Source organism: Ictalurus punctatus, chromosome 1, assembly GCF_001660625.3.
Source record: "Ictalurus punctatus breed USDA103 chromosome 1, Coco_2.0, whole genome shotgun sequence".
Taxonomy (NCBI): Eukaryota; Metazoa; Chordata; class Actinopteri; order Siluriformes; family Ictaluridae; genus Ictalurus; species Ictalurus punctatus.
Genome location: NC_030416.2, coordinates 24,867,753 through 24,987,220, shown reverse-complemented (window position 1 = coordinate 24,987,220; position 119,468 = coordinate 24,867,753). Strand labels below are relative to the sequence as shown.

At 37.3% G+C, this 119,468-nt stretch overlaps 8 protein-coding genes across 12 annotated transcripts; 5 read left to right on the top strand and 3 right to left on the bottom strand.

Annotated features, from left to right (window-relative positions):
• Positions 1-4,932: 4,932 nt before the first annotated feature.
• Positions 4,933-10,540, top strand: LOC108272320 (tyrosyl-DNA phosphodiesterase 2). Its single transcript, XM_053683246.1, is given in 7 exon segments — positions 4,933-4,992; positions 5,833-6,351; positions 6,510-6,601; positions 6,930-7,048; positions 8,683-8,853; positions 9,031-9,229; positions 9,232-10,540. Coding segments are annotated over 7 exon segments (1,221 nt in total). The 5' UTR covers positions 4,933-4,963; the 3' UTR covers positions 9,324-10,540.
• Positions 10,541-39,179: 28,639 nt separating this feature from the next.
• On the top strand, positions 39,180-50,975 carry pnp4b (purine nucleoside phosphorylase 4b). The gene is made up of 6 exons (XM_017481462.3): positions 39,180-39,336; positions 41,277-41,449; positions 43,616-43,719; positions 48,388-48,563; positions 49,030-49,220; positions 49,774-50,975. The coding sequence occupies exons 1-6, from the start codon at positions 39,311-39,313 to the stop codon at positions 49,995-49,997; spliced, it is 894 nt and encodes a 297-aa protein (XP_017336951.1). The 5' UTR covers positions 39,180-39,310; the 3' UTR covers positions 49,998-50,975.
• An 8,288-nt stretch (positions 50,976-59,263) lies between these two features.
• On the top strand, positions 59,264-71,547 carry calb1 (calbindin 1). The gene is made up of 11 exons (XM_017477506.3): positions 59,264-59,564; positions 59,898-59,974; positions 64,586-64,660; positions 65,266-65,346; positions 65,833-65,889; positions 66,666-66,743; positions 66,839-66,894; positions 66,990-67,029; positions 67,123-67,176; positions 68,323-68,394; positions 70,690-71,547. Exons 1-11 carry the CDS (start codon positions 59,486-59,488, stop codon positions 70,801-70,803), a joined length of 783 nt encoding a protein of 260 aa, XP_017332995.1. The 5' UTR covers positions 59,264-59,485; the 3' UTR covers positions 70,804-71,547.
• Positions 71,548-73,354: 1,807 nt separating this feature from the next.
• On the bottom strand, positions 73,355-83,756 carry decr1 (2,4-dienoyl CoA reductase 1, mitochondrial). The gene is made up of 10 exons (XM_017477492.3): positions 83,498-83,756; positions 83,030-83,235; positions 81,979-82,036; positions 81,535-81,621; positions 81,232-81,379; positions 79,596-79,695; positions 74,719-74,791; positions 74,317-74,463; positions 73,981-74,043; positions 73,355-73,889 (listed from the first exon to the last, which is right to left on the bottom strand). Exons 1-10 carry the CDS (start codon positions 83,561-83,563, stop codon positions 73,830-73,832), a joined length of 1,008 nt encoding a protein of 335 aa, XP_017332981.1. The 5' UTR covers positions 83,564-83,756; the 3' UTR covers positions 73,355-73,829.
• A 4,067-nt stretch (positions 83,757-87,823) lies between these two features.
• On the top strand, positions 87,824-96,110 carry LOC108270649 (cytochrome P450 7B1). Of its 2 annotated transcripts, none has more exons than XM_017477478.3 (6): positions 87,824-88,246; positions 90,954-91,090; positions 93,660-94,298; positions 94,490-94,675; positions 94,855-95,033; positions 95,214-96,110. In XM_017477478.3, the coding sequence occupies exons 1-6, from the start codon at positions 88,170-88,172 to the stop codon at positions 95,523-95,525; spliced, it is 1,530 nt and encodes a 509-aa protein (XP_017332967.1). In that variant the 5' UTR covers positions 87,824-88,169; the 3' UTR covers positions 95,526-96,110. The 2 variants fall into 2 exon arrangements, with proteins under 2 accessions (XP_017332967.1, XP_017332972.1); XM_017477483.3 differs by having other exon boundaries at positions 87,826-87,963.
• A 2,180-nt stretch (positions 96,111-98,290) lies between these two features.
• On the top strand, positions 98,291-102,602 carry clec3ba (C-type lectin domain family 3, member Ba). 3 transcript variants are annotated; one of them, XM_017465340.2, is made up of 4 exons: positions 98,291-98,461; positions 99,358-99,483; positions 99,665-99,781; positions 101,644-102,602. In XM_017465340.2, exons 2-4 carry the CDS (start codon positions 99,378-99,380, stop codon positions 102,042-102,044), a joined length of 624 nt encoding a protein of 207 aa, XP_017320829.1. In that variant the 5' UTR covers positions 98,291-98,461; positions 99,358-99,377; the 3' UTR covers positions 102,045-102,602.
• Positions 102,603-102,957: 355 nt separating this feature from the next.
• Positions 102,958-109,450, bottom strand: cdcp1a (CUB domain containing protein 1a). Of its 2 annotated transcripts, none has more exons than XM_017477467.3 (9): positions 109,235-109,450; positions 107,985-108,182; positions 107,448-107,789; positions 106,925-107,287; positions 105,634-105,831; positions 105,154-105,528; positions 104,317-104,673; positions 104,136-104,220; positions 102,958-104,047 (listed from the first exon to the last, which is right to left on the bottom strand). In XM_017477467.3, exons 1-9 carry the CDS (start codon positions 109,305-109,307, stop codon positions 103,618-103,620), a joined length of 2,421 nt encoding a protein of 806 aa, XP_017332956.1. In that variant the 5' UTR covers positions 109,308-109,450; the 3' UTR covers positions 102,958-103,617. The 2 variants fall into 2 exon arrangements, with proteins under 2 accessions (XP_017332956.1, XP_047013658.1); XM_047157702.2 differs by having other exon boundaries at positions 107,081-107,287.
• A 961-nt stretch (positions 109,451-110,411) lies between these two features.
• On the bottom strand, positions 110,412-112,215 carry LOC108258644 (transmembrane protein 158). Its single transcript, XM_053683239.1, has one exon. The coding sequence runs from the start codon at positions 111,481-111,483 to the stop codon at positions 110,818-110,820; it is 666 nt and encodes a 221-aa protein (XP_053539214.1). The 5' UTR covers positions 111,484-112,215; the 3' UTR covers positions 110,412-110,817.
• Positions 112,216-119,468: the final 7,253 nt, after the last annotated feature.

Genomic DNA, 119,468 nt, shown 5'->3' with positions numbered 1-119,468 from the left:
CATTCCCTCATACTGGTCACTGGAAGTTCAATATGGCACCTCATGGCAAAAAACTCTCTGAGGATCTGAAAAAAAGAATTGTTGCTCTACATAAAGATGGCCTAGGCTGCATCAAATTGGTCTGCATGGCTGTCGTCCCAGAAGTACGCCTCTTCTAAAGATGATGCACAAGAAAGCCCGCAAACAGTTTGCTGAAGACAAGTAGACTAAGGACATGGATTATTGGAACCATGTCCTGTGGTCTGATGAGACCAAGATAAACTTATTTGGTTCAGATGGTGTCAAGCGTGTGTGGTGGCAACCAAGTGAGGAGTTCAAAGACAAGCGTGTCTTGCCTACAGTCAAGCATGGTGGTGGGAGTGTCATGGTCTAGGGCTGCATGAGTGCTGCCGGCACTGGGGAGCTACAGTTCATCGAGGGAACCATGAATGCCAACATGTACTGTGACATACTGAAGCAGAGCATGATCCCCTCCCTTTGGAGACTGGACCGCAGGGCAGTATTCCAGCATGATAACGACCCCAAACACACATCCAAGACGACCACTGCCTTGCTAAAGAAGCTGAGGGTGAAGGTGGACTGGCCAAGCATGTCTCCAGACCTAAACCCTATTGAGCATCTGTGGGGAATCCTCAAACGGAAGGTGGAGGAGCACAAGGTCTCTAACATCCACCAGCTCCATGATGTCATCATGGAGGAGTGGAAGAGGACTCCAGTGGCAATCTGTGAAACTCTGGTGAACTCCATGCCCAAGAGGGTTAAGGCAGTTCTGGAAAATAATGGTGGCCACACAAAATATTGACACTTTGGGCCCAATTTGGACATTTTCACTTAAGGGTGTACTGACTTTTGTTGCCAGAGGTTTAGACATTAATGGCTGTGTGTTGAGTTATTTTGAGGGGACAGCAAATTTATACTGTTAAACAAGCTGTACACTCACTACTTTACTGTCACGAGTTCCCCTTTATGCAGTGCGCTGTGGAGCATGTGAGCGCGAGCGCATTTTCCCTTGTGGACAGTCGTGACATTTCTACACGTGCATTTGTTTATGTTTCTGTCATGTCTCTTCCCCGTTCTGTCATTGGTTGTAGTCTCACGTGTGTCTGAATCGTCCTCAGCCGTCAGCCATTACGAGGCTGATTATCTCTGCATATATACCGCGCGCCTCCCAGCACACAACGCGGAATGTTGAATGAATGAGTTAGATAGTCGATTAGTTTAGAGTTCTTACGATAGATAACCACAGTCCATAGTTTCATGTTTCGTTTCTTAGTCTTAGTCTTAGTCTTAGTCTATAGTTCATGTCATGTGTAGTTTCGTTTGTTAAATTCACGCTGGTTTCTCCGCTACCAGTCCCTCGCTATTGTTTCTGTTGCATGTTTGGTATATCGATCCTGTATCCCGAGACCTCGACGTTGATTCCTGCCTTGCCTCGTTTATGCCTGTTTGCCGATCACCTGAACCTTGCATGTTACTGGATTACGTTTCTGGATCACGTTTTGGATTTGTCTGCCTGTCTCTCTTGAAATAAAACTGTTGTTCAACCTGCGCTTGCATCCTACCTTATCTCCGTTGCGTCACGAAACGTGACAGAACATTCCGCCGATCATGGATGCAGCACAAGAACGTAGAACCCGGAGGTCCACGCCAATCATCCCCGCCTTGGATTCTATGCAGTTCTCGCAATGGACTTTCATGGATCTTCCCGATTGGTATGATGGCTTCTTTGGTTATCCGGACTATTTTTTGATCGACTGCCAGAGTTACTTCTCAAGCCTGTTTGACCTGAAGCCAAGGGTGAGATAATGGATTAAGTTCATGATGTCCTGATTTTTTTGGCCCAGCTCGCAAGTGGGCACAGCGAGTAGCAGCTATGAGACCCCGGGTACTGGAGGACAATAGGCAGTTTTCAGACTTGTTTCTGAGGGAGTTTGGAGAACCAGGGCAGAGCTACAACTTGGATGAGCTGTTGAAGGGAGTTAATGTGGTGAACAGTGCTGATCTTCCATTCCACATGCATTATGAGTGCATGAGCCACCAAGTTGATGTTAACACGGGCAACCAAGTCCCTGAGGTCCAAGTCAAGTCTCAAGCTTCTGAAGTCCAAGTCCAAGTCAAGTCTCAAATCCCTGAGGTCCAAGTCCAAGTCCAGCTCCAGTCTCGGTAGTCCAAGTCCAGTCTCCAGTCTCGGTAGTTCAAGTCCAGTCTCCAGTCTCGGTAGTCCAAGTCCAGTCTCCAGTCTCGGTAGTCCAAGTCAAGTCTCCAGTCTCGGTAGTCCAAGTCAAGTCTCAAGTTCCTGATGTCATGCCCAAGTCTGCCGACCCGGTCACCCAAGTTCTGCCCACGCCCGAGTCTGCCGACACGCACAGCCAAGTTCTGCCCACGCCCGAGTCTGCCGACATGGCCGCCCAAGTTCTGCCCATGCCCAGGGTTCACCTGGTGACCTCAGAGCCCCAGCCGGAGATCTATGAGGTGATCTCAACTCCAGAGCTGCAACCTCAATACGTGACAGAATGAAAGACCATTTATCAGAAGTAGCAGATCACCAAGATGGACGCCTGGTTTGCAGCATATGAGGAGTGGTATAGAGGACTATTGGAGCAGGGAAGAAGGACAGATGAACTACTCACTCAGAATGACCGCATGTTCGGGCTGCCGCAGCGGGACAGACCAAGCACCAGGTCACCACTGGCAATGTTCACAAAGGACTACGCCATGCCACACCGACAGGAGGGGGAGTCTGTGATCAGGGCTGAGACCAACTCCCACCCTCTCTCCCCTATTATGGATCTCGCTCAGCCTTCTTGTTCAGTGGAGAACGTCGCTCTGCCTCCACGTTCCGTGAGCGACGTCGCTCCAGCTCCTACCGGACTCAAGGATCCCCCACTGTTCAGCTACCTCAAAGTCGCTCAGCCTCCCTGGTCAGCTGTGGACGTCGCTCAGCCTCCCTGGTCAGCTGTGGACGTCGCTCAGCCTCCCTGGTCAGCTGTGGACGTCGCTCAGCCTCCCTGGTCAGCTGTGGACATCGCTCAGCCTCCCTGGTCAGCCGAGGTCGTCGCTCAGCCTCCCTGGTCAGCCGAGGACGTCGCTCCGCTTTCATGCCCCACCGAGGATGTCGCTCAGCCTGCCTGCCCAGCAGAGGTCGTCGCTCTGCCTCCATGCTCCAACGAGGACGTCGCTCTGCTTCCCTGCTCCGCCATGGACGTCGCTCTGCCTTGTTGTTTCGCCAAGAGCGCCGTGCGGTCTTCAGGCTCTGCTTGGGACATTCTGCCCAGGGGGCCAGGGCCGCCAATGGAGATGGATGTTTCATGGCACTCCGGAAGGAGTGCCCTTGGCCGAGGTTCTGTTACGAGTTCCCCTTTATGCAGCGCGCTGTGGAGCATGTGAGTGTGTGTGTGTGTATATATATATATATATATATATATATATATATATATATACATACATATGTGTGTGTGTGTGTGTGTGTGTGTGTGTATGTATATATATATATATATATATATATATATATATATATATATATATATATATATATATATATATACACACATATGTGTGTGTGTATACATATACATATACATATACGTGTATATGTGTTTTTAGGGAGCCTTGGGTTCTGGGGGCCCAACCTCTGCCTAGTGCTAAGTCCGCCCCTGATTATTATTATTATACAGAGCTAAATGAATAAAACATGAAATCCTTTATCAATTAAATTGATACAAGACTCCTTCTCTTCAGTAATCTCCTACTGTACAAAACAATTATGCTTATCAAGAGTGAAATAAGTGATCTTCCCAAAAAATAATTTCAGTACTGTTAACAATCAACTAGTTACTATACAGAAAGTGAGGAAATTGCGAAAAAATAATTCATACTCTGACAGAAACATCAGCTGATTTTGAATGTCAGCAGGATTTACTGTGTACTAATTTTATATAGTTAATTATATAATATTAAAGTAGACTTAAATACATTATATAAACAGCAGGAACAGAAACAATACACTTATTAATATATTCTAATACATTGTTTTAGAATTACAAATGTATTATTACAAATGTAGTATTATGTTATATTATATTAACCCTCCGATTATGTTATGGATCAATTTGACCATTTCCACATTTGAGATGTCTGAAATACCGGTTAATCCTTCTTTTTCTCTTTGATTCTCTTTTCTCTTTTACTTTCCTCATTTAGGGTCATGAACTTATAGGCAAATATTTCTTGTTATTACTGTTTTAAGCTGTTCATTGGGATTATTGTATGTATTTAAACTGTGGAAGTCATTTTGACCAATAACATAATGGATGTAACTTTTAAGGAGGGTTAAAAATATATATATATATATATAAAATAAATCACAACTCAACATTATCACACTTATTGACTTGACGGTTTGACTTGAATGGGTTTCACCCAAGCCTCCTTAACTTAAAAAAAAAAAAGAAATGCAAAGGCAAGATTATAACCATCACAGATATTCTAATGGTTTTCACTGCAAATACCATTACAAACCATCAGGTAAACATTAAAACCATTACCATTATTGGTCTTTATTGGTATCCACTATAGGCATAACATGCCACCAATAGAAGCCAACAAATTACCATTAGAGACCCAGAGGGACTATTACAGCTTCCATTAAAACTACTACTATTCCCATTATAACCATTACGATCATTACAAATTAAATGAGGTTTTCTATTGTTTTGTTTTTTTTTAACAGGGAATTTTTTCTTGGACCTAATGAGTATGTGGACTGTCGGTGAATTTCAAAGGGGGTTAAAAGGGTCCCTGGTGGCAAAACGTTTGTGAATCACTGCTCTAAGCAACACAAGATTGTTTTCGGTTGTATTACGCCGTGACCGTGTCCACTGTGGCGCCCTCTGCTGGCGCGGGTGTAGAGCTCGCTAATGAAAACTGAAAACGAAACCAAGAAACCCTGACGTACACGTTCAGAATGGAGGACAAGCAAAACCATGAACAAAGGTAAGGATCCAATCGGTTTTGAAAATATTTTTTTAGTCCTCTCTGTACAATATGGATTTGGCCGCACTGTTTTACGTCCTATACTGTAGTTATTAGTTTTTGAAATATGGTTACTTATGTCACTGGATGGTTGTATTGAGAGATTTGATAATAAAAAATAATAATAATATATATATTTTTAAAAACCCTCAATAATGCACAATTATAAGTGAGGATTTAGGTTTGAGTTTATTTATTTTAAGAAAATACTAGAATTTATATTCTGTACGTTCATATGGACAACAATAATCCAATATTAACCAGTTTAAGACAATATTCTTATTAAGAAACTACCATGTAAACAGCAATTTTTAATGACCGTAATCTGATTCAGGTCATACTCGAAGTAAACACAAATCGAATTAAGACATGTGGAGTATTCCTGTTTTAGTCGCATTACCGACGTGTATTACAGACATGTACACACCTTAATGATTTTGTAATACACCTCGATGTAAGTACGCGGTTTGGGACGTAGCCCACAGTTTCAAGCAGTTATCTATTAGCACGTATAGCATGACAAATAATTAACGCGCTTGAAGTGTTCGTAATTTAAAAAAAAAAAAAAATGAAAACACCCAAAACTGTATATGATACCATAACGAAGACGAACTGTATGTTGATACGTGAAATTCTGGAGGGAACGTCGTTCGGCGTGGCGTGGTGACGTAATGACGTGTGCTGTTAATCGTTCTAAAACATGTAAAACGGGTACATGAAAGGACCTTACTCAGAGTAAGGTCAATAATCAGATTACTGCTGTCCATGCACACGTTCGTATTGCCTGTATTTCTTTTACAGTCTTGCATCCACAGAAATTCCTGCAGGGGGCGACAAAGAAAGCAATAAAACATCTGAAGCAAAGATTCAAGGAAAAGTTGCCAAGAAGAAAAAACGTGTGAGAAATAAACAAAGGACAGAAAGGGCTTCTGACCAAATCATTACACCGCATAACACTTATCATCCATCTGACAAAGAAAAACAGTGCTTAAAGCCCCAGCACATGCCGACTCTAACCTGTGACCATTCGACCCAGACAGAGACTCTTAAAAACATGTCCCAGAACCAGGCTACTCAAACTCCTTCACTAGAGCGCATTCACACACAGCCTACCGAATCAAAATCAACCCAGACTAAACCTGCCAAACTCTCATATAAACAGTTGTATGAAGGCCAGACATCTGTAGATGAAGGCCAAGACTGTGCTCCTGATCAGAGCAGAAACCCGGAGAAGCTCACTGTGCTCACCTGGAACATAGACGGCCTGGATCCTGAAGATATCAGAGAACGGATCCCAAGCCTGTTGTTTCATTTAGGAAAGTGAGTGCTGTTTTCTCAGTATATTTGACTCACGTACTTAAATGACTGCTGTATTCATTCTCATGTGAATTCAGATAAATGCACTCACATCAGTATCAACCACTGATTTTCTTCAGAAAGCTGTCTTAGAAATGTTAGCCTTTTTTCATTTTTGTAAGGTACCGTGCAGATGTGGTCCTACTGCAAGAGCTTATCCCACCTTACCTAAAGATTTTAAAAGAGATTATGACAGATTATGAGTTTTTGCCAGGTGAGACTATTTTCTTTTTTGCATTTATGAAATGTCTATGTGATATACAAGTCATTTTGATGACTTTGATGAACATTTCTTTCTAGGCAGTGATGATGGCTATTTTACTGGAATACTGCTTAGCAGAATTGAATTAGGGAAGTGGTAGCTCAGTGGTTCAAATCCCAACACTGCCAAGCTGCCACTACTAGGCCCTTGAGCAAGGCCCTTAACCCTCAACTGCTCAATTGTATAAATGAGATAATTGTAAGTCGCTCTGGATAAGGGCGTCTGCCAAATGCTGTAATGTAAAATGTAAATGATGACTTTGATGAAATTTTCTTTCTAGGCAGTGATGATGGCTATTTTACTGGAATACTGCTTAGAAGGTGCAGAATTGAATTAGTTCAGAGGAACATTGTGAATTATCCCACTACAGAAATGGGGAGGAATCTGTTAATGGCTGAGGTGAGCTTCCAATGCGCTATTTCTACTGGCCAACCTATACAATATGTTTACTTTTACATGCTGCATATCAGTTTCACCTGTATTGTCTTAAGCCATTTGAAAAGGTTGTACTCGTTAGAGGGTTTGAAACACAATGTCGTAATGAAACATTTCTTAAAATGGTGTTTCAATGCATCAGTGCAACATAGGTATGTGAGACCTGTGTCTAGAATTAACATGGAAAAAACCCTCTAGGTCTTGAACAGTGTTTGTCTTTTAGTTTTTAACTATAGGTATAACCCTTTACAGTCTCTGCTTACTATAGTTATCTGTTTTAAAGCATATTATTCAGTAATTCTATGAATTATTCAGTGAAACTAACAGAAAAAGGATGCTGTTAGGCACGTGATCCAAGATCTCAGTAATTAATAAGTCATTAAAGCGCAATTACATTTTTAGTTTAAAAAAAGAAAAAGAAATGAAAGGCTTTGTAAGAATAAATCACATTAGTATTGCTGAAAATTGTAACACACCCTTCCAAACTGTTAGAATAAGGAATTTTAAAATCATTTGTAGTTCCGCCTCTGTAGTGCCCCTCTGATCAACTCTTCTGTAATTACGGACAACGTGTAATGGCACACAAATACGGAGACGTCACATTATTCGAATCAGTAAAGGAATGTTACGGTCTGCTGGTGACTCTCCTCATGCTGCACTATATAAGCTCTTGAAGTGTTGAACAGTGGGGGCATTTGGAGGGTGTTTTTGGATGATGACTGATTATGAGTTTATGAACAGATAGTTAAAGAATATTCTTTATCCATTTTCATACCATGGAATCTTACTGACAGAAGAATAACATTGTCTATTGTGTACATATGACAGTTCTGGCAAAGTTTGGAGATTTCTCTGCAATAAGACATTTTCCCTTGGCAACAGGTTTGTACAACAACCATGTGCAATAATATTTTAGTATATGTCGGGACATGAATATTTAGTCATCAAGGTAATGTCAATAGCACTATAGCTGTATGTATTGTTATTTATCTGCTAATGAACTCTTACCACAAGGGGTGTGTGTGTGTGTGTGTGTGTGTGGTTGTTGTACTAACATGCCGTACTTGTGTACAACAGAAAACCTCTGTTGAAAGGTAGAAACCTGCTTGACTGATTTGCATTTCAGTAATTGGGTGCCATGGCACATCCTGATACCATAGTTGTACGAGATTATTCCGATCATATTACCAGTTTAGACAGATGCATTATACTTTTCAGCAAGACCGACATGATTTATTCGTACAAAGCAATTCATTTCAGTTTTTAATGACAAATGTTTTGGGGTGTTATTACTCTGTTTGTACAAACAAAGTGTAGGACATTGACATTTGGCCAATGTCATTCTGTACTTTACTGCTTTGTCTCTAGCACTATTACTGATCTCACAGTAATAAAAGCTGTAATTTAGTTTGCAACAGAACACTCCCTGTCAAAAGCAAACAATTATGTTTATAGAAAGCTGTACAGGTGGAACAAATGGAATAGTTATTTACCTTTGCTGTGTTCCCAAAGTGGCCCTTATCTCTGTGTGTGTGTGTGTGTGTGTGTGTGTGTGTGTGTGTGTGTGTGTGTGTGTGTGTGTGTGTGTGTGTGCCCAGGTAAACTTCTTAGGCCATCAGCTTTGTATTATGACCTCTCACTTGGAGAGCTTAAAGGCCAGCTCACAGGAGCGCCTGAACCAGCTGCGCAGGGTCTGGAAGAGGATGAGAGAGGCACCAGACAGCCAGACAGTCATATTTGGAGGAGACACCAACATGAGAGACTGGGAGGTGTGTGTGTGTGTGTGTGTGTGTGTGTGTGTGTGTGTGTGTGTGTGTGTGTGTGTGTGCAGTTTTTAGACTGCACCATGATAGCATGATGTCTAACCTCATGCTTATTATGTTTGTAAACTGATATCTCTGAACCTGGTATGTTGCATGTGTTGACTTGCTTGTATTGTGTATTAGGTGAAGAAGTTAGGAGGTCTCCCTGATGGCATTACAGATGTATGGGAGATGCTTGGAGAGCCAGAGGATTGCAAGTACACCTGGGACACTGTCAATAATAATAACAAAGGACTCCCTTTCTCTGCACGACTGCGTTTCGACCGCGTTTACATGCGAGCGGCTAGAGAGGGCACTCAGCTACGGCCAGACACCATGACACTGGTGGGTTGAAGAGACTTGTGACATGTGGTCGTTTCACCAGTGATCACTGGGGCATTCTTTGCACGTTCTCTTTTGTGTCTTCAGTGGAGTAGTACTTATGAAGTTCCTCTTACAATTTGACTTTATTTAACAGCATAAAAGCTGGAACCTCTTTTGAGGCCTTTTTGGTGTGTAAATTCAGTATTTAATTAAGCAGCCTTTTCTCTTTGGAACTCATTAGGTATAATTCGTCACAATCCAAGGATTTGACATCACAGAAATTATCATGATGTGGAAATTGACTCTATTATAATAATCATGCTAAACTATTATTATTATTATTATTATTATTATTATTATTATTATTATTATTATTACATGTTTTAATTATTGCTGGAGTTTTCCACTGGAGGGCCCTCTATAGCAATTCCTTTTGGAGCACTCCTGCTTCTCATCTATAAGCTGTTGTATTTACCAGCATTACCATTTCTGTTTTTAGTAGTCCACACAAGCCCACATAAGGGAATAGATAAGAGCCATTATAAAGCAAAATAACAGATCTGATAAGCAGCAATATTATACTGGTGCTGTACTCAAAATGTTGAGCTACACTTAGACTGCAGTGATGTGTACACAGCACTGACACATTTGATTCATTTACTCGATATAATTTTAATAAATTGCGTTATCCTTGGCCAGAATCAGCATTACGTTTTTATTGCCACGCTTTCCAGCAAGGGTTTTTGTTTTCTTTCAGTCACCTTTGCAGGCAACACTGGACAACCTTGTCTAAACAGATGGATGGGAATAATTCTTTGGTGGGGAGTTAGGAAACAGGGCCCTGTGTTTTCATTTGGAAAATTGATTTGGAGCTCATCTTCTCTGCTGCTTAATCCAAACAGAATTGAAATATGCCGGTAAAGTCCACTGGAAATCAGGAATGATGGCAAGCTGTCAGCAAGAATAATTATTTGTCATTGGAGGTTTGGGGAAATGGGTTAAAAAAGAGAAATGTGCTTGTAAATTCTGTATCAGAGTAAAGTGGATGGTCTATGTCCATCTCCAGTGGACAGCAGAGCTCACATGCGAGTAGCTACCTTTCTCTGTTCAACTTTCATATTTAATTAGATATATGATTACACTCAGTGAAAATCCAATGTTAAGGTTGAACCTTCAACCATGGTTAAACCATGTTTAAGAATAATAAATGAACAAAAATATGACAGGGGCTTTCAAATTAAACAGATTTTTCATGTGTAATCTGTGGAATTTAATATATTTAATGTATTGTTGGATGAAACAGGATATTAAAGCATTATTTAAATGAAAATGTAAAGTATGTTTTTTTCTCTGCTGCTTCTGACCTGCATTCTGATAGGGGCACTTTATTATACTTCTCCTTGTAATGCATTGTTGATTTATTTAAATCCCTGGCTGCATATGTCATTAGATGTCTATTACAGTGTCAAACAAGGTTCTTGTTCAAGGTTCTTTATCTGCTACATTCATTTCTCCTTAATTTTTTACATAATTGATTTGACACTGGAATTGCAGTTTACAAAAACATCTGACTTTTGTATTCATTTGGCAGTTTGAGGCATGTATTTAGTGGGATCATGAGAAACTATTGAGTCTTGGTCACGATACACGTATAAAGAAAAAAGACAAAAGCTTATACCATATACATTATTATGCAGGATCTTGGTGTGTTACTCCACTAATTTGTTAGCAAATCAGATTAGTATGTAGAATGTTAATCAATCATTTAGCCAAAAGCATTTTTGTATAAAATCCTAACACCCAACCTCTCTCCTGTTAAGCATGAGCATAACTAAATAATGAGTACATGCATATAGAATGTACACAATGTAAAGTTACATGCTAATTACATTTACATTTACATTTATTCACTTAGCAGATGCTTTTATCCAAAGCGACTTACAAATGAGAAAGATACAAGCAAAGCGATATATCAAGCAGAGAACAATACAAGTAGTGCTACCATACAAGATTTTTACAGATTTTTTTACTGATAATTACTGCATCATTCATGTACTGCATCATTCAGGCACTGCATCATTCAGGCACTGATTTTTACATAGAAATAAAGGTCTGACACTCATGAAAATGGTAATTATGGGAGTAATGTAGTGACATTTAGTAAAACCTAATTGTTTTACTGGGCAATGTACAAAAATCAGTCATGAAAGATCATGCACAGCACCTGTCTTTATCCACTGCAGCTTTCCTGTTTACTTTCCTGTTTATATTCTTACTTAATCACCTGCTATAACTCTGCCCCATACCAACAATTCCAAAATATGGCATAAAGTCTATCATCAAAACATTTATGCAGGCTCAGGGGAACAAAGTCTATAATATCACCTGGAAAAGGAGTATTGCTATGGAATTAGCATTTCTATTATGGGAAAAGGAGCATGTCTTGAATATAAGTCAATCACTCAATTCTAGCAAATCTAATAACCAGAGTCATGATGAAGTATAGCTTATTGTTTGCTTCCGCAGACACATCTAATTTTGTACATAAAACCAATCTGTATTTGACTCTCCTTAACATTACAGTGAAAGTGTGCTGAACCTTGAAATCACTTTGCCTGGGACTTGATGAGACTTTTCAGCATTCAGAACCCTGCAAAGAAATTTAAACTTAAAGACTACTGAAAATACTATCCCTCCTAAATATTATCCGAAATTAGAATTAGTGTGTCCCAAATGGTAGTATGTTGAAACAAGTATCCCAAAGATACCTGGATGGTCTATAATTTCCAGTAGATTTTCGAAGTGTGGATATGTAGACACATTTACTGCTAATATTGTCCACAACTCCTTGCGCAAGGGAAGAGGAGTTTTGTGACTGTTTGCTTTTTGACGTAATTAAGAAATGTGTACATGAAATCTGGAAAAATAAATCAAGTGAATGGTAAATTAAAAAATATATTGTATGTACTTTTTCTTCACAAAAAGAGTATATACTTTTAATGCATTGTATAAGTAGGCGAATTTGGATACAGAAATTGTCTACCACAGAATGCAATACAGACAAACTGATTTCAGATGAGTGTTGTCATGGGGATTACCAGCTGTCACGACACCTCCTGGCCACCTGTGGCTGTTCAGATTAGCAGGGGCCGATTCATCAGAGCACTTCCAATCTTGTCCACTGGCCATATTTCAAATTTGATCAGCTAGAGCTGTCAATAAGCCTAAGTAGATAACACAGTGAAGAAAAGCAGATAAGAAAAGCACACTGGTTGTGAGGCAGAACATTTTTTGCACTTAATGACTTAATAAAGTTTGTGAACCCTTTAGAATTGTATATATTTCTGCATAAATATGGTCTAAACATCATCAGATTTTCAAACAAGTCCTAAAAGTAGACAAAGAGAGCCCAATTAAACAAATGAAAAAAAAAAATATATATATATATATATATATATATATATATATATATATATATATATATATACTTGGTCATTTATTTATTGAGGGAAATGATCCAATATTGCATATCTGTAAGTGGCAAAAGTATGTGAACCTCTACGATTAGTAGTTAATTTGAAGGTGAAATTAGAGTCAGGTGTTTTCAATCAATGGGATGACAATCAGGTGTGAGTGAGCACCCCGTTTTATTCAAAGAACAGGGATCTATCAGAGTCTGATCTTCACAAGAGATGTTTGTGGAAATGTATCATGGCATGAAAAAAGGAGAATTCTGAGAACCTCAGAAAAAGAGTTGTTGATGCTAATCAGGTTGGATAAGGTTCAAAAACATCTCTCAAGAGTTTGGATTCCACTAATCCACAGTCAGACAGATTGTATACAAATGAAGGAAATTCAAGACTGTTGATACCCTTCCCAGGAGTGGTCCACCAACAAAGATCACTCCAAGAGCAAGACATGTAATAGAGGTCACAAAGGACCCCAGGGTAACTTCTAAGCAACTAAAGGCGTCTCTCACATTGTCAAATGTTAATGTTCATGAGTCCACCATCAGGAGAACACTGAACAACAGTGGTGTGCATGGCAGGGTCGCAAGGAGAAAGCTACTGCTCTCCAAAAAGAAAATTGCTTCCCTTCTGCAGGATCACCTGGACAAGCCAGAAGGCTATTGAAAAATGTTTTGTGGATGATGAGACCAATATAGAATTTTTGGCTTAAATGAGAAGAGTTATGTTTGGAAATTTCATCATTTCATCATCAGTTATGTTTCAAGCATTTCATCATAAGAACCTTATCCCATCTGTGAAACATGTTGGTGGTAGTATCATGGTTTGGGCCTGTTTTGCTGCATCTGGGCTGGGATGGTTTAATTGCAATTATTGCTGCACAAGGGGGTCACACCAAATACTGAAAGCAAAGGTTCACATACTTTTGCTACTCACAAATAGGTAATACTGGAAAATTTCTCAATAAGTAAATGACAAAGTATAATATTTTGTCTCATTTGTTTAATTGGGTTCTTTATTTACTTTCAGGACTTCTGATGATGTTTCAGGTCATATTTATGCAGAAATAAAGAAAATTCTAAAGGGTTCACAAACTTCTAAGCACAACTGCATGTGTACCACTTTGAAGATGGTTATGAATTTGCTGTTTGTTTTCAGTTATGGCTATCTGTCAATGCTTCGTACTACATCATATTCGAACTGTTCTTTAGAAGCTTCAGTGCAACATGCCTATTCAGCAACTGCAGTAATTTCCATACTGCTTTGTTGCATATCATACCAGATCATTTATTATGCCTTTGCTTTGCAGATGTGGATTTGAATTTGTATGTTCATATTAACATTAGCAATTATTTAAGCATTACTTTGAACTGGACTGCACATAAATAATCTACCAGCCTCTTAAAGAGTCTTACTTTTCAGTAGTTCATCTTAAAGCATATTATAAAATAACTGCTATATGAATTAATCACTAACTACAGTGAAACTAATGGTGAAGGTATGTAGTTACAAGAGTGAGGAATGGAAATGTGAAGTTTAAGGGGTTAATCAAAGAGAAGAATTTCCTAACTTCCTAACTTCCTATTAATTATATTGATGTTAATTTTACATATAGATGAATGAAGATAGAAGGTTTGCGTGTAGTTGTGCATTGTTGTGTATTTGAGTGGACTTCTATAGCACAGTAATATGTATCACACTGTAGATGTCATGGTTACGCCAAAGCCAGGGCATGACAACAATTCCCATCAGCCACTGCACCTAACAAATCATGTCACATGACTGCTCGCATCTGTTTCACGTTTTAGCTTTAATGAGCACTATAAGAGTTACGTCTGGCACAATGCTCATTGTCTAGAATTTTTCTTTCATTATCACGTTGTCCTTTTTTCTATGTGTATACTTTGCTTCGTAACCATGGTTCATGATTTTTTTTATATACATATTTGTGCTGTCTGTATTGTTGGTTTACCATTCACAATAAAGGTCTGCACTTGCATATGCGTTCGTATCCATTCCATGACAGTAGCTACGCCAACTTATCTTTTAAAGTATGTTAAAAAGCTGAGAACATTTGCCTCATGATCAGCACCGGCACACAGTAGTATTATGAAATATACTCTTCAAGCACCCAGTGTGAGCAGCAGAGAATGCCAGAAAATGAGGCACAAAGCTGGCATTTCCACAACAGTGATCACATTAATTTCCAGATTTTTTCCTGAAGGGATCAGGCCAGATAGAGAAGGACATATAATGTCTCACTGATAACATGGTGGTAATTGAGAAGGCTCTTGATGAAGTGTGGCAGTTCAATCATGTACTGCATTGGACATAGTAAAACACACATACTACCTCTACTCTTCAAATAAGCCCTTGATGTATCAGTTGAGACTGCTTCATTTATTTCTTTTTATCTTTTCTAGCTGTTTGATTGTTTTTAGTTATGGCTGAGCAAATGATCCATCTCTCATCTGTCTTTCATTTCAAAACATGTTAACTGTCTCTGTGTGGTGAGATTTGGGTAAAGCACACACAGAGCAACAAGTGGCATACACTAGCTATTTTTTCTTTAGCCTGCAGCCCACTGAGTGTCTTCTCCATGGTTCAGTTGCCATGAACACTGCTGTGTGTCATCTGGTGCGGTGTTGACCGCTGGAGAAAGGTTAGCAAATGACGTCTTAAGGCGTTTAACAGCTGCCAGACGTTACTTCTCAAAACAACCACCAGCTGCTCAGGCTGTGTTGTTGTGATGTGCCTCCTGGTGATTAGTCTCATGCAAAAAGCCTCAGGTTTAATTTCATTTAGTTTCAATTTAACATTCTGGTCAACTTCATTTACATGATAACAATGGTTTCTTTCAGTTATTATATTACTTAAGAAAGTTTGTTATATTGGTCATTATATTATACATTCATTTCTGAAAAGCTTATTAATGGTAAAATGGGTGAGCCCCCAACATCCAGAAGAAATTTGTTGATTTGTATCCAGCAGTGCAATGCATATAACCATGCAGATACAGGTCAAGAGCTTCAGTTAATGTTTCCACCAAACATCAGAATGGGGAAAATGTGATCTCAGAGACTTTGACCATGGATTTTTTTGGTTGGTTTGAGTATTTCTGAAAGTGCTGATCTTCTAGGATTTTCATGCACAACCATTTCTAGAGCACAGAATGATGTTTTTAAAAAAAAGGCAGGCAAAAAAAGAAACAACTCGTTGATGACAGAGGTCAGAGGAGAATAGTCAGACTGGTATGAGTAGACAGGAAGTCTATAGTAACTCAAAAAAACACGCTTTACAATCATGTTGAGCAGAAAAGCATCTTAGAATGCATAACAGGTAGATCCTTGAGGCGAATGGGCTCCAACAGCAGATGACTACAATGGGTTCCACTCCTGTCAGCCAAGAACAGAAGTCTGAGGTTGCAGCAGACACAGGCTCACTGAAACTGGGCATATGAAGATTGCCGGGGGGGGGGGGGGGGGGGGGTCATGGGGGGCAGAATGATTGATAGGTGTTTCTAATAAAATGGACAGTGAGTGCACATATACAGTGTGGGGCAGGAGGGGTGGTGAAGTAGGGGGGGTTGTTGAATCTTGAGCTCCAATTACTGTCTATATGGGGTTTCCCCATGTTCTCTCTGTGTACATGAGTTTCCTCTGACATATCCTTACTATCCACATAAACCACTATATTATTCTTTTTAGCATAGATTGTTGTTCAGCATTGGGAAAAATTTGACCTCATCAGCTAGGACTGGATTGAAAAAATTGACACAGTGCATCCTTTTCTGAGATCCTGCTGCACAATGCATCCAGTTATTATAATCATCATTATCACAATCTCCCCACAGAGGCGGTAATCTTTTTCCCCGTGAATCTGCACAAAATTAGCTTCGCAGTCTTGCAGACTATGATTTCAAGCCACAGGGAGACACTACAGTAGTTTGATTATTAGACTATTAAAAACAACTTCCTATTGTTCACAGTTTCTAGGAAAATCATGTGTTTGGAACTAAATTATGGTGAACATGACAGCAAATGAAATATATTTAGGTCCAGAGTTTTTTTTTTTTTTTGGAGATGTGCCATAAAATAATTTGCTGGTCCCAGGTTATACGTTGCATAATGTTTACAGAAATTGATCAGTATGGACAACATCAGAATGGTCAACATCTGAGGCTAAAGATGAAGTCAATATTTGAAAAAGCAAAAACCTATTTCAGTTATTTTAGTCACTAATCAAATCTATAAGAGCCCTTGAAGAGAGCGATTCCATTTGAGCATATGGGCTATAATTAAATGTTGTTTGTGTGTGTCCACCTTTGTCATGATTGCATTTGTGGCACTTAATTGTGTGTCTCCACTCATGTGCTTGTAAACACTTGAGTCATCAAGCTGGAGAAGGTTGAGTGATTATATTTAACTCTACACTGATCTGGACCACTACAGCCCCCACATATGGGTTATGCCTCACTTGCCTTCAAGGTTACACACTGCTGTGATGATCCAAGTGCACTTAAGCTCTGCTCCCTGTTATTTGTTGCTAAGAATCAATGTATGTAGAATGGAGGACTGTGTAAGTGTGTTGGACTAACAATACAAACTTCAGAATCTTTGGTATTACTTTGGTATATCTTTAGTCATAATGTAGTGTGTCACATGGAGAGGTTTCTACAAGATCCCTATTAGGGAACCAGACTAGTGGTTCCACTGTCATCTGTCACCTTTAAAAAACCTACTGAAAAATAAAACTGTTTGCTTAGTGTTTTTTTTTTAGTTCCAATATTTGATCACTTACATAAACAACCAAATCCTACTGACTTCTTCATGACATTGGAACAATACAACCTTTCCTGACAACATAATCTGCTTTAGTTATTTCCAGGGTTGATTTCCTCCTTCCTTGTTTTACATTGTATGGCATGTATTATCTACTCTACAAAGCACTGACAATGCTTCTGCGTGTCTGGTTCCTAACCTCCTGAAGTTATCACTGAGGGTACTCCACTGGCTTGTTGCAGAAAGAAATCAACTCCTGTCTTGTCATTCCATGCATCAAAGAGCTTTGAACCAGATTATCCATGTACTCTGGTTTAAAACTACACACTCACATGTCAACTCAGGAAGACTGACAAGTCCTTCACTGAGATCTAAACACATGCTCGTAATGCACTGCTACAGTGTCCTGGCCCTTCAGTGCTATAATGAGCCTTGTGGCTTTATTACTTCCACAAAAGACTAAATGCCTTCCTCTTCCTCTTCTAGAACAATGCTTAATTTTTTTCTGAGCTAACCTTTTGTATTATTTCTTAGATTCCAAAACTTGCATTTATACTATTGTTTATATCCTTAGGTTTGAATGTGTCCTTTGTTACCACCTAGTCTAGACAAGCCTAACATTTGTATAAACCATCATTAGTCTCTTGTCTTTTTCATTAGTCTCTTGTCGTTTAGGTTATGATTCTTTGCAGATTTTTTATTTGCTTATATTTGTTGTGTCTTCAACTGTTTGCACGTTCTAAGTTGCTCCAAATATGAGTATCTACCAAATTGCTAAATGTAAAAGTATACATTTGCAATGGTATAAAAAGTAACACTGTGTGGTATGCAGTTGAGTTTAATAATATGTAAAATAGTGAATAGCACAAGATATACACTAGGTATCAGACTTTATACAAGCTGTTGGTGTGAAATGCTAACTGCTCCATTTGTACAGAAGGATAGGTTGACAAGTGAATATGCACTTTTTAGTAAATAACAAATAAGAATAAAATGAATTGATGAAACAGCCAAGCACATTCACCGTCTATTCAAACTGTGTTGATAATGCTTCATATGTTATTCATTTAGTCAAGATGTGTTTATGATCTCTCTCTCTCTCTCTCTCTCTCTCTCTCTCTCTCTCTCTCTCTCTCTCTCTCTCACACACGCGCGCACACACAGACACACACACACACACACACACACACACACACACATACAGAGAGTCTCCTCTAATGCATGTGACTTTCTATTTTCCTGTGTTAATGTCAACACCCAAATTTCAATTGCCCTTTGGCCTTGCCTTCTCAAAGCAATTTACTTTCTAAATAAAGACCTCCATGTCGGGACAGCTAAAAGGAAAAATAAAAGAAGAGAGACTTTCTCCCAAATCATACCGATATACTCTTGTAGAGAAAGATCTCTGTCTATTCTACTGAAATAAAGTCCAAATGAGAAACCTCACGGCTGAAATGACCCAAGTGCCCCCAGGAACTCTGATTTATTATTGATTTTTCTGATCAGGTTCAGTGGCATTTCTAGAGCGTTAAGGTAATGAGGGGCTCAGCTCCCAGAGACTTCTCTTGATTTTTTCTGTCCAAGCTGTCTAATGTGCCCTAAAATGTTTTCAGATTGGTCTGTTTTTCGTTTTAAAATAGCTTACCTTATGAGTGAGAATCAGGATTCCCTGATGTGTAAGAACAACAGTGATTTCATTGCGTTTCTCCACTCCCATGCTGGCTTCTGTCAGATGTTATGATGTTATGACAGTAAAGGTTCATTAATCAATGTATTTTCTATTATAAAGCTGAAACGGTACAATTGTTCATATATTATCAGAAAAATTCTTATTCTTTCTTCCACAGGCCATATAACAAACATAATTATCAACAATGTCTTTTTTTATGTGGACTGCCTGTGGAAAGCTGCTGTCTGGTCTGACTAACGTAAACCTACTGCTTGACCTGTCTGAACAGGAAATAGGAAAGATTTATATAAATACATGTGTACAAAGTAAGGACATTTTTATTTGTTTATATGGCATGGATAACTTCATTTAATTTAGTATTGTGCATATTTAATTTTTATTTTGCCTAAATGTTGCTTACATTTTTTAGGCAGGGGTCCCCAAACTGTATATATTGTGACCCCACATGTGGACACTTGATTTATGAATGGAGTCACGAGAGAAAGTCACAATATTCTCTGTTGTTTCATTCAATTATTTTACAAGTTAATATTATATTTCATAGATCAGGGGTCTCAGACTCGCGGCCCGGGGGCCAATTGCGGCCCGCGGAACGATATTTTGTGGCCCCCTACTTGAAATCAAAGCTTGCTGTTAGTGCGGCCCGGCTCCACTAACTTTTTCTCACATGCACCTGCGTGAGTCATTGCCCTGGGCGTTTTATATTTTTTAACACTTGTGGGCTACCATAGCTCAGGCTCGTGACAACAACACGAATTATCAACGTTGGTCACTTGAAACGTGTTTTGGGAGTGTCACCCAGACATGTCTTTTTCAAAACCTGCCGTGAAGAGAAAGGTTGGCGATGAGCACAGACAATTTCAGGAGACGTGGGAAACGGAATATTTTTTTTGTAGCTCACAGGGGCATTCCGACGTGTCTAATATGCACAGATAAAGTTGCGGTGCACAAGGAGTATAACATCAGACGTCATTACTCAACTAGACATGCTGAGGAGTATGCAAAATACCAGGGAGATGAGCGAGAGGACCGGGTCGCCAAACTTAAAACATGTCTACTGGGGCAACAAGATTTTTTCAAGAAAGCAAGCAAAGAGAGTGATGCAGCAGTCGAAGCTAGCTACGTGGTGAGTGAGATGATTGCTAAGGCAGGAAAGCCATTCAAAGACGGCGAGTTCATCAAACAGTGCATGTTACAGGCTGCAAGTATAGTCTGTCTGGAAAAGAAAGGTCAGTTTAGCAACATCAGCCTTTCAGCCAACACAGTGGCAGAGCGCATTTCTGACCTGTCGGATAACATTTACGATCAACTGCGTGAGAAAGCTAGACATTTCCATTCATACTCAGTCGCTCTTGATGAGAGCACAGACGTCACTGACACTGCGCAACTCGCAATATATGTCCGTGGTGTTGATGACAATTTTGAAGTGATGGAGGATTTGCTCACAATAATTCCAATGCATGGCCAGACCACCGGTCAGGAGATATTCCACCAGCTGTGTGATGCCATTGTGGATGCCGGCTTACTATGGAAGAGTTTTGCTGGAATAACAACCGACGGAGCGCCATCAATGACAGGGAGGAGAAATGGACTGGTGGCACTTGTTCAAAGAAAACTGGAAGAGGAGGGTGTGGAAGAGGCCATTGCTTTGCACTGCATTATCCATCAGCAGGCCCTTTGCAGCAAATGCCTTAAGTTTGACAATGTGATGTCTGACGTTGTGAAATGCATCAACCATATCAGATCCAGGGGCTTAAAGCACCGGCAGTTCCGCACCTTTTTGGAGGAAATAGAGTCAGCATATGAGGATGTGCTCTACTTCACCGAGGTACGTTGGCTTAGCAGGGGGGACGTCTTGAAGAGGTTTTTTTGAGTTGAGAGCAGAAGTGAAAGCCTTCATGGATAAGGATGGGATGGCTGTTCCTGTACTAAGTGATCCCAAATGGCTAATGGACTTGGCTTTTCTTGTTGACATCACACAGGAGCTGAATGTACTGAGCAAGAAGTTACAAGGCCAGGGCCAGCTTGTCAGTGTTGCATATGACAGTGTCAGAGCATTCTCCACAAAACTTGTCTTATGGAAAGCCCAGCTTTCTCAGAGAAACCACTGCCATTTCCCAGCATGCAAGGCGCTCATGGATTCAGGCACACCATTCAGTGGTGAGAAATATGCTGATACCATTCTAAAGCTACAGGAAGAATTTGATCACAGGTTTGCAGACTTCAAGACACACAGAGCCACGTTTCAAATTTTTGCTGACCCCTTCTCCTTCGATGTGGAAGATGCCCCCCTGTGGTTCAGTTGGAGCTAATTGACCTGCAGTGCAGTTCTGAACTTAAAGCCAAGTTCATGAGGTGAGTGGAAAAACAGACAAGCTTGGACAATTTATGAGAGAATTGCCCCCCACGTTCCCTGAGCTTTCCAAGATGTTAAAGCGAATCATGTGCCTTTTTGGGAGCACCTATCTGTGCGAAAAGCTCTTCTCCACTATGAACTTTAATAAATCAAAGTTCAGGTCCAGACTTACAGATGAGCATCTTCGAGCCATACTGAGGGTCTCAGTTGCTTCCTCCCTCAAGCCAAATGTGGCTCAGCTGTGTAAGAGGAAGCGCTGCCAAGTCTCTGGCAGCAAGGAGTAGGAGGAAGTAAGAGAAACCTATGTTCTGAAGAACCGTTCATGTGCTGCATGTTCTGAATAGTTATTACTAAAGATTAAGAAGATTGGATCGGTTGTACTGTTTTTGGAATACTTGAAATCCTTTTTTTGTGGAATACTTGATGCGGCCCAGCCTCACCCATACTCTACCTCCAGCGGCCCCCAGGTAAATTGAGTTTGAGATCCCTGTCATAGATGGATTGTGCTAATATTTTGAAATATTATTGGGGGCACATTAAGACAAGATACATTCAAATTAATAAAGCAGTGTACTGGAATTGTACTTTTACACCTGAAAAGCACGATGCTGGAATAAGCAACTACTAATGTTTCCAATTAGATACATAAAGGTGGATGTTTTTCATGCCTTCTATCCCTAACTTACATATAAAATGCTGCATTAAAATGACTGCTCCTATTATTTCAATACAATAATTTCAATATATTGTGCACAATCATGGTATTACGAATCATACAATTACAATAAATGTAAGCCTTTGAACAGAAATTATACATTTTTGAATTTTCCAAATCCTAGAGATCACTATCTACTTTACATTTACCTACTGTACAAGCTAGAAAAGCAATGCTATCAGTAAAAAGAAAAAAAAAACAACATTTCCATAAGATGGCATGAGAGGACTTATTACCACCTCAATGTGCACATGAATCTGGTCTACAGTTTCTGATCTAAAGACACAGACTTTCAAATGTGATTGATTTAAATTTAAAAAACACAGTCTCTGTCCTGGGGACTATAAACATGATCGATTGAAACATAACGAGCAGGGCTGGTGTCATTTAAAAGCTACTGAAGCTCTTTATAATGGTCATAATGTAGTGTATGTAATCTGCAGCTTTCAGGCACTTCATAAGTGTAGACGAGTCTCTCTCTCTCTCTCTCTCTCTCTCTCTCTCTCTCTCTCTCTCTCTCTCTCTCTCTCTCTCTCTCTCTCCTCTATATCTGAAGTCTGAAAATAGGCAATGCCCTGCTTTGGAAAGAAAGGCACTTTAAATAACAGATCAAGATAATATTAAACACAATAATAATTGCAAAAAAGAAAAAATAAATAAAGGATAGACCAAAAAGAAAGGATAAACCAACAAGTATACCAGAGAACTGTCTATGGGAGAAAGCAAGCCCATTTTGAAGCTGAGAAAAGAGGGAAAATAGATCAGAGCCATTGCACAAGCATAGGGCCAAGGGCAGATTTTGTGATTTGGGGGTCCTAGGCCAAATATAGGAATGGGGCCCTCATTTCAGTGTTTTAACATTGATATTTAAATTTTCAGCATACGTTATTTAACATTAATAGCAATAATCAGGGGTGAACTGGGAGCAAAAAGTGGCCCTGGTCTTTCTGGCCCAGAGCGAACCATCACACTCACAACACATCATAACATCATAACACACTGGCTGATTGATGGTTAGACCAATTTTTAACACCAGTTACTAGCATAAAAATATAACACAATATAGAAACATAAATGCTTTTTAAACATATTTATTTGAGGTAGCACTGAACAGATATCAAGTCATATTTGTAAAAAATCTGAAATGAATCTATCATGAATTTATCATGTCACATTCATCTATTGATCTGAAGCCCAACTGTTTTCAACATATAACAAAAACAAAGGAATTGGCCTTATTGTTCCAATTATATTTATATACAACTTAGGGGACAATACATAGTTTGATTATGTTCTAAGAAGCATATGTTTGCTGCCCTGTGACACAACATGAGCAACAGTTTGAAAAATAAAATGCAGTGGCTGTCTAAATGTGTTTTGATGAAGCATGTGCTAGCCTTCTTCTATGGTGGTCCTCGTTTGGTATTGTGGTACTGGAGAAACTTCTCTCTGCTACTTTGAATTTGTACATTTCAAATTAGTCTTTTTCTTAATATAACATTTATTTTTACAAGCAGATATAGCCATTTTACATAGGCCTCACTGGGCACACTATTATAAGTCTAAAGATCAGACAGGTTTGTAGATTATTCAAGAAGGGGACTTAGGGTTTTTTTTCAAGATTTGTGAAATTATCCAAACCATTAAATACACATTTTTCTTTTAGGCTTGCTGCATGCCTTTCCAGTCCTTCAGTGCTACCCTTGTTTTATCCTGACAAGGATTTGCTGCAAAATAGTGTCCAGTTCTGTCTACCATTCCACTTCATGCACAACAAGCACTAAATGAAAGTTGATGCTTAGCTGGCATAATTGATGTCTGGGGGAGCAAATGCTGCGGGAGGAAAGAGAAGTAATTACAGACTCGTTTTCACCCTCCATCGCCTTCCCATTGTGTTCACTGTTTTCATTTGCCTCTCAGAGCCTGTAAATTATAAATCCCATACAGAGTGAACCAGAGATTATCACCTTTAAATCTCCCAAGATTTATGACCAGCATTATAATGTGAGTAATGGGCTATACTGAAATGGGAAAAGTGTTGTGATGTCTAACTGAAGGTCTATTTCCTTTTAAAATGGTTTAGCCTCTCATGGGAAGGCCAGTCTGTCTGAGAGAATAGGTTAACAGGGAAATAGCTAAACAACAGAGATCCTAACATGCATGTCCAGATTGAAAAGAGCAACTCTGTAAACATCCAGCATATGCAGCAGATCACACAGCATATTTCATTTCCATTCTGCTCTTAATCACTGTGTTATTTCATGCTGATTTTATTTATTCATTCTGCATATGCTAAATTCACTATGACATACAGCATACATATGCTAGCACGATTAGTATACAGCATGTCTGGTGTAATTGTTCATTCTAATTTAATAATTAAATAGGTGCTATAAATTATTTTTGACTTTTTTCTTAAACAATATTGGTGACAAAGTAGCTTGGTACTTGCTGTTGTACTAATTATGTTAGGTTTTAAAAAAGCTCATGACTTAAGTTTTGTAACAGTTTTATAGAGGTAAGGGTTTGAGATACTAAAAGCATAAATGCATTTTATCTCAAAAAGAGTGAAATGGGGGGATGGTGGCATTTGTCCCTATTTCTCTAGTGGCACCAACACCTGTCCATAAAGAGGTTCAGGTAGTTGACCAGGCGCTGTGTGTGGTCATCCATGAAATTATAACACCGAGTTCTCTTCTATGAGGGCAGTTTTAAGGCCAGACAGCAAAGTGTAAATAGAAGCATTTTTAAGCACTTTTTTGAGTCAGTGAAATACTCATATTTCTTTAAACCTGATCTTTATCTTCGAAATTTGTAATTTTGTCCCATCCAGGATTCCCACCTCATAACCAGGGGATTTGTGGAATAGACTCCAGATCCACAATGATACCACAATCCTTGATAAGTTGTTTTTGTTTTTTTGTTGTTGTTTTTTTACTGATTTTTAAAAGACTGCAGAAGCACATTTGAAATTAATTTCTGCTGTAATTTAAAAAGCATAATAGGAAAACATATTTTAAAAGAATGTGATTTCAAAGAGATACAACTCTCCCATTTTTAAAGCTTAATTTATCAGTTAATTGTTTAAAATGTTTAAATCGTGTCTATAAATATGAACCTTGATGTTTTCAAATATGTTTCAGTTGCTCATTTATGCATGAAAAAAAAGTCTTGCAGGGAGTAGTATTTTGCACAATTTCTACCCATATAATCTCTTTATATCGTTAAACACTCTTATACAAAGAGTATAACAACTGCACTTAGGCTTCCATCATGATCATGACCTCATCCTCTTATATGTTCATAAAAGTGCCAATTTCTACATCTCTATCATCCAAAATGTCTGAAGAGTTAAAGAAAATCTTAATTAGTTGCACAAGGGATGTCTGTATAAAGCATGCAATGAAAATAAAACCTTATCACCATCATAGTTTCCATACAAGTTGGTTTATAACATTAACAGACGCATACAAGCATGGCACATACTATACTGAGTTTTAAGGACATCTTTATGGCTCTTGTTCAACTGAATTAACATAAGGCAAAGAACATAACCTATGACATCTGACTCATATGTTGGCACCAAACTATTTTACAATAAGCAAATTCATGTTATGTCAGCAGTATGCACAGCATATGCCATGTTAGCATAAGCCCAGCTTTGTGTCACATGGTGGTGCACTGATAGAAGAGCAGCTCAGACCAGCCATGTGTAAAAACTCAGAATTAGACAGCTTCTTCCACTGTTGGACATTGTGAACTTACACAGAGTATGCCTGATTCTCCTGCGATGAAACAGCTCATTATAAGCACATTTGGTGCTCGCATTGTTTATTTCATTTGGAAGGTACATCTGGCCAACATTATTAATTTTCTCCATCAGAACCTGTCTGAATTCTACCAGCAGTCAGAATGAAAAGAAATACAGCCAATTATTTCTGTTCCAATTATCCCTGTATTTACTGAATAATATTTAACATCTAGATTCTCCTTTTGATCTTGTCTAACTTTCTCACCTTGTTGTCACTCATGTTCTGGACTCTATCTGACAGAGCCATAATATGGTGCCACTGTGTTGTGTTTGGCATTTGAACGACAAAAGGCTCACACGTACTCAATGGAGCAATGGTTCAGGCTCCAACAAGCTCTGCCACTAAAGGGCTGTAATGAATTCAAAGATATGCAGAACTATGCGGAGCGCACAGTCAGATAAGCATGAACAGAATGAATTACGTTCCTGAAATACACAACCATTAACCTTTTCTGGCTTGTCAGTAGTGGAATGAGAGGTGCATCTCTTTTGTTTTTGAGGCTCAAGGATAGTGTGAGCACACAAAAAAATCTAAACATGATGGTAAACCTATGGGACAGACATAGCTATAGAGAACTGGCAAAAACTATATTCCATTTGTAAAACAAATTTGTGCTTTCCTAAATGCGTAAAATTAGTATACTGTACATCCTAACGTTTCTGTAAATCATGAAAAAGAAGAAGTGACTAACACTGAAAAACTAACCATGGAGCTATGGAATGCATGTTCACATATAGCCAGTTGGCAGAGCAGATTATAGAACATCAACCATGTTTTTTAGAACAACATAACTGTGACCTGCTATGGAAATATAATTCAAATGAATTAGTGGATAAAATCTGAATTGCTCCAGGTTAAAACGGTTACTGTACATGAATGAATGAATTTCTTGTAACAGATCAAGAATATGTGTGGAGTGTAGCAATATATATATATGCACCCTTGGCAAATATGAGCAAAGAAGACTGAACAATTTTTATTGTTTAACCGTTCGATCTCTTGTTTTAAAAAAAATACTCTGCTCTTGTGGATATCAAACAATTGCAAATACAACACAGGTTTATCCAGAAAACATCTTTGTTAAATATAGGTGTGCAACAATTATTGGCACTGCTATGAATTCATAAGAGAAAAATATATTTGACATATATTCCCAATGATATTAAAAAAAATTAGTACCCCTGCATGACTAGGAACAGGAAATTGTTCAACCATGACTATATATTATATACTGTATATATACAAAAAACTAAATTAAATGTTACAGAAAAATGCTTGTATGTCAGTAAAGAAACCAGCATATTAAGTGGTAAGAGACATTTTTCAGACAAAAGAACATAATGAAGGCTGCTGGATTTTGCTGCAAAAATAAGAAGCGAGTGCGACAGTCAAAGTCTCCAGAAGAACCGTGGCTGGTTCTGCAAGATGCTCAATAAAACTTACAGTTCATTTCCTTATAAAAACTGCACTAATTGCTAATTCTACCTGGGACAACTTAAAAAAAAAAAGAGCAAAGGGTTGTCACACCAAATATTGCCTTTGTTTCATTTATTGTTTACTGCTCTTTATAGTATTTATTTAAAAGCATTTCTTTGCATGTGCCTAAGACTTTTGCACAGTACTGTGTGTGTAAAGAGTGAAAGACAGTGTTAGTTTTGTGTTTGATGTAAATCTGATATAATTTGCAGGCTGAATTCTGAAAGTGCTGTACAGAAAGAAAATAATCCAATTCTGATTTCAAATATCATACATTCCTTTATTCCAAATATCAGACATTACACATGCTCTACTTGTATTTATTCTACCTCTGATAATTTTGCTATTTGGATTAATAATAGGTTCTCCCAAAATGTCTCAAAGGGTTTATTATTTTTCTCACCAAATATTATATTAAATATTTAATAAATACTAAAATGTTATGTTGCATTTGACTCAAACTTGTAACTCAAACTAAAGACAACACCCCTCAACTCGGAATTCCTCTTTGGAAACTCAAAAAGTGCTCCTGAATCCCCAAGTTCAGCAAGTTGTGTCAAATCAACATAGCTGCTAACGACATCTACAGTAAACAAAGTAGCACTTTACACTTTACTTTATTTTTAAAGTAGTTATGCTGTATATATTAATATTTGCTGTAGGTCAATCAACATACAGACATACAGTATGTGCTTGTTAAATCTCAATGCATTGACTACAGAGTTTGTACAGTACAATGTTGAGTAGGTGAACATACATTACTCATCACAGTTAGCTGGCTAGATTGTTACTAAGAAAACACAAACATGGAGGTGTTCCTGTTTTTCCCACTTTGTTTGAAAAGTGCACTTAGGTTAAAATAAAATAAAAGTTCTGATCTCGGACATCCCACTTCTGAGGTAAGTCAAATGAAGCATTACCATCAGTCATTTTTCTTGTCACTGACTTGACTTATATATATCATGCTTCTGTAACTATAACTGCCATGCAATTAGATACAATTAGAGGAGGCAATGTCTCATGTTATTCAGATGTGTTTCAGTGGAATGTTGATTTGTGTGAGAAGTAAGATTTTAGCACACAGCCACAATCTGCTGTCACCCCCTGAACACAGCTTGCCCATTCGTTTCCATCTCAGGCCAAATGACTGAGTTGTTGTACATCATGGGGGGACATGGGGAGATAACAGAAAGGGGAGGTAGTGTAATCTCCTCTTTCTTCAATGGCCTGTCATCCTTATCACTGATATCCTCAGAGTGAGAGCTAGCATGACTAATCTCTGTCAATTCAACATGATATCAAACTGATTTCCTTTCTGAAATGGGAGTGCTAGTGCTAGCCTGTAACATGAAGGACCTGAAGCCTTTTCCATTATATGGCCTAGTAATGTTAGATTCAGTGTTGTTACAGTATAGTCAATACAAAAGCCAATATTTTTACTATAATATTTCAGATTTAAACAAACATCTACATAATACAATTTAAAGTAGTCATTTCAATATCTAACTTCAAAGTTACCAATATATACTAATTCTGTGACTGTCCAGATGCTATGTACAAATACCATGTACAAACCGAAGGAAAATAACAAGCATTTTAGTAAGGTGCCACCATTCTTCTAAAATATATTCCCTCAAATGCGAATGAAGATAATGGCAGAGAGTGCTTTCTAATGCATATCTCCAAAATCTCACAGAGGTTTACAATTGGATTGAGATCTGGTGACTATGAAGGCTATAACATATGTTCAACATAACAGAGTTCATGTAAAAGCTGAAATGAATTTTTCTGGTTACACAATTGCACTATTTGATCATGTAGTATTAGCACATTTATTAGAAGAGATTTACTTATTTATAATTGCACTATCCGTTGTTTCCCAGTTGAGGGTGGGTTCCCTTTTGAGTCTGGTTCCTCTCAAGGTTTCTTCCTCATATCATATCAGGGAGTTTTTCCTTGCCACCATCGCCTCTGGCTTGCTCATTAGGGATACATTTATACATTTAAAAATCTATATGAATTTATGAATTTATATAATTCTGTAAAGCTGCTTTGGGACAATGTCCATTGTTAAACGCGCTATACAAATAAAACTGAATTGAATTGAAACATATGATTACATCATTTTCATACTCAACAAACCATTCATCAGTGCCCCCAAATGCATAGTTGCTATTTATCCTTTGTGACTGTTTCTCCACTCACGTAATCAGAAATTTAATTTCTGATCAAACACATTCTTCAAATAAGACACATAATAGTAATATTATAATAATGATTTGGTTACCATATATATTCTCATTTTCTTTCTTTGCAAAAGAAGTAGAATTTAGATGCTTGACCTGGGATAATATGTGATTACTATTAATAACACGTTCCATTTCTGTAGTGGCTTTGTAACATGCAAAGTCAATTTATAATAGCTAAGATATAAAAGACACAGAGGGAAGAGACTAGGAGTCAGAAAGGTGAAAGTGTTGGGAGAAAACTTTAAGAAAAGTCTTATGACAGAAGTCACAGAGACCCTCACGGATGGCATTCCAAAGTGTGGGGCTATGGCACTAAAAGGTCTACCCCCATGATGTCAGTCCAGTCTTAGGCACCATGAGTAGTCTAGTATGAATGAACCTGAGAAAACAAGCTGGGGTGTAGGACTATAGGAGGTCAGAGAGATCATGTATAACAAGTCCATGTGATGATTTAAATGTGAGAAGTAGGAATTTATATGTGATGCACTGTTAAACAGGTAACTTCTAGAGTATAAGTGACCTATTTGGGATTATTGACCCTGCAGCATAGCTTAACTGGGTGATCTTTGCTCTGTATTGTATTAGAGACAAATACATTATTGTAAACCCTCTAGTTCAAGATGGCTTTGTATTGCTCTTAAAACAGAAATCTGTGCATCCCCAAGAAGTTACCTCACACATTAGGCATCTCATTGTTCTTGACCTTTCTCCTTGGAAACGCCCCATGACCCTTAACTGTGAGTAAATAATCAGCAGGTTGTTGTTGGACACCACTCACTGATCTAATTAACCCCCTGAAGCTGAGAGTGCTGCTCTCTGTAGGGTGATCAAGTGTAGGTGCTATATGCCTCACACACACACCAGCAGGTGAGCTGGGTTTGGTTTCCACAGTAATTCAGCACTTCTTTCCCCCACAGTGATGTAGTAATATGAATCAAATCAGCCCTACTTGAATAAAGACAGGACATTCCACCACTGTATATATGTATAACTGTGATCGTTGCAATTTATTCTCTCATTCAAACATTGCTCACATTGTTATTCTGTAATTTTCTCTGAGCAATATGCCACTAAAAATGCAGTGCATGACAATCGTTTTTTTCTCAATTTCTGCTTAAAATCACAATGCACAAAGAAATAGTGCTATTCCAGCTCAGTGTTATTGGGATGCTGATACATTGCAGTGTTGTCTCATTCTGCTTTCAGGCAATAGCAAGGACAGCTGCTCTCTCATTCTCTCTGCTCACACAATATAACCAGGCAAGGTAAATAAGTCTTCCCTGCATAATGTTCTAGGCCATATAGAATAAAAAGGCACATGAAATGAAAATCTTTTCTCGCATATTCATAGCAATCTACCTAGGACACATTAAATGACATTGACTTAATAGAAGAATGACCTTTATGATAAGCAACGGTCTCATTAGTGATTTCTGAGCACGTTTCCAACATATGAGAATGTGGCCCAAATTAATTGCCTTCTGTTACCCAATCACTCAATGCTGATTAGATGTTTCTTCAGATCTAATCTGAGAGAATGACATGCTTTTGGCTGTAGATATTGAAGGGAAGTACATGCTACAAATAATAATGCACTTAGCCTACAAAATCAGAACAGAACTGATAAGATTTGTACGGACACAAGTAACAGGTAACAGTTCCTATGATATGTGTAACTTTTTAAAATGTCCAGTAGAGTGTCTAAAAACCTCTTTATAACCTTCTACCTATATACTATCCATTGTAGTGGTGTGCACAGATCTCCACTGTGGCGGGGTGGAAGGACCAATTATTAAAATAAATAAGTAAATAAAGGTTTATTACTTTAATGTAATGTATTGTCAAATGTATTTGACAATAATATTTTTGATATTATTGTTAACAACAACAACAACCAATAATAATGATAATAATAATAATAATAATAATAATAATAATAATAATAATAATAATAATTGTTCTTAGTATGACCAGAGGTGCACATTTACCTTCTGAGATGTTTGAGCCTCCCAATCCCCATGCACGCCACTGATCCATTGTATTCAGAGAAACATTTTGCAATAACTTTTCAACCAATTTTAACCAACTACACTGTAATTAACACACATGCAAACTATTTCATGGTTTAAAATGATGATTTATCCAGCAATTTATGGCTACTTAAGGCTTAAGGTGTTATTAAATGCCAATCTGATTTGACTTGTCACATCATTTTAGACTAGTCATATTCATAAGATGAATGTCTCACTTGTTAAATTATGTATTTTGCTTGTATTTTGTAAGTCGCTTTGGATAAAATCATGTGCTAAATTAATAAATGTAAATGTACTGTAAATGTATTTAACAGACAGGCTAATCACAGTTTTCTGCAAAACAGAACAACATTTACTCCAAGAAAGCTCATGATTTGGCACAATCTGGGTGTAGGTTAAAAAAAAGTGCTTGACTGCCAGATTGTTGTGTACCTATGTGCCTGCCATGCAGAACACACTTATTTTGGGTCATATCATACTAATGGAACAGGGGTTTGGGGAGGTGTGAAGCTAATGTCCTTCCTGGGAATCACTATTCTAGCCATATGTCCACTGTGCTTGTCTAGACATTTCCTAGACATCAAGCTAGACATCAAGTCTGGAATAACATTTATATTATAAATGTGCTTCATGTAATAAAAATAGAAAAACAGCCCTTAAATAGTCCTATTTACAGATGGCAAAAAGAGAATATGTTGCATTATTATATGCTGCCCAAACAAGGAATGGTGTATAAACATCACAATGTTTAGAAATGCTTATAAATGATGAATAGCCTAATTCATTTCAATCATGGATTAATTAGAGAATTTCACATATTGTACATGTCAGAAAGGCACATGAATCTACTCATATTTTTCTGAAAAGCGATATACCAGCAAAAATTCTATTCAAGGATCATTAGGTATTTTTCAGAAAATGTAATACCCGTTCTGTAACATTAAACATGATATTCTGAAAATAGATATCAGCAGAGTGAGGAGCTGTCTCCTGTACTGCTCTTGCGTTACTGATTGAAGTTTTGAGCTGCTGTCACATTTGTCTAGCTGCGTGTGTGTGTGTGAGTGTGTAAGCGAGAGAGAGAGAGAGACAGAGAGAGAGAGAGAGAGAGAGACAGAGAGAGAGACAGAGAGAGAGAGACAGATGGAGGGCGCAAGAGAGACCACTGTGGGGAAGAATGAAAAAACACCATTGGATTGGCCCATCTGCTTTACTGATATAAGATTGCATTCTGTAAAATTACCTTTGAGAATAGTACTCTAATATTTTTTTTTCTTGACTTTTAAACCTTAGCAATAGACTGGGCAATATATTCCATTCTAGTCACACTTCACAAAACACATTCAGCCTCAAAATAAATGCTGAAAAATCTGTAGCCATATCACAATGACAGGTTTGGCATGACCTATTCAACACCATGACTGCTGAAAATGATGGCAGTGAATTTACTATAACGGAAAAGATCTGACCTTGATAATATTTTGGATGTAAGCACAACCTCTTTGCTGAATAACAGTGGACATGTAATTAATCATGGAACTTGCCATAATACTATCAGCAACGACAACAAAAAACATAATTATTATTATTATAATTATTATTGTTATTATCCAACCATTTCTTTTCCATACCACTTAGCCTACACAGGGTCGTGGGGGAGCCTGGAGTCTATCCGTGGGAGCTCGGCACACAAGACAGAGGGCACCCTGGATGGAGTGCCAACCCATCGCAGAGCACAACTGCACACACATTCACACACTATGGTCAGCCATGTATTTGGACAGGGGGTGAACATGCAAACTCCATGCACACTGAGTGGAGGTAGGATTCGAACCCAAAACCCTGGAGGTGCAGTGAAGTAGATCACATTGTTGTGATGTTACACCATTCCTACTAATTTGTGAAAGGGAAAAGTAATGGGCCATTCCATCCAAAATGGTCCAATAATTGCAAAGTTGGTTGATTAACTGTTTTTATTTTAAAAATTTTTAGTGATTACCTCTATGTGTTTACATTGCAAAATCACCATTTTTTTCTTTCTTTTTTTTTTTAAAATTTTACTTGGTTTAATTAATTTAACTGTCATCTTTGTGTCATGGTACACAATAAATTTTGGTTATACAGGTGTTTACAGAAACATGAATATCTCAGCTCAGGATGGTCCTAGTTCTTTTGGGGGGAAAAATAGATCAGTAGATGCATGGATACACTTTCTTGTTCCTTAGACTTAGAACTTAAATCCAAATGCAATGCTCAAAATTGCTCACAGTTCCACTTTTAGGGTCAATTTATAATGGGAAGGGTTCGAGTCTCAGTCTTAATTTGTTTAGGGGGTACCTAGGTAAGTATAGTGTACATGCAGAACATTTCATGTTTGAGACTTTTTTATGGGAGCGAGAGTGCGATTTTTAAAAATTTCCCACACTTTCGGGTTGAATATCTATGGTGGAGGACCAGATACGAACCTGAAATTTTGACAGAAATAAGTTCTCTGTAGTAGCATTCTGCTGTAAAAATTGTGAGTTTGAGATTGGAGGTAAACTCTGCTGGACAGTTGACCTCAAAGACCAGATTTGAAGAACCAACCTGATCTATCATGTTGATACAGATGTACAACTGGTATGCGTGAATAGATTTTATCCATTATGGATATGGATGTATACATGTATACATATGGATGTACAGTGTTCAGTTGGGTGTTTTACAAATGAATAGTGTCATAAAAAGAGCCATGGTTTTGTTTATTCGGTGTTAAAAGCAGTAAGTGACAATAGCTCAGAAGCTCAGCTACATAGAGGTAACATACATAGCTCAGATACCCAGAGGTAATCACGCAAAAATAAAAAAATTAGGAAAATTAAAAACAGTCAAGCAACCTGCGTTGGACCACTTGAAATGTAATGACCCTAACTGGACATAAAGTATGTTAAATTCTGTAAAAGGGCCCTCAGACATATCAACATAGAAATGCTACTCTCATCTCATAGACAGAAAAGACTTGTTTGCTTTAAAACACAGCATACAGAACTGATCTTAGAACAGGCCAGTAAACACTGGAGCGAATCTGAAAATGCTGTGCCAGTACTTCTGTATTATTTAGTTGTGTATTTCTTTTTTGGCAAGCCTCAAGTGAGAATCAAAACCTCAACAACCCCAAAACCAATTATGTAAAATTAAAAATGATTGGCATTTAAAAAACATGGCAGTTACTGGGAATTATATTTTTTTAGATATTGCAGGTATTCCGTTTTAGTGAACATTCAGTAATCTGTGTCACAGCTGCCTGCATATACACCTCATGTCTTTTATAATAGAAAATGTTTTTTATTTGGTTTATTCAGCATGGTGAGCACTATAAGACTTCGCACCAACTGTCATTATTAGGAAATATAGTTTATTCAAATTCTCTTTGGTATTTTGTGTTTGTGTTTGTGTGTGCATGGGAGTTGTTCTCTTAGGATTGTAGTCACAATCAGCACAAGATACTGTGATATTCAGTATGCATTATTGTGCCATTGTGAACACTTTAAAATAATGTACCTCAGGGTTAAATTTAGAAGTTTTCTAAGAAAACAGCATTTTAGCCAACATTTACATCCATTCATATCCATCAAGTCCATCTTTATTCAGAATAGTGTATATGCCTGCTGTCATCTACGGTGTCTAATTGTGGCTAAAATTTGAAGGCATCATCACGTGCATCTTTCCTCATTATTCTCAGTGAATAATTATGCTCACAGCAAATGACTTCCATGAAAGTCTATCAAACAGTGAAATTACTGCGTTTGCTTCAACTGTTCCAACTGAGGAATAGAATATATTTACAAAAGTAAGTGATTAAATGAACACTTTGTGGTCAAACGTTTGCAGACACCAGACCATCACACCCACATGTGCTTTCCAGATGAATTTTCTAGAGTGTGTAACTTGATAGCCAGTGTTCAATAGCTAGCTGGTTATGTTAATCAGATTGTGTTTCATTATTACAGCTAGCCATAATTGTAAACCCTAGAATGGATGATGTATGATATTGCAGAGGAAAATCCAGAATATGATGCATATTGCATAGCTCATGGCCTCAAGATGGCCAATCTTTCCTCTACTACTTTTGCTGCTGGTTGGAAAAGTCTTGTGGCCTCCTCTCAAAGCAAATCTGCTGTCCCAAATATACACAGAGATTTGGCATCTTCAGCCAGGTCACCTGAGCCTGTGGGTCTGGCCCGTCAGAATGAATCACTAGCTGAAGACTGTGGATTGAATAGGGAAGCATTACTGTCGCGAAGCACATGCATCAAAGAATCATATTAGAAATGTGTCCAGTGTGATTTGGCCTGAATGGAGGTAAATATTCAAACATATCTCAAAATTGGGGAATGATGAGCTGCACTGATGGCACTCTAAACCAAAAATAATTAATAGTTTAATATTATTTTGAATATGCATAGTTTACATTTTTTGAATGTTCAGATAAATCTGTATCTTCTTAATTCTGTCTTCTTAATTAGAGTAATATACAATATGTTTTAAACATTGGTAATTTAGTGTTTTATTCACTGCAGGGCCTCAAAACAACTTAAGCAGGTAACCTGTTTGCTAAAACAGGTAACACCAGGGGAGTTCCAGCACTTATTCCACTTCTAGCACTGAGTCTATTGCAGGCCGAAATTATCAGGAAGTCCTTAGTACATAGTAAAGAAAAGACGAAATATTAGTGCCACCCTCACCCCTAAACAAACAAACACACACACACACACACACACACACACACACACACACACACACACACACACCTTTGTGAGGAGGGCATGATTTCTTTCTGTTGTCTTATCACACATACATATATAAACGTCTATCTTTAAACCAGTGCTGTTTGCTAAATAAGTCAATGACCCTCTGGCTCTGAGAGATAGTGTGTGTGTGTGAGTGTGTGTGTGTGTGTCTGTGTATGTGTGTATGTGTGTGCGTGTGTGTGTGTGAGAGAGAGAGAGAGAGAGAGAGAGAGAGAGAGAGAGAGAGAGAGAGACTCGGTATACTGTCTGGATAAACAGACAGTACATTCTATGCACAGATAAGCTTTTTTCATAACATAACACTGACTAAACTTCATGAGTGAAAAAAGAGCAGACAAGTTTTTACTTAGTGAAAGCATGAACACTGTCAAAATCTTAATCCATCAAAACTGGAAATAGCTAGGTAACATTATCATTTGAGATGAGCAAATGTGTGCTGAAATTGGAATGTATTTGTTCAACATGTTCTCACACCTTCATATCTGTAAGGGTTTGGTGTAACAGTGTAATCAATTAAATTAATTCCATATTACCCTCAATTCTTTGAAATCTTCTTTTTGTTTTTCTTTTTTAAAGTAACTTTAATTAGCATGTGAGATTATTAGGCACTCAAAGATAAATGGCAAAGGCGTCTGTACAAAGTTAAAATGCAAAGAAGCAGGACTAAACAGGACTAGAGCTCTTCTGCCCTAAATAAATATCATTTCTAATCTTGATTATTAAGTAATAAGTATCGATTTGATTATCTACAGTACAATCATTATTAATATAACGTACACATTTTCCTGGACTTTGCCAGGCATGTATGTTGGCATCCCTCTGTGGTCAAATATTATCATTTAATAGCTTTTTGGCATTAGAAATTGGCAAACTGAAGCTATGAACACTATGACCTGCTGTTCATATAAAGTAGCCACTGCCTTGAGAAATCAGAGACAAAATGGGTGTTTAAGTGAGCTTTTCAAATTCTTATTTGAAACCAGATCAGTCCTTCAGATTGAACAGGTACACACTCTTTCACACATGAGAAGTAACTGATACATTTTCATTTATCTAATCCCTTACCACCTTTCCTGTGACCTCCTAGATGAAACATAAATATGCATAACTGTGGGTTTAGTTGTGTTACTCATTAACTGTTATTACCTTGGACTCCAGGCATAGTGCTGACTCATCTGAACCAAGAAATTCTCCTCTAGGATTTGACAGTGAAATGGCAAAAAAAAAAAAAAAAAAGTGGTGTAGTTTGTCTCAAAGATTAGCATCTTTGAAGATTTATGTGATGATTCATTAGATTTTATGTGACTTTCTTACATGACTACCACATGTTCAGCTGTGGAAAGCTTTATGTCTATCCCATGTAAATGAGCTTATTGTAGGAATGCTAGTGTCTGTCAGTAAGTAGCTCAGGTACAGATGAGGCAGGTGCAATCAGGCATATTCAGAAAGATTCATACCTCTCTAATACATGGCCTGTCGAATTTCTCTCAGGGCTACAGAAAAGTAGTCATGTGAGAGAAGTGATGAGAGCACCACAAGGTGCTCATCTACACTCTGTGATCCCTTAATACAGAATTCAATGCCTAAGCTGGAGCAGATGCAAAAGTGTCTGTTTATCCTATGGCACTGTCTGATTCATTTGGCATTGCTTGTTTTTCAGCACTTGACTTAACAAAAGTAACCTGAAAATATTAAAAAGATGCCAAATGCAACAGCTCATAAAGGAAAGATACTTAAGAAATAATAACAAACAAAAAAGACTGTAGGATGATTTGAAAGTCGTAGGTGAACGTGTATAAATGCCTAGCTGTGATTGATTGTTCAGCTTGTATCTGGACATTCAAAGCTATGGTATATTTATTTAATCAAAAGATTATAAATGCTGAATAATAACTGATGTTTTTAGCACTGACGCAGAAAATACAGATTATGAAAATTCACAGTCAGTGGATATAACAAACAAATAAGAGTTACTACATTCATATGAAAGAAACTCTACTACTACATAGTTTTTCAGCCTATTGGTATATTCACAATTTTCTATGTTAGTTTTTAAACAATATCTAACATGCCTCATGGTCCACAGATTATTCCATAAGATTTGTAAATAGGCACATGTTTACATTCTATTGATCAATCAGGCTCATTTTTCAACCTTTGCCAAAAACAAACCTGTGAATTAGTATAGTTCTCCTCCATAGATGACAGTGAAAATTGGTTCTTCTTGTTGAGCAAACATAATTTACTTCACTTCCAAGTAATGCTTTTTACTTGGATCACAAAAACAAGGCATGTTTTTGTGTACAAAGGACAGTATGTCAGTACATATGAGCCATCACTCTGTACAACAGGTTAAATATGAAAAAGATTCCTTATTCATCTGATTTAAAAAATAATAAATAAATAAATAAATAAATATGGCACATGTGGCACATGAATTACTGTTTGTAAGTAACTTGGCCCTCAAAAACATTGCACTCACACAACATGTGTGCACTTCACAAGTAAAAGGACAAAGCCATACAGTTCACTGGGAAACTATGTAAATATTTCTCTCCCACCACAAGCTCAGCCAATGAGAAGACACCAGAAGATCACTAGAATGACTTAACCATATTCTCTCTCTCTCTCTCTCTCTCTCTCTCTCTCTCTCTCTCTTTTATCACTTTTTACAAGGTTTAACTTCCCACAATACAAGGTCCTCTTCTTGTTCACTTTATAGCCTGGAATCATGCACAGGGACAAGGGAAATTCATGGTAAATCTGTTTTAATCCAGTCATATCTGAGTATTATTTTCTAATTGTATTTATGGAAGGATTCATATTTAGATTCTGTATTAAACATATAGTGTATATTTAATGTATACTTAATATACTTAATTAATACAGGTTTTTTTAGCCGATAGTAAGCCTGTACTTTGACTATCTTTCAGTTTAACAGCACTGCTATTCACAGCAGCCTTAGGCATGACAACACAGTGGAAAATAATATTATTGTCATGCACAAGATAAATAATGCTTTAAAGATGTAAAACAGCTGTATTTTATCTAGACCATGAAGGTGATGTGGACCATCTAGCCTGGGTTGGTTGTTATTTTAAGCAGTTGTTTTAATTTAGTTAGGGTAAGCAATGATTTAATTGGTTTTATTTATGTTGTTTGTATATAATTTCAAACATAGAGTTCATGCTGCTCTTGTTTAGTCATGTAGTGATGGTATCACAAAAACACATTTAAAAAATGGCAACAGCAAAAAATCCAAAATCATTTAAAAGTCATGCATGTGGTTAAATATACAAATAACAGGCTAAGAGAACGATTGAAAGGCATTAAAGAGAAACCGTATAGAAAGTCAATGATGAAAATAGAGAGAGATGCTGCAGAGTACACCAGATGAACAGTCAGTTCTCCCTCAACATGGTTTCCCACTATAAAAGCCATGAAATACAAGATTCATGCTATACTGTGGAGTCTATATAAGCTTCAGTATAAAGATAAAAGCCAAGTTCTCATATGTTGATTTTATCACTAGAAATGAATGGTCATGGATCACTATATACATGAACTAATTATGTCTAGTCACATTATAAGCAAACATCTGTTTCAAGAGCTAAAAGATGAGTTTCTATTATTTTGTGTTTTTGTCACCTGCCTTTTTACTTTGGAAAGTGGTGAAATACACAGTGAATGTCCATGACACTGTTTTAGAAATGTCTATAGAAATAAAGACATTTAAAGCTGTGCTTGAGATCAGGAAAATATCATTTTATCTTTGTGTCTGTGACAAGAGGTTGTCTTGAAAGGCGGTAGCCCCAAAATAAGTTTGAAAATCACACTGTGTCAGGATTTTGAATGTCACTCCTGCTTTTGAGCCACTACACCAACTTCATCACAGCACTTATAGCAAAATAAGCACCAAAATAGCAACATTCCAGCATTAACCAACAAATTACACTTGCATCAGCATGAAAACAAAACCCCAAAATATCTAATCTTGCATCCCTTTTGGACATCTAATTGCTTTGCATCACACTAATTGTTCTCCAATTTTTACATTATTTAAAATTTTTCACATTTTTAATTATTTTCTTTTTTAAAGCTAAAGATTTTAATTTGGGTAGTTTTGATGTCAGAGTAGTTGCACAGTGGGGCTCATGTGGTCACACTAACACTAAACATTAACTCTCCAAACAAAACTACATTCACAAGCATAAACAAAAAGGAAGAAATGGTTCCCTAACTCCCTTCCTAACCCAAAACCTGGATTGCCGTCTATGTGGATGTTTTCCCTGCTTCTGCATGGTGTTCCAAAATCCTTCCAAAATCATACCGGTAGCTGGATTGCCTGTGCTAAATTGCCACTAGGTGTGAATATGAGTGTGCATGGTGCCCTGTAATGGACTGTTGTCCCAGTCAATGTGTGCCTCGAACTTGTGCCCAGTGTTCCTGGCATAGGCGCTGGATCCACCGAGACCCTGACCAGGATAAAGCAAGAATGAGTGAAGAAGAATGAAGGAATGAATGGCTTTGATTTTGTGCTCATTCTGACATTACGTCGATATTTTCCCCTATACATTGAAGTGAATTTAATCCTGTATCATGTCTCACATCTCTATCTGATAATCAAATGAAGCTCTTCATCATCAGTTTAGTGATATCATATCCAGACTTTACTTACTATGTCCTTTCTGTTTCAGTTGCTGCTCATTTGATGAGTGTAAGCTAGCTACAGAGTGGCTTCTGAGCAGGACTAGACACCGCCCAAAGATAGCTGTAATATGTGGCTCTGGACTCAGCTTCCTTGCAGAGAGCGTCTCCAACAAACAGGCCTTTCGCTATGAGGACATCCCCAATTTCCCTGTGAGCACAGGTATTTGACTTGTATTTGACCTTTGTTGAAGCATGTTCTGTACATGTTTAAAATTGACTAGTACAATCATAAATGATGTACAGATTTAAACTAGTCAGTACCTGAAAACTGCTTATTGTATATTAACCTTTAAATTCAATCTCATTATTGACCTTGACACCTATAGATGAAAAAGACATCATTTTGGTTAGGTCAAGATTTTTTCCTGTCAATCTGAGCTAACAGGGGTCTAAAAATACTGATATGGAAATAAACTTAAAGAATGGGTTTATTCCGATGTGCACATAGAATATGGAAGAAATCGGCTTGTGTTATTACCCAGAAACTATCATAAATTTATTCATCTTATGAAAAGGATGCAGTCAGGGTATGGGGCTGTTGGGAAAGCTCAGAGCCTGCAGTACCGTACACAGGGGTTTGGCTATGCCTCTCATTTTGTTGTGGTTAACAAATCATGCCCAAGTCTTGGTAAAATGAGCCATGAATACATGAGAATTAATAACTACTGGCCATGAATAAAATATGACGACTTGGGTAAAAATAGTCCGTAATCTCTGCCAGAGGGGGTTCTTATTATGATATCTTGGACATATTTAAATATTTATGTGGTGAAGTGAATAATCTTGATAAGTGTTAGAATGCACATAATGATATTTGTGTGTGTGTGTGTGTGTGCGTGTGTGTGTGTGTGCATGTCTGTTTGTGCTCCATTTTGAATTGATGAAATAAATGATGAGTATAAAACTTTCACTGTGTTTAATGACTGTGCCAAACTTATCATGAGACTTATCATTGTTAACTGATGCCTATTGACTACATTGTGATAACGGCTTTTAATTATAAGAACTTTTTTTTTTTTTTTTTAATGTTTTACTCAAATTTTGTTTTAGTAAAATATTTAAGGTTACTACACCAATCCGTTTTCCCATTTTTGATACAACACTAATAACAGCAAGCTTTAAGGTAAAGTAATATGAAAGATTTGTGTTGTGTCTGTGTCACATGCACTGAGTATACAAGATGTTAGTACATTGCATCAGAATGCTTAAAATCTGATCTGACACCTATCTGGTGTTTCAGTGTTGATACAAATATTCAGCATGATACTTAGTATTAGATCATTTGATCTCTAATAATTGCAGTAAAATCAATTCATCTTACATTAGCTTAAAATGCTTAATGTTGATTTTATGCAATGTGCATTTTAAATGACCTCAAAATGACCTTGAAAAAACTTAAACAAAAAGTTTTAAACAACATAATTAACAAAACAGTATTTATTTTTTCTCATTATAACAATTGTTTTATCACCCAGAAAATAACAAACATGTACAGATTAAGCGGTTATCATGCTCATTAACTCTGCAATATTAAAAAACAAAAACAAAAAATACACCATTTTCATAGTTACAATAAAGAAATAAACCCCCTTCCTAGATCCATCTGTCAATCTTCAACAACAACAAAAAGAAGCTTATAGAGCAACAGAGGTAATGATCCAGCTGCTGTCTTATAACCGTGCAGATTTTAGGGCTAAGCAAATCTCAGTATTCAAGGTTGCATTTGAACAGGCTGGGATTGGTCAGGTGATGAAATACATTCTGCCCATATTTTCCCAAATATGAAGGTTAATGATAGTAAATAGGCACCTTGTGTCATCTACATGGCATCAAACCCACCAGTCATATTTAAGGCTGGACATATTACCTGGAGTGCAAATGTAATGATTGAATAAAATAAGGATGCCAATCTAGCAGTGTTATTTAATTTATTAATGCATCACCGAAAGATGTCCACCAAATACTTGTCATTTTATTTAGTGTGTGACACTTATGGCTTCAAGGCAAAGCATACCAACTTATTGTTATATTACATCATACATCATGCCGTATTAGTCAGAGAATAACACATGAAACAAGATATGTCACATATGATGTAATGCATTGTTCTGAAAGAGGCACTGGTCATCCTGAACACACATAAATGTTTTCATTATAAATGAGTAATACACGGTATACACAATAGATTTTCAAAGGTTTTACCATCTTGCTGATTTACCTACCAATATATGTTACTGAAAATTGGATATATTTATATCACATTTATGCAAATGTGAGAACAGTCATTGTAAAATGTCAATGATGTATCTCTTTCCCATGTACATAGTGCCTGGCCATGATGGGCAGCTTGTGTTTGGTCATATAAAAGACAAGTCCTGTGTCTTCATGCAGGGCAGGTTCCATCTATATGAGGGTTATTCATTGTGCAAGGTGAGTCTGAACTCTTCATGCCCTTAAATCTAATGCCATAACAATCATTTGACACCAGGGCATTTTAGCATTGTAAATCATGTGCATTAGCATTAGATCACATCCAATCACATCACTGAAATTATTGAAGACATCCACCCCAAATGTGCTGATCAGATTATAGGAAATATTCACATTATTCTTCAGTGTCTTTAACTGTAATGCATTGTGTGTAAAATCCCTGTTCATAATCTTAAACAAGGTTGAGTATGTTTCTTTTTTACATGGGTTTGCCCATGTAAGCTGTTCCAACTCCTAATGAATGCAGGTAAATGTGGCATTTACCTCTGTAAGCTATTGACCCTGGCAATCTTTCTGACTCCACAAGGACAATTGAACCCAGAGAAAGCTACTCCTATCTGCAAAAAAAATGGAGTTGGCACCTCGGGTATGGCTCATTAACTTTAGCTGTCACAATCAGAACCCGTGCTGCATAAATATAGAGAGTACAACTGAGGTGCTGATATTAGAAAGAAATATTGTTCTCTCCCAATATTACTATTATACACAAGCATGAAGAGGATAGGTGAGTATGAGTCTAGAATTATAAAAGCAAGATTTAACAACAGAAATCTAAACAATGTTGTCATATACAGTAAGTGGCATACATGTTTTCATTCACAGAATGCTGGACACATACTGTCCAATATCTATTAGAAATAGAAATAGTTTAAAGTACTAGTATCTTAAATCAGACCCCTTGAGTATAAGTATGGTGTGATTATACATATCCACTGAAGAACTAGTTTGATGTATTAGACTACTAAGTCACAGCCTATTTGTAAAAATATTTTTTTTGGCAATGAACTTCATGTCCTTCTGCCTACTGACTTGTTAGCTTTACAGAAGCCAGAACAAATTGAGTTCTAGGCTTGCTTAGCCTGGGTCATGTGAGAGAGGAGCTCTGAAATTTACACATGTCTATCCAGGGGGATCATTTAAGTGTGGCACAAGGTGCCAAGGACCATCTTTTCATTAAATCGTAGAGGGATTGACATCCTCCAAAAGTGCAGAAGAACTGCCAGAGTAATTGCACCTCTGACAATATGACACAACGCATTACAGTCAGACATCACTGCCAGAATGTGTCTCTAAAGCTGGACAAGAGCAGTTCACTCTTAATGCAGGTTTAGGCATTAAATCAATCCATTGCCCGTCTTGTTCAGTACCAGCATTTCAAGGGGTCATCTCTATGAAAATGTTCTACTTGAAGCCTTCTACCTGGTATGCTGCTGACCGGAATCAAAGTTTCATCAATGTTTAAATTCAAGATTAAGATTACTCAAATTAGTGTGGGATTTTTGTGTAATTACACGTCAAGCTCTCATTAGGAGGTTAACCCTACCTATAATGAATTACCATTTTTCGAAAATGGTCCATGTTTTCAGCACAACAGTACGATTTAAAAGTAGCAGAACAGTTTATCAATGTAGCATTGTATCATCCTATTGTGAGGAGATTGCAAGTCTGATGATGCCATAGCCATTTGTAGCTTGAGTCCAAAAGAGAACTATTGGTTCTGCTCTCTGGATGAAAGGAATGGTCTTCCTCACAGACTGGTGGCAGATGTGCTATACACTGGAATTAACTGCTGTGTTGGTATTGGCAATGAATAAAATGGAGAAATTTTACTTTAAAAAATAGTCATCTGCAGACTGTCTTTCTCCAAAACCTGTAACACAAGCAATTCTAATTTTGACAGACAGTGCACCTTGATTATCTGCAGCCAGAGAGATTTGAAATAACTAATCTGAGGTACAAGATGACTGGAAAGCAAATTCTTTTTCTGCTGGTTTGGATGATAATCCTCTTAAACCTTGCACCATCACTCTGCTTTTTTCACTCTCTAATAAAGAGATTTCATGAGGACCTGTCAATCTACAATTGAAGCTGAATGCACCGTAAGAAGCTAAAATCATGAAGCATTTGACAGACATGATTGTGTTCTGCTCACTGAGTGAATAAGCAGACTACTCACTCAATCAGTTCATTTACCATACTGATTTGCTAACCTATCCCTCAGTTTAGAGTTGTAGAATGAGAAGAATATGTTACCATGAAACTTGCCTTATTTACAGGTTATCATTTTGAGTGCATGCAATAACATGCATGCAAACATGTACACAACTTCATTAAGTTAGCTCTTCTTTGCTGACAGATGTGCTGTTGAGGGTAATTGGATAATAATGTTCCTAGCCCTTCACTGACCCCCTGGTTATGTTAATTAGTAAGGCACTTTCACGGAGCTGATGCAGTTAGTGTTTGAATACTTTCCTTATTTCTACAGCTTAAGTCTGATTACACCATCACTGCTCTGAAGAGAAAGTGGAGAGAGAGAAACAGAGTACATAAAGGAAGTTGTTAGCTTTGTAAATGAGATTGACACAACACAATTTTGATATTTTAAGGATTATACACATCCGCTCTTTGTGTTATTTATTTGTGTTATTTATTTTTTGATAGTAAGTATAGGGTAAATTATACAAAATACAGACAAAAAAAGGAACTTGGAGTGGAAACCTTTTGAATTTACATGCATACACTTATGCAAACCTCATGTTTTCTTTTATTATTATATGGATTCAGAATTTAGCTTCCTTCCCCATATCTTTTTTTTTTTTTTGCTTTCGTAAATTAGTCATTGCTAATTACTGACCACTACCAAACTGGAAAGGTAAAGGCTGAAAGGTGCTTCCTCCAAAATACAGACACCACAATTTAATATATTGCTAATGTGATGTGAAAGGGCAGCTGAACATGCTCAGAGGAGAGTGCTAATCACACTATTTTGCATAAATGAGCTAACAGACTCCTGTAACTGGCTAACACAAGCTTTCTCTGAGACACATTTAGAAATAAACCACTGCTAATATAATGTCACTCACTCTTACACAAAACCAACGGTTGACTCTACAATTCCTAACATTTATTTAATTTGTCCATCTGGGGAATCCATATGGTGCTAGGTATAACCCTATAACAGTCTTTTCCTGTCAGAAAGGGTTCAGAGGTTTAGATCACTTTAGTAATCCAAGAACATTAGTTATCCAAAGAACCTTTGAAGAACCTTTTTCCTAAGAGTGTAAGACAGATGGACATGCTTGAAGGAGATTTCGTATACACAGGCACAGGTTATTGGCTGTTGTAGCCTCGTCTTTGCTTAATTGTACTGAAATAATTGCCCATCCATGAAAAATGTTTATACGTTGTAATGGTGTCCAATTTAATTTGGAGAGTATTGATTTGGAATTAGAGTTTTAGAAAGTGCTGGTTGAGCATAAACTGCTAAAACAGAGTCACTGCTGTCAGTTGCAGCCTCCTGCCTTCACCAAGTTTCATCAGTTCATCAAGATCATTATTCATCTATCTTTCTTGCTCATTCTCTCTGTTTCTTACTGTCACACTCTCTGCATGGCAAAGACCCTAATAGCCTTGTATCCACATTCTGCATTTATCTTTTTTAACATCACTAAAGCTTCTCTGTACCCCCTGCTCACAGCTGCAGCTGCTCTCTCTCTCTCTCTCTCTCTCTCTCTCTCTCTCTCTCTCTCTCTCTCACACACACACACACACACACACACACACACACACACACACACACACACACACACACACACACACACACACACACACACACACACACACAAAATAAAGATTTAGAAATTAAATAGTGGGGTAGGATTAATTATGATTTAAGGACAATGTGAAACAGAAATTATAATGCTTTTTCCTCCACAATGATAACATATTTCTAAGATATTTTCGTCGTTTTTGTTTCTGTTCACATTTTGACTTGATAAGAACTGGAAGTGGGGAAAGGGATATGTAAAACTGTTATGATTCTGCATGGTGATAAGATGGTAGTAATAATCAAAAGACAATTAGCAATGGGCAAATTTTATTGGATTTTGATTTTGGAAGAAAATAAGAATTTTGTCTTTTAAGTGATTAATACATGAATCATGCACCAGGAACATGGCCTAAACAAGGTAAAAAGGTCAGTTTTATTTCAGGTTGTCTTTAGAGTGTGGTGGGCTGCACAGAGGTACAGTGGGTGATGTTTGACCGCATAACTCCAGGGTCCTTTGTTCAATCCTGAGTTTAGGTTATTGCCGGCATGTGGAGTTTCACATGTTCACAAGGTGTTTATGTGGGTTTCCTCTCTGTTTTCCTGTTTACTCCCATTGTTTATGAACATGCAGATAGGTGTATTGACTAAATTGCCACCTTGTATGAATAAGTGTGTGAATGTGTATGTGTGCTTGGTGCCCAGTGATTGAAACTCACTTCCCATCTGGAGCAAATTCTCCCGCCCTGCGCCCAGTGTTACTGGGACTGGCTCCAGATCCCTGACCAGGATAAAACAGTTCTTGAAGATGAATGAATGAATTTAGATTATGGTAGTAGGATGAGAATTGTCTACATGTGCTATAGGCTTTTACAGTAAAATATGCATGATTTGGATAGAATCCCATTAATTTGATACATAATTCTCAGCTTTGTATGACCCCAAAGAGAGTACACATTTTTGTGTTGGAAAACACTCTAGGAGAGACCTTGAACTGTTGTATAAAAACTGTGTTCTGGTTCTGATGAAAATACAATGAAATAGTCGGTGCCTCTCTCCAGGTTACATTGCCTGTGCGGATTTTCAAGCTGATGGGAGTGGAGATGATTATCGTAACAAATGCATCAGGAGGCCTCTGTCAGGACTTCAAAGTGGGTGATATTATGATAATCAAGGACCACATTAACTTGCCAGGGTTTGCTGGACAACATCCACTATGTGGGCCCAATGATGAACGGTAGGGACTAAGAGATACAAAAAGCTTGGTCCTAATTGCAAAAACAAAGGTTGCTCAAATGTGGCTATATTAACATACATTTACCATTAAAAATGATATGTTTCTCTTTGTGAATGCAGACTACAAATGTAATTAGTCCATTGAGATTGGAAAAGAAAAACCACAGTATGTGAGTTTGGGCTGGAAATTTGGGTGGTTACTATTTTTGGCACTAAAAAAAATTTCCTCTTGATGAAGGCTCAAGAGTAGAGACTAGAGGACAGAGAAATAAAATGCATTACAGAGATGGTAGTGAATAAGACTAGAATTTACTCGCTTGAATTGAAGTGTTTCAGGTGTCTTGTTGATAATTTTATATAACTGCATTTAGGAGCTTAACATATCACACAAAATTTTTTAAATATGACTATGTACAATTTTTTTTAAATATGACTATGTACCTTGTATTATTCTTCATGTTCTTTAGATTTGGGATCAGGTTCCCATGCATGTCTGATGCATACAGCAAAGAGCTAAGAAAGTTGGCTCTGGACATCAGCACAGAGCTGGGTTATTCTGACTTTGTGCGGGAAGGGGTCTACTGCATGGTCAGTGGACCCAATTTTGAGACTGTCGCTGAAGCACGGATGCTGCATATCCTTGGAAGTGACTCTGTAGGTAAAGAAAACTACACCCGCACAGTACAATTGTGCACACATTCACTTGGGAGTTTGTCTGAGCCTTCATACATATTTTAAGAGGAAACTGTTGCTATTGCTGTGTTTGTTTCCATTGTGAACTGCCTACACTGTAATTAACACTTCATCAAAATGTAAAGTGATTAAAGGCATGGTGAGCAGTTTTGGAAGAAATGATTAGAATTGAACTGTTTTGAATCTCAGATTTCAGATACAGTCCTTCCTTTAATGTTCATGCAAAGCTGCACCCAAGCCCCCCCAACCCCCCCATCCAGCTAATTTTTTTTTTAATGATTATTTCTAACAATTCTACGCATTATAATTTAACTATGCTTTTACTAAGCATCACATGTCTCTCCAGGCATCTTATTGTCAACTTTGAATGTTTTATTACAGTCTTCTCATTAAGAAAAACAAAACAGAACTGCACACTCTTATTAACGATGCAGTGCATTCTACTCTTCGCTGGTTTTCAGAAATAATAATTAAATAGCAATTTAATGAAGAGTGTCTGTCTCCTGTTGTCCCTGCAGGTATGAGTACAATCCCTGAGGTGACGGTGGCCAAGCATTGTGGCCTGCAAGTCTTAGGCCTGTCTCTCATTACCAACAAGGTGTCCTTGGACTACAGCAATGAGGAGAAGGTCAATCATGACGAGGTGCTGCAGATCAGCAAGATGAGGGCTGAGATGCTCCAGAATGTGCTCAACACCTTTATTACTCGCTCCCATCAAGTGGAGACCATCAACAGCTGCTAGGCTTCCTTTATTTTGACTCAGGCAGACTGAATTTATGCAGACACCAAGGAATATTTTTTTCCTATCACAACTTTCCAGAGCTTGTTACAATTCCTTACCCAGGCAATGTATTTTTCACTCATCCTCTATAAGCTGACATGTTTAGAGTCATTGTAAATAAAAATGCTCTGAAACTACTAATCATTTCATTCAAACAGCCTCAAATGATCTACGAACACCATTTATTTTCAGACTATTGTCCAAACCTCATTTGCATGAAACAAGTCACTATGATATTTAGTATAGTGCAAAGAGAAAGATAGGTGAAACCCCTGAATATACTGCTATGATGCAGGGACCTGCATTAAACACTGAAATGAATCACTGTTGTCAAGGTGTGTTGTATTGTGCTGCCAGATCTCCCTGACTGCATGTGCAAAAACACCTCAGCTGAAAGAGGAAACTGCCCTTAATAGAAAACAAGGACACAAGTCTCACAGTGGCTACAATGAATTGTGCATTTCGTTGCCTGAGAAATAAAGAAGGCACATTGCATGAAGATTGCTTCAAAACTTTACAGCCACACAGTTGTATTCAGTCAGCTTTTAGAGTTTAAATACATGTGGATTGATTAGTGTTGCCTTAAGACTGAAGACCAAGTGAAGACCGAAGACCTATGAGTGAAAACAATGCAGCCTGAGTAAGTCTATGTAGTACTTGACAGGGCCATCTCAAGTGGTGTGTGGAGCACAGGACAGTGTTTTTTCAGGGCTAGGGCTGAGGGAATGTAGCATATAAATAAACTATAGAACCAAATCAGTGAACAAACTAGCCTAGTGTATTATTACTCTAACTGTTTCTCTAACAATATCTAAATATATCAATAATTTCCATCTGCAAGAGTTCAGCAGAGTACCAAAGTCCGATGCACTAAACGGTCACTGTAATTGCTCTGGCATATGCTTGCGGTGTTTTAAATAAAAACATTATTAACTACAATTTTAATCATCAATCATTTTTTCATATTAACTGATCATAATTCAACCATGTCATGGCATCTCCCATAAACCCAGTTGGCCATGCACAAGGCCTAGGGGGAGGCTACTGCTTCAATAATCAAGTGTGGTTTTGGCTCTGCAAGGTGAGAGTAGCATCAGCTGTTGAAGTTGTGACAGGATGTTGGCTAAAAGTTTACTAAAAATATACATTAGTTGTGTGTATGTAAGAGCAAGCATTTAGAGAGTGAAGATGCATAGCTACAATATGAATTTATAGCAAATTATGGTCAATATGAATATTTATTGAGTTTTTAACCAACTTTGATTCAGCTTTGATTCAGATTAGCATGGAAAAGGGTTTTGCATGCCTCAAACATTAAGTTGAGTTGAGCACCTTGTGAATGAAAATGAAGAAGGCTAACAGTGAGAGGCTAATAGCTTGGATTTCAGATTTCCCACAGTGCAACACAAAGAAATGCGGTGCAAATAGGGTGTGAATGTTATTTACATTATTTGACTGTGTATAAGAAGCTTTGTGATAGCTATAGCTATGTAAAATAATTTTAATATACAGTAGTGCAATCATAAGCCAAGTGGAACTTGATAACAAAGGAGTACAAAAATTAAAATGTATCTTCAGTGTAGAATACCTATTTATTCTACACATATACAACATTTGATACATTATTTTCTGTTTTATTGACTATTTTTAATTAATTAGTCATACACATTAAGTGCAAATGATGAAGATCCAGCAGACTTTTGACATTTGAAAAATATCTGTTTTAATACCCACAGTAGGACTGCAAATGCACCAATTCCATCCCCTATGAAATCACCTGTGGATGTGCACTGTGAGTTCTGTAATGGCCAAATGTCATCTCTCAGATTAAGGAAAGGTGATAGTTGATATGTGATGGTTGGGGTTTATGGGAATTTAGATTTACTGCACGTACGGTATGGAGTGTATATGATCCTAAATCCATGCTTGTAAGAGAGCTCTTGTAAGAAAGAACCTCAGAATACATAATAGTTACTACATTTATACAGGGCTCATTAACACATGAGTATTGTAATTTGTAATAAAGCCATGTGCTGTAGCTGGCTTAAAATTTATCAATTATTCAAAATAAATCAAATGTTTCCATTTGACTGTTGCTTGGCCATGCATTAAAAAGAAATGATTAAATCTTAAATAAACCCTAATTAATCTTTTTTACTCAGTGTTGCATTATTGGGAAAATAAATGATCCAATACAAATGGAGGTGGCAGTTATCACTGGATTTGCCCTTTAAAATGCCAGTTGCATGCTAATATTACAAATATTTATGACATTTTACTGAAGCTAAACATTTATTTTATACAACTCTTTTCCTTTTTCACCTTTCAATTTTACAAGCTATATTTTACACAAAGATTTGTTAGACATCATTTCATATCCTCTATGCTTGAAGGCTCTTTATTTGACTGAGCTGATCTGTGTAATCATGTACACATGTAGCTTTCCCTTATCTGGCATTACAACATTTGCCCAAGACAAAAGACTTTACCCTGAAACAAGCTTTTTTTTCTTCAGTTTTGCAACAGTCCCAAGAGTCAAAACGTTTTTTTTCCAATTAGTAGTATTCTGATATTCAATGTGCTTGTTCCTTTTTCTGTCAGTTTTAGGTATTAGCTGAAATATATTTTCCCCAAATATCATCTCTTCTTGCTTTGGAATTTTTTGTAAAGCAACCTAGAGTGTCGAAAGGTGCTTTTAAAAAAAAAAAAAAAAAAAAATCAGATAGCCTTTAAGAAAGCCTTTGACAAAAGAAAAACGTATTGAAATCATTCTCATGGCTGGATCGAGAAGCTGTCGCAAGGTTGCAGTGGACTTTAACAGGAAACACGACAAGCACATCACACACGAGACTGCTGCCAAATTTATAAAAAAAATTTTTTTAAAGACTGGAAGTGTTGTGGACCAAACGAGACGTGAACGTCCACAAACATCCACTGAAAAGGCACAACCAAAATGGTGCTGGCATACATAGTCCCCTATGTATGGAGACTTTTGGTAGTAGTAGTAGTAGTAGTAGTAGTAGTAGTAATAGTAATACCACTCAGTAATGTGGATTTCCACATTTAGTTCTGTTTTAATACTGCCAGTGACCTTATTTGATTTTCTTAGAAAGTCAATCCAGTTCTACTTTTATGCAAAGCACCACATGCTAATGTTCTGAGTCAGCAGGAGATTGCAGTCATTTCCCATAGTTTTGTGACCTTTTGGCAGCTATGCAGAACAGAGGCCCACTTCATTTAAAGGCTGGCTTCAATTCTTGACAGAACATCGATCTGAACTCCATGCGCATATCCACTCAAAGCAAAATGACTTTTATGGGACAGATGAGAGGTTTAGCCTGGTGGGGAAATGAGACAGCAAACTTCAGTTTCAGAAGCAGCAATATTATGTCTCCACGTTGTCCACTGTTCCAAAATGGAAGTGGTCCAAAATTGGCTGAACAAAATGTGAAACAGTTTGATGGTAGATCCCCAGGGCTGTCATAACTTTACTGCTCCAACAAGATAAACTATTCAGAAGAGAATATATATTCTCCACAGTGCCCTCTAAGTCTGCAGCCAGTTGAAGATAACATATGATTAAGTGGGACTATAGAATACAAATGTGAGACAGTTTGTCGGGTGATATACCAAGACTGTCATATATGTGCATTTGCAGAATAAACTGTGCTGAAAAGAATATATATTCTACAAATCCTCTTATGTTCTGGACTCATAGTCTGCAGGCTGAAAAGGTACCAAATTGAATAGGTATTATAGAATACAAATTGCTAAGTGAAATATTCAATTCAATCTATTTAGTGTAAATGTTTTGGTAATGACTTTAGCTAGGCTTCATCATGTGTTAAAACAAGTCATTAATCTGAGGAAATCATTTGTGGTATTTCTATAGACAAAGTGAAAAATAACTGGTTTTCAGAATTACTGTTTGAGCTGATTAGTTGCCAGTTCATACATTGGCTCTTGTGACTTATTGGTGCTTTAAGGGCACAATAAGAATTCAGTACTGAGTAACTGGATGTCACGAAACCATTCATGTAGACTTTAAAAAATTAACTTTTGATGTTTTGTGTGCTGAATCATAAAATATAGGTTCTGATTTTCCTATTGCTAATATGAAAGGAATTTATTTGCCTATATTTCCATCAAAGTAAAGTCTCTACATATGTTGCCAAATGTTGGTGTGACCATGTACTTGTTACCCTCTGATATGAGTTTCTCACGTCACACTCTGCAGGTGTGTTTCATATTGCTCACACCACATCTGGTGTGTCACTTTTAACTGTCTGTCACCTATGGATAGGTCTAAATGACTACCACAGGCATCATTTACTGAGCTTGACCCATGGATACTGACTGCATCCTGTAACTTAGCTGCTAACAATGGTGTTGAAGGAAGAAGGCACTATTTGCAGAAATGTAGGCAAAAATACTATATATTCTAGCCTTGATCTTTTGGAAATTTTTAGGGATGTATTCCAGTGAAGTTCTACTCTGCCAGGAGTGTACGTTTAGCTCCTAAGCCTGTCCAAACCTGTACTATCTTCAGGCAGTGAGTAAGCCAGCATCTGTTTAGTCTGGCATAGAATGCTGCTAGGAACACATGGAGTGCAATTAACACTCTGGTCACACAATTCAAGTCGAGCTAATCTGTTGTTCACATAAAAAGAATAATGAAAACAATATGAGAAGTCACTGATAAATGAACTGGACTAATATGCCAAATAACATCATAACTTTCCAAGAAAATTTTAGGAAATTATGCCCTGTGATGGATTGGCACCCTGTCCAGGGTGTACCCTGCCTTGTGGCCCATTCTCAAAAAGAAGTCAGTAGATCCACAGAAACCCCCACATGCCTGTCATGTCTTCACTAGAAGAAAGTTCTAGAAGAAAGTTCTACTATGTGTTACTAATCATTATTTGAAATTGTATTAATTTTTTTATGGTTGGCTTTTAAAAATTTTAATATATATATTTTTTTAATTGATGAAGGATCCTTGCAAATATCAAAATCGTGCTAGGAAACAGTCATATGACCCAGTTTATTTGCCAACCCAATAATGACAATGGCTAATTGTCTGATAGGATAAGACAAATCTTCAAGATTACAAACACAAAACTGCTTTATTTACTCTACACATCTTTCTCTGTTTAATGCTGGTTATCGTGCCTAATTCTCCTTTTACAGAGCATTCACAGATAGTGTTCTTTTTGCTATTTCATATGATTGAAACTACAATAAAGCCAGTACAACCTGGTGTGTATGTCTTATGAGTGGAATTTAAATATTGATTGTCAACTCCTGATGTGACATCTGAAGGGTGATCAGTTTGATCTTTTATTTTTTAATTGCAAAATAGCATCCACTTCAATCCCTTCTCAAATCAAGCCCTGTCTTTCTCTTGTTTCATACCATTATAACTTTTTTTTGTGTGTGTGAAACACTCCATGAATACTTCGGGTAACTGACACTCACGTTTGGCTGGCTTATCTGATTTCTAGGAGGCAATCCCATGCTTTGTTTTGTTTTTAATTATTCCTGATGTCTGATTACCTTCCATTGCCCAGTGGTTGTTAGTGACCTTAAAACGAGATCTAGATTGGATATTATTTATTCCGCTTAAGGTAGAATGGCTGGAGGAGCAGGAGTTTGGCAAACGGAAGTAAGTATCTAAATAAAACACTTTTATTACAACGGTGCTGAATAATTTCCATATGTTATGAAGAACCATTGGATTAAACAACCCTACAAATCTCTGTCCTTGAGCTGACTGAATAGATGACCACTGGCAGAGTACCAGGTTTGGGTATTGTTTTGGGCCTAAAGGAAGTAAAGACTCATTAGTACTGAAAATAAATAAGATGTCGTGCATCTAATGAACTATTATGAATATATGTTTTGTCTATAAATGTATTAAGATAATCCACACTACTTCAGAGCCTCATGGTGGGGTTTGGGTTTTATTAATTAAATAATGAATTAGGACAAACTTGAGGATGTAAACACAATTTACATTTACATTATGATATTTGATAGATGTCCTTATCCAGAGTGACTTACAGAAGTGCTTTGAAGTCTCTATATCAATAAATACATCCTCATACTGGTTCACTGGGTCAGGGAATAAGTGTACTATCAGTGTACTTTGGGGAGATTAATATAGCCTAGTAGTAAAAAAATGAGACATTCTTTAATAATAGTAATAATAAGAAGAAGAACAGTTATCAATGCCGAGAGACAGACTTAAAGCCCTACATAATATATTTTGCTGAGTTTAGAGATAGGTTGTTCAGACTCATCCAAAAGGATAACAAAGCAAGTGTTTTATGACTGAAAAGCCTGAGGGGCCTATGCAGAATGACTAGGCACTTCCCTCACAGCCGTAACAGCTGTGCCTTAGGACGCATGTGATGCATGTCAAATTGTTGCACGTCATTTTCGGATGCCAGATGTTGCTCATAAAGATTTTCGAATTTCGCTGGTAAATGGGATTGTCCTGTGCCTTCATCTCAAACCACAGCATGAAGAGCAAATCCTAATTTAAATTCCACTCACATCTGTGTACACCAGCGTGTATGCCTCGTCGCTACCTGTGACCACAAGACTGCAGAAGCGCAAAGGCGTTTAGGATCCTTTCAGCATACAGGAGGGGAGGAGGACAGGACGGCACAGCAGCCTGGAACGATGGGTCTTCTGGGACAAAATTTTTTGTGCCTAATTCACCCTCCCTCATCTACAACTAAGTGAGACTTTGATTGTTTTTCCCAGTGTAGTCTACAACGAACTAATGGGAATAGTGTGATGGACAGTTTTTAATCTCCATGCATATATGCTGAAAAAAGCGATTATATGGACGGTCAGATTTAACCCTTAAACGTATACCTCGGGTTGATAGCGACCCGGGATGTCATTCAGTACCCTCCCCCTCGTTATTTTTTTCACATTAGACCTACATTAGTATTCCTCAATCTATTTATTATCAACAATATAACAAGAAAAACTTTCACTGTCAAATAATATCTTTTCAATAATGAATTTATTGTAAAAAATCTATAGGGTCGCTACTGACCTGAGGTACGTAATAGAGTAAGTATATTTTTCTGTGCAACAATATTGAACCTCTCTTGGTTCAATAAGTGTAATTCACTTTTATTCCTCAAGGTGGGAATGTTTGGTAAACAATGATGATGTAATGTGTCATTCATAATTACCCAAGATGTTAAAGAAACATTACAAAACTTGACATGGTTCAGCGATTTACTGCAGAACAAGTTTCTAATCAAATACTAGCATCGTTTGATGGTGGATCTGATCATGAAGCTGTCAGCAAACAAAATATTGATCTTGATGATTATGAACATGATAGTAGCTTTGAATGAACTAAATCCTGAATATGAGCTAAATGGTGAATTTCCAGGGAAGCAAAGAAGGGGAGACATTTGCTTATCATAATATTACTTGATAATATTGTTTTTAGGCAGGGACGTAACCTGGTCCGGCATTGGGGGCTGTAGCCCCAAAGACTTTTTCTTTAGTCCTGAATAATTCTCCACCTGGAGCGGTTTGTCACTAAAAAACTGAATGTCAGTAAAAGAAGAAGGCAGTGTTGTAATTTTATATCTTCAGTGAATGGAGGCGAGACCAATCAGACAGGTTTTACAGGAAATACGTGGAAATACTCGTGGCTAACAGCTCTAAATTCTGCCAACCACTAGCTCACACAGTCACTGTGAGGAAAAATGGACATATGCCGATATGTTTTCTTTTTTAAATCAGTAAAGGGGTTGAAACTGAAACCGTAACATCCTCTGATGCTGAGCAGGAAAACAATGTGTAAATATCTATAAGTTACAGTTTATGTGAACATGATATGAGCAGAGCATAAGGAAAGATAATATACTTTGCATGGCACTGTAGCAGCTAAACGCAGACAATGATAGCTTAGTTGTACCTCCCCTTGGCTAACAACACCAAACTAGCCTAGTTAGAAATATTTTATATTTTATCGGTCTGGTAGTCCTACAAACAGTGACAACAACCGAGGCAAGTGTTATGATAATGTCATATATTGACAGCTAAGATACCACAGCTTCCATAAAATAAAACTTTATGGAAGGCTACTAGCTGAGCTGGGAAAAACTCATGGAGAAAAATCTGGGAACAGTCCCAATTTTTAGCCATGACAATTACTATTTATAAAATTAATTTAATTACGAAAATATTAAATATTGTAATGGTTTTAATTTTGTTATGGTGACTGAAATGACTGAATGATAATACTACAATACTTTCACTATTTTAGTGCGTGAATTATGTGCATAATTTTAACGTTGTATATATTTTTATCTGTTGATTGACAAATAAAATGTCAAAATATAACGAAATATGCTGCATTTTATTATTTTCTAATTGATAATAAAACATTAGGTCAGTTTTATATTATTGGGCCAGTTTAGAGATCCATCCCCGTTAGATATCAACTCCGGGTCGCAAACAACCCGAATATGTGATAATGATTGGAGAAACATGCATGCATTAAATGGTTAAGAGAATATATTGCATATAGCTTACATAAAATATTGTTTCTCAGGGCCCCCAGAGCAACAGGAGTGGGCTTGCATTTGACCCGGCACTTTTCAATCTACCGGATCGGTGACCCAACACTTCAGGCAATAACACACAGGTCTGACTCGGTTGAAAAACCAATCAAAACATTCATGTGAGCTGGGGGTTGGGACATTTCTCCTAAAGGTGATCTCCTATGAGCAATAAAGGGTTAAGCATGCAGTAATTCAATTACTGTAATTTAATATGTTCTATAATTTTATATATAAGTGGAATGTAACCGAGTTAGCCCTAGTATTGTATAAGGAAGCAAACACTGAGATGTTGTCGGTTCTTTATTGCTTAATAAAATAAATGTAAAGAATATTTTCTTGATGTACACATGTTCTACTTGCAGTATTTGCTGCGGCACATGATATCTATTTTAAACATCATTAGTAGCTCAATTTTTTATTAAATATCATTAAAAGCATCTTTTGGAGTAGTGGTGCCACCCCTGCTCATGATATCAGTTTAAAAGCAAGACAAAGAAGGAATAAAGATAGATTACTCTTCATAATGCAAAAATTAGTTTAAAAAGGTAGCCTAGACATATGCCATCCCTCTCTCCAATAACTTGAACACAAAGCGTTTCATTAATTTTATATGATCAGGCATAAGGAGCGCATTGGGGAATGACCTATGGAAGACCAGTGTTTGTCACGTGTTGATTTCGACGCTGAGCTGCAAGAGGTGGAGGATGGGAGGAAGGTGAGGGTGAAATTTTTGTCCCGGTTGACCCAGCATAAGGCTGTTAGTGTGGTTTATATAGAGAGAGTGCGGCGATCAGAGCGGCGCTGTCTCAGTGTTAGAGCATCGCATCAGCATCAGCGCGGGAAAAAATGGCCAACTCTTACCTTCAGGGAGTGGAGATTTCTGCCTCTCAGTTCCTGGATATCTTTCATCATTATGACAATGACGGTAATGTGGTCTCCATTTAATGGAACGAAGACTGTTTAAAATTTTCTCTGGATTATTTGCTTGATTTTCTTGAGCAAGTTTGCAACTTTATTATTATTTTTTTCCTGCAAGAATTTTTTTTCTACATGAATTTTACCTTAACCTTACTGTGGTTTCAAACAAAATCTGATATAGGCACGTGTTTATATTTAATTTGCATTCATTTGTCCAGAAAATTGTCTGTTGAATTTTGTTAAAATATACAATGAGATATTTTTACTGCACTACATAGCTATCTGAATTCACACTCTTTCTAAATTGTCACTGATATCACTGCCATGTGAATTCTGCCAGGTAATGGGTATATCGAGGGAAAGGAGTTACAGAACTTTATTAAGGAACTTCAGCAAGCTCGGAAACAAGCAGGCCTGGTAAGTCTTCTATTACTCATAAAGCATAACTCGTATAAAAAGTTATAAATGGTTAAAATGATCATGAGAGTTGTGTTTACAGTATCTGTCAGAGCTGTTCTTACAGTAGACTAGAGAACACAAATTTGACGTGAGGTCAGACTGAGCTGTAAGCATTTATTCTGTTTTTAGAACTTCAGGGTGAGGTTATGAATATAATCCATTTAAACATTAACAGTGTCAAATAGAAATTAACTATTTACATCAATATATACAATGCAATTAAATGTAAATATTTAATTGCAATAATTATAATCTATTTTATTTTTATTTTAGTTCACTGAGAATTTGTGCACATTGACATGCATCCAGGCTTGACTTTGCACCAAATTCTATATTTTGAAATGAGAACAGCCTGGAGCATATGTTTCAGTCAGAGAGATCTTATTAGTTAGTTATTTAGTTAGTTAGATTTCACATATACCCTGTTTGTAATTGTCATTTGATGTGATGTTTTTTGAGCACGGATTATTTTTTTGTTCCTTCCATCTTCCAATGACAGTGGTGATATTTGGGAAGCTTTATTTTGATTGTGTCATATAATGGAATAATTAACTGGCTTTATTTTATTTCTCAAACCCAGGCTTTATTATATACAGATACTGAGTTTATCTCTGAGTAGGGTGTAAGGGTAGGGACAAGTCTACTAGAAGGCAAGGCAAGTTTATTTTATAGCATACATAACATTTCTCACACAAAGAAAATTCAAACTGCTTTTCATAACTTAAAGCAAATTCGCTGTATTAATGCACGAACGAAAGGGTAGAGACACACGGTCAGTCTACAAGAAATGATTGGTAGAGGCATATATTCAGTCAATTTAGAAGTAATAGATAGAGGTGTATAGTCAGTCTTCTATAAGGGATGGGTCTTTTTACTCAAAACTGGACATTTTCAATTACAGGACCAACATTTGACATTTACAGTATTTGGAAGACACCCTTATCCAGAGCAACTTACATTTATACAACTGAGCAAGTGAGGGTTAAGAGCCTTACTCAAGGGCCCAACAGTGGTAGCTTGGTAGTGCTGGGGCTTGAACTCCTGACCTTCTGATTAGTAACCCAGAGCCTTTAACCACTAATCCACCATTTGACCCTGATAGTTCTATTAATATTAGACTATAAACCACAACAAATGGGTTAGAGTGTTTTGTCCATACCCTTGTCCGGCACTATAAAGCTACTGAATGTAAGATTTAGGAACTTTTGCCCTATTGCAAGTTACTCATCAAAGAACATGGGTTGTAACATGGGTTGTGCTGCATCCAATAGAAACTAGCCAACTAACTCTAGCTAGCAAGCAGCAGTGGCTCATGGCTCATAGATTTTGGGGTAGAATGACATTAAGTACAGCATAGCCTCAAATAAAATTAATTAGAATGGCTATCACAATTGACTAATACTATAGTCTACTATCTAGTGAATTTTTTTTTTTTTTGAAAAACCCCTCAATGGGCAGTTGAGACTCGACATCATACAGTACAGCATACAGTCAAGCAGCTCGTTTTGAGCGGCTTTAGACACATTTTTGTTCAACTGTATTCAAGGTATTACCATTAACCATGTTTAATTAACCCAACTACATCTCAAAAACCACACAAACGTCCTGAAACTACCCCCAAAAATGGGGACCTGGAAAAATGAGTTAATTTTCTTTCTCACAACAGGCATTTCATTTCTGATGAAAGGACATTATCCATTCTATAATCCCCCTTTCACTCTTCCAATTGGTGTAATACATCTTACAGTATAAATGGTTCTGCACATCATAGACACACTGTCTGTGCTTACACTTTACCAATTTGCTATAAAACAAGATTTTGGCAGACGTGGAGAATTTTTAAACTAGTCCAATCTGGCAACCCGGTCCTGAGCGTTCTCTCCTCCTCCCCCAAGCATAGGGCGGCGTGATTTCTGCCACAATGGACATCTATTATCGCTTATTGCAGTTCCCATTTCTGACCAGTAGGTGCAATAATAATTCTATGGAAGTTGAGTGACAGTGAGCACTCTGCCCCAAGACCTGGAAAAGTAAGCAAATTAAAGGACAACCAGCATATATCTGTCAAATATTTAAATAAATAAATAAATAAATAAATAGGATCACCCCAAAGAGGTTTTTTTTCAATCTTTCAGTATTTCAAGTGAATTTAAAATGTATGCAGTTGAGAAAGAGGACTATGAAGATTCATGTTGTTGAACGGCTGAAATCTACCCCTGTGGACAAGCCACCACTGCTAGCTATTTAAAATACAGTGTAGACAACAAAACTATCATGTCTGGTTGCTTTCAGTTTGTATATTTGATTAAATAGTTTGTATTTTCTGTGTATTTTATTATATAATCTGTGTATTTTGTTCTCCAGCCTGTCAAAAATTTTTAGGAATGAGTCGGTAGACTATCAGTGATTACCTTCACACTAAATTAGGAAAATTAAAAAACAATCAATGTTCAGTAATATGTTCAATAATGTTCAATTATCTGTTCAGCATTAGTCCTGAATCATTTCCCCACTTAGAGTATAATATATAGCCCTCTCACTCACATAATCTTTGGCTCTCCCCTGACCTGCTGCCTGTTCTTGTCATGTTGTTGATCTTCATTTATGCATAAGGTATTATATGATTATGTTTGAAATATCTGAGATGGCATACGATGTATATTTACAAATGTCCTGTCAGTTTAATTTTTAGTTAAGACAACTATGAGTAATGAATGTTAGCTAACTCACTCATTAACACAGCTGGATTATTGGTAGTAACTGTAATTTAGCTAATATAAGTTATTTGTGGCAACACGTATGATGAAGTGCAGAACTACTATGCAAATAGTAGTTAAAATAGACCACATTGTCTCCTTGTTTTCTTTTACATTTTGGGAAAACAAAAGCTGACCATTTACATTTTCTTTTCTCTTGACCTCTGTGAGCATACCAGTGACAATAATAGCAATTTTTTTAATGCTGGTCACAATGTGTATTATTATGTAATTAAATTAATTGTCATTTAAAATAAGGTTTGAAGTCCAAAATCCAAAAGATCTTAGTCGTCATGTTCAGGCTAGAGCCACCTTTTTCCTTTTGTGTGCTGTGGTACTGTCCTGATGGGCTGACTGACAGGTGGAAGGCTGTCAAAAATAAATATGCAACTAAATTGTGCAACAGAATCAGAGCAGTAGCGAAAATATATAAAGGCAAATACGGGAGGTATTGTTTCCCTCTTTTAGATGTTGCCATGTTTAATTTTACTGGGCTTAATAGAGTGCAGATGCATATAAGATTAAAAAAAAAACATTTTAATGATTTTGACACTGTTAATTCAAAGCATGTTAGCATGATATTTATTCATGCAGTGGGAATACATATTCCTTTCCCAGTTTGCATGATTATTTAACAATATGTAAAGCACAAAGTCATTCTGTAATTGAAATATTTATACTAATATACCAAGTAGCAAATACAAATGTCATTATTGAATTTAAATATTCATGTAAAGCCCAAAATTGTATACATGAGTAAGAACTTCTGTTTTCCATTGTGCATGTTTGCATTTGAATTTTGAGGGCTTACTGCTTTCAATATTTTCATGGAAATAGCATAACACATTATGTGACTATTTAACTGGTGATTAGCTGATGATTTACAATTTACAATACCACAGTACAAACAAGACAGAGACAGAATCGTTCACAGTTCACTGTGTAATGCTCAGAAGTACAGTAATAGTGGTGAAAGGTTTACATTGGAGCTTCTGAATCAAACTGTATCTGCTGATATCGAGTTTGTGGAAGAAGACACGTCCTAAAAATCTGGCACAGCTTTGATTCATGCAAACAATGTTGGCTAATATGTAAACACCTGCTGATAAATAAATGCTGTACAGTTTCTCCAACTTTACTGTGGGATGCAGTGACAGTGACATTCCTCTATCTCTCACAAATATCTCATGACGTGCTCGCTGTATTCACTGACCTTCAGGTGAAGATTAAAGATAAATTTCCTGTGCAATCACTGCAGTGTTTTAATTTATGATAAGACAAGCACTTCACTTGATGACACTAAGATGAGTCTGGAAAAACAGAAATTCATACAAAGATCTAATCTCATCTCATCTAATTCATATCTGCTTTGTCAGCGCAGTCCAAAGTAGTGTTTTAACTACTTTTGTGCCACAGTAATTTGCTTACACTACACATCATACATTTTATCTGTTTATAGTTCAATTACATTTTGTGTACACATCTGTTAGTTAGTTCTTGTCATCACTTACATTACAACAGCTATAAACAGTAATCCCCTCACCAATCTTCTCTTTCTCTGGCAAACTTATTACACAAATACTGTAGTATAGTCAGTGTTTGGCATCTGTGTGTGCAGCAGTATGTATAAACCCATACATCTCTGTTCTGGGAGACATGAAGAACTGTATACCTCACATTCAAACTGAATAACAAGATCCAGATTCCTTTATAATAGAATGGTTTAAAGTTTACCCTTCTCAGACTTTTGTTTTATAATGCTTTATTACAGCGACTAATATCTTTTTTCTTTCTTATTATGTGTATTTTACAGGAACTAACAGACCAAATGAGGGCTTTTGTGGAAGAATATGAGAAAAATGATGACGGAAAAATAGATATTATTGAGGTAAACTATAATGGGTCTTAACTGTAGTATAAAAGCAGAATTACTTCATTCTGTTTGTTCTTCTTGTATGTCGTAAATTGTACATCTTTTTGACCCAGTAAAGCTTTTGCTCATAATAAATGGCTTGTGCCTTGTGTTTAGCTCAAGCTAAGGACATTTGAACACCTAAATCAGATAACATGTAGACTGAGACAACTTTTTCAGGTTTCCTGTAATTAAATTGTGTGAGAGTTTATTTCTCCAAACCCTTTGACACATAAATACACTTGAAAGTGGACAGCTGGAGTGCACAAGCCTATACTTGACCAATAAATTATAAGTCCCAGTTTAGACATTGTCTGGTTAAATTGCCAATTTCAGCCAAAGGCCACAGAGAGCTGTGAAAGCTTTTGGAGTAAAACCTCCTGCAGTGGACCGTGACTCTCTCTTAAGAGCTACGATTTTTTTCAGGTGTTTTATACCTGAGATGATGTACTTTGATAGACCAAATTTGATTAACTTTTTCTTTCACAATGATTTAATCATGGAATTGAAACAACCATTGACATAAATTCATTGCAGGGCATTTTTTCATGATGTTTGTTAGTTTTATTTTTTTGTTGCAGTTGGTACAAATACTACCCACAGAGGAAAATTTCTTGCTATTTTTCCGTCAACAACTGAGGTCCTGTACAGAATTTATGGAGGTAATCCTGGACATAAAAAATATTTCATGTTCAGAATGCATTGCTTATGAAAATCTCATAATAAGTAAGCTTTATTTATAAAGCACATTAAAAGAACTTTACTAAAGTGTTGTACATAGAATAAAATTGTTTAGAGTTTTAAATAACATTTGAAATGTCCTTGGGATAATGACAACACAGCAGACCAAATAAAGTACAACATACTGTAAAATGGAAACAAAATAACAAATACTATCCTATATAGTGTCTGTTCAAATGCGAAGTAGGTTTTAAGGCCAGACTCGAAGATACAAATGAATGTGGCTTGCCTAGTAGTTCCATATAGCATTGTTAATAGCTATGCACTACTATATTATGATAGAATGTAAATGTAAACCAAAACAGTATGCGGAAGCACTAGAAGTAGTTTTCTTCTATATTGTTTTGATTTTCAGTTTCAATAATGCAGGCATTTATGCTGACCAAAAGATCGTCTCTCTTTAATAGGCCTGGAGAAATTATGATGCTGATCACAGTGGCTACATCGAAGCTGATGAGCTTAAGGTAATAAGAAAAGGTGTCCTGATCTGAGAGGTACAAGTTTAATAATCAACCACCTCTACCCAAGAGTGCACCTCAGGGCTTTTCATACTGCAGTACTTTCTCAGCCTTATATTCCAGCTGCCAGTGTAACTGAAATACAACCCTTCAGGCCAACACTCCAAAAATGACCTGCCTACTTTTCACTCCACGGATTCTGTATTGATTTGTCATTCAGAAGCACTGCTGACCTTTTTCGATTACATATGACAAGGAGTTTTAGACGTAAACCTTTGATTTATGACTTTGTCAGTTCTAGGCTATAACTTAGAGCCAAGTAAACCATTACATTCTGTCAAGTGCTAGCCTTTTCCGTGGACAATAATACTTTGTGTCATTGTGTCTTACCACTATTTGTAGAGAAGTACATGAAAAGCTTGTGAGAGACTGTAACACTTCCACTCACTATAAATTTAACCCAATATGGTTACAGATCAGAGCAAAAAGAGCAAGAATTGAATAACTAAGTCAGCAAATTAGATGTAGTTCCAATTTATGAGTTAGTAAATTATGTCTTTAAAGGTTCATTTCTCCAGAAGAAAAGGTCAGTAGGAAACCTGTAGAGTGGAGGCTATCCATTTGGAGAAAGCATGATAGTCACACTTAGTGTGAGAGTAACACAAAGCTAATGCTGTTGAATGGCCACTCAATTAGGAGTTCACTATTAGAGCATAATGCAGTTGAGTTAATGCTGGTTTTGTTTGAGCACTAATAAGAATTCACTGTCTCTGCCATTTCAGAATTTTTTGAGAGACCTGCTTCAGAGAGCAAAGAAACCTTTCGATGAGAAGAAGTTAGAGGAATACACATCAACCACGGTAGAAGAACCACAAATAGTCACATCAGTGATTTATTTTTATTTCATTCAAGTTTCCCGAATATGCTATTGAAATGCTCTTTTTTTTTCTTGCAGCTAAAAATTTTCGATTTGAATAATGATGGAAAATTATGTCTGGCGGAAATGGCAAGGTTTGTCTTATGATGACTAAAAAAAATGTATTTGTCTGCTTATCTGATCAAATTCTATTTCAGCAAGTCTAATAACATCAACTTTATAACAACAGGTTACTGCCAGACGAAGAGAACTTTCTAATGAAATTTCAGGTTAGATGTTATGAAGGTTGAGTAAGTTTAGATATATTGCAATTACTCTGATTAGATTTAACAGCACTAACATTCTATTAATTCTTCCTACAGGGAGTAAAAATGGCCAGAAAAGAGTTCAACAAGATTTTTGAGTTATATGATAAGGTAACTACTTGTACAATATTTATCTTGGTGTGTGACCATGAGCATTTTTTTAGCATGATTATAGAAAATAATGTCATACAGTTTTCATAAAATTTTCTACAGCGTATTTAGCAGCATACGGTTTAAGCATAAACAAAAGTACTCAGATCAGTGAGGCATTCTCAAGATGTGAGTCTATTCTTGGATCCTTAAGGTAACACCTATTAGTATGCATAGAGTGTGTCCTGTCTGGATATCACCTCCAGCACTATTGGAGTTCTTGGCACTGGCTTCACCACAATGTATTAGTGTGTCCCTGAATAGGGCGAATTCTGTGCTGCTGATGACAGCACCTCTGATCCTTATTGACTGGCAGCTTCAGGTTGCACACTCACCTACCTCCTCACACACACACACACACACACACACACACACACACACACACACACACACACACACACACACACACACACACACACACACACACACACACACACACACACACACACACACACACACACACACACACACACACACACACACACAGAGTGTAGGATGCTAGGATATCTGAATACCCAGAGAAGAGATTTGACATAAAAGAAGACAGCACATACTCATTAGCAGAACTATGATGTGTCACAGAGCAGGCTGGCATGCTGTTGACATATTCGGCACACATCTGGTTTGGTCATATATTGTTTGCTGATTAATTTTGCCCCCATTAAGCTCCACCCGTCACTCTGACAGAAGTGGCAATGGGTCACAAGACTGCATTTAGTTTGATAGTGACGTGGGTGATGAATGATACCCCCTCTGTGGTGCCTACCGCAAGCAGTTCCACATCATTAACATTATCAAGACCAACTTATTGTGCTGGCTTTTCAGAACGGTGGGCAATAGCATATTTTTATCAAGACTGCAGAATTCCCATTTTAGCCTTGTTTGTTTGTAGCATGAAATGAGCAGCATAACAGCTAGCGTGGCATTGGACTGACTCTGTGTAAAACCAATCATCACTGCCTGCTATCTCTCATTCTTTTATCTCAGAGAGCACCACATAAAGCATTTCTAATGTCTGAATAGAGATTTAAATGGCATGGCAGTAAAATGTGTATCCGACAATCATATGTGTTTACCTGAATTCACATTTTCCTTTGTTTCCTCCAGGACAGGAATGGCTACATGGATGAGAACGAGCTGGATGCCTTGCTCAAAGACCTATGTGGGAAAAACAAAAAGGTGAGACTCTCTTCCACAAGCTGTCTGAAAGATTTTGTTTTAGCAAATTACATTGACTCACATCTTTGCCAGTGCTGGGATGGGCTTGTACCAACACAGTTTCTTGAAGCAGACTCATGAAAGCATGCTAACATCAGTCAAAATCCAATCTCCTGCTTTGTGCGTGCCCTGCATACAGATGTGTGACTACAGCAGTACTTAAACCTGGCTTATTTTAATCCATAACATCTGCCAACTTACATATGTATTTGTGGGTTGTTTTTTAAAAAAAAATTTATTTATATGGACCGTTCATATATATATATATATATATATATATATATATATATATTCATTATATGCACTTACTTAATTATCACTTAATTAGGAACACCTGTACACCTACTCATTTATACGATTATCTAATCAGCCAATCAGGTGACCGCAGTGCAATGCATAAAATCAGCATCTTCAGGTAATGTTCCCATCTGCCATCAGACATGTGTTCTCAGTGATTTTGACTTTGGCACGATTGTTGGTGCCAGATGGGCTGGTTTGAGTGTTTCTATAATAGTGATCTCCTGGGATTTTCACACACAACAGTCTCTAGAGCTTACTCACAATGGTCCAATAAAGAAAAAACATGCAGTGAGCAGCAGTTTTGTGGACAGAAATGCCTTGTTGATGTTCAACTGAGAATTTCCAGACTGGTTTAACCTGACAGAAAGGCTACAGTAACTCAGATAACCACTTTGTATAATTGTGGTGAGCAGAAAAGCATCGGAGAATGCACAAAACCTTGAAGTGGATGGGTTACAACAGCAGAAGACCATGTCGGGTTCCACTTCTGTCAGCCAAGAACAGAAAGCTGAGGCTGCAGTGGGCACAGGATTACCAAAACTGGACAGTTGAAGACTATAAAAACGTAGCCTGGTCTGATGAATCTCAATTTCTGCTGAGATACAAAGATGGTCAGAATTTGGCATCAACAGCATGAATCCATGGAGCCAACCTGCCTTGTGTCATCAGTCCAGGCTGGTGGAGGTGGTGTAATGGTGTGGGGAAAGTTTTCTTGGCAGACTTTTGGCCTGTGAATACCAATTAGTCATTGCTTGATTGCAACAGCTTATTTGAGTATTGTTGCTGACCATGTGCCACTATTTCTCTTCTAAAGATTAGTTCCAGCACCATGTAACAAAGAAAAAGTCATCTCAAACTGTTTTCGTGAACATACAATGAGTTGAGTGTTCTTTAATGGCCTTCCCAGTCACCATATCTGAATCCAGTAGAACAGCTTTGGGATGTGGTAGAATGAGAGATTCACTGCATGAAAGTGCACCTGAAAAACCTGCAGGAATTGTGGGACGCAATCATGTTAACATGGACCAGAATCTCAAAGGAATGTTTGCCACATTTTATGCAATCCATGCCATGAGGAATTGAGGCTGTTTTAAGAGCAACGGGAGACCCTACTCAGTATTACTATAGTGTTTCTAATAAGGTATTTGGTGAGTATATGTTTATACAGTTTTTCTTTTCACTTTTTATGACAAACATCCAACTGAAGATTACAAAATATACATGCAGTATACATATGGTAGATACTCTCAGCTGTCAATTTATAAGGTATATTTTGCTTCTACCTACATTCATTGGCCCTTTTTTCAGGGATACCTACCATATAAGTATGTATACAATTACTAACTGTAGAGCATCTGTTGCTGTACAGTTTGTCAGGCCCACTTTACTGCAACCACCAATGTTAACGACCACCATAGGATTACCGCTGACCAGATTTTATTTTGATTTGTGAATCATTCTTAGCACAGACATGGTAGTGCCAGATATATATTTTAAGCATTGTGTGTTCTTAATGGTCATTTTAGTAGATATTTGTATGTTGGGGGTGCATCTTTTGGGGGTACAGTTAAAGAATATAGCTCATTTTCCTCTCATTTTCAGCATGCACAGCGAGCATTAATCCTCCTGTAGCTTTTCAACAAGGTGAATATTTTGGTTGAATTTTTTTTCAACCATGCAGTGACATTGAGGTGTTTAAAAATCCCAGCACAACACCCACTAATATGCCACTGTCATGTCAGTGTCATTTCATCCATATAATATCTGCTCAGTTGTGATTCCGTTTCACTAATAGAACACATGGAGGAAGGTTGACACATGACAGATGGATGGGGACACTTATTGTGCTTTACAAATTGTAAATAAAGGTTTCAGGCTGGGAGGGTATTAAAATATCATCGTTATACTGGTGAGATATAAACTGCTTATTAATGCACACCTTCTTATATTTGACAGGTTCTAGAAGTCAGCAAAATCCCTATATATAAGAATGCCATCATGGCTCTGTCTGATGGAGGGAAACTCTACAGAACGGAATTGGCGCTGGTGTTGTGTGCTGAGGATATGTGAGATTCGTCAGTTAATGTCTCTCAACCTCCTACATCCTCTCCATCCACATCCCACTGCCAGCAAAGCTGTCTGCTCACTCATCATGTGAACATAGCTAAACACTGGATGTATTTCTGTTCATTTGGGGAACGTGTAATGTACAGGCTGAGTGTATGTAGGTACACAGACCAGAAACCGATGCCACATACTTTTCAATCTATTGTTTCTATACCGTTTCTAAATGTACAGATTTTTGTAATCACAAGATTAATACAGTACTTAAAAGGACCAGAAACGTGGTCACTACACTCATGAAATATGTCGTCACACCCAGAAGATATGAGACATTTCCTGAAAATACTGACACTCCATGTGTATTAACTATATTCAAACCATAATTCAACACAGAATCAGCAAATCATTTCATAATAAAATTGATCTACCTTATAATACAGCCAAAGCAATAAAGTGGTAGAGGAATGTGGATAGGATGAAGCTGTAAAATAGGAAAATACTTGTATGTAAAATGCAGCAGGCTAAATTTCTGTTCGCAGTGCATGTTTGCGAATGAAGGCACATCTTGCTGTGAGGCTTTAACAATTCCAGCAAGAATCTATAAGCACATACCACATCTATATGAACTGCATTGCCCCAGCTCACTATCCAGTCTCATATTTCCGTATTTGCACTGTAATGAATGACGTGCTGACCCCCAGTGACACTGTGTATGAGGATATTGTACTTAATAAAGCACTATCTGAACTACTCATTGGTGGTGTGGTTTGTTCCCATGGACATAACGTACATACTTTCTTTTTAAATATTTGGCAAACTAGTATATTCAACTAAAAACCTGTTTTTATAAGTACATATTCAAAGCCATTTTCTAATTCTAATTTTTATTTAATATCATCACAGTATAGTATGGAGGAGAGGTTCTCAAACTTTTCATAGCCAGGGACCCCTTCAAGTGTAAAATAGGTTCCATGGACCCCCACAGCAGAGGTTTATGTACATGTCATTTGAATTATTTAAATATTACATTATTTAAATGTTTACAATAATATTGTGTCTATTTATTGGAGCCATAGTGTGTTTTTTATTCCTGAACATTCCACCAAATGACCACATTAAGTCAATACTGGTATTATTACAGGTATACTTGTTTTTGAGTTATTGAGTTTTAGATTGAAGCTATTCAAATCAGGCAACTAGTCAAACAGACCAATAACCATAGGAACTTAATAAATATAATCACTTTGATAATACTGAGTTGTAACAAACTTAGCCCTGCTTCACAGGTCCCTGAGGGTCCTCAGACCCCACTTTGAGAACCATAGCGCTAAAAGAATTCAGATAAATGGTTCTGTAAGATCCACAGTGGGCATGCAATCTAAAGACAAAACAACTCATGATCTTATCTAGGGCGCATGGTGGCTTAGTGGTTTAGCACGTTCACACGACACCTCACACTGCTGCCCTGTGTGTGTGCGTAGTGTTTGCATGTTCTCCCCATGCTGCGGGGGTTTCCTGTGGGTACTCTGGTTTCCTCCCCCAGTCCAAAGACCTGCATGGTAGGCTGATTGGCATGTCCAAAGTATCCATAGAGTATGAATAGGTGTGTGAATGTGGATATGATTGTGCCCTGCAATGGATTGGCACCCCGCCAAGATGTACCCCATCTTCTGCCCGATGCTCCCTGGGATAGGCTCCAGGTTCTCTGCGACCCTGTAAGATAAGCGGTATAGAAAGTGGATGGATGATCTTATCTGATAATTGAGCTGCTGCCTCTTAAAGTTGTGAAAGGTACAGCCATATCTTATCTTGAATACTTGCTGCAAGAATTGTGCTCCTTCCTATCAAAAGAAACACCACATCTATGACAGTGCACAGATACTAAAAGTTCAACCTTGGGGTATTAACATGAGGTGATTATGAGCATGCATTCTAAGGTATTCTGAAAACCAGTTGAAATACATTGTGAAAGATACTTAACACAGCATTAACAAGACCCCTCTCTCTCTCAGCAATGCATTTATTTAACAGATCCAGTCAGAGATTAATTACCTAAGAAAGGCATGTGTTTTGTTGCATTTAATGGTCCTCCACTAACCCTGTTTCTTGTGTGTTCTAAGTAATCAGACAGTGTCAACAATTCTCTATTATCATGAAGCTACAAGAAAATTGTAATTGTGAATTCACAGAGGGAAATATATATATATTATATATATATATATACCTTGTGCTAGTTTTATTTTTAAGTTTTCTCTACACAAGAAGCAGATCTAAGGGATTCAAAAGAAAGAAGCAATAGCTTATAGTTTCTCTGTGCATCTATAAAATGAACCACAACATAATGATACAAAAAGGAATCTCTTTCAGGAACATGACTTTCACTGCCTTTCTACAGATAATGAACTTGTACTGACGAGCTATGTGGGCAACAGAGCATGTCATTTGTAGTACCATATACTGTAGCATTACTAAGTCCTAATATTCATAGGCTGCAATATTCAACTGAATATTATGAATGGAACAGCTGTTTTCCAGTGACTGGAACTCAATTTAAGAATCAGGGTTTTTTTCTCATTTATTTCTTTTGTAAAATACAACAACTAGTAAAAACTGCATTAGGTTTTTTAATACATGTATTTACTTATTATGGGAATAGCACATTTATGTACAACTTCAAGGGAGTACATTTGTTTTAACCATCCCTTAAATGCTAGAACACGTAATACAGAATTAAATATAAAAGAATATGAATTACATTAATCTATGATGAAATGCCAGTCTTGGAAAAAGGCTCTACGGTTTGAAAAAACATTCAGGATGTTTCCTTCACATGCTTTTCTGCACACATCTTTTCTTTATTTCCACCATATTTTGTTCATAAATGGTCGTTCCATGTTGCTCCTTGATCCTATTATAGCTTTAGCATCATGTGAGAATTCTAAGTTTAAGAAGTTGCTGACCATCTTGTTGGATTTTATGGATCCCAGTGGTGTTAGATGTTAAGTGGGTCATCCGCCAACAGCCCTCAGTCATTAAGAGCCCTTTGTGCTTCTGATCATGGCCTCCATCATAGCCCACTGCTCTTGTGTGACCTGTCATGTAAAAATAAATAAATAAACAAAAATCTAAAACATGATGGCAACACTTGAGAAATAAATAAAAAAAATCTCCTAAAAACCTTACCTTGCTCAGTGAATTGAATTCCCCAGCCATAGACACATATTCACCACCATCCATTCTGATGATCTACAAGAAATCCATAAATAAGATACAGGGTCAAGAATGACCTTCAGGACTATGCAGTTGGCAACTACAATGTAGTCTACTTAAAGAGAACTCCTTTTTCTGCCTCCCACAACCTTTGTGCGCTTCCTGTCAGAGGGCACAAGAGAAGGTATTACTATGTATTTGGCTCACTCACACTATAACTGAAAGGGGAGAAGTCCTGAGGGAAGCTATTAGGTGGGCTGCAGTCTGAAGAGACAGCAGTACTTTCCCACAAGGTCAGAGCACACTCACCGCACCCGACACCCAGCTGGCATAGTCGCTGCAGAGGTAGGCAGCCAGATTGGCAATCTCCCCTGGAGTACCAAGCCGACCCACTGGTATCCTCTCAATCATTGACTTCTCAAACATGCCTGTGGGGTCCAAGCGGCTGAAAGCACCCTTCAGAATTCATAGAAGAAAATGTTAATATAAAATGCCACACTGATGGCCATCAAGACTTGCCATCAAGCTGGCTGATGGCAAGAGCTATACAACTCTGCTTTATAAAATAGCAATACAGAACCTAAGGGGCACAAATGGTCAGCAAGACCATCAAGAATCTGTGAATCTGCATCACACAGTTTCCATCAGGGTGTGAATAATGCCTCATCTTGCAAATACACAATTTCATATAATCATACTCCAACACAGTACCTTGGTTTTGATTGGCCCTGGCTGAATAACGTTGAACCTCATGCCATATCTTCCCCACTCTGCTGCCAGAGACCTGTGGATGAAAAGGGAATCGGCTTGAATAATCTTCAGTGGCTCTGATTCAAACAAACATGCACACGCGCATACTCACACAGAGAGATAGACAGCCATTATCTCCAGGATACCATTCGCTTTTCCAATAGACCATAAAGGCAATAGAGACAGGTTGGTGGGGAAAACAAATTGTATCAGGCTGCTTTGGGGGGTCAGGCCAAGGTAAACTGATCCATTTGTTTAAGCTGTTTTCTTAGAATCCAATCCACAGCATGCTTGATAGGTTCTAAAGAAATGGCAGGGTAGTGCCTTAGAAATATACCAGGGGAAATATTTTTATAAAGATCACTAAAGTGTCCAGTTTTACGTCTGACAATTTCTCCTAGGTGTCATTCTGTTAGGTGATATCAGGGCTGATATGCAATGGTCCTATGCAGTGCAAGCATATCAACAATACATAATCCACGGTGTCACTGCTAGACAGTAGACACAACAGCCTAATGCTTTTCTGTCCATCTGTGGTGGTTTCAAACATGTCTCTCTATCCTCAACTCTTCCTACTTTTCACCAGTTTGTCAAATGTTCAACCAGAGAGAACGAGACACTTGTCTTACTGTATGCAAACGATTGGTATGCATTTCTATCTCCTACTGCTATTCCCCCACTCAGCAGATCAGACCACATTCTGGTCCTGCTCATGCCCAGCAGCTACACACCAACTGTCCATCAACATCCACCACTCAAACAAACAGTTAGGAAATAAACTCCTGAAGCAGTAGAGACTCTGCATAGCTGTTTGAGACCACAGAATGGGATGTACTCTGTGATCTACATGGGAAGGACATTAACGGAATGCCTAACTGTGTCACAGACTACATCCATTTCTGTTTTGAAAACATCATTCCCACTAGAGAAGTTCACTGGTTTCCAAAACAATAAACCCTGTATAACCAGTCAGCTGAAGGAACATCTAAAAAAGAAGAGAGCTTTTAGAGCAAGGGATAAGGATGACATGAGACAGGTCCAGAGAGAATTGAAAGTGAAGATAAGGGAATGCAAGGATTCCTACAAAAACAAACTAGAAATTAATCTGCAGCAGAATAATAACAGGGATGAGTAGAATGGTATTAAACTGATCAATAGCTTCAAGAATAGCAATGAGCAAACTGAGGGAAGTACAGATTGGGCCAATGAGCTGAACCAGTTCTTCAACCGTTTCAACACTGGGACTCCAGCTGTCAGCCCTGTGAAGTACTATAGTGACTCTTCATCATGAGCCTGAAAAAAGGCTGAAGTATCCACACTCTGGAAAACATCCTGCTTGTTCAACAGGATGCTATGCATGCTCTACCAGTCTGTTGTAGCGGGCATCATCTTGTATGCAGCCATATGCTGGGGCAGTGGCATCAAAGCAGGAGATGACAGCAGACTAAACAAACTGACAGAGAAAGATGGACAGGTCATTGGGACCAATCTGGACTCACTGAAATCAGGATGCTGGCTAAACTGATGCTCACCATGAACAAAGTCTCTCACTCCCACCCTCCATGAACAACTAAACATACAGCAGAGCACCTTCAGCTCCAGACTGGTCCAGCCACGGTGCAGCACAGAGCAATACAGGAGGTCCTTCAAACCCACCACTATCAAACTGTACAACTCAACCACTCTGTGTTAGCTGTGCAATAGCACCTTTTCCCCCAACATTCCACCGCACTGTATTCATTATTATTAATTATTTTTCTTATGGACACATTCTAATAACAGTCACCTTATGATCATCTCCTGCACTACAACCACTTTACTTACTTTTGTCACTACCTAGCATCTCATTTTATTCTTAATTAATTAGTTTACTAAGTATGGGTACTGTAATTTGTGTGCTTTGTCTCTGTCCTTGTAACTGCTGTTGTTTATTGTACTGCTGCAGCAAAACAATTTCCCTCACTGACCAATGAAGTGTGCCATCTATCTATCAAATGATAATTTAAAGTAACACATAAGCATACCAGACGTGCAATACATTCTCATTTGATGCTATAAGCAGAAAGATGGCATTGAATTGTGTTACTACTGATGTTTTCTGTACATTTTGGACACTGCACACATGATTCCAAATCTTTCAATTGCAATACTAAATCTAGCCTAAATCTATAAGAAATGCCAGGCAGAAAGAACAGATGCAATCATTAAGATCCCCATTAATCACTGTGATGTATGCTCCACCCCCAGTACACACAGGTTGAAGTGCCACAGCCATCAAAACATCAACACATGCACAGAATTCAGAATAAGAGTGAAGAGGACCATTTAATTATGATAAGGTAGTCAATGGAGGGCTGTGTGGGGTCAGACCATGATACTATCCCTGGGGGAAAAACCCTAAATTGCCCTCAGTGTGTATATTCCAAACACAGTGCTGTAAAAAAAAGTATATGCCCCACCCTGATTTCTTCTGTTTTTGTGTATATCTTATACTAAATAGTTTTAGATCTTCAAACGAAATACAACATAGGCAAGCAAACAAAGGCAATGCGAGTTAACACACAATATAGTTTTTAGATATTTATTTCTTATTGAAGCAAAAAAAGTAATTCAATACCCATCACTCATGTGAAAAACTAATTGCCCCTTTAAACCTAAAATCTGGCTGTGCCACCTTTAGCAGCAATAACTGCAACCAAACACTTCTGTTAACTGGAGATCAGACTTTCACAGATCTGTGGTGAAATTTTGGCCCACTGTTCTTTGCAGAACTGCTTTGGTTCAGCCACACTGGAGGGTTTTCAAGGTGGTGGACTTACTCCTAAGCTTAGGATCACTGTCTTGCTATATAATCCAGTTGTGCATGAGTTTCAACTTACGGACTGAAGACCGGATATTATCCTTTAGGATTTTCAGGTAGAGAGCAGAAATCATGTTTCCCTCAATTACTGCAAATTGCCCAGGCCCTGAAGCAGCAAAGCATCCCCACACCATCACACCTCCACCACCATGCTTAGGTATGATGATCTTTTTGTGGAATTCTGTGTTTGGTTTACTCCAAATGTAACGGGACCTCTATCTTCCAAACAGTTCCACTTTCAACTCATCAACCCACAGAACATTTTCCCAAAAGGTTTGAGGATCATCAAGGTGTGTTTCAGCAAAATTCAGATGAACCTTATTGTTCTTCTGGGTTAGCAGTGGTTTACACCTCACCACTCTTCCATGAATACCATTTTTTCTCAGTATCTTTCTGATAGTGGAGTCATGAACAGTGACCTTTATTTGACCTTTATTTATAGAGGCCTGTAGGTCCTTCTGGGATGAGTAATTGCTGTGCTCCTGGTGGAATTTTGGAAGGTCAGCCACTTCTGGGAAGGTTCACTACTGTGCCGAGTTTTTCCATTTGGAGATAATGGTTCTCACTGTGGTTCTTTGGAGAACCAGAGCCTTTGAAATAGCTTTGTAACCCTTCCCAGACTGATGTATTTCAATCACCTTCTTCCTCAATCCAATTTGAATTTCCCATTTAAAAACTACAAATTTACCATGCCTGATAATGCTAATAAACATATATTTAGTGCGACAATGTGGCACTTCACTTAAAAATATACCAAATCAGGAAATGGACATTGGTTAGATTATTCCCAAGTAAACGCATTCTGCAAATTGAATCCTAATCTTGACTGATCAGGTTAAAAAATTAAGTTTGACACAGCTTTTCTCCTGACATGACATGAAACATCCAAGTTCAGTGATGTATGTCATAAAGTCATAAAGTATAAATAATCTAGTTCCTATGCTCACAGGTGTTTACATTCTCAAAAGTTCAAAGGTATATATTGACCACAGTCTGGCCAATACAACACTAGTGACACCTATCAAAATAACTACTCACACTCTCTGAACGTGCTGCAATTTGTCTGCTGGACTAACAGCTTGGAAAATCTTCCACAGGACTTCACACTTCTCTACAACACTACCAATAAGGGCACCCATATAAAGATGTACTTTATTTGACAGCATTCAATACTATACTAGCACTCAAACTGTGTTTCGTATTTTCATTTATAACTGAATGGGCAGTGCACAGGTAACAAGGAAACTAGGCAAGCCTAATTTTGCTGGACCATCGATTCTGCAATAAAGATTGTCAAGAGAACTTTGAGTCTTTGACTTTTATCCTGAGACAGTGCTCTCTTTTCACACATACTGAGTTACACAGCTAAAAATAGCAGCTCTCACTATCAGCACCTACACAGCACCACAATAAAAGGACTGATTACTAACGACTTTCTGTACAGTGATAACATGTGGGAACAATAAATAAGCTACGTAAACAGCAAGAGTCCTTATGGTTTAGGTAACAGAGGACAGTAAACTTTCGTTGCTGCATATTTAGTGTCAAAACATAGGAAATAGGACAGGCATTTAGCACAGTTAGACCTATTTCCATCACAAAGTGGGCTTGGTATAGACAAAAATTGTACTGAATGACAGAGCCAGTAAGGATAATTTCAGTGACATAGACTATGCTATTATAAAGTCTCAATCTGGCCATATATGCTCTGTGATGGTGAAGGGGGTTCAGAAGCACTTTTTTGTTGTTGTTTTTTTTTAAACCAACAAATTTCTGTGGAAACCTCCACACATCAACACACTGTTTTTATATTTTACTTCTGTTCATGTACAGCCATCCTTTTGTCTTCCATCACAAGGCAAATTGAAAGATTTAAATTAAAAGAAATAATATATTTCTTATATTGTCAATATATTATTTGGTTGTTCATGAAAGTATTGTAAACAGACATAACCTTTACTTTAGCTGGTTTACCTACTTGAACAGTGCTTCCACTCCTGCTTTAGCAGATGCACTGGGCACAACAAATCCAGATCCACTCTCAGCATAGATGGTGGTGATGGCCAAAAAAGCGGCACCTGAAAACACCATTTACAAATTAACTCTGGCTCAAAAAACCAAGCAAGCAAGTTGTGCTGATACAGACAAGGAATACTACTTTTTTTTTTTTTTAATGGATTGGATCAAAACCAACAAATCAAATCTACAGTATGAGTCACGGGAAGATTTTCTTTTTCCTAACAATTTCCAGTATTCAAACACTAACCAACAAACAAAATATGAGTGGCAGATCACAACAGAGACTAGCAATTATTTCTAATAAAGAAATTGCATATTCTGTAATTCAAGGAAAAGAAAAGGTCAAAATAATCACAAAAGGGTGTGACAGAACTGATACACTTCCATTTTAACCAGCACTTCAATCAACACAAGAGAAATCTAATAAAATATCAGAAATTATATGATTGTGCTGGCCTGTAGTTATGAAAGTGATTCTCACTAACCAACATATGAATAAACACAAACATGCTGCTTATTCAAATTTAAGTGAATATACTTATAGCTGGCCCAATTTTGACTGTCTGCATTCCCCAAATTACATGCTGTACATATACACATTAGTATTCTTGATAACACATAGCCCTAATGTGGAAGAGAAGAATCACTTATGGAGCAGGACTGAGTAGAAACTGGTGTGCATTGGCCAGAAAGCTGTTGATTTTACACACACGTCATGTATGAGTCTCTTTCATTGCAATTTCTAGGTAATTAAAACAATCCTTCTTGACTGCTCCCCTCACTGCCTTCCATACCATTTGTTTTCTGCCATTTCTGTTTTTCCCATTAATTTATCATTTAATAATTGTTTAAATTGAGTCTCTAGTGTCAGTGCCTTGTAACAGAGATAAAGCTGTCCCTTTAACTTTTCCACCAAGGGAAGAGGACTTCTTTAAGCTGCTTTCTGCAAGTTTTCAGTAACATGCCAAGCTGCATTTTTTTTTCTTTTTGTATTATACATTTCAGGAGGCTGTTGAGGGAACAACTGTTTATTGCTGCTATAAAGTAAATGAACTAATTTGTTTCATGAGCATTCCAAAACATTAAATGTAACTATTTAATTTAATGAATTGTTTTATTTCTTACTTTTGGTAAATATTTAGCTAAGGCGTCTAGCATTTATATAGCTCAATTATAACCATAAAATGCATCTTTGCTGTGATCATAAAGGGGTCTATAAATTGTCTTGCCACTGTGAAGGGTCTCTGGCTTTAAAAAGTTGAAAACCTTGTATGAGGTACTTTAAATCTCACAACATTATTTGTTAAATTCCATAAATTTATATAATTCTCAGATATCTTGAACTGCATTTAACAAGCACAAGTTTGTGAGAGTGCAACACCGCAACCTGATTATTTACTGCCATCTTGTGGTTGGATATTGCGGTCAACGCTTTAGCATTTATCAAAATGCCATAATATTTCAGAAAGTTATGGACTAAGTTCTGAGTTACTAATAATGTCAAGAGCAAATTATAAACTGTGAGTAAGCATACTAAACTGCATACACTATAAAGTTTAATAACAGCTAAATTATCTTCATTTGATAATTCCAACCTTTCTCAGCTTTGATGAGACGTTTCCCAATGTCCAGCGTGATGTAAGCTGTGCCATTCAGAACTATGTCTGTTATAGTTCTCCATGCATTGGCCGAGAGCTTTTCAGAAGGAGAAATGAAATTTCCTGCAGCGTTGTTGATCACCACCTGAGTATGAAAGAGCACACATTGGTTCATGCGATTTCAAGACTCAACATGGTCAATGCGACACATTATTCACATTTTTGCCTCAAAACAATTTCAGCTCAAGGATCTGTAGCACAATATTGATTTCCAGGCAGTTGCGAACTGTACCTACGTACATCAGGAAGCCCAACGTCGGTGACCAGATGGTCTACAGCAGCCTTTACAGAGGCCGGGTCCCTCACATCACACTGCACAGCATGAACCTGCAACATGCACCACATTGCTCAGCATTACGGATGTAAAGATTCAGTGATTCAAACTGAAGCACTGATCTTAGTATTTACAGTACAGCAGCAACAAGGCAAAATGTATTAAATAAGTCAGATTTTATTGCACTGAATCAATGCCTGCTTTTTAATGCATGTCATATAGGATTGATGAGATGAGATATGAATCCTGGAAAGGCAAGTACCCACTCCTAATCAGTTCTGAAAACCACTGAGCAAGTTATTATACAAGAAAAAATATTGAAATAATAATAAAAAAAAAGAAATTAGCAATAAATGTATATAACACAGAGGCCAATTTGTGAATGTACTGCATTAAGCTTCGGTCATTACCTTATTACCAGTCTGTTGTGAGATTTCCTCAGCAGTTTGTTTCAGAACATCCAGTTTTCTGCATCAAGAAAAAGTTTCATTAAGTCAATAATTCATCCAGAATGCTTGACAAGATTACTTTAATTTGATCAAAAGACAATGGAAAATTAATAGGGCTTGGCAGCAAATTTACAATACTTCTATGAGATGCCAGTATTGTATAATACAATCAATAGAATCACACACTGAATAGAGGCAAATGATGTTAAAATTCTTTACTGAATCTTAAAAACCTGTTGTACAGATTCTCCCCTCTCCTTTATGGTACATTTATTTTTTGTAAATGTTTAATAAAATTATCGTTAGACTCAGTTTTCCCACGTTTATTTTAAAGCAACATTGCTGTTTTCCTGGCAGTTTGTTATCAAACCTATATATTGTGATTTATGTTATGTATTGTATAAATGTTTTTGAAGGGTTTTAAAGATATGTTTGTGTTACCCATATTACACACCACCCCCTACAAGAAAAATATAATTCATAAACTCGTATAAAAAAAAAATTAATACACTAAATTACTAGAAAGCAAATGTCCAGAGGTATGCCCTGTAGATGTAATTGTAGATGTTATTTATTTATTTATTTATTTATTTATATTTTGCAGGGCAGGGGTGGCACAACAGATAAAGCTCTGGGTTACTGATCAGAAGGTCGGGGTTCAAGCCCCAACATTGCCAAGCTGCCTTTGAGCAAGGTCTTTCTCTCAAGACATTCTCTGCTCCAGGGACACTGTATCATGGCTGACCCTGTGCTCTAAGCCCAACTTCCTAACAAGCTTCCTAACAACAGGAGAAAATAATTTCACTGTGCTGAAATGTTTGTGTGACAAATGTTGCTTCTTCTTCATCATCACTGAGGGACAACACTTCTGCAGAACACCTTGACAGCTGCATTTTCAGATAATCAGCACTAAAGAGGAGCCAAGTCAGCCTATTAGACTTCCTGAGAGGCTAAAACATAGTGTATCTTTACAGAGAATGTGAATAAAAGTGTGAATAAGTGTACGACTGACCTGCTAGCTATGACACACTCTGCCCCGAGGGCAGATAGAGCAGTGGTCATGCCTTTACCCAGACCTGTACCTCCTCCTGTGATGAAGGCCACTTTGTTTTTAAATGTCCCAGCTGGAAGCATCACTCCTTCAGATAGAGGGAAGAATGCTGCCTGGGATAAAGAGGGGCTCTTCTGCCATAAAGCCTTCGTCCCAGTTCCAAAGAACTGTTAGGAACAATGTAAAATGCCACAGCCAAGTCAAGCAAAAGAAACATGACCTTTCACCTACTTTACTGGCCGTGCCAGTTTGTTGTTATAAATGTTTATACTCATTTTAATATAAAATCTAGACATTAAATGTGTTTTCTTAACTATTCAGTATCATGATTCCATGGTAAATGAAATTCTAACATTATCAATATCAAGCTTATATACTTACGAAGTTTCAAATAAATAAACAAACAAGCTCTAAGAACACTCTTCTTACCCGTGCATTAAATGAGCATGTCCGTAGAGATTTATATGAGCAGGTTAACCTCGACCACAGCACCATGTTGTCCAACCTAACCAACTTCAAATATAATAACAGGTAAGCTAGTGAAACCAGACATAATACAAAAAGAGTCTTTACGACCCTGCGCAAAACCTAAACTCAATCTAACCCCATTTATATTATTTCCCATAAAGACTGGGTGATAAAAACTTTGAAGTGGATCACAATTTTAAAAATACATTATAAGCACCACTATTATTGAACATAATATTCATTGTAGAATATATGTATATATATATATTTTTTTTTTATTATTAATTTATTTATTTTATTTAAAAATATGCGCAAACTTTGCAGCATGTTCACGCAATAAAACACTGGTGGTGGTTCGTGAAGTAAGCAACGCTCAAATTAAGGAAGTAAATAATCCGTCCCCAACTAAATAAGAGTCCCCATTCGACACTTGCATAATGAAAAATGTCTGTCTGTCTGACTTTCTGTATCTCTATCTATCTATCTATCTATCTATCTATCTATTTATCTACAGTTGTGTGAAAAATAAGTACACCCCATGGTAATTGTTGGCTTTTTTAATTTCATTTATTTATTTAATTATTTTACATATTTGGACAAGCAAACATTTGATCCTCTTTGAAATCGTGCCTATTAATAAAGTTGATGCACTCTATCAAATGACACATAAAATTGCCATTTTGTCATAAATTTCACAATTTAAATTAACAAAAAACAGATCAGTCATATGGAAAAAGTAAGTACACCCCTGCATTAATCACACCTTCAAATCCATAAAATTAGAATCACGTGTCCAAGATTGGGTGCCAGTGATTAGAACCTGCTTAGGGAGTGCAGGTGGAACCTGTCTTATTTATACCCCTCTCATATCTAGTGTCTGGTGTTCCCTTTGTTATTGAGGTGTGTGGTGTCATCATGCCACTTTCAGGAAAAAGGTTGTGGATGCCTATGAGTTTGGCAAGGGATTTTAAAAGATATCCAAATTCTTTGAAATACATCATTCCACTGTAAGCACAATCATCTACAAATGGCACAGATTTCAAATGACTGCAGATTTGTCCAGGACTGGCAGTTCTAGCAAATTCAGCCCAAAAACAGACCTTCTGATGCAAAAAGAAGTCTCCAAGAACCCCAAAATTTCATCACAGGATCTGCTAGTAAGTCTTGCAACTGTTGGTGTCAAAGTGCATGCTTCTACAATCAGAAAGAGATTGCAAAAATTTGACCTGTATGGAAGGCATGCCATGAAAAAGCCTTTGCAAGACTACAGTTTGCCAATGAGCATATAGTCAAAGACCAGGCCTTTTGGAATAATGTGCTCTGGACAGATGAATCAAAAATAGAGTTGTTTGGCCACAGTAACAGCAGACATGTTTGGTGCAGAAGAAAGACAGCTTTTTAGGAGAAGCACCTCATACCAACTGTGAAGCACTGTGGTGGAAATATTATGGTTTGGGGTTGCTACGCTGCCTCAGGGACTGGACAGCTTGCATTCATTGATTAAATCAGAATTATGATTGAATTCTGCATCATATCAAAGAGTGCTTGATGATAATATGAGGTCATCTGTCAAAGCCCGGATTTGAATCCAATTGAAATGTTGTAGGGGGATTTGAATCAGGCAGTATATGCAAGAAAACCCTCAAACATCTTGCAACTGAAAGAATATTGCATGGAAGAGTGATCAAAAAATTCCGGCAAGCCTGGTGGACAATTATGCAAAATGTCTACAAGAAGTTATTTCTGCTAAATGGAACAATACTAGCTTCTGGATTACTATTACAATGCCTGTATGAACTTTTTGGAGCTTGAAAGTTTTAGTTACTTGCACTGTAAATGGAGAGACAGAAGTCTCCCAGGTTCCATTAAAAATGGCTTCATTTCGTTCAAGATGAACAAATGACGTGAGTAATTGGTGACAGAATTGACATTTTTGGGTGAACAATTACTTTAAATGTTAAATATAAATATAAATATGAATCCTATATAAAATAACTAACAGAAAAATGTACCATTATTTTAACAATTTCAGTCAAATTTGGTCAATGACAGCTAACTTATCAATGTGGCAAGTGGAAATGGTATAAATGGGATAATTCATGGCTAGGTGTGCGTTACACCATTTTAATACCACTTCGTCTTGGGTGGTTCTTTTCCTCCACATCGTGAATTAAAATCGTGTAATGCACACCTATCCATGGATTATCCCTTAATAATTAGTTTTCTTCTTAGAATTCTTTTTTTTTTTGTTGTTGTTTATTAACAAATCGGTGGGGTGAACTAGACATATAGTATTCAGTTATAGAAATATAATAATAATAATAATAATAATAATAATAATAATAATAATAATAATAATAATAATAATAATAATTGCACTTACACCTCTACTCTTTGCTTCTTCTGGAACTCAGTTAATGGATCTTGTATGGTAGCACTACTTGTATTGTTCTCTGCTTGATATATCGCTTTGCTTGTATTTTTCTCATTTGTAAGTCGCTTTGGATAAAAGCGTCTGCTAAGTGTAATGTAAATGTAAATGTAAATATCCATCTGGGCGCACGGTGGCTTAGTGTTTATCACGTTAGCCTCACACCTCCAGTGTTGGGGGTTCAATTCCTGCCATGGCCCTCTGTGTGCAGAGTTTCCGGTTTCCTCCAGCAGTCCAAAGATATACATGGCTGATTGATGTCCAAAGTGTCTGTAGTGTATGAATGGTTCCTTGTGGGATAGGAGCCCCCTGGTATAGGCTCCAGGTTCCACTGTGACCCAGTAGGATAATAAGTATAGAAAATGGATGGATGGAAATATCCTTCTGTTTCACAGACCATGTGATCTGTGCCGTATCTTCTAGTGGCATTCTGTGCGCATGCACTGCCCTGATATTAGCAATGTGAAGATTGGAAGTAGTTTGTTCATTTGTCACATGACTGGTACTTTGCTCCTTATCTACAATCAATAACTCTAATACAAGTAAAATACATGTTCAATCAATATTTTCTGAAAATAAATTGCATCCTTTTTCTTTAGTGTCAGTCTCATTGGTTCATTGTTAAATGTTTCTTGAGGATCTTGAGGGGAGTTTTTTGTTTGTTTGTTTTGATATTTTCTTTTTAGACCATAAATGCGTAGTGTAACTGTAACAGTAAAAATAAAATCTAACTAAGGAAGGTTGTAAGGAAGGTTGGGAATTATTAACTAATTTCTGTGCAGACCAATCGGTGTCCGCCTTGAGACGGCGCCACGTCACTGTGACGTATGGCATCAAAGTAACGCGATATCGATACAAGAGCAGCCGGCTCCCTCAGCCAGCGCAGCTTCTCCAGAGCGTCTGCACGAGCACTGATGACGACACAGCTGTTTCACGATTGGCCAGACTCACCGTCGACAACGATGACGTGCTGTCATGTTTATTCTGACACATTCAGTTCCGCTCACAAAACCGTTTTTTTTTATAACAGTAAAAACCCTTTTCATGTCATCTTAATGTTACAGTGGTGCTTGAAAGTTTGTGAACCCTTTAGAATTGTCTATTTATATGCATAAATATGACCTAAAACTTATACTAGTACTAAAGTACTAAAAGTATATAAAGAGAACCCAGTTAAACAAATGAGACAGAAATATTATACTTGGTCATTTATTTATTGAGGAAAATGATCCAATAGTATGCGAACTGCTAGGATTAGCAGTTACTTTGAAAGTGAAATTAGAGTCAGGTGTTTTCAATCAATGGGATGACAATCAGGTATGACTGAGCTCCAAATTCAATACCTGACAACATGTGTCATGTTTATCAAAATAAAACTGATAAAACATATATATAGACCCCACTTTATTGGTATTTAAATAATACAGGGGTATGTTGAATTTTCTTCTTGTACATACAGGCACTGTATTAACCTATCCAGTGAAAAGTGTTTCTGGTTTCTACAGGTCAAATTCAGACAGGTAAAAATCTAATCCACTTCAGCTGCAATTGTATAAAGAAAGCAAACACTTTGCGGGTCACTATGGGAAGCAGAATGTGTCCGAAAAGTCGTTTCCACAATGGAAGAAAAACTTGAGGCACATTTTATGTATATTAAATTATATAACATTAGAGACGTCTAGGAAAAATAAGCCAAATATATGCTTGACAAGCGTGAGTTTTCACAATACTTTATTTGTACTCCACGTAAATCAGCTGAGAAATGTAAACGGTGCTTTTTATCCAGAAAAACCGCAGCTCCCCCGTTTACTTGTATGTGTTTGTAGAGCAGTCCTGCCCGGACCAATATGGCGGACGCGTTGACGTATTGCTGCAACGGGACAAGTAGCCAATGCGGCCTCTATCTATCTATATGTCTATAGATGTAACCGATCGGTGAGAGTTGCCGCTTGCAGTCGGGGAGGAGTTGAAAGTTGGACACGTTCTGCTTCCCGAGGTATATAAAAGATTCGTTCAAATGAGTGAATCGTTCGTGAACGACCCATCGCTACATGACAAGAGAAGAGAGCTGGAATCAGATAAGTCGATATTTGGATATTGTTCGTCGTTAAATCCGCCAGAGAGGGGATAACTGACCAAATTCATTTTAGTCTGACTTCAGGTCTCGTGTCTGTTTGTTAAAGTTACTGGAAAACTGTGGCTATGCTGGAGATTTTACTGACGGTACCTTTGGGCATAATTTCCCTGATCTTGCTCCTTTTGCTGTTCAGCAGGAGACGGTGAGAATTCCTCAAACATTGTGTAACGTTTGAACTGAACATTATTTCCTCCCCACATACATGGGTATTTATGCAGGTTATTATTATTATTATTATTGTTGTTGTTGTTGGGGTGTGTGTGGGTTTTTTTTTCTGATCAAAAAGTTCATTGAACATACTTCACTCTGTCTTAGTAAAAATAGTGTTGGTTAGTTGTTAGGGCTGCAACCAGGGGTGGATTTAGTGATTTGTAGGCCCTAGGTGAAATATATGAATGGGGCCCTCATTTCAGTGTTTTTAACATCCATTATTAATTTTCAGCATACGTTATTTAGCATTAATAGCAATAATCAGGGATGAACTGGGACCAAAAAGTAGCCCTGGTCTTTCTGTCCTGAGCGAACCGCCACAGCCCACAACACATCATAACATCATAACACACCAGCTCGTTGATGGTTGAACCAATTTTTAACACAAGTTATTAGCATAAAAATAAATCACAGTACAGAAACAAATGCTATTTAAACATTTATTTTAAGTAGTGCTGAACAGATATCAAGTCATAATTGTAAAATAGGCCAACAGAAGAACAGTGTGACAGAATATAAAACAATCAAGACAGCATGTTAGCTAGTCAGGGGGCATCATCTGGGTGCAGTGTAGGAGAGCTGCACGAGTGGTGTACAGATCCTGAATCAGGACTGAAACCATCTAATAATTTTACCTCCAAAAAATAGACTTATTATTATTATTATTATTATTATTATTATTTTATTGTTATTAATAATAATTAATATTATTATAAAAAATCACAAATACTCTGTGCTCATGGATATATTTGGAGTATATTCAAATTGATGATTAAAAAATTATACTATATAATTATAATACTGTCCTGGCTGGAGGCAGAGATAGATGCAAGTGCAGATTAGCTTTAATATAAATACAAACAAAACAGTAGCTATAGAACTTGTGGCAAAAGACAAAGACCATAAACACAGCAACCGAGACAATGGCAAAGAAAGACAAACATAAGCTAAAGAGTGCAGTGCAAACTGTGGCTATATACACATAGGTGCTCATTAACATGACATGATTCAGGTGCAGGTGGTCATGTGACTGTGATGCAGTGAGGTGCAGTGGCTGCTGGGAACTGTAGTTCAAAGTTCCTTCTCTGATATACATGACAAGTACACTTAGGTGACTGGGAACAGGAAATTGTTCAACCATGACTTCCTGTTTCTCAGGGGTATAAATATGAGTAACACACAGGCCAATTCCCATGACAAGTGGTAAGACCAAGGAATATAGCTGTGATGTGCGGCAAAACTTTGCTAAATGGGAAGTGGCTATAAGAATATAACAAAAGCATTAAAAATGGCCATTTCCACCATCAGGGCAATAAATAAGAAGTTCCAGTCAACTGGAAATGTTATGAATCAACCTGGAATTGGACATGTGTCTATATTCTCTCAACGCACTGTGAAGAGGATGGTTCGAGTCGCCAAAAAATCTCTAAGGATCACAGCTGGAGAATTGCAGAAGTTAGTTGTGCCTTGGGATCAGAAAGTCTCCAAAACTACTATCCGAAGTCAGCTACATCACCACAAGTTGTTTGGAAGAGTTTATATATTTAAAAAAAAGTGTTTACTCTCATCCAAAAACAAACTCGAGAGTCTTCAGTTTGCCAGACACTAATGGAACTTCAAATAGGATCAGGTTCTATGGTCAGATTAAGTCAAAATAGAGCTTTTTGGCAATAAACATCAGAGGTGGTTTTTGGTGAACACTGAGAGGTAGCCATATGGAAAAGTACCGCATGTTCACGGTTAAATATGGTGGTGGAACTTTAATATTTTGGGGCTGATTTACTGCCAGAGGACCTGAACATTTTGTTAGGATACATGGCATCATGGGCTCTATCAAATATCAACAGATATTAAATGAAAACCTGACTGCTTCTGCCATAAAGCTTAAAATGGGCCATCAAACATAAATCAAAATCAACACAAAAAAGCTCTGTTTTGTAAAGTTTGATCTTCACTGCATTTAATATAAAATGCTACCCTGCCTTACTGGACTTGGAGGTCGCACACTTTTTTCTGCTATTACTTGATATTGGGCATAAAAGGTAACAACTGACAAACAGTAAACTGAAGATATTTATTGTCGTTGACTCTGGGTATTCTGCTAAATCTTGCGGCGTCGCGTTATGTCCGTTGACGTCATGTGCCTTTAACTGGGAAATTGTGTTAAGTATGTTGCTAAGTAACTCAGCTAAGGTTTTGGTTATGGTTAGGTTTAGGGTTACAACATCCAGTACATAGTGGATGTAATCCAGGATGCAGTGATGACACACTCGATGATGTCGGTTGACTGGACAGTAATTTAGCACATGTTGTGTTGGTCACTCATGTGAAATCTTTTTTTTTAACTCATTTATTGAGAATTTTAATACGTGTTGAAATAGTAATAAAAAGTGTGTAGGAGATTGACACATCCTTTCTGTGTTTGTGTGTGTGTATGGGTCATTATCAATATAAGGTGCCTTTAGTGTCCTCAGTACAATCACAATTTTTATGAAAATATTGCAAAACAATAAATTAAGTCAATGTTATTATAAATAGTTAAACATTAATGAATACAACATATAAATACCTTAAGATGCACTTCACAAATTTTCTCAAGTGCATCTTAAAGATCCCTGGTGCATGTGTGTTTTTTAAAGGCGGGAGGGAGAGCCTCCGCTGATAAAAGGATGGATTCCATTTCTGGGGAAAGCTCTGGAATTCAGGAACGATTCCTCTCAGTTCCTACAACAACTACAGAAGTGTCATGGAGATGTCTTCACTGTCTTGATTGCAGGTACAACAACCAAATAGTACAATTTAAAAAATAAATACAAACATTCATACATGAATACATAGATAGGGTATACTTAAGTTAAAAAATAGTTTTACCTTAGTCCAGTCTACTGGTTATGATGTTTTTGCAATTGTTTAATTTGTTGAGTGATTACTGTCATTCGATTTCATCATATATTTTGAGTAGAAAGATTCATTATTATATAGTTATCATTTAGCTTTCTCCTCGTGGGGAAAAAAAGTTGTTTTTCCAATTTCCACCTTCGTGTTCATAGAGAACAATGATAACGGGTCACACGTGTTTAAAAAAAAAAAAAAAAAAAAAAAAATTACCTGTCCGTCTGGCCCACTGCTGCACACTGTTCTTCAGAAAAATTGTTCAGGTCCTGCACAGTCTTTGGCTTTCCAGCATTTTCTGCATATTTGACCCCCTCTCCAGCAGTGGCTATATGATGTTGAGATTGATCGTTTGTGAGGGCCTTGTACACAGCTACTGTATTACAAAAGGTGCTCAAGAAGGCAACATGATGCAGCCAGGGGGTGTAAACTTTTTTGAACAGGATTGTCGGTGTAAATTTTTATTATTTGATCTTTTTGTAAATATCTTATGTAGCTTCTGAAGGGCAGTACTAAATGGGGGTGAAAAAGAGCTTTAAACAAAAATAACAATTTACACCAACCATCAATTTAAATCCATTCAAATGTATTGTGTTGCCTTCTAAACAAGTTTATCAGCATAAAAAATAACTTTTCATTTCTAAAGAAAAAAAAAAGTTCATTGTCCTACAAAGTTTCTATAGTCATGTGTAAAAAGGACTGGACTTTGACCAGTAATGTACCTGCACTCTCAAAACAAATGTGTTAAATTACAGAGCTTGTGTTAATTTTTAACACGCCAGCATGTCTAGTTAAGGAAGTGTGTTAGTACATTTGTGTGTTAAATATTTCCACACAAAGATGTGTTTAAAAAAAAAAAAAAAAAAAAAATTTGTTTTTTTTTTTTTTTAAGAAAAAAGAAATCCTAAAATGCTAAAATTCTACTAAAATGCTCAGAAAATAAATGAATAATTGCATGAAATTCAGGTGACATTTATTAAAATCATTTTCAATCAATCAATCAGCCTAGAGAAGATGAAAGCATGAACTAGTTTTCTGTATGTAGAGCAACAATTCTTTTTTTTCAGATCCTCAGAGAGTTATTTGCCATGAGGTGCCATGTTGAACTTCCAGTGACCAGTATGAGGGAGTGTGAGAGTGATGACACCAAATTTAACACACCTGCTCCCCATTCACACCTGAGACCTTGTAACACTAACAAGTCACATGAAACCGTTGAGGGAAAATGGCTAATTGGGCCCAATTTGGACATTTTTACTTGGGGGTATACTCACTTTTGTTGCCAGTGGTTTAGACATTAATGGCTGTGTGTTGAGTTATTTTGAGGGGAAAGCAAATTTACACTGTTACACAAGCTGTAAACTCACTACTTTACATTGTGGCAAAGTGTCATTTCTTCAGTGTTGTTACATGAAAAGATATAATGAAATATTTACAAAAATGTGAGGGGTGTACTTTTGTGAGATACTGTATATTATATTATAAAACCAAACACAGGGTATCACAAAACACCTCATAGCAACTGTCAGTGGTGATGGAGGGGTGATGATTTGTGCTTGCTTTGCAGCCACAGGATATGAGAAACGTGTAGTCATTGACACAATGATGAACCCCACTTTATACCAGAGGAAAAATGTCAGGCAAGCAGCTTAAGCTGGGCTGAAGCTTAAGGGGTCATGCAATAGGACAATGATCCCAAGCACACCAGCAAATTGACAGCTGAATGGCTAAGAAGGGGAAAAAAAAGTAAAGCGTTGAAATGGCCAAGGCAATGTCCAGACCTCAACCCCATTGAGATGCTGTGGTAGGCTCTTAAGAAAGCTGTGCATAAACTAATACCCTCAAACATTAATGAACTGAAGCAATATTGTAAAGAAGAGTGGGCAAAAAGTTCTCCAAAATGATGTGAGAGACCGATAAACTTCTACAGAGTCCATTTCGTTCGTGTTATTGTTGATAAAGATGGTTCTATATATTACTTGAGTTCATTGATGTTTGAGGGTATTCGTCTATGCATAGCTTCTTGATGATTAACTAATCTTGTGCATTTCAGTAGTAACACCTGGCTGAAGGGTGTACTTATTTTTTCCCACCTGGCTTCTGAATGTTGGTTTACTTTTTTTTGTAAAAAATGTATATAAAAAAAAAAAAATTATATTGAAAAAAAAATATATATATATATATATATATATATATATATATATATATATATATATATATATATATATATATATATATATATATATATATATATATAAAATAGAAATTGCTTGTGCTTTTCTGTTTTCACTTGAGATTATTTGTTTGTATATAGAAATTGGTGAAATATATTGTTGTGTACACCCTGTACTTTCTTTTTTTCACATACAACAATATATTCTATGAATCACAATGCTGGTCAATATATAAGAAAATGACATTTAAAAAGTTGTTTGTATGTGTCCCTGTTGTAGGTAAATACATGACATTTGTGATGAACCCGCTCCTGTACCCAGCTGTCATTAAGCAGGGAAAGCAGCTGGATTTCCATAAGTTTTCAGATGCAGCAGCTTCCACAACTTTTGGCTTCCCTGCTGTAAACACTGGAAAGTTCCCTGGCTTAAGTGACAAAATCCAGAGATCATTCCAGCTCCTTCAGGGCTGTGCTCTCAACTCTCTCACTCTCAAAATGACGGGAAACTTACAGCTGGTCTTAAAACAAGACTTCCTGTCCAGCAATGTGGTAGGAAGAGAGTGCGATTGGCGGCAGGAGGACCTATATGAGTTTTGTGAACGTGTCATGTTTGAGGCAACATTTCTGACACTGTACGGACGACCTCCACAGACAAACATGGATGTTCACACACAGTTTCACAGGGAAAGTTGGATAGATGTGCTGCTGGATAACTTCAGGAGATTTGATGCAATGTTTCCTCTGCTGATCGCCCGAATACCCATTGTTCTGTTGGGAAGAATTAAATCTATTCGAGAGCAGTTGATTAGGTTTTTCCATCCTCATAGAATGGCAGAATGGACCAATCCATCAGAGTTCATACAGGCACGTACGGAACTTTTCAATCAATACGACACACTCAAAGACCTGGACAAAGCAGGTAACATATATAGTCATGCTTCAAGTGGAATAATAAGGGAAACACTGTTCAAGTGACCAAAAAAATTTGATAAATCAAGTAGTTACGTTTAAAAGAAACATGAGTAGCCCAGACAGCATTTAGGTCTCATTAGTTTTACAATTGGGTTTAAAAATTGTTTCAGAAAATTGCAAAACTTTCTCCCTCTCCAGCTCACCACTTTGGAATTCTGTGGGCATCAGTGGGGAACACTGTTCCAGCATGCTTCTGGTGCCTGTACCACCTCCTCTCCAGCCCAAAGGCATTTTCGGTTGTGCAAGATGAGATAATGGGCATGTTTGGAGAAAAGGAGCCCGAGACTATGACTAGAGAGCAACTTGAGAAACTGATTTACCTTGGTAACTAACGCACACATTTTCCCACACACACAATTGTTAAAACGGTAAACCTAAATGATGCAGAAAGGTTTTGCACAAAACTGCAAACTCATTTACTTTTTTTTTTTTTTTTGCATTCTGTCTCTCCCCCTCTGTACCTGTTTCTTTTTTTTTCGTCTTGGTTCCTTTCTCCGCTGTAGAAAGTGCTATAAATGAGAGTCTCCGTCTTTCGTCTGTCTCGATGAATATCCGGGTAGTTCAGGAGGACTTCTGTCTGCGTCTGAACCCCCACTGCTCGGTTTGTGTGCGTAAAGGAGATATTGTCACTCTTTACCCCCAGAGCACACACTTGGACCCTGAGATCTACCCAGATCCAGAGGTAAGTATATAGGCAAGCCTCTTTAACTGTGGAGACAGTTCTAACAGCAAAGGAGAACAGTTATGAGAATATTATTCTGATTCTAACTAGCTATACAAATAAGCTTGTAAAATACTAAAACTGAAGTTTAATGAATGTGATTGTAAATTTTTACATGGTGATCTGTGTGTGATCCTGCAGCAGTACCAGTTTGACCGATTTGTGGAGAATGGGAAGATGAAAACAGAATTTTACAAAGGAAATCAGAAGGTTCGTTACTACCACATGCCATTTGGATCAGGGGCTACCATGTGTCCTGGACGATTCTTTGCACTTAACGAGCTAAAGCAATTTTTCTGCATCACACTGCTGATGTGTGACATGCAGCTCACTGCCGGTCAGCAACATGCAACAATGGAGAAAAGTCGAGCAGGACTAGGCATAATGCCACCTGCAAATCATATCTCCTTTAGATACAGAGTCAAAAAATGCCTGCAGACACAGGGGCTGTAGAAGTGGGTAGGTCATGAACTATATTGAAGGCAGTAAAGGCAATCATTACTCTTCCATTTCTATAATTCATAATTCTTTTCATCCATAATTCATAATCCATTTCATAATTCCAAAAGTAACTTAGATGGTGCTGAGTCAAGGACAGAAATGCTTTGTCTAGAGCAGTGGTTCTCTGCTTCAGGGCCCTAACTTTACATTGGACATTTCAGTGTTGATGCACTTTTACTGTTTCAGTTTAAAAGCCTAGCCAGATAGCTACACTAAAAACACAAACAGATTTATAATATAAGGTGTAATTACAGCCAATTATTAATGTTATTTTAATAATTTTCTGTGAAACTGTCAAAGATATTTTATGGCAACATTATTAATATGGAAATATTGATTGACAGTATATTGTGGCTTAAATTATTAAAATAACAAATTAGTATCAGTCATTACTGCTCTCTGACATCCACCTGAAATGAGCGTGTCACACATACAATTTAATTGTATGGATCAGGAAATCAATCATGATTTTATTTTGTATATTTCCTCAAGATTAATTTCTGCCATGATGAGAATAAACATATTACTCTAGATTCAGCTGTGTCTCTGTGAGTTTAACTTGATATTTGTCTTTAGAAGGTAATATTTCTACCACACTGGAAGATCCAGATGGAAATTATTGTCTTAACAAGGATAATAATTGGCCTTCACCTGTAAAAATATTAAAACAACTCAGTTGTAAGCACTGTTGGATCAAGTGTGAGGAAATGGAAGGTTCTGCAAAAAAAAAAACAAGACCGATACTTGTGAGGGAAGCCACAGTGAGGCTAACGTTCACTCTGAAGTAGTTATAGAATACAGTGGCTGAGAGTGGACTGAAGGCGTACAAAACAACTATTTCAAGAGCTACGCATAATTGAGGACTGTATGGGAGGTGGGCTATTTAGAAACCTTTGTACAAGAAGAGCCTGAAAGAAAGAAAACATGAGTGACCCACTGAAGTGGGGTTTGTTTAGAGTGTTGAGACCACTGATCTAGATATAGATAGACGTTGATTCAACGTCTATTTTTAGTTCTATAAGTCAGTATCAGTCATCAGTTTTCAATGTTGAATCAACATTCCCCGTTTGGTCAGCTCATCAGAGAGAGCAGGCCCCAAATAAAACATATATTCGATGTCAAAACGAGGTTGACTCTACAACACATACCTTGGACTTCTTTGGTCCAAATAATAACGCTTGTTATGTAGAAACTTGGTTGGAGAAATCGGAGGTCTGCACATATGCATCATTTCGATCGTAACAACCAACTGCCACTTCACGCTGAGCTAAAGCTAAGCAAAAATATAAATATCCATCCAGCTATCCATTTTCTATACCACTTATCCTTCAGGGTCACGGGGAACCTGGAGCCTATCTCGGGGAGCATCGGGCACAAGGTTGGGTACACCCTGGATGGGGTGCCAATCCATTGCAGGGTACAATCACACAGATTCACACACCCAATCATACACTACTAACTCTTTGGACATGCCAATCAGCCTACCATGCATGTCTTGCATGGACTGGGGGAGGAAACCGGAGTACGCAGAGAACATGCAAACTCTGTACACACAGGGCAGCGGCGGGAATTGAGCCTACAACCCTGGCATTGTGAGGCGAACCATGTACTCTAAAATAAAAATGTAAAAAAATTAAATAAATAAATAAAAAGGTTTATTTAGCCTGTTATTTTATGTAAACAATTAAACAATGGATCACCAAAAACATAGACTGTGCACTGATTATCTATTTATATATACTGATTGTTTAATTTTGTGCTTAATGAAGCATAAATATGTCAAATTAATGATGATAATTGAGGTTAAAAGGTTAAGATTTTGTCATAATAATTTAGATATAAATACTAATAGGCCCTCTCCGTTGCACCAGTTGGTATGGCCGTTTTTCTGTAGCTTTGAGGATGAAGAGAAGCCCAGCAGAGTATTTGCATTACTGGTCAGGAAAGGACATAATAATAGAACATGTACTCAGAAGGAGGTTGGATAATATGGTGTAATCTAACTGACGACACTCCACAGCTAGCTAATTCATTGCAATTTAGCCATAACTGTCACTATTAAAAAAAAAATTAGCGGAAAATAGGCTTGTGTTATGTTAGCTAAAATTTATTTTAATAGTTCCCATTATTATCAACAACAAGGTTTATCACCATGGATGTCGTTCACACTGTGCACTGCAGTGGCATGGATGGATAGATAAATAAGCAGAGGGAAATTATGTAATGACACTGCAGATATAACAAAACTTAATTTTCTTTCCAATGTATTTTTTTATGTAATCTATGCCGGTGATACATGTCCGTAGAGATTTATATGAGCAGGTTAACCTCGACCACAGCACCATGTTAACCTCAGCAACCACATCAACCTAACCAACCTCAAATATAATAACAGGTTAGTTAGTGAAACCAGTCATAATACAAAAAGAGTCTTTACGACCCTGCGCAAAACCTAAACCCAATCTAACCCCATTTATATTATTTCCCATAAAGACAAAACATTATAAAGTGGATCACAATTTAAAAAGTACGTTATAAATACAACTATTATTGAACATTATATTCATTGTGAAAATATATACGTATTTTTCTATTTAAAAATATGCGCAAACTTTGCAGCATGTTGACGCCCTAAAACACTGCTGGTGGTTCGTGAAGTGGTCAAAGTAAGCAACGCTAAAATTGGGGAAGTAAATAATCCGTCCACAACTAAATAAGAGTCCCCATTCGCCCGCGACACTTCCTATGGTGGGAAGGGAAGGTATCTCTGTCGCAGCCTCTGCTCTCTAACTGATGAAAAGCCACAGTACTGCAGTTTACATTACGTAATATACGTGATTCAACACTCAGCTAATTACCCTCCAGGGCCGGAATGTGGTGTGTTAGAGGTCTGTTGCAACAAGTTAGACATCCCTGTGATTAGACACTGCTTTTAAAAAGTATAATGCTTTAGGGGTATCCTGGGGGAAAACAAGTAAAAGACTCAGTGTTAAGTAGCAATAGTTCACTTGCATAATGTCACTCTGTCTGTCTGACTATATATCTATCTGTCTATCTTTCTATCTATCTATCTATCTATCTATCTATCTATCTATCTATCTATCTATCTCTGTCTGTCTAACTCTGTGTAAGACTACATTTTTAAGTTAAGATTGGTGTTGTGTATAAGAGTTGAGAAGATGAAGTGATGGGTGTGAAAATGATCTGAGTACTGTCCTAAAGTTTGACTGCAGATAACAGTTTTATGAACTTCATGTAACTCCAGTTACGCTACCCAACACTACAAAATCTAAGGCTCACACATGTTTGATTGACTATCTATCTATCTATCTATCTGTCTGTCTGTCTGTCTGCCTATCTATCTATCTATCTATCTATCTATCTATCTATCTATATATATATATATATATATATACATATATATATCTGTCTGTCTGTCTATCTATCTATCTGTTTTTCAGTCTGCTTGTCTGCAACATAATGTAATTGTGAGTACAGCTGTTTTTTGTTATTTTGTATTTGAAGTAATACAATAAAGTCGAGAAAAGCACGAGTCTTGGGTGAAACACATGCAGCTGCTTGGATATGGGTGTGGTGGTGTGGTTAGCAAGTTTGAGCTCTACAGTTTAGTGTGTACTGTGAAGAGGAGGGATGGTACAGCAGTAGTTTCCCCTCCTGCAGGCGTTTCATTTGGGTTTCACACAGCTCTGACATAGTATGTTTCATGCCTCAGACGCAGACGTACACAGCACAGTTACTCAAGCTCTTGGATCTCTCTGTTCAGGATAAGCTTTAGGAGTCCAGATGAAAGTAAATATGATTTTTAGAGGTGTCGCACTGCTACTGTGTATCATGTGTCCTGCACACTGCCTGCTTGAGCAGAACACACAGACAAAGAATGAAATGAAAGGCAAGTATACTATCTGAACTTTATTCTTGTTTTCCTAACCATGTAGTCTAGTCATGAAAGGTTAGATAAACGGGTGTCTAACATGCTTATTTAATTGTTCCAAATAGTTTAATAGGGTATGGTTAACTGTATATTTGCATTCAAGTGTTGCTGAGTTGTTTGTTTCATAAATGTGTAATAGATGTGCTGCTGGAATCAGGAGCTACTCACAGCACTGCCATTGAAGAGCTGAGGAAACAGATTGGTGAGATTGTGAAGGAGCTGAATGCCCTGAAGGAAGTCCATGCTCTGCAATTAGGTACTGAACAAAACTCTTACAATACGCACAATTTATCTCCCTATAGTGGGTGATGTTCAAAATAATAATAATAATAATATTATTATTATTATTATTATTATTATTATTATTATTATTGTTATTATTATTATTATTATCATTATTATAAAAAAATTATTGTAGCCACTTCTTCCTGATGCTGTGCATTTACTGTATTCTATTGCACTTGTCATTCTGCAGAACTTTTTTTTTTTTTTAAGAAAGCATTTTGAGCTGGGGATGCTGATATATATATATATACTGCATCGACAATTTTTCCAATAAACTAAATACAGCACTAAATTTATTGACCACTAAAGATTCACACATTGGACATCTGTTATTAGAATGAGCTAGCCCTACAGTGGTGCTTGAAAGTTCGTGAACCCTTTAGAATTTTCTATATTGAAAACACCTGACTCTAATTTCACCTTCAAATGAACTGCTAAGCTAAAGGTTCACATACTTTTGCTACTCACAGATCTGTAATATTGGATCATTTTCCTCAATAAATTAATGACCAAGTATAATATTTTTATATCATTTGTTTAAATGGTTTCTCTTTGTCTACTTGTAGGACTTGTGTGAAAATCTGTGAAAAACCTGTGATGTTTATGCAGAAAAATAAAAAATCCTAACTTTCAATCACCACTGTATATACTCATCCACATACTTCAAAAGAAAGAGAGGCAGCCTGTAGAAATACCAGCAAACACTGCACAAAGGGTGCAATTTATTTTAAAAAATAATACTTTTAGACTATGCCATATAGACTGTAGCATTGTTACAACAGCTGGGCACTTATAAAAATCTGAAAACATTACAAAACATTTCTTTTTTTTGGTGTGTGTGTGTATATATATATATATATATATATATATATATATATATATATATATATATATATATATATATATATATATATATATATATATATATATATATATATATATATATATATATATATATATATATAAAATATATAATATTAATCTCCGTGAGTTATTATTTATAAAAACATATTTTGTATCAAGTTTGTTTCACTTCCAGGTTGTAAAACTATAAAATATGGAAAAGTTCAAGGGGATGAATACTTATGCAACACAGATCTACACTATGTAGATGTAGTGAATGGAAGCTGTAGCAGCACCATAATTTCCCAGCTCACCGACCGAAATTGTGCATTGTATGTCACACTCTGTCACTAGCGTTGTGTTGTAGATGTACAAGTTTGTTTAATTCATTCATTCATTCATTCTAGTTTTATTAATATAAAATTGTATTTTGTCCCTTTTTTGTCAGTATATGCACATCCTTTCAGGTGGTAGCTGCCACTTTCTTAATTGAAACTCTATTATAACAATAAATGATATTTAAAATAATAATTAAAAAAATACATTAACCCTACTTAAGACATCTTCAATAAATTCTCATTTATGGATGTTTAATTTTTACCGATACTAATCTTATTTTGTGGTATTTCATTTTTATTTTATTTTTGTCTCCAATATCACTTGCTGTTGATATGTAGTACTGTTAACCCACACTACTATTATGTCTACACATAAATAGACATCACATTTGTGTTTTAACTTCCCAAGCAGTTTAATTCTAAGGCTAAACCATGTTTGTTCTTAATAACTCTTGGGACAAGTGGATTCATTCAGGATGTGTGGAATTCACTCATGTATGCTATGCATTAGTCATTGGCTGGTTTAGACCACATGGCTATCTGCTTTGCACAAGGTGATGAACTGGAATTGATTTTCTTCTTTGGCATCCATTTTAACATCTGTTGTCTTTTGAAACCTTAACATGGTTCTTTGTAATACCTCCTATTGCAGTTTGCCTGAAAGGCATCAAGGTTCCAGGCAAGTGCTTCCTGGCCAGCCCAGTAAAGAAGAACTTCTATGATGCTACAGATGATTGCATCTTACAGGGTGGCAGCCTGGGCACTCCTGTGACCGGCAATGAGAATTACCAACTCTATGTCTATGTTCATGAAATGATTGGACCCAAGGAACAAATTTGGCTGGGCATCAATGACATGTTGAAAGAGGGAGAGTGGGTTGATAAATCAGGGTCGAGGATACGTTTCCAAAACTGGGAGACAGAGGTCACCCGTCAGCCTGTCGGTGGTCGCAGCCAGAATTGTGCCTTTATGTCTGTCATAGACAGTGGGAAGTGGTTCGATGAGAACTGCCGTGCTGTGAAGGCCTTTGTATGTGAGTTCAATATTGTCTGAGTTCCTGTTGGTCCTTATTATCCTAAACAATGTCCTTTACACATGTAAGTAAAAGCTTGTCAGAAATGGTGCATCATAAATTCAGACAACTTTGTATACTGCATTTGTATTCAAAGCTCTTAAGACTAAACATGGCTTCTAACAAGTAAGAAACAAGAAGAAGTTGATGCCAACAGCGGTGATGGGGATGCTTCCACCAACAAGTCAAGTCTTTTTTGTATGCCAGAAATGCCTTTAAAATATACTTCAAACAGGAAAGAAGCTATTGACGAGAGACAATTTCAGACATTTGACCTTGCTTGGAGTTCATCAGATGGAATCAGTTCATCTGCTGGTTACAATGATAATGCCACATAAATCCTATAAACATTCAGCCAATCATTCTTGAGATATCACATTAACAAGAATCTTCAACAGATGCACAGACATGGGCGGACAGACAACCCAAAAAACATAATGCCTCCACCACTTGGTAGAGGAGGCATAAACAAAGTGGAGAAGAACAGAGTTATGTTTTATCTGTTTAAAAACAAGCAAATAAAAAGAATTTTTATGTGATTCGTGTATTTTCCAGTCCTACAATGGATAGGTATAAAAACAAGTCATTTATCGATACAATGTTCATATTAAAACTGGTCAGAAATAATTTACTTACAATAAGAGGCACTCATATCAGGAGACACATGCAGGATTTATAATGTTTATACCAAATACGGCAGCTCTATTATATATCCTCTGATTTTGCTCTTTATGTCACATTTTTGCATGCTACCTGATAAATAAAACAAAATTTCTTTTGTTAAGAATTAGAATGATTATTTTGGAACTGCACTCTTGGTGTACTTCAGATGCAGAAAAATTTATATTATAATAAGTAATGTATTCCAGTTAAAAAGATTACTTCACAGTCGTGTTCAATAAAACAGATGTTTAATCAAGTGTTACATAATATGGCTCTTGCTGCTTCCCAAGGACTTTTTACGACACACGAGCCAGATGTGTGAGTGATCTGGCATAATACTGACAACATCTGAACTTCCAAAGAAATATTCTTGTTTATGTAACTTTTGGAGCATTTCTGGTCTCTAAAAACAATCTATCACACACAAGCTAATTTAGCACTGGTTTTTCCTCTTATGTGACAGACATTTTTAAAAATCTTTTTTTTAATATAAACCAACAAAGTTGGTGACAGAGGCACTACCACAGTCTATACAAGGCTTTTAATATGCAGTACAAAAATGTTAATAAAATAATGTTATAATTTTTAAATAAAAACAGCCTAAGTGTGGTAGCTGACAATTAAGGTGTGATGAATTTCATTCATTCATGTCTTTACATGTATTCCAAAGTAATAAAACATTCTGTGGTACTAACAGGAAGAGATTATACATATCAAGGCACAATTTCAAAATGTACAAATTCAGTCAAACAGGCTACTTAGTACATAAACAGACTAAAAGACATTAAAAACAAACAAACAAAAACTATTCCAGCAACAGGATCAGCCATGGTCCTCTTTATGTTAGCTTCCAGTGCATTACAAGTTTTAATCTTTAAATTCTTATTAATCCTACCCTGGCTCTGTTTCCTGAACAGAGTCACCGCCACTGATTTCCTCATCAGCTTTCTGCGTGTCTTTACATGCCGGATTTTCTCCTGGCCTTACAAGTGTATCAGGCACATCTGGCGCACTCTGAGGCAGTGTGAAAGGCCTGTAGACCTCTACTTCTCGCTCCGCACCTCCTCCATCCTCTGGTAATGGCTGCCGTTCTATGGGTCCAGTAAAATCCTGGTACACACACACAGCTGGCTTTCCATCCTCATTCATTTCTAAGTCTTTAAGAAGATGCCCATATACCAGATGATCATCTATACAATGATAAATATGAACATCTTCATCCTCTGTTTCCTGGGGAATCCTGTGAAGGCCTGGCAGGAAGGGATGGCTATTGGGATTGTACACTGAGACCTCAGGAGCACTCCTCTTCTTTTTCTTTTTCCTGTTTTGTGTTAAAGAGTCAATTCATTTATGACCAGTGTGTATCATGCAGACTTAAAGTGACAATGCAATTTTGAACAAAGACTCACCTCATAATACAGACCACAGCTGAAATAATTGCAGTCAGCAGCAAAGCAACACCCACAATGCTCAGGATGATGCTCAAACGCACGCCTGAAAACATGCCATAAACCTTTATGTTTTTATCATGGCATCACTGCAATACTACAGACTACACTTATGTAAATGTAAAAGTGAAGACTTTTGTACTTTTGCTCGTGTGCAAGGTGACCTGGCTGACCACACTGAAGGCTCCTTTCACTGGCTTGCAGTTTGACATGTTGAGGTAGAAACTTTCTGATACCACCACATCCTTTGGATTTTGCTCTTGCCAGATGTACATCTTGTCTTGCGAATGCTGCCTGTGCAATTTAATATATGCTGGTCGATTCTTACATGTGAGCTGGCTAACATTGGTAAAGCTCACGTGAGCCTCAAGCTTTGCAGGAAATGAGACGAACCAGGAGACAGTGGCATATTCATTCATTCCCAACGGCCATGCTGGAGTTGCTAAGAGCACTGGTATATCCTTCTTTGGCAAGACAGTGAAAACGTAGTGTTCTGAAGCTTAAGAAAGAAATAAGAAATACATGCCCACTTTTACAAGAATATCTGTGTTTAAAAACAAGACTGTTTTTTAGGAGAGAGTTCAGCCAAAAACAAAATACTCAATTTATCCCAAAAGTAATCAGCCTGGTTTGCTTCTTTGGCTATACACTGGAATTACAAATCTATTGTATTAATGGAAGTCTCTGTCACCCAAAAAGCTATCTTATATCATCGGAAAATATATAAATGTAAATTTATGATATCTAATATTCATTTATAGCACTGTTCTTTCAGCTATGTCTGTCAACCTTGTACTGAAGACACAAAACAGGTTCGTTTAAGTCTGCAAAGTTATCTGTTGACATTAAAAACTTTTCTTTTATCTTATAAGATTTATTCATATGAAGATGTCTATTGAGAATGTGGTTATTAAAATCTAAAACTGTCTCTTAGCCAAATGCACTTTAAACACATGATTATTACTGTGTGATTGTTTACCTCTTATAGATTTAGCAAATGAAACGTGTAAGAGGGAGTTGGTGATCTGCCTTAAATTCTTGCCACGTGCGGGAGAAGCGCTCACTGTAATGTTTGGAACATTGATTTGCATTTTGTGAATAGCTCCCTGAGGACAAAACTGCCCGACACTGACACCTTGGGGCTCATTTGACACATTGAGAAGGACAGTGTTGTTGCATGTGTGGCCAGGCAGAAACTGCTGCAGTCTGCCCCCTGAAGACACCAGCTCCACTGTGCCATTCTTTGGGCCATATAGGTGCCATCGGACCTCTTGCACAACTCCCATGATGCATTTGTCTAGTGCAGGCACCTCTAGAGATTCAGGGACTGGGCAGTCTCTCAACTGCTTACATGCTGATAAAAAAAAAATGGTAGAAAATTAATATCTTGTGTAAAATGCATTACCAGAAAATGGTCTTGATTGACACCTGTTTAAAAAATATAATCCGGCGGTCTTACCTATAGTTTTTTTTATAGAGATGAGTAGGTCTTTCTCTTGGCAGTCAATGAAAGATACATAGGAGACCATTTGTGAAGGGATGGTGGCTGTCTCTTTGGCCAGTGAATTCAGCTTCAAAATACAATCTGACTTGGGTTTCTTTTTCTCTATGTGTATCTGTAGCCTGTTTTCCCTCTTCAGATCCACAGTACAGCGCACTGAAACAGTGACAAGCACTGAAGCCACATTTTTTATAGTTTGAAAAGCACTGAAGCTATTATATGCATACATAAATTGCATAAAATATACACAAAGGTTTCAGGCGTTAAATTAAATTGAGATTAAAGTCCTTGATGGGATGGGTGGGGTTTATGACTCCTCTGTAAAGAACTGACTTACCAAGCGTAGAGCAGACAGGAACTGGAGTCATCCAAATGACTCATTATTACACATCAATAATACAACAACCTTGTAATTATAATAGCTCATCAGGTCTTCATGTAACTTCATTTATCAGAAAGACTTTTTTGAACATTATCATTAGTTACACAACTGAGCGTCAGCATGAAATTTGTTTCATATGTGGAGGTAAATATATACTGTACACTATATAAAAGGATAGTTATGGTTATGATGGTGGGGGGATCACCTTTTGCTGAAGTTTGATCAGTTATTTTAAAAAATCAACTCTTAACTTTCTACTCTCTTTGAGTGGGAAATATATTTTCTCTCCTTGTCTCGGCAGCAGCCAATCAAAACAAGTCTGGGGGCATAAACGAGCAGGCAAGCATGGCAAACAATAAAAAGCCTTAAGATAAATAAACAGCAACCGTCTGGTGGGAGCAAAAACAGAAACCTGTAACAACACATTTCACTGACATTTCAGAATCCACTGGACATTCCCCAAAATACGGTCAGTTGGTTCAGTGTGAATAATCATTATCTGAATCTCTTTCAACCCTCTCTCTAGACAATTGAGCTTCCCCAAAGCAACTGCTATAAAATATTCCTGGGACCACCACTGTTTATTCTGACTGCTAGCACTCTACAAAACTTTTTTTAACCTTAAGAACCTTTAATAATATACTATAACCTTCAATGATTCATTACATCTTTAACTCCATGATTTTTTAATAGATCATGTTATGGTGGATCTTGAGCCAATCCCTAAAATTCTGAAAAGCTCTAACGGCAGTTAAACAGTTGCACTGTTCCATGTTATTGCCTTGTACATTAGAATGTCATTTCATAAACACATACACGTTATGAATTCTTTTTAAAAATAAAAAAGGAGTATTGAACCACACTAACCTTCACTGCCTCTCTGGACGGCAGAGATTTTGAAATGCAGGGTGAGATTGGTGGAGGAGGATTGTGTGTCTACATGACAGTTCTGCAATGAAAGATTGAAGGAGCCCTGGTGTTCAGACAGTTGTGCATCGCTCAGCTTTTTCACCAAGGTCTTACCATTTAGCTGGTACTCCATTCGTGTATCTTTCGTATCACACCTGGGCATAGCGTAGTTCAGTATATGCACTGTTGAATAGTACTTGTATGGAACTTGGAAGGCCCATGTGATTAAGTCATCATTTGGAAAGCTCTCTGGGTAGTTTGGTGAAAAGAATTCCTGGGACGATGGCTTCTCCGGCAGGGTGACTTTGATAATTGCAGGTGCTGTTGAATAGTAACCATAATTATTATTCTGCATCAGTACAGGCCAGGTGAAAAATTGACTAAACATTCAAATATAACCCTCATATAAAAGGTTCTACTGGCTGTTCAATTATAATACTTTTTCAGCAAAGTTCAATATGATTCATCAAATATTATTTACATGTTATTTCCGGTCCTATTGATACCCCAAAGCTTTTTGCATTCAGCTGTTGTTTTGCAGGCACCTCCAAAGACACGCTGCCTTCCCGTAGCACCTGCATGCTTTTGATTGTACCCTGACGGCAAAACTTCCCAACTGTGGCTGTGCCTGTAGACACTGTGTAGATGAGTTTGTCTGGACATTGCTCTGTAGTTTGGATCTGCCTTAAACCAGCACTGGTAAAGTCCAAGCAGAAAGCCTTGTGGCCCTGGACTTTCACGTTCCAGGTAAAGGTGCGATTAAAATTTTGAAGAGAACTGTAGTCCTCTGGGTTGATTGTACCATTACACATAGTGGTGCATACTGCAAGCAGAGATAAGGTCAGTGTTACCAACTCTTGGGTTAAATATTTTATCACAAGGTATAATATTTAATGAGAGTAAGCAGCACTTTCTAGGACCAAAATATAAACCTGTATCTTTAAAAAGTGTAATAGTAATGTACGTAAAATTTGTAAGTATCAAACCATGTAGTAAAAGAAGGAAAAACATGGCTTACCAATGTGTCTAACAATCTTCACTATGAAGACATCTTCCGGTTGTGGACAGGTGAAGACCACCTCCATGCTTTTACTGAGCATCAGAGAGGAGTGGCATGAAGGTCCAATACAAACGTTACATTTTAATTGCGAAGCCATACTCCTACTTATATGTATGGTAGAATCACTGGAAAGATTTATGGTAAGTGCTGGACTTCCTGAAACAAAGTAATGGTGTAAATGTTGATCAGAACGAGAATACCAGTCTATGAGCACCTCTAAACAACTATATAGATATTATCAAGGATACCCATTTATATGTTTTATATGGACTTGGGTGGAAAGTAAAGTCATTCTCCACTAATATCCAAAACAAATAAGCTTGTGTTTTCAAATCATTTAGTCATAGCTGTCATGTCGATAGGCCTTCCCTGTTTTCTTAAATTTACAATAGGTATCTCAGCAAATTTTTATTTGAATATTGTGCGATATAATCAGTACTTGTTTCTAACAAAGGCACAGTAACAAGCAGCTGATTGTGCATAATTTTTTGTACTAAACATTTAATTTTTCCTCCCTTTAGTTCTACACAATGTATAAATTATTGGCCATCAGGATTTGTTTAAAGATACAAATGCTTTTGAAAGCAACTGGTCTTTCATTTACTAAAAGGCTTATTTTATATCCTTGAACTAGCAAGCACATTTTACACCAAATCTCAAATAATATATAACTAATTTAAAAAAAAATAGATATTATCAAAATTACACTTTTATATTATACGCAATTTAACAAGTTTACAAATTTGGAAAGCTCAAACAGATACCTACAGGCTCTGCCTTAAAGCAAATTCTGCTAAAATGAGACAGCAAATTGCTTCTACTGGCCACATTAAAAATTGTAACAGTCAACTTTTGAGGTATTAAGTTATAAAATCACATTTCTAAAATATTTTTTTGTATTTTGTATTATTACAATTTAAACTGGTAGAAATGAATCATGTAAAGTATACTAAAACATCAGCAAGTTAGACACAACCCTAATGTTGCTGTAACCTAATAAATCCAGCCCCTCTGGTTTAATAAATCCTCGTTAACAACACTGTCTCAATACATTATAAATTGCTTTATTATTAAAATAGTTTTTATAAAATACAGATATATCATTTATACGGCTCCTGTCAGGTTTTATACAGCATATTCAGGCACGAGGATCAATGGTGAAGTCGACTACAGTACGTGTGCTACGGCACGAATGTAGGCTAATATACCTGAGACTGAGATTATCCACACCGACGAATGAAACACTCCAAAAAGAAACACCATGTCGCCCAACAGCCCCATGACTTTTCTCTTCCGTGTGGGGTTGGTTAATTGAGGAAAAACCTTAAAGTCTCGGCATTGTCGCCAAATCCTTTTCCCCTTGAAAATGCAGTTGACTTCCTGGAATACAGCCGTTAGTTTAGTGTAGTTACCTCAGGTAGGACGAGGGATCCGCCCTTTCACAGGGCTCATTTGCATTAGGATTATGGTAACGTCTGAAACCACATACTGTACTACATTACTAAATAGGCTAGCATGCCAAATAGTACACAGCAAAATCACCAGTGTTGATTTAACACCCACAGTGTTGAATTCACACCCTACAGTGTTTATATGAGTCCAGTGGACTCATATAAACACTCTGGGTGTTAATTCAACACTAGGGATTTTACTGTGTACGTTGCTATAGGTCATGTCAATTATTTCAGTAAGGTGTTTTGGACGCAGCCTCTGAGAAGCAGATACACTTAGATGAGCGGTGAGCAATGGATAGGTATATATGATAGAAAGGTGTCAGAACACAGTGCATAGCTGCTTGCTGTATATGGGGTTGCGTAGCTGCATAGCAGTCAGAGTGACCCCTGTTCATCAGCTAAAGCGCCTACAATGGGCACGTGAGCATAAGAACTAGACCATGGAGCAATGGAAGAAGGTGGCCTGGTCTGATGAATCACGTTTTCTTTTAAATCATGTGGACATCTGGGTGCGTGTGCGGGGAAGAGATTGCACCTGGGCTTGTCTTGGCAATGTTCTTCTGGGAAACTTTGGGTTCTGGCATTCATGTTGATGTTACTTTGATACGTACCACCTACCTAAACATTGTTGCAGGCCAAGTACACCCCTTCAAGGCAATGGTATTCCCTAATGGCAGTGGCCTCTTTCAGCAGGATAATGCACCCTGCTACACTGCAAAAATTGTTCAGGTATGGTTTGAAGAACATGGTAAAGAGTTCAAGCCTGGGGAGTTTGGCCGGATCAGAGCTGTTTTGGCGGCACAACAGAGACCTACACAATATTAGGCAGGTGGTTTTAATGTTATGGATGATCGGCGTATATATCAATAATCAAACCTCTTATTACCTGTTGCGCAAACTTTTCTATAATAAACGTTATTAGTAGGGTATATGCATTTTCCACAAATGGCTTCCACATTTTATTAGCTCTTACAAATATAAATACAGTTAAGCCAATGAGGACAATATTTTGTTGTTGCTGTAAAAAAAAATCCCCATAACTAATGCAGGAAACGTTTCTACAGTTTTGTTTTTAATATTATGAAGAACGTTTACGATAAAAACAATACAAACAGTTTAAGAGACAGCTGAATAAAACATAGGCTAATACTCAGGCCTACTCTCTATTCATAGATTTATAAAAACCACATTCAGTCTAATATACACATTTTACAGATTTTATATAAAGACGTTTTTACTTTTAAACATTTTTAATATTACTATCTGACAATCCTATATGCCAATTAACTAAATTGGCGCACGGTGAAGTAAGTAAGCCAGTTTGGTTATAAAATGGTTTATCTGGGTCTCCGTTGCTCCATTCCGTTGGGCAGGAAGCCCGCGATGATGGGCACCGGCCATATGAGGGCAGCCACGCTCCATATGATTATGACCAGAGTCATGAAACAGGCGACGAGCGTGGACTCAATGGGCTTACGATTCAGCCTCCAGCTCCGGTCCCCTTTGAGTTCGTCCAAGGCGAAGTCAAGGCAACAGAAGTGCACGCTGTCCGCCGTGTCCGGTCTGGATCGGCCGAAGCGACTGAATCGGGAGAGACCGCATCCGATACACAGCCTGAACTCCTGCTGCGCGCCCGCGACGCCCACGTGCTCGATGAAAACGGGTGACGCGGCGCGGTTAAAGGCGGCTGAGAAAAACGCCTTTCCGTGGCTGTTAGTGGTGTAGACGAGCACATCGCAGCGCAAGCCCAAGTCTCCGTCCCAGCGCGCTACCAGCTTGGCCGGCAGCCTCTCCACGCTAACGTTGCACCTGGACGACGCATCGTCATCCTCGCTTGCTGCCACCGATCTCTTCGAATAGCCCACCTCCAAGCTGGCCAGAAAGCCGCTGGTGGAGTTGATGGGCGCTGCCACGAGCTTGTCATCGCTCCAGGCACCCGAGCGCGGTGCGAGACCCGCCACAGCGCTCAGAGTGAGCACGAGAGCGGCCGAGTTGCTCAGCATGATGGAGTGCGCCGTGAATCCGAGGGCATGGCGCTCCGGACCGGGTGCCAAGGCACAATATTTAACTTGTACAGTTTTTAAGACGTCAGGTGCGCACGAGCGCGGAGACGTCAAATCTGAGCCACATCTCAAGCGAGTTAGTTTTGCGGTTGATTTTTCGGGTGTCGTGTGTGCAAAACCAGTAAGATCATTTGTATCAGCCCCATTTGAACGCGCCTCCGGTTTCCTCCAGCCTCCAACGGCAACTCCAGCGCGGTGAACACAGAGAGTGTGTGTGGAGCGCGAATCAGAGAACACAGCCTATGAAGGGTGGAGGGAGGCGGAGGAATATAAAGAAGTGCTCAGCTACACACACCACAATTCACCTCCTGACGAGTTCTCTTGGACTACACGAGTTCTTTCTTAGACTACACAAGTTCTCAGACTACACGAGTTCTCTCTTATTCTATACGAGTTCCTTCTTATTCTATACGAGTTCTGTTTTATTCTATATGAGTTCCCTCTTATTCTATACGAGTTCCCTCTTATTCTATACGAGTTCCCCATTATTCTATACGAGTTATGTTTTATTCTATACGAGTTCTCTCTTATTCTATACGAGTTCCCTCTTATTCTATACGAGTTCCCTCTTATTCTATACGAGTTCCCTCTTATTGTATACGAGTTCCCCCTTATTCTATACGAGTTCTCTCTATATTCTATACGAGTTACCTCTTATTGTACACGAGTTCTCTCTTATTCTATACGAGTTCCCTCTTATTTCATGATAGCATCAAAGCCACTCCTCTTATATTCACATGGACATCACAAACTCTACGCCCAAACCAAATTTTATACTCGACAGCAATCAAATAAGCACAGCAGAAAGGTTTTGAATAAACACATACAGAGTTGGATTACCTCATACAGTTTCCAGATAGAGTGGACATGAAGTGGTTTCAAAGTGTTAATTCAACATTGTGAATTTTCTTGAGAAGGGCTTTATTTATCAAAAGAGCTGCTAATGATTCCTTTTGTTGAATTATTAAAAGTAATTAAATATTTATATGTTGTTTACAGATCCGGGGTTATAGGGTTGGTCTATAATATGTGTTAATATGTCCCCAAAAGTTTAATTTGTTAAATGTTCTACACTCTAAAAAACAATTCAGTGGCTTTGTAAATATCACAATAATAAACATTTATACTACCTTAATAAAAAACTCTTAATATCAGTTAAGTGATTCTTTGAGTTGGATATACCAAAATCAATGCCTAAAAATCCAACAGTTAATTTTGTATAAAATTGACATCTATTAAGTTTATGTCATGAAAAGAAATTAGCATTTGACTAACAAATTATATTTTTAAGATATCCTTAATATTTTTTGGTAAATTTCAATCAAAATATTTGAGAATGGGGTAATTATACTGATCAGTTTCAAGAACTACAATTATTGCTCATTCCATATCAATATTCTTCATCTTTAACAACAACTTAAGAAATTTAGTAAGTGGACACAATGAACAATCACACATAAAGAGAGGGAAATCTGCTTTTCTCTCTCTGTAACATGGCAACAAGCAAGGAAACACCATGGGGAGAACCACCTAGAAGACTCCTTACAAATCCTGGTACAGTAAGTAGCCAATTAGCAAAAGTTCATGGTAAATTGACTGTGTCTTCGTGTATACACAACTATATGGTGTAATTTTCTGAATATTGTCGCAGCCATGCTGTCATATCCCCGATAGATAAGAGACATCCGACCAACTGCCACTTCACACAGCGGTAAAGGTAAAAAAAAATGTATGTTTTGTTCACCACTTTAATATAGTATTTCCCATGTTTAATGTTAAATATCATTTTAGAGTTATAATGTTTTATATTTTGAAGCTTTTATAACATTCCTGCTTCATAATTTTCTAATTTATTGCTGTGAGCTAAAGCAACAGGTAAGTCTGAGGTCAATTTTGGAACCGTTTTAATGATTTAAATTTGCTACTTCAACAAGCAGAAGCCTCTGCCAGCTGGTTGCTTCGGCAGTGAACTAAGGCACAAGCGGCAATTCCATTGGCTAGCGCTCACCGTCTAGATTTTGACTTCAGGAAATCAGTTAGTGCGAACGCTTACCACGTGATTAATATTTATGAGCCCAACACCCTACCAGGTATTAGCATGACAGACACTGGCCTGCTGACAATATGTAATCTACCTGAGGGGAGACGTGATTAAAAAGAGAAGTCTTCTTTGATAATTGCAAGTTAATGTTGATAAATACACTCACCGTCCACTTTATAAGGAACACCTGCAAACCTGCACATTCATGCAGTTATGTAATCAGCCAATCATATGGCAGCACAATGCATAAAATTATGCCGGTACAGGTCAAGAGCTTCAGTTAATGTTCACATCGATTATCAGAATGGGGAAAAAGTGTGACTTTGACTGTGGCATGGTTCTTGGTACGAGATGGGCTGGTTGAGTATTTTAGAAAATGCTAATGTCCTGGATTTTTCATACACAACAGTTTCTAGAGTTTACACAGAATTGTGTGAAAAACAAAAAAAACACTGAGTGTGCAAAAGTTCTGAGGGTGGAAACGCCTTGTTGATAGAGGTCAGAGGAAAATCGCTAGATTGCTTTGAGCTGGCAGGAAGGATATAGTAACTCATATAAATCACTCTTTACAACCGTGGTGAGCAGAAAAGGATCTCAGCATGCACAAAACATTAAACCTTGAGGTGGATGAGCTACAAGAGTAGAAGTTCACATTGGGTTCCACTCCCGTCAGCCAAGAACAGGCTATCATGGGCACAGACTCATCGAACCTGGACAGCTAAAGATTAGGGGAAAAAATGTGTTGGTGTGCCTGTGCCCATAATCGCCTCAGATTCTTGTTCTTGGATGACAGGAGTGGAAGCTGATGTGGTATTCTGCTGTTGTAGTTATTTGAGTTACTATAGACTTCCTGGCAGCTCAGACCAGTCTAGTCATTCTCCTCTGATCTCTCTCATCAACAAGGTGTTTCAGCCTGCAGACCCTCTGCTCACAGGATGCTTTTTGTTTTTCATACCATTCTGTGTAAACTCTAGAGACTGTTGTGTGTGAAAATCCCAGGAGATTAGCAGTTTCTGAAATACTCAAACCAGCCCATCTGATACCAACATCCATGTCATGGTTAAAGTCACAGAGATCACAGTTTTTCCTCATTCTGATGTTTGATGTGAACATTAACTGAAACTCTTGATCTGTATCTGCATGATTGTTATGCATTACGCTGCCGCCACATGATTGACTGATTAGATAACTACTTGAATGTGCAGGTGTACAGGTTTTCCTAATAAAGTGAGCGGTGAGTGTAGATGAAAATATTTAACATTGTAGTAACTTTCAGTGTGTTTTTAATCTCAACCCTCATTATTGTTAGTCTTTTGAAATACAGTTTCACCGTGTAATTGATGTTTTTTACTTTTAGGGAAGAACTCCTCAACAGTCACATCACAGCACATCAGCGCATTTTGTGACAGTGGACTTGTCACAAAATGCCATGTTAAAATTCAGAACCTTTGTTGTAGTTTATAGGTACCATAAGAGTTACAGTGACAGGGAATACTCCTGTGACAAGATGTGATACTGTGTAATGGGTATAACTGTTTTTGAATTGTATTATTTTTATTGCAGGTTATTGGGGAGCCCCAGTTGAAGACATCAAGGACTTATAGATGTTTGTCTTAACCTGTCAGCCTGCACAGACGTCTATTCCAGTCCTACCTACAAAACACTAGACTTCTCAATGCCTTGTCTGGATGGCTGACTAGCACCAAGTTCTCTTCAGAATTATATGTATGGAAACATATATAAAAGGGACATAACCAACTGAATATTGCAAGAGCAAAGAACTTGCCTTACTTTAGAAATAAATGTTAATTGCAAAGGAAAACTATTTGTCCACTATATTTCTCTGTGCTCTATTTTCAAGAGTAACATTTCTTTATGAAGTGCCTACTGTGTAAGTTATAGTTTTAAAAATCCTGTCATCTCTTTTTTTTATGGAACATAAAGGGAAACCAAGTTATGGTTAACCATAACCAACTCTCACTCACTATTTATTTATTTTATAGAAAAAAGATGCAGTGATAGTGAATGGTGACTGAGGGTATCAGTCTCTTCTGTCATTCTGACTTGCATCTCCTTTTGTGTTCCACTGAAGATAAAAGTCATACAGGTTTGGAACAATTCAGCTTAGTGTTTTTGTAATGTGGACATTGTTACAAATGTCATTTACAAAGTAAGCCAGGTTGAATTTAGTTTTAATCTCATGTTTTACTGGTGAAATTTCACATATAAATGTTTAAATAAAACGTTAATGTGTATACAGTTGCTTTATGTTTATCATTTGGTTTCATTAGATATACTGACCTCAAGTAAAGTACTCCTGGAGTAAAGGGTAAATAAAGTTTAAAAAAAAAAAAAAAAGAAGTAAATGTAACATTAATTTTGATAATTAAAAGTCCAATATGAATTAAATTGAGTTAAAAAAAAAACATTTAGTAAATGTAGCACATTTGTTTTATTAAACAATAATCTAATTTTCTGTTACATCTATGTAGGTTTTCAAATATATCCACTCATTGTTATTTGTTGTTTTCACTTAGGGTTACTATTGCATTGACAATGCATTGCATTGATTTTAATTATATCTATTCACTTTTATGTGTAATAAAGTTATTCAGATCTACTTTTTTTTTTTTTTTACTATTTACTCAATTCATAAGGTATATTTTAATGATTTCACAGCTTTAAAATGTACTCAATATTTTTAAGTGTAAAAATGTTTCACCAAAAAAATTGAGTACATCATAATTTAAGTGTTTAGAGTGTACAGAGGCATGAAAACTATGTAATATACAGTCCCCTCTGAAACTATTGTAACAGCAAGGTGATTTCATTTGTTTTTGCTGTACTGAAAACATTTGGGTTTGAGATTAAAAGATGAATATGAGAAGAGTTTAGAATTTCACCTTTTAATTCCTGGTATTTATATGTAGATGTGTTAAATGAAATAGAGCATAGCATATTTCGTATCAGACCACCCAGTTTATAGGTGAGCAAAAATATTGGAACATGTAACTGATAGGTGTTACTTAATACCCAGGTGTGTCCTGTTAGACTAATTGTTTAAACAATAAATAGCTAAGAACATCTAATTTTGGTTTTAGCCTTCAGTTTCACCTATGAAGACTGCATTTGTTGTTAAAATAAAATAAGTCAACATGAAGATCAGAGAGCTGTCTATGGGAGAAAAGCAAGCCATTTGAGCAACAGACACTGAATTGGTTGGTCAAGGAAAACAACAATAGCTGATGACCGAAACATTGTGAGAAATGCATGCAAATTTATGAAGAAAGAACTTTATAACGCAGTAAGCCATTGATCCAGAACACACTGCCAACTCAACAAAGGACTTCATCAGGAGGAAAAAGTAAAAGGTTTTAGTCTGGCCCAGTCAATCATCAGACCTTAACAAAATTGAGCATGCATTTCACCTCCTGAAGAGGAGACTGATGGTAGAAACCCCCCTGAAACAAACAACAACTGAAAGAGGCTGCGGTACAAGCCTGGAAAAGCTTCACAAAACCAACAATTTGGTGATGCCACTGAGTTGCAGGCTTGATGCAGTTATTGCAAGCAAGGGATATCCAACCAAATATTAAGTGTTATTTACTTTAATTTACTTCAAGACTTACCTGTTCCTATACTCATGCTTGTCTAAACATTGGGTGGTCTGATACAAAAGGTTCTATGTTTCATCTAGATGTAAATACCAGGAAATAAAAGCTGGAATCCTAAACTCTCGTCTCATATCCATCTTTTGATCTCAAACCCAAACATCTTTGGTGTATAGCATAAATTGGCCTTGTTCGTTTTCTTCTTTGCATTAATAGTACTTTACATTACATAGTAAGTTTTACATTAATAGTAAGTTCACTGGCTCTGAGGTTCAAGATGCCTATCTTTCTTGTGTAACATGCTACTTTTTATTTGTTATCATTGATTTTCTTTTTTTTGTAATAATGGATTGATCTCAGATAATCTGGTGCATGCTATAATGCTGATACTTGGAGAGGACCTCATAAATGCACTCACTGGTTTCCAATCTTGATGCCCATTTATTGCAGAAAATGTATTTCACTTGTTTCATTATAAAAAAATATTTTTTTATGTACTAATATTACAGAAGAGAAGCATCAGAGTAACATCTGGTATTACCTCACAGAACATATCCTCATAATCACCACATTGTAAATACATGTGCAGACCAATTTGCTGCAATTACTGCACCAAAAGTTTATGAAGTCACTCCTAACAAGCTAGTGTCAAGCAGGTGCTAAAACTGAATTTGTTTGTGCAGATGTCAGGTCAGATGACCTCAATTTGTAAATGAATTTGGTCTAAGTGTTCTCTACATAGCCATAAGCAGACTCTCTATGCCAAAACTCAATGAGTTTGGAGCAGGTGGCCACTTTGAAACACTTTCACATCGACTGCATTTCAAAACTCAAGATCAGGTCCGTCTGTGTCTGTCAATATCCTCCATCTTAAGGCAAATGAGACTAGATTTAAAACATAATTTAAATAGCAGCACCTGGAAGAAAGGCCTTATTTTTGAGGTGGAGGTTGTTGAACCAGAGAGGAATTATCTTTGTCTGGACAGATCACATCAGTTCTTCAATGTTCTTTTTGTCTCAAGGTGAAATGCCTCCTGGGATCCCAATGTCTGGCACAATATCTGAAACTCATCTCTTAACAACATCTAGCCACTATCTGTGGAGAACTTTATTATGAACAGAAAGACTGAATCTCATGAAAGATCCACAAATAAAAAATATAAAATCACAGCTCTTTTAAGATAATTGGACATATTTCAGATTTTAACAGAAATATGTCAAGAGTCAAGTCAAAAGTCAAGCGGGTTTTTAATTGTCATTTCTGTGTATAATGTGTATATATTGGAAATAATTATTGCTTCTTTATGGTGATGGTGCAATACATAATAGTACACAGGACTACATAAAGTGCAGATACATGTGAATGGTGCAATATACAATAAATACATTGAGAGAATCACTTTATGCAAAAGTGAAAACAGTAAACCCCAGCTTTCATGTTGCCTGAGGAATATGTATGACACCTGAATGAATGGTTTTCCTCAGTGCTGCTTAAATGGCTTAATTTGTGCTGGAGTCCTGCCTCCCATCGTTTGATGTTTAGGCCAACTGATGTGAAAGACATTGGTCACATTAGCCTTCCATATACACCTAAAATAAACTCTTCTCTGATTATCTCTGTTATTTATCAAACTACTCTTCATTATTCCTTATCTTAGCTTTACTCCGTGTCATCTTAACCTCTCGTCTAAAAACTCACACACATTGTTCAAATTTTCAGTTTCTGATAGGTTCAGACACTCAGGCAGCCAGCAGAAGAAAAATGTAAATGATTTTCTTGTTCATTAATTATGCTATAAAAATGTAAATTGGTTCAGTGCCAAAAATGCTAATGGAACAGAGATAAAAAGTCTCTTGTGCCAAGAGAATATAAAAGATTCATTTTCCTAAATGTAGTTCTGCTATCAAAAAAAAAAAACCTCATGGCTTCTGTGATTTCCAGTGACTTTTAGAGCAAGGCCACCTCACTCTCAGCATAGCACACGCAGATGCCTGTCTTTATTAGATTCAGGAAACTGAATGACTAAAAACTTTTGCTCCAGTGTACATGAGGGTTTAGAAGTTTATTGATTTTCTTCTTGAATTTATTTTGTAGTGCCAATGACTAATCATGTTGTAGCCCAATGCCCAGGAAGACAACTTTGTTTCCAATACTCTTTTCAGACTGACCACTCTGTCACAGTTGATTATATATGTAAGTTGATAAATGTATACATACACTCACTATCCACCAAAAGGCCAGGTGATTTTTTTTTCTTCTTCTAATCTTCTGT

Excerpts from the sequence above, each read along its gene's own strand:
- clec3ba (XM_017465340.2), top strand. The coding sequence starts at position 99,378 with ATGAAAGTAAATATGATTTTTAGAGGTGTCGCACTGCTACTGTGTATC. Across the intron at positions 99,484-99,664 it reads GACAAAGAATGAAATGAAAG|ATGTGCTGCTGGAATCAGGA; the intron begins GCAAGTATACTA and ends AATGTGTAATAG. Across the intron at positions 99,782-101,643 it reads AGTCCATGCTCTGCAATTAG|TTTGCCTGAAAGGCATCAAG; the intron begins GTACTGAACAAA and ends CTCCTATTGCAG.
- LOC108258644 (XM_053683239.1), bottom strand. The coding sequence starts at position 111,483 with ATGCTGAGCAACTCGGCCGCTCTCGTGCTCACTCTGAGCGCTGTGGCG.
- LOC108270649 (XM_017477478.3), top strand. The coding sequence starts at position 88,170 with ATGCTGGAGATTTTACTGACGGTACCTTTGGGCATAATTTCCCTGATC. Across the intron at positions 94,299-94,489 it reads CAAAGACCTGGACAAAGCAG|CTCACCACTTTGGAATTCTG; the intron begins GTAACATATATA and ends CTCCCTCTCCAG. Across the intron at positions 95,034-95,213 it reads AGATCTACCCAGATCCAGAG|CAGTACCAGTTTGACCGATT; the intron begins GTAAGTATATAG and ends GTGATCCTGCAG.
- calb1 (XM_017477506.3), top strand. The coding sequence starts at position 59,486 with ATGGCCAACTCTTACCTTCAGGGAGTGGAGATTTCTGCCTCTCAGTTC. Across the intron at positions 66,895-66,989 it reads TGTCTGGCGGAAATGGCAAG|GTTACTGCCAGACGAAGAGA; the intron begins GTTTGTCTTATG and ends TTATAACAACAG. Across the intron at positions 67,030-67,122 it reads ACTTTCTAATGAAATTTCAG|GGAGTAAAAATGGCCAGAAA; the intron begins GTTAGATGTTAT and ends TTCTTCCTACAG.
- cdcp1a (XM_017477467.3), bottom strand. The coding sequence starts at position 109,307 with ATGGGGCTGTTGGGCGACATGGTGTTTCTTTTTGGAGTGTTTCATTCG. Across the intron at positions 108,183-109,234 it reads GTGGATAATCTCAGTCTCAG|GAAGTCCAGCACTTACCATA; the intron begins GTATATTAGCCT and ends ACTTTGTTTCAG. Across the intron at positions 105,529-105,633 it reads CTCTATAAAAAAAACTATAG|CATGTAAGCAGTTGAGAGAC; the intron begins GTAAGACCGCCG and ends TTTTTTTATCAG.
- decr1 (XM_017477492.3), bottom strand. The coding sequence starts at position 83,563 with ATGGTGCTGTGGTCGAGGTTAACCTGCTCATATAAATCTCTACGGACA. Across the intron at positions 83,236-83,497 it reads CATGCTCATTTAATGCACGG|TTCTTTGGAACTGGGACGAA; the intron begins GTAAGAAGAGTG and ends TGTTCCTAACAG. Across the intron at positions 73,890-73,980 it reads AATTCAATTCACTGAGCAAG|GTCACACAAGAGCAGTGGGC; the intron begins GTAAGGTTTTTA and ends TTTACATGACAG.
- pnp4b (XM_017481462.3), top strand. The coding sequence starts at position 39,311 with ATGCACAGGGACAAGGGAAATTCATG. Across the intron at positions 39,337-41,276 it reads AGGGACAAGGGAAATTCATG|TTGCTGCTCATTTGATGAGT; the intron begins GTAAATCTGTTT and ends TTTCTGTTTCAG. Across the intron at positions 43,720-48,387 it reads AGGGTTATTCATTGTGCAAG|GTTACATTGCCTGTGCGGAT; the intron begins GTGAGTCTGAAC and ends GCCTCTCTCCAG.